At 30.5% G+C, this 119,538-nt stretch overlaps 15 protein-coding genes and 3 non-coding genes across 24 annotated transcripts; 7 read left to right on the top strand and 11 right to left on the bottom strand.

Annotated features, from left to right (window-relative positions):
• Positions 1–5,452: 5,452 nt before the first annotated feature.
• LOC126664494 (histone acetyltransferase of the MYST family 1-like) lies at positions 5,453–10,104 on the top strand. The gene is made up of 9 exons (XM_050356898.2): positions 5,453–5,816; positions 5,966–6,054; positions 6,277–6,336; positions 6,718–6,927; positions 7,341–7,409; positions 7,890–8,051; positions 8,364–8,457; positions 9,220–9,362; positions 9,744–10,104. The coding sequence occupies exons 1-9, from the start codon at positions 5,507–5,509 to the stop codon at positions 9,945–9,947; spliced, it is 1,341 nt and encodes a 446-aa protein (XP_050212855.1). The 5' UTR covers positions 5,453–5,506; the 3' UTR covers positions 9,948–10,104.
• Positions 10,105–11,116: 1,012 nt separating this feature from the next.
• Positions 11,117–12,110, bottom strand: LOC126664922 (uncharacterized). Its single transcript, XM_050357549.2, has one exon. The coding sequence runs from the start codon at positions 11,962–11,964 to the stop codon at positions 11,365–11,367; it is 600 nt and encodes a 199-aa protein (XP_050213506.1). The 5' UTR covers positions 11,965–12,110; the 3' UTR covers positions 11,117–11,364.
• A 9,737-nt stretch (positions 12,111–21,847) lies between these two features.
• On the bottom strand, positions 21,848–26,157 carry LOC126665553 (vacuolar protein sorting-associated protein 9A-like). Of its 2 annotated transcripts, XM_050358378.2 has the most exons (5): positions 25,928–26,156; positions 25,689–25,836; positions 24,379–24,549; positions 23,483–23,662; positions 21,848–23,096 (listed from the first exon to the last, which is right to left on the bottom strand). In XM_050358378.2, exons 1-5 carry the CDS (start codon positions 26,017–26,019, stop codon positions 22,263–22,265), a joined length of 1,425 nt encoding a protein of 474 aa, XP_050214335.1. In that variant the 5' UTR covers positions 26,020–26,156; the 3' UTR covers positions 21,848–22,262. The 2 variants fall into 2 exon arrangements, with proteins under 2 accessions (XP_050214335.1, XP_055959981.1); XM_056104006.1 differs by lacking the exon at positions 23,483–23,662 and having other exon boundaries at positions 25,928–26,157.
• A 507-nt stretch (positions 26,158–26,664) lies between these two features.
• On the bottom strand, positions 26,665–30,856 carry LOC126686076 (beta-1,3-galactosyltransferase 7). Of its 4 annotated transcripts, none has more exons than XM_056104004.1 (11): positions 30,553–30,856; positions 30,362–30,464; positions 30,217–30,281; positions 29,894–30,111; positions 29,739–29,802; positions 28,499–28,571; positions 28,301–28,421; positions 28,115–28,202; positions 27,879–28,004; positions 27,401–27,510; positions 26,665–27,272 (listed from the first exon to the last, which is right to left on the bottom strand). In XM_056104004.1, exons 1-11 carry the CDS (start codon positions 30,642–30,644, stop codon positions 27,124–27,126), a joined length of 1,209 nt encoding a protein of 402 aa, XP_055959979.1. In that variant the 5' UTR covers positions 30,645–30,856; the 3' UTR covers positions 26,665–27,123. The 4 variants fall into 4 exon arrangements, with proteins under 4 accessions (XP_055959979.1, XP_055959980.1, XP_050236059.1 ...); XM_056104005.1 differs by having other exon boundaries at positions 30,217–30,275; positions 30,553–30,855; XM_050380102.2 differs by having other exon boundaries at positions 29,894–30,102; positions 30,553–30,853.
• Positions 30,857–43,421: 12,565 nt separating this feature from the next.
• LOC126686066 (eukaryotic translation initiation factor 5) lies at positions 43,422–46,438 on the top strand. The gene is made up of 2 exons (XM_050380091.1): positions 43,422–43,554; positions 44,575–46,438. Exon 2 carries the CDS (start codon positions 44,935–44,937, stop codon positions 46,285–46,287), a length of 1,353 nt encoding a protein of 450 aa, XP_050236048.1. The 5' UTR covers positions 43,422–43,554; positions 44,575–44,934; the 3' UTR covers positions 46,288–46,438.
• Positions 46,439–48,145: 1,707 nt separating this feature from the next.
• LOC126666403 (U6atac minor spliceosomal RNA) lies at positions 48,146–48,272 on the bottom strand. Its single transcript, XR_007637904.1, has one exon. It is a non-coding gene; the product is annotated as a U6atac minor spliceosomal RNA (small nuclear RNA).
• Positions 48,273–51,866: 3,594 nt separating this feature from the next.
• LOC126686047 (auxin response factor 17) lies at positions 51,867–57,320 on the top strand. Its single transcript, XM_050380069.2, has 3 exons — positions 51,867–53,184; positions 54,369–55,109; positions 57,099–57,320. Exons 1-2 carry the CDS (start codon positions 52,102–52,104, stop codon positions 55,065–55,067), a joined length of 1,782 nt encoding a protein of 593 aa, XP_050236026.1. The 5' UTR covers positions 51,867–52,101; the 3' UTR covers positions 55,068–55,109; positions 57,099–57,320.
• A 354-nt stretch (positions 57,321–57,674) lies between these two features.
• LOC126686099 (uncharacterized) lies at positions 57,675–59,567 on the top strand. The gene is made up of 3 exons (XM_050380131.2): positions 57,675–58,133; positions 58,363–58,854; positions 59,196–59,567. The coding sequence occupies exons 1-3, from the start codon at positions 57,909–57,911 to the stop codon at positions 59,391–59,393; spliced, it is 915 nt and encodes a 304-aa protein (XP_050236088.1). The 5' UTR covers positions 57,675–57,908; the 3' UTR covers positions 59,394–59,567.
• Positions 59,568–59,978: 411 nt separating this feature from the next.
• LOC126686108 (uncharacterized) lies at positions 59,979–60,467 on the bottom strand. Its single transcript, XM_050380142.2, has 2 exons — positions 60,363–60,467; positions 59,979–60,259 (listed from the first exon to the last, which is right to left on the bottom strand). Exons 1-2 carry the CDS (start codon positions 60,454–60,456, stop codon positions 60,105–60,107), a joined length of 249 nt encoding a protein of 82 aa, XP_050236099.1. The 5' UTR covers positions 60,457–60,467; the 3' UTR covers positions 59,979–60,104.
• Positions 60,468–60,737: 270 nt separating this feature from the next.
• Positions 60,738–64,714, top strand: LOC126686058 (serine hydroxymethyltransferase 7). The gene is made up of 4 exons (XM_050380080.2): positions 60,738–62,007; positions 62,487–62,892; positions 63,804–63,905; positions 64,137–64,714. Exons 1-4 carry the CDS (start codon positions 61,027–61,029, stop codon positions 64,358–64,360), a joined length of 1,713 nt encoding a protein of 570 aa, XP_050236037.1. The 5' UTR covers positions 60,738–61,026; the 3' UTR covers positions 64,361–64,714.
• A 2,107-nt stretch (positions 64,715–66,821) lies between these two features.
• Positions 66,822–68,248, bottom strand: LOC126686089 (uncharacterized). Its single transcript, XM_050380120.2, has 2 exons — positions 67,750–68,248; positions 66,822–67,647 (listed from the first exon to the last, which is right to left on the bottom strand). The coding sequence occupies exons 1-2, from the start codon at positions 68,104–68,106 to the stop codon at positions 67,042–67,044; spliced, it is 963 nt and encodes a 320-aa protein (XP_050236077.1). The 5' UTR covers positions 68,107–68,248; the 3' UTR covers positions 66,822–67,041.
• A 6,401-nt stretch (positions 68,249–74,649) lies between these two features.
• LOC126673217 (uncharacterized) lies at positions 74,650–75,531 on the bottom strand. Its single transcript, XM_050367261.1, has one exon. The coding sequence runs from the start codon at positions 75,529–75,531 to the stop codon at positions 74,650–74,652; it is 882 nt and encodes a 293-aa protein (XP_050223218.1).
• Positions 75,532–91,882: 16,351 nt separating this feature from the next.
• TRNAR-UCU (transfer RNA arginine (anticodon UCU)) lies at positions 91,883–91,955 on the bottom strand. Its single transcript has one exon. It is a non-coding gene; the product is annotated as a tRNA-Arg (tRNA).
• Positions 91,956–93,181: 1,226 nt separating this feature from the next.
• LOC126678222 (RHOMBOID-like protein 8) lies at positions 93,182–96,173 on the bottom strand. The gene is made up of 6 exons (XM_050373130.2): positions 95,722–96,173; positions 94,883–95,043; positions 94,608–94,771; positions 93,772–94,037; positions 93,558–93,684; positions 93,182–93,479 (listed from the first exon to the last, which is right to left on the bottom strand). The coding sequence occupies exons 1-6, from the start codon at positions 96,072–96,074 to the stop codon at positions 93,357–93,359; spliced, it is 1,194 nt and encodes a 397-aa protein (XP_050229087.1). The 5' UTR covers positions 96,075–96,173; the 3' UTR covers positions 93,182–93,356.
• Positions 96,174–96,239: 66 nt separating this feature from the next.
• Positions 96,240–96,311, top strand: TRNAW-CCA (transfer RNA tryptophan (anticodon CCA)). The gene has a single exon. It is a non-coding gene; the product is annotated as a tRNA-Trp (tRNA).
• A 1,223-nt stretch (positions 96,312–97,534) lies between these two features.
• LOC126666159 (phosphopantothenate--cysteine ligase 2-like) lies at positions 97,535–101,646 on the top strand. The gene is made up of 9 exons (XM_050359149.2): positions 97,535–97,850; positions 98,068–98,191; positions 98,289–98,333; positions 98,506–98,591; positions 99,036–99,088; positions 99,197–99,256; positions 99,457–99,558; positions 100,180–100,299; positions 101,076–101,646. The coding sequence occupies exons 1-9, from the start codon at positions 97,706–97,708 to the stop codon at positions 101,313–101,315; spliced, it is 975 nt and encodes a 324-aa protein (XP_050215106.1). The 5' UTR covers positions 97,535–97,705; the 3' UTR covers positions 101,316–101,646.
• Positions 101,647–102,051: 405 nt separating this feature from the next.
• LOC126687731 (uncharacterized) lies at positions 102,052–104,863 on the bottom strand. The gene is made up of 5 exons (XM_050382290.2): positions 104,387–104,863; positions 104,227–104,301; positions 103,216–103,355; positions 102,943–103,080; positions 102,052–102,396 (listed from the first exon to the last, which is right to left on the bottom strand). Exons 1-5 carry the CDS (start codon positions 104,655–104,657, stop codon positions 102,187–102,189), a joined length of 834 nt encoding a protein of 277 aa, XP_050238247.1. The 5' UTR covers positions 104,658–104,863; the 3' UTR covers positions 102,052–102,186.
• A 424-nt stretch (positions 104,864–105,287) lies between these two features.
• LOC126687716 (transcription factor TGA7) lies at positions 105,288–110,846 on the bottom strand. 3 transcript variants are annotated; one of them, XM_050382275.2, is made up of 9 exons: positions 110,613–110,846; positions 109,133–109,294; positions 108,978–109,049; positions 108,745–108,804; positions 108,589–108,666; positions 108,424–108,511; positions 107,363–107,634; positions 106,521–106,748; positions 105,288–105,685 (listed from the first exon to the last, which is right to left on the bottom strand). In XM_050382275.2, exons 2-9 carry the CDS (start codon positions 109,289–109,291, stop codon positions 105,533–105,535), a joined length of 1,110 nt encoding a protein of 369 aa, XP_050238232.1. In that variant the 5' UTR covers positions 109,292–109,294; positions 110,613–110,846; the 3' UTR covers positions 105,288–105,532. The 3 variants fall into 3 exon arrangements, with proteins under 3 accessions (XP_050238232.1, XP_050238238.1, XP_050238230.1); XM_050382281.2 differs by lacking the exon at positions 110,613–110,846 and adding an exon at positions 110,285–110,590 and having other exon boundaries at positions 108,424–108,487; XM_050382273.2 differs by lacking the exon at positions 110,613–110,846 and adding an exon at positions 110,285–110,589.
• Positions 110,847–119,538: the final 8,692 nt, after the last annotated feature.

Raw genomic sequence — 119,538 nt, 5'->3', positions numbered from 1 at the left:
AATATACGTCTAAACAATTTCTGATATGTACAAAAGATGTATCGAATATGTATAGTATTTGTATTTGAGTTATATATTTAACGCATTGAATATATAACTTACGGGTAGTTGAAATGTATTTATAACATATATTAAAATAAAAAATATATCGCATGCTTCATAAATTATATAAATTATTTATCAATGATACATATTAAGGATATATTTATCATATTTTAATTGTATATGGAAGATGGATCTAAAAAATATATCTAAAAGACACACACACACACACACACACACACACACACACACACACACACATATATATATATATATATAAAAATATATGTAAATATTCTTTGAGTTGTTTCTGATATGTATTGATGATGTATCCGAGATGTATTGAAAATGTATAGGAGATGTACCGAAAATGTATCTCGAAGGCATTGAGATACGACCATTGACGAGAAGACGCATATCAAGAATATATTTATCATGTATAAATTGTATATTAAAAATTTATCTATAAATACATCTAAGAAACATGTCAAACACGTCTAATGAATTAATATATATTTAAAAATAAATGCATTTGAACTGTTTTTGACATGTATCTTATATGTAGACAGTCACATACTATTAATGAAATTTAATGAAAAAAATATCTCAGATACAGCTATACAACATACTTGATACATAATTTTATATTTATTTAACGTAACAATATAAAAAACGATTTATTTACTTCCAGTAGATGGATTGAATGACGAGGTTTATTAGGTTTGGTTGCAACAAACTTTCACAGTTCTTCTGGCTGTTAACACCTGATTACTAGCCCTCTTAAAAGTTCTAATCTCTTCCTCTACATCTTTATCCCACGATGTATTAGAGATGTATAATAATATATCAGAGACAACTCAGATACATTTTTTATACATCTCAGAGATAATTTAGATACATTTTCTAAAAAACCGATATATTAAACTTTTCATTAAAGATATTGTTAAAACCATAAACTACAAATATACTGATGGTATATCTATGACGTAACTAAGAGACAATGACATAACTAAATTAAATATTAGTCAATCATTAGAGTTATTTGATTTCATAGCAAAATAGAAGTCTTAGTTAACCCATCCTCAAAGCCCAAACCTAACTGATGCACATACTGAGGATTTTCTCCCACAACAATGATCAAATATGCACCTTAATCAAAAGGCTTTCAAAAACCATAAAAATTGAATCTTGAAGAGATTCAGTAGCACAAGGCACTAACAGATCAGTTAATCTGAAACAAGTTAACGACCAATTAACAAGCGACGGGTATGTTCCCTCGGTAATCCGTCGATAGCTTTGATTACCGACGGATAAATCAGGCTATACTTTCTAGTAGTGGAGGATGGTGGTATTTCATGCGGATAAATAAGACAAAACAAATATTTTTTAAAAGCAAACAAAATTAATAAAAATTTAATAATAATTATTACATATAAAATAATTCAATTCGATAGATAAATTATTTATTTTTTGTTTGTTGCATAATATTAATTTATTGATAATTATAATGAAAGATCTAATTATTCAAATATATTTATTTTTTATTTTTATCCTATTTTTAATTATTTGTTAAAATATTTAAAAAAATATGAGATTTAATTTATAATATAAAAATCGTGAGCAATCGAGGAAAACATATATATTATTATGAAAGAAATAAAATGATAAAAGAACATGAGAGCAATACACATATTTATGAGAAGGAAAATATAGCTCAGCTATGGACATAGTGGAGTGCATATGTTAATGTTGGAGTGTGTAAATTCTTATCCATGTGTTTTTTTTATCAGTTCTACTTCCACGTGGTGGCTTAGGAAGAAAGCGTATGATATGTGATAAATAAATCAACTTAGCTGTTAATTGTAATTGTAAAATAAGCATTAGTGTAAAGATTAGGTAAGGTTAGCATTATTGAAAAGATCACCCGTGTTTAGAATTCTTCTGTAATTTTCTCATAAAATTTCGGGTTTTTTACACAAATCCCCTAAAAATGCTATGGTGTTTCACTTTTCCCTCACCATTTTGATTTTGGCAAAAATCTCTCAAAAAAAATAAAAAGTTTACAAAAATCCCTCATTACCCAAAATAAAAGAAAATGAGACAATATTGTCCTTGGTATTTGTCAACATTTCATTGGTCTATGTTTGAGTCAATCAAATGATGACACGTGGCAAATCTAGATTTGGTTAGACAATCTAACCAACCGCCACCGACCACCGGCCAAATTCCGGTCCGACCGGCCGGCCGGATCACCGCGGTCAACGCCGGTCAACGGCCGGACCACCGCGGTCAACAGCGGTCAACTCGCGGTCAACGGCAGTCAACTATAGTGGTGAGATTTTAAAAGAATTAAATAAAATATAAATTTGCTATTAGTAGGAATAGAACCCATGACCTCTCACACTTTGTCCATGTGTCTAACCATCAAGGCAAGACATGTTTGTTGTCTTTAATTACTCTTTAATATATATACATATACTCTTTAATAATGTATAAGGAAGCATTTAAACTAAATGTAAACATATTAAAATGGTTGATTATAAATTATATATTATTATAAAATACTAATAAAATATTATGCTTGTTAAAATTTAAATTAATTTATTCTAATTAAATTAATACTAGTGTAAATTAAATATTAACTTAAAATAAATTAAGTTAAAATAAATTTATAAATTAATGTATTAGAAACACAATTAACTTAATGTCAACTCGATATAAACTCAAAATAAATTATATAAGTTAATTTAGTTGATATAAAGTTAGTTTTTAAAATTATAATAAATTACTAAAAAAATAGCTTTAAATTGACATGTAACCTTCATCAAGTTTACATTGAGTTGACATTAGATTTATATCGAGTTGACATTAGGTTTACGTTGAGTTGATATTAAGTTACATTTCAAAATTAAAATAATTTACTATTTCGGATTGACATTAAATTTATACTGAGTTGACATTAGGTTTGCATGCATTGACATGAGATTTACACTGAGTTGACATTAGGATTACATTGAATTGGCATTAGGTTTACATTGAGTTGACATTGAGCTGTCATTAAATTGATATTAAGTCGACGTTGAGTTGATATTAAGTTAATGTTTAAAATTATAATAATTTACTAAAACATTTACTTTGAATTGACATGTAGTTTACATCAATTTTACATTGAGTTTATATTAGATTTACATTCACTTGACATTGAGTCGACGTTGAGTTGATATTAAATTTAATTTATATTAAGTTTAAATTGAGTTGATATTAGGTTTATATTGAGTTGACATTGAGTCATCATTGAGTCGACATTAGCTTTACATTGAGTTGACATTGAGTCGACATTAGTTTGACATTGAGTCGACGTTCAGTTCTTAAGTTTGCATTCAGTTGATATTAATTTACATTTCAAAATTAAAATAATTTACTAAAAAATTACTTTGGATTGAAATTAGGTTTACATTGAGTTGACATTGAGTCGGCATTAGGTTTACATTGAGTTGACATAGAGTCGCCATTAGGCTTACATTGATTTGACGTTGAGTTATTAAGTTTACATTGAGTTGATATTAATTTACATTTGAAAATTAAAATAATTTACTAAAACATTACTTCGGATTGACATTAGGTTTACACTGAGTTGATATTGAGTTGACATTGAGTCGATATTAGGTTTACATTGAGTTGACATTGAGTTATTAAGTTTACTTTGAGTTGATATTAATTTACATTTTAAAATTAAAATAATTTACTAAAAAATTACTTCGGATTTACATTAGGTTTACATTGAGTTGATATTAGGATTACATTGAGTTGACATTGAGTTGATATTAAATTTACATTGAGCTGATATTAAGTTAATTTTTAAAAGTATACTTACTAAAATACATTAAATTTACATTGAGTTGACATTAGGTTTATATTGAGTTGATATTGGGTCGTCATTAAGTTGACATTAAGTCCATATTGAGTTGACATTAAATTCACACAAATTACTGTAATAAAAACTTAAATAATTTACTTTCAATCTACTATAGTTTATTTTTGAAAGTATAAATTATAGAAAAATAATTTTATATAATAATATAAAATAATTTCATTTTAAATTTATAATTATTTATCAAAACATTTACTTTGAATTAACATTCAGTGAACATTAAATTTATATTGAATTTATATTGAGTTCACATTAAGTTTACTTTGAGTTTATATTGAGTTCACATTGAGTTAATATTAAGTTTATATTCAGTTCACTTATATTAAAATTACTTTCGGTTTATTTTATTTTAATAAAACCTTAAATAATTTACTTTCAAATTACTATTAGTTTATTTGTTATATTATAAATTACTTTTAATAATATACATAATGAAGTTGACATTAAGTTATCATTGAATTGACATTAAGTCGTCATTGAGTTTATATTGAGTTCTTATTGAGTTTACGCACACCACGGGGGTCCCACTACCACATATCCGACTACGACCACTAAACCATTATATTTTTCAATTTTAAAAAGTGAAATATTTTTACTAGTTTTACTTATATATTAATAAATTGTATAAAATATAAATATATGTATATTTTATTTTTTTATTGTATAAATATTTAATAAATAAATAAATTTAATTAGACTAATTTAATATTAAACTTATAATAAATTTAATTTAAGTTGATATTTAGTTGATATTTAATTTTCATTATAAATTAATTTCATTCTAATAAGTTAATTTAAATTTATAATCAGTCATACATATATATTATAGAGTAAATGTTGACAACAATTAGCCTTTGCTTTAATGGCAAAGCACAAACTCTCTCTTATAAAAGGTCAAGGGTTCAAATCCCCTCAATCCCAAAATGGTGTTTTATTTAATTTTTAATTATCTAACTAAAATTGGTCCAACCATTAAAAATGGTTAGACCACAAACCATTAATGGTGGTGGTCTGGGCATTGACCGCGGTGGTCCGGCCGTTGACCGCGGTGGTCCGGCCGTTGACCGGCGTTGACCGCGGTGGTCCGGCCGTTGACCGGCGTTGACCGCGGTGGTCCGGCCGTTGACCGCGGTGGTCCGGCCGTTGACCGGCCGATAATGGTCTGGCCGGTGGTGGTTCGGTTTGAATTGGCCCGGTTTATGTAAAATGAGGAGAAATTATTAGGTGTAATGGAAACACAATAGGTAAAATACACCATAGGGATAAAATAGTAATCACAACTATTAAAAGGTAGAGATGAAAAGAATCTTTTAAAATTGAGAGATTTTTGCAAAAAAAAAAAGTTGGGTGATTTATACAAACTTTTGAGTTTTTGGGTGATTTGGTGTAATTTTCTCTAAAATTTCGTATCCTTACCAGATAATCGACAAACAATGGGCCAGAAGGCCCAATAACATTGCACCTAAAACAATAATTTTCATCTGAGCAAGTCGAATATGCCCTCCCAAAGTCTAACCGTCCGAAACCGACACGATGGGTTCTATAGAGACACCACCAACAATTCCGGAGAACGGCTTATCAACTCCACATTACGCCTTCGCAAACGGCGATCAGAAATCTGAACCCATAACTAACGGATATCATCCACATACGATAGAGATGACGATGATGGAATCTGTCTCGCTGAAGAAGAGAAGAGCGTGTAATCTACCGCTTGAAGTCGGTACTCGCGTGATGTGCCGCTGGAGAGACGGAAAGTACCACCAGGTTAAGGTCATCGAACGGCGTAAGATGCACTGCGGTGGGCCTAACGATTATGAGTATTACGTTCATTACACCGAGTGTGAGTTTCAATTTTTTTAACTATTAGGGCTAGGGCTAGGGCTAGGGTTAATGTTCTGTGCTTGATATTTGTAATATTTTAAAATGCTTTCTTCCTCATTTTTTGAAATGGACAAAAGAATCATGATTTCTTTTTCAATAATGTGGAAGTTAACAGGAGGCTCGATGAATGGGTGAAGCTTGAACAATTGAATCTTGATTCAGTAGAGACTGTTGTTGATGAGAAAGTTGAAGACAAGGTAATTTTGTAGTGATTATGTAGGGTTAAGATGTCAGTTTTTATCTGTTAATCGTTATTTTGGTTGTTTGTTCTGGTGCAACACTCCTGTATTTGGAAACAATTCTTTTATTATTGTCTAAGCTTGTGATAAATCCTCTGTTTTCATACTTTGACGTATTTTCCTGATCTTGTTCTCTATCAGTTCTTCTGATCTGTAGAAATTTGAAAACGACTTTTTCAGGTAACAAGCTTAAAAATGACACGACATCAGAAACGTAAGATTGACGAGACGCATGTAGAGGTATAAACAACTTTCTAGTTCTTCTTACTCCTTGCAAACTGATCATATGCGGCAAAAAGTTTAGCTATGGAATTGTTATTTTCATACCTAATATGATCCTCTGAGCACACTGTCAACGTTTTGTCATTTTATGTGCTTATAAATGAACTTTTCCAAAGAGACAATAATAAATTTGGTCATACTAGATTATCCTGCATGAGATCTGGGAAGCCAAAGATTAACTAACATAAAATTATGGATTGCAACATCATTCACCTTTATGCAATTAGAATAAAAAATTCAAAGTAAAATGTTTTGCCCAATTTCAGTCATGTGGGACATGAAGAAAGTAACTTAAACTAAATAATTACTTAATTGAAGATATCCTTTCAAAATTTACAGGGCCATGAAGAGCTTGATGCTGCTAGCTTACGTGAACATGAGGAATTCACAAAAGTAAAAAACATAGCCACTATTGAACTTGGAAGATATGAGATTGAGACATGGTACTTCTCTCCCTTTCCACCAGAATACAATGATTCAGTCAAGCTGTACTTTTGTGAGTTCTGCCTCAGTTTTATGAAGCGTAAAGAACAGCTTCAAAGGCATATGGTGAGAAATGTCTCAAATTTACTTCCTGTGCTTTATAGTGCTCTCATTTGGTGTTAATTATGTCTGTACTAAGCTTGCTTTTGATCTGCATGCTGAGCGATGATAATATTTTGAATTCTGATTTATTTAGCTCAGTTGTGGAAATTCATGTAAATTATTGGATTTTTCATGTAAATTCTGCTGAGCTGATTTATGAGCTCTTTTTGTGTTTGGTTTCTGCTCTAAAGAAATCCATATTCCTCTTTCCGCATTTGTTTAATATGTCAAATCTGAAAAGTATTGGACTTCTTTGATTTTGTGGATAAACTTTTTTTCATGCAAGTTTATTTTGTATTTTTTAATGATTGTAAGATGTCGTGTGATTTATGACTGGTGAGTATTGTGCATTTGATGTATCAATATTTTTTATGTAGAGGAAGTGTGATCTCAAGCATCCCCCAGGTGATGAGATCTATCGAAGTGGTACATTGTCAATGTTCGAGGTATGGCATGATCAATGAGCTATATTGACCGATTGAAAGTCATACTTATATGCTATTTGGCCATCAAATATTTTATACCTTGTGCATATTTTTTGGCCTGAATCTGTAATTGTTCTTTTGCTTTACGAAGCCTATTCATTACTTTCAAGTTTCGAGTGTCTTAGTTTAGAGCTGGATTATAGGTTTTTCTTTTGACTGTTTTCTTCCATTCACCGCATGCTTTACGTTATGGACTGGTAGCTTTTCCTTCCACCCTCTTCCCTGTCTTACTGTATCAACTTCTGGAGGTACAAATAGGTTAATGCACTTGGTTGCGTAATTGCTGTTCTTGTTTCTCTCAAACTCTTATCCTTGTAGAAACGTCATATTAATCAGGATTCCCCTTTACTAAATATTTTGTTTTGTTTTATTATTATTGTTTTTCTTGAAGTGGTTGCCAGTGGTTGATTTTTCTTTGTTTCACCGATTGTTGTGATACAGGTTGATGGCAAGAAGAATAAAGTTTATGGGCAGAATCTTTGCTATTTGGCAAAGCTCTTCCTTGATCATAAAACACTATACTATGATGTTGACTTGTTTCTTTTTTATGTTCTGTGCGAATGTGATGATCGGGGATGCCACATGGTTGGATATTTTTCCAAGGTATAGCTAAAGCATTATCTCTGTCCTTGCATCCTTTTAGGCCTTAATTTACCTTATGACGAGAATTTTAATGATCAGCAATTGTTGCTTGAGCATATTTTATTTACTCTGTTTTCCACTTTAAGATGCCATACGCAAAGCTACAACTTCAGAAATAGTTGTTTCGAGCGTGGGAATTTCTTTTTGGATCATGATTCTTGTCTCACCAACTTCTAAGATGGCAACCTTTAACCTTTTAATGTCTCAAGAAATTTTGAGAAAGTGTAAGAAATGTCAAGCAACAGTTTAACCTTGTTTATGACGGTGATACAGGAAAAGCATTCAGAGGAATCTTATAATTTGGCATGTATTCTCACTCTTCCTCCTTACCAAAGGAAAGGCTATGGAAAATTTCTAATTGCATTCTGTAAGTTGTACCATACAATCTCTTATTTTTCTTGGCAGTTATGAATTCTAGTTTTTAGTGGGAACTGGGAAACAAGAGCAGATTATTAGGGGGATAAAAAATTTATTTGTGAAAAAACAGTCTCTTTATTGTTCAAAGTTTCTATTAGATGGAATACTTGAATTGTACAAGTACTTTGCCATCAAGTTTTGTTATCATGTTACAAGGTGCAATATCCTGAAAATGCTCAGTTAGATTGGTGGTTATGGAAAGCATGAGAGAGACCAAAGATAAGATTGCCCTTGTGCTTTCTTCTTCAGTTTTTGGATTATGTCAATAAAGAAAAAAGGATCTTGACCCATTTTTAAAAGTGATAATCTGGACCTTGCAAGCTATAAGACTATATTAAATCAGCCTTGTTATGTAATTAGGGTTAATTGCAAATTAAATCACAATTTGCAATTACAACATGAACTTTGAAACTTGGCAATGTCAGTAACCAACTTTCATTTTTTGGCAAATTGGTACACCGAGCTCTAGAAAACACTAACGTGGACATTGTAATAGCCAGCCACGTGTTGCATGATTGGTTGGTGTACTAATTTGCCAAAAAATGAAAGTTGGTTACTGACATTGCCAAGTTTCAAAGTTCGTGTTGTAATTGCAAATTACACTAAATTTCGTGATTTAATTTTAATTAACCCATGTAATTAAGATAAATTTTCTTTTAATTTATTCATCCTGTTGTTTATATCTGAATACTGTTCCTCTCATATCAATTAGCATATGAACTTTCCAAGAAAGAAGGTAAAGTTGGCACGCCTGAAAGGCCACTTTCTGACCTAGGCTTGTTGAGCTACAGAGGATATTGGACCCGAGTTCTTTTGGACATCTTGAAAAAGCATAAAGGAAATATTTCTATTAAGGTATGCAGAACAAATACTTATTAAGACAAATTTTGTTATGTCATTTCTACTGCTGCTTGTTCTTTCTAAATAAAATGTCCATGCGGTCGATACAAATATATGCAGTTTCCCATGTGTTTTTTTTATCTTTTAAGTAAATATTCATTGATCACAAAATTAATGAAGAAAATAAACAGTTATGAATTCCAAATCGAATATTCTACTTTTCTACGGATATTCGGGTTCAAATCAATACCCAACCCATGGATGTGCTCTTTGCTTATAATTCAGAAAATTCTAGTTTTTTCAATAAAACCAGCAGGTCTGGGGCGGGCCGGCCATAGGTTCGAATCCTGCAACCTTTCTTGTGGATCTTGTTCACATCTCATGTAACTTTTTCAGGAGCTTAGTGACATGACAGCCATCAAGGCAGAGGATATACTGAACACCCTTCAAAGCCTAGAATTGATTCAGTACAGAAAAGGACAGCACGTCATTTGTGCGGATCCAAAAGTGTTGGATCGCCATCTAAAAGCTGCCGGTCGTGGCGGTCTTGAGGTTGATGTTAGCAAATTGATCTGGACTCCCTATAAAGAACAGGGTTGATTAGAGTATCTATAATAGTTTGTGTATCTCACTTGTAGCATTGCCTGTATAAATGTAGCATATAGAACTGAATTCTGTATACGTTTCTCTTGTTTGTCTTGCGTTGCAATATTCCCGCTGCTTTGTAATGATACAATTAGGTGTGCACTTTTCTTTCTTCCTGGCTTCCTGAATTTCTAGTTTTTACCGTCTTTGCCCTCTTTTTTCAGTGCTAAAGGTTTGATATGTCTCAGTTCGCACATGCGTGATTTTGGACAAATACGCCTGAAACTTATCAATGTTGAGTAAGTTTACACTTCTAACATTGATAAGCTGTGGTTTTTTTGAACTCTATTAATTTTTATGTCAAGTTGAAGAAGCGAAATGAAACATTGTTTGATTAAATAATTATGTTTGTATACATAATAGTATATTTTAGCCCAATAGTGAATCATGTAAATGCCGCCTTTAAGTTTTAAAATATGTTCTAGAGAGTAAAGTGGTACTATTTCTATTCTGTCCCTCATTGCATTTTCCATAATTCTTGCTTATAATAAAAGAACTAGTCCACTAGTTTTGCCTTTTTGATTGTATAATTGTGTTGATACTCATCTCTCTTCTTTTCCTATTTCGCTTTTTATTCGTGACATTGTGCTCGATGTTAAAACTCATGACTTTCTTGATTCAATTGCATGTATCCAAATTTCCATACATATTTTTTGTTACTCGAAACTTCTGTCTACTTTAACTTTTTTATCCTTCTCAACATTATAAAAGTACAAACGTGCTTTTATATAAGCATCTTCTTTACCTTGATTTTGTTTTGTGATTTGACTGACTTGACAAACTAAACACCATTCTGGACTTCACCTATACAAAAAGAACAAAGGATTATCGCGGTTTTTGATTTTGTACATTATCAATTAACTCATATTTATAGCAATTATAATTAATTATGAATATTATTTCTAAATTTTATGTCAATTAACTTTTCAATTGACTTTCGCGACCTAGCAACGTATTCATTTTATATAATTTGAAGGTTAATTAGTCTAAAATTAAGAAATTACCCTAATTAATAAGAACTGCTAAATATAAATTAATTAATTTTAACGTATAAATTTACATACTAGGAAAATTACTAGCAATAATAATTAAGGTACATCTATATTTTATTAATTTACTATAACAAGATATCCATATATACATTCTTATCTCATAAGCTTCGCATACACTTTACTTTTATTTTCAAAAACGTTTTTAAAATTATGAAACTTTATATTCAAACTACTCTTTAAGAGATATATAACCTGTTGTTTTTCGTTTACATTGTACATTAATTGCTGTTGAAACGCAAAATTTGACCAATTAGCAACAAAATACAAATCAAGAAAATAAATCATATATACTACAGTATTTATAAATTGGGTGGTCATGATCAAACAGTAGTTGGTGCAAGATTATGTGTATTAAGTTGAATCCGTTGCAGCTGCAAATTCTTCAATTCAAGTCCACGAGACCTTCTCTTCCAAATAGTATTATCTACTTCCTCTTCTTCTCTACATTTCTTGATCACAACAGGCAAAGGAGGATCCATTTCTTCAATTCTGATCATACAATCTGATCCAATATTCTCTTCACTAACTCCAAATTTAGGTCTTCTTGTTTCACCATTGTTCAACACCATCACTCCTCTGCTTGTAGAACTCGTAGTGGTGCAATTTGGATTGATATTCTTGACGGAGAAGAATCTTTTCAGCTTCGAATACTTAACAACAGGAACATTAATATTACTAATACTGTTGAAGATGATCTTATTGTTATTTGAAGGAAATCCAACTACTTTGTTGTGTCTCTTGACTTGTCCCATACATCCGATTTTTGGAGACAACGGCTCGCTAGAAAAATCCACGGTTCGATCTTTGATTCGGGGACGAATCACATCTTTAATGGAAGGTCTTGAACATAACATAGGCAAAAATGTGGCTTTACTGTGTTGAAACTGTAAATTTTGGTGGTGATTGTAGCCATTGCCCATTTCTTGATCTTGAAGTTTCTTGATGTTCTTGTTTTGAGAGAGAGAGATAGAGTTTTTTTTTAGAGTTAGAAATGGGAAATGGAGAGGGTTTTGAGCATTGAGGGCATCGAGTTAATTTACTCATATCTTTTATAGTTCTATTTTTATGTATATTTTATGGTTATAACTTATAAGCGTGAAGAGAGTGTGACATGAGTTTTTCAAATTGGGAAGAAAAGAACTAGATTAAATTGTATATTATTATAGAGGCGTTGAATTAAAAATACATACTTTTGTTGAATAATACATATATTTTGCCGTACAAAGTTATAGAAGTGAATTTATGTTCAAATTTACATGATTTGTGTTTTGTTTATATATGGACTTGGTCAAAATACCATGTAAATGACTTTGTCAACAATTTAGAAAAATATGAACGAAGTTTTGTAGCCTTGTACAAGAAGAAGAACAAGGTTTATGTGCATACGCAAAGTTCTAATTTAGCTGCTAACCACAGACTTGATTATTTGTCAAAAAAAAAACAGGCTTTATGAAGATAAGATAAAGAATAATTGAAGAGCTAGGGAGTTCTAACTCTACGACACAAATGAGTTGGTTAGCTCCTTTTTTACTTAAATGAGATCGTGGGTTCGAACCGTACACATATATACAGCCGTTTAAAATTTAAGAATGGAGTCTACTTCTAGCAAGTGCTTTACACTACTCAAGCGGATATTAATCTGAATGTGAAAAATTTAAAGGTAATATCTTTTATAGTTATATCAAAAAAAGACTAGTGAGCTCTTACATGAAATTCAATAGTTGATAACAGTTTTTTTAGTACCGTTACCGTATGATATATGAAGCCATTGTTTCAATTAGTTTGCACCGACTCGAATACGACGATGAAATTCTCTCGAAATATTTTTAAAAACTGTTTCACATCAAGACAATAGTCCTCCAAGCACTGACGGAGCCAAGGTAAGGTATGCGCCTACTTCAAATAAAAAATAAAAAGATTACCTTTAAGAAGTTGAAAGAGAAATTGTAATGTCTTCTCTCAAATTTTTATAAATTACATTTTTGATATATATTTTTTGTAGTATAATATTTTAGGATTAATTATATAAAAAATCACGATCTTTACATGTAATTTTATTTTAATCACGACTTTTAAAAGGTGTCATTTAAAGATATGATCTTTTAATTTTTTTCAAATTCATCATTTTAATATATTTTTGTTGACTAAATCCTTCACTAAACCATTAATTATAAAAACTCAAATTATAAATCGACATCAAATTTTATTATATTTAGGTTAGAGTAGGTAAAATTATGAATTTTTAGTCATAAAAAAATACACCAAATTTTACTTTATTGATAGATTTGAAACAAAATAAAAGATCGTGTATATAAATGTCAACTTTTAAAAATCGTGATTAAAATAAAACTACATATAAATGTCATCATTTTTTATGTAATTAACCAAATATTTTAATTTGTTTTAATTAAATGTATCCTACTTTAAATTACTGTCTAGTTTTGCTTTGTGTTAAAATCAAGGACAAAAGAAAAAAAAGTTACTGTCTAGCTTCATTTCTGAGTCACATTCACTTTTCAATATCTTTATTTTAATTAATATCAATCAATTGATCAGTTTTCCTTTACCCTATATTACTAAACCAAACATATCCTAAATTTCACGTTGACTGGTGAGTATTATTGTTTAGAGTAAATTGTTCCGACCTCCTCCGTTCTCATAATCCACTCTGTGTTTGAAATCAAATAATATGGTATTTTATTTTTGTTTTCGTTAATCATTTAATTTCTCCATTAATTTTTGATATTATTCAATTGAGTCAAAATATTTAATTAGAAAAAATTAAATTTCAATTTAATTTTTAAATTTATTTTTGTCACAAATATAAATAAATATTATAAATTATGGAATTCAATAGATTAATAAATTGAATTTATTTAATTTTTGCTTCTCTTACTTTTAACTTTTTAATTTTTTTGCTTCATCTAGTTTTTAAAACTAAAAAGAATAAAAAAAATTTCAAGATTGGAACATTAATAAATATTAAAATTAAATCAAATTTGTTAACTTACTAAATCTCATAAAATTATGAAGAAATGTTAAAAATATAAGTTTATGCGAATTAAATTGGATTTTGTTTAATTCAATCTAAAGATTGACATAAGTGTTAAATTGTTAGACAAAAAAAACACCATATCGTTCAATTTTCAAAATGAAAAACAAAAGTGTAAATTATGATATACGTGATGAGTCTGACAGTAATTTACTCTATTATTTATTGAACGAAGGATCCTTTTACCCCCTCAACTTGGCACGAAGTATCAAAAACATCAAACTTAGCAAAAAAAAGATCACTTTTACCCTGAACTTGGCAAAATCGAATCAAAAATCCCCCTTGCCACTCTCACTTAAGAAAGTGAGATACACTATCCGGTTTTCAAGGTGTTTTTTTTTTCAATGTGGTTTTTAATAGAAAAAAAGTTAAAATGGTCCTATTTTTTTTTAACATTTCAAATTAATACCTAATAATTAAAAAAAAAACAATTTAATCCCTTTAGTTTTAAACTTTATATAATAAATTAACCCTCAAATTTTATATACATAATAAATTAACACTCACAATTTATATTTTTAACAAAAAGAAATTCTTAAAAAATTTCCGGCCGCTATTTTTTCCGGCAATCCAGATCTGAAAAACGGATCTCCACGTTTGTTCTTAATGAAGAACAGAGAAAGAACACTGTTCTTCGTCAAGAACAGCTCCTCGGGCGAGGTGCCTGAGGAGCAAAGTTGCTCATAGGAGCTGCTGCTCCTCGCCTCCGAGGAGCAGCAACTCCTATTTTTCGGCGAGGAGGATATAAAAAAAATGATTTTTTTTAAAAAAGGTTCAAAAAGATTCATGATTAATTAAAGGTTAATTATGATTAATTAGAGCTTAAATATAATTAATTAGAATAAATTATGAATAATTAGAAACTCACTCTCCAATTAAGGTGTCATGTCAGTATGGGGGTGTTTTTGAACTAGTTTTGCCAAATTTAAGATTAAAGTGATCCGATTTTTTTAATTTGAACGTTTTTGATACTCTGTGCTAAGTAGAGAGGGTAAAGTGATCCTTTGTTTATTATTTATTTGTATTTAAAAACATACTCAGAAGGAGACCATTGTCTTGGTTTGAAGCAGTTGTATGCGTAATTGATAGAAAGGCTAATGTTTGATGTTTTAATAATGATAATAATTTAAATGGTCCCTTCGCATTATAACATATAATATAATCAACCAAAAAATGCCAAGTACTCAAATGGTAAAAATCATATGCTGCCCCTCCCTTTGTCTCCTCAGGGTCTACATTTGCATATGGGTTGTTGGAGTTTATTTGATCTAGGTTATATAATTTCATCTTCAAAGAAATAAAAAAAAGACCATCAATATTTAAATAAAGATAAAATAAAATTGGATGCCATTTAATACATGTAAATTTATAAAAATACATGGTTCAAACAACACCTTTTGACTTATACCAAAATGGCCAATGTTATATCCGATTAATTGAATTTTATATTTTATAAATTCAATAATCTACACAAAATAAAAAGATCGATCAAATTTCCTCCGTATCAAGATTAATTGATTTACATCGAGGGCCGTTTGATGTATGCAATATTTTATATATACTAGTTTCGCATTACGTGCTATGCACGTGGCTCGTAACGTAACTCGTCAATGAACATATTAGTAAATTTATTATAATTATATCAATTTTTTATTTATAATTAATATTAAATTAGTTAAAAAAAATTTGTAAATTATATTCGATTATTAAATTTTATTTCATACTGAATTTATTCTTCTTTTGGTTTTATAATAACCATAATTAAATAATTAACTTAATTTTATTAATAATATCTTTAAAAATAATAAGATAGAAATTTAAATAATAATATATTTAAATAAAATTTAAAAATTTAATCATATAAAAATTAGAAATTCGTAGATTAATTTAATATTCTTAATTTAAAATGATAACATTTGTACCTTTCATGACGGATTTATTTTTTTCTAAAATAAACATATGAGATTTTACTTTGAAAAACCAAAACACAGGTTTTAAAATTAAAATTTACTAACAATTTAAAAAGTGAAAGATGTATTTTGCTAGAATGTTTCTAACTCAATTAACATGGCTGGCGGGTACATTAAAGAAAGAGAAAGATGGACATATAAATTGGAGAAAATTACACAATAATTACTATAACGGTAATTTTTTTCTCAAATGCCAACACTTTATTAAGTTTTCTCTCCTATCTGGTGTGTTTTACATTAAATAGCTGAGTTGGCATAATTATTACATTTGATACCCATTTCTCCTCTTCTGTGTGGTTTTCCCCTTTTCAACACAGATCTACCAAATACTCCTCTATTCTTCACCATTAACTAACATCAATGGCTTCTTCAAGAAACAAATTGTACGAAGCGCCATCGTCATCATCGTCATTGTCAATGGCGTCGTTACTGCCGTCATCTTCTAGTAATGCATCATCAACTGCCGGCGATTCAAGAAATCAGCGGTTTAATTCTTTGAATCTCAAAGGAATCCGCCATTGATGAGATCTGTTGTAACTGAAGTAATCTTTGTAATATATGTCTATTTCTTTTTGATATAATGGCTTAGAGTATTAATTGTCAAATATAAATCTTGGTTTGTCTTATCAATATCAGGTATTATTTGCATTTGTTTTTTTTTTTTGCTTTTTTTTAAAAGCTTCAAATTTGGTTAAAAGCTTCAAATTTCAGCTTTAGTTAAGTCATATAAAGTTTACAAATTTGAAGAAATTCATTGTTTATTGTCAACTATTAATTGAGATTAGAATTGAGATGGGTGTAATAAGCAATTTAGATTTGTTCTGTAAAATTGTAGGCTAAGATCAAACAATTTTTGGATAGATTTATGCCAGTAAAACACTCGATCGAGAAATATGGTAGACATAAAGTTATTAGTATTTGCAAATGGGGATCTTTATTTGTTATCCACAGTATTTACAAATAATGAACTTATAAGGGGTTAATAGTAATGTAAAACTATTTGCTGTGGCACGTGTAAAGAGTCTAAAAAATGAGCTTATAAATAAAAGCTTTGCTAGTAGTGCAAATATATGATTCATCTTCTACTGGTTGTATTGGTAATGATGTTTGGTTAAATGTGTATCGGAAATATATTATTGTTGTATTTTTGTATGTACTATGTGATATTTTGTTAGATGTATCTGAAATGTATCATCTTTGTATTTTTATATGTATTATATGATGTTTATTATTTTGTTTTTATTGATTTTTTTTTATGTTTTTGTTTTGTTTTGTAGTTTAATAGTTTCATCAATATATATTGTAAGAAGTTTAGATTATTTTCTTTATTTCGAAAAATGTAGCAAAGCTGTATTTGAGACGTATAGGTGTTGTTTTTATATGTATCTGAAAGTTTTTAAGATGTATATGACTTATTTTTTAGATGTATCTGAATTATTTTTAAAATTTTGATTTCTTATGCATATTAGAAAATTATAAATATTTATATTTTTGATTTAAACTCATATGTGTAAGATTAGCTTAAACTGATGCTAAATTTAGTGAAAACATTATATAGTTATTAGTTTAATTTATTGTGTATATGTTATGTATATACATATTGGATACATTCATGATGTATACATCGTATGTATACACCACCGACACATTGTAGATAAATCGTTGACGCATCATAAATACACCACTTATACATTGTAGATACATAATTTTTTTTATTATTATTTCAACGAAATGAATTTCGTAGATACACCATTATTTATAATTTCTAAAATCACTCTCCAACTCAGAATGATTATTTTTAATAAAATAAATTTCAAAATGATTGATACATGTGTGTATTAGTGATATGTAAATGATACATTTTTTATACATAACAGATACATTGATGATACATGTTTAAATTTTTTAGATTATTCTAACGAAATAAATTTTAAATGACCGATACATTATCGATACATCGTAATACATTACCGATACATCATAAATACACCATCAATACATCATAGATATAGAGGAGAAAAATTAATAATAAAATTTTAATACATTACTGATGTCATCTGTATCTTGCAATACACTGTAAATATATGGCCGATACATCATAAATACATTATAAATATAAAGAATAAATTGAGCTAAAAAGCAAAAGCTCGTGCATCATGGAAAAACAAAATGACGGAGCAAGCATCAAATATTTAATAGGAAGACACATTTTTTAAATACATATATCAAATACATATTAGAAGCAATTTATATATATAATTTATATATGATAGATACATATATTTTTAATACATATATATATATACTTTTTTGTAACGTAATTTATGCGTTTTTAAAGCATGTTATACATATATCTTTAAATTTAAAATATATTATACATATACAAGTAAATAGTATATAAAGTAATATGTGTGTGTGTGTGTATATATACACACACACACACATAGATATTTTTTTTTTTTTTTAAAATATGAAAAAATAAATCAGTGACACATTCCAGATACATAATAGATACATAGCTGATACATAGCTGATACATGTTTGAATTATTTTGAAATGCTGAGACTCGTTGACACGCGCTGACGCGTGACTGACGCGCGTGTCAGACGCGCTTCTGACGCATGTCAGACGCATTTTTGACCAGTTATGACACGTTTTTTGCTCTTTTTTTTTGCTTTGTGTGTGCCATGTGTCTCCTATTTAGTGGTTTGGTTAGAATATGTAAACTTTTATCTTTTTTTGGTATCAATGTAAATTATTAGATTGATGTGTATTTTTGTTATTTTTTATTTAAATAGTAATATTTTTGTGGTTTTCCCTATAAATTGCAAGGGTATTATTATCTAACACAAGAAACCATGAAGTGCAAACATCGATTGTATTATAGAGTGCGAAATCAGTATATTCTTATTCTTTATGTTACGTCTGTTATAAAAATCATTTATCAGTATTACCAAAAAACCTATAAAATAGTAAATTAGTTAGTCCAATCAAACTAAAAGATAGGTATTCCTATTAATGTGAAGGTAATTTAGTTATTTTTACATACTAAAAACTAAATTAGAGATAATTTAGCTACCTATTCTAATTAGAACTTTAATTACAATAGTGATTAATTAAATAACTAATTAGTTAATGACTATAAAACCTTTATTTAGTAGTAAACTGAAAAGGATTATTCAGTAAATTTGCATGCCCCCCCCCATCTGTGCTTTTATATATAGTATAGATATAGATATATGTTGTTTATCTCAAATAGCAGGCGCCATATGACTTGTAGTGTTGTGCATTTAGTTCAAACCGAATCAAATCAAAATAAAACATATTTATCTTCTAATCAAATAAAAGCGAGTTTACAAAGACGTAAATATTTCATACCAAATCAAATCAAAACAATCGATTTGGTCGATTTTTTATTTTGATTCGATGTTTTGATTTGAGTTGTACTAAAAATTAAATGGAATATTGTTATACTCAAAATCGAATAAAAAAAACTAATGTTGTTATATTATCAAATTTATCAGTTTGATATAATTTAACTTTCCGCATACCCCAGTGACAAGATGGTTCTATAAAAGAAGAAGAAGAAAAAAACAGAGTCGCATGAAATGAGTCATTTTCAAGCGTTTACCAAGAGCAAGAACAATTCAATTCACACCTACAATTTATACTTAATTAATTTAATAAATTAACGTAGAGTTAAAAATAAAGAAATGATAAAAAAAGTGTTTGTTACCAGAAAGACAAACATTTCATTTTCATAATTCATTCTATAAAAAGGAAAGAAAGAAGCACAACAGTAACAAGATCAAGTGAGTGGAAGCTTTCAAGTGGGGAGAAGATCACATGCAGAACACGTGAGCAGAAACTAATACATATACAGCTCAGCCGACACACCATATCTGTTGTCATGTGCGAGGCACGTGAAAAACTCTATTTTTTTCTTCTATTTTTATCATTAATGCTTAATAATACAACTGCTTTCCTTGGACTTCATCCTAATAAACTAGGACATTATTATGTACATTGTTACCTTCTTTTTTCAATCATTTTCTGCCTGAAAAATCCTCTCTGTTGATGATCTACAGAAAACGTCCGTTACATTCCACATTTCTACATGAAACTCAGATGACACCTTTGAAATTGTTTCCCTAATATGTGTTCATCTAAATGTATGCATGCTTTAAGGGCGTGCATTCCATTCAAACTAAATCAAACCAAATTTAATTTATCTATTTTAACTGAACCAAAATTTTCAAACAAAACTAGGGTAGTCCGTTCGGTTGATTTTTTCTGGTTCAGTTACGATATTCCAATTCAATTAATACTAAAATTTAACTGAATTTTTTTATGTCCAAACCCGAACCAAACTAGGGAACCAATTTTTTTATAATACCAAATCCAACCAAATGTCTGTTCGATTCTATATTTTACCAGAACCAAATGTTACTTCAGTTAGGAAATTTTCTTGTAGCAAGTCAGAATATCCTACATGCACATATAAAAGAAAAATGACACATTTCGACAAGGCCTTCCACGGGGAAAAGAAAAATAAACAGAAAATGGTTTCCACAAGCCAAAAGAATATTAAGGTAGAACATGCATTTCCAACCCCATGTGTCCTACTAATTAAAGGGTTGTTTCCTATGCCATAACCTATAACCAACCCACTTCCCTCTTACCAGCTTTTTTGTCATGTGCATACAACACAGATAAGAAACGAGATTTTGTTTGTCACCTAATCCATCTAACAGGTTATAGCCAAGAAAGATCGTAAACCCAATACCTATTTCATCTCTACATTAGTTTACTGTGTTTTGTTGATTTGTTTGCTTCTTTTAAATGAAACCATGCGGTCAAGAATTATAGGGTTACCTTCTAATAATACCCAATGAAAAATCAACTAATAATTAATCATACAATGTCTGAAGCAGAGAATGAAGAACCGGACAGGACCAACTGGTTCAACTGGTTAAACCAGGAACCGGCCAGCTGTCCACTCCAACTAACTCCAAAAAATCAGAAATTTGGTCCAACCGAATTGGACTGGCAAAAACGGACTAAACATGCAGTTGAACCCGTTGAATTGGCGGTTGGGCCATAAACCAAACAAGTTAGGTCCAAATTTTATTTTATTTTTACAATTTTACTCAACATGTTCAACCGGTGGTTGACCCGGAAACCTGTACAGTTTGGTTTTAAAACACTGGTCTGAATGACCTTCACTTTCTACAATACATATATTATCCAGTATTTACATGTTAATCTCTAGACTAAATCCTTTAATCCTCATAAATAAAAAGAGAAGGAAAAAGAATTCTAGACTAGACGTCTTAGCTCAAAGGTAAGAAAGTCCCACGTAAGACCAATAAGTTTTGGATTTGAATCACCATGAGTAGGATTTCACAAAAAAAAAGAGGGAAAATAAATAAAAATCTATACATTTTTCTGACTGATATTAGCCTATTTTTAGCATGTAGTGGAACCCCAATCTAAGGTGTATTGTAAGCACATAAAAGGTGAAGGTGAGGCCTCATTTTCTCAATTATGATAATTAAGAAAGATTTACAAACAAGTGAATGACCATGCGCTATACGTATGCCTGGTAGAAGTTTTAAAAGCACGGGAATTGTGAGTGGTAACTGACCAGAGGTTATTATTGATCTGCAACAAGCTAAAAGTTCAATTGAGAGAGAGGAAAATTATAAATCACAAATCACAAAACCTATCATCCCAACAGCCTAAGAACATTAAGGTACACGGAAAAAGTAACATTAACAATTACGGCTCAATCCATCTTTCATATAACGACACGGTGAGATTCCTAGAGAAAGGAAAGCAGTATCAAAAAGAACTGAAAGAATTAATATGTACCTCATGATAAATGAAAGCAAACAGGGCCTGTCGTCAGATATATTTGTGCAATCTGCTTCCATTTAATCAATAGTGTACAAACGTATTCTAGTATCAGGTTTTGCTGAATAATGAATTCTATCAGTCATCTCCAAGGAAATACACTACTTGAAATGCTGCACATTGAAAGAGTTTGCAATTGTTCCCTTATTTCTATCACTGCCCTGATAGTGGAAGACTAACCGATTCACCTTTCAGCAGAAACAGAAACAAGTAGCTCCGATGGCAGATACTATAGTTGAATTACTTCCCGCAGAAGACATGGCCTAGCCTCGGTGAGCGGTCATTGAGAAGTCTCCTTTCCCTCCTGCTGTGCTAGAGCCTCATCCTGTGAGGACTTCGACTCAAAGTTTTCTTCACTTACAAGAGAAAACGTACTGGAACTATTGGCAATGGTACTTTCTTTTTGTGATTCATCGTTTGAATCTGCCTGCCTAGAATCTAGATGTTCCATGATGGTTACAGCATCATGAAGGATATTGGTTTGAGAATTGGACAGCTCATGAGATGTAGTGCCACCCAGCCCTTTGGAAAGACAAACATACTTAAAAACCAGCTGTTTGTAATTACTTAATAGATCTTCCACATCATTAATTGTCAGATCACCAGCATGTGCAAACAAATATGGGTATTCTCGGAAGACTAAGCTTGCCAAATCCTCCTTCAAAAGCATCACAGCTCCTTTATTCTCTAAATCTGACAGGGAGAAAGCCTTTCCCATTGTTGACTCATCTTTCACATATTGTCCATCCTTACTGCCAGATCTCAAATCAGAAGTTTTGGGTCGAACTGATGACTCCCATTCCTTCCTAGATTCCATGATTTGAGGTTTGGATTCCAGAACTTCTGCTTTTGAACTATTTCCTGTAATCTGATCACTCTGATTAGATAAATTTTCCCAATCAGTTGAAAGCCCTGAGATGAGAGCTCTAGCAAATTCCATGTTCTTTTCAAATTCAGTTTCGTCCATTGAAATTGATTTAGCATCAATATTTGTGATGAAAGACTCCGCTGAGAGCATGTTTGTGAAAAAGTAAGCTGCTTCTGAAACTAACCGGGATTGACGCCTATACCGTTGTATATACAACAAATTCGAGTGCAACTGAGGAGGGTTTGCCTGCACATATGTCACAATGTTAATAAAACCAAACCTAGAGAAACCTTTGAAACATACAACCCTACATTTTAATTGAATTTCCATATAAGTTCTGAAATTATGCCGCTATCAGGCGTAATACCATAACAGATGATACAGACAACAGATGGGAGTACGCTATGAAAATTATCTACACCGCAGCTTTATGTTTCTGTATGATTTGATAAAGGAAAGTTAAACACTAGGGAAAAGAGATTAAGACGACTTCCAGAATCAAGAGGATACAAAGAAGAGGAAGTAAGAGAACAAAAGTCTAACAGTTAGCAGGCACCACTGTTAATTGTCTGTTTATTGACTTTCACAAGCAAGTAAAGGGACAATGTGAAATTGATCTCGATTGATCTTACCTTTAGAGTAACATATATTAGGACAGGAAGAAAGTCATCGGCTCCAGGGGGGTTTTCATTTGAAGCAATTGAAGCATTAAGAAGTAAGTTATTGATGACCCTGCAACAGTTGAGAATGCATACAAGTTTATCTCTTGGTGCTTTGTACATATTGATCTTTTGAAGTTCTTTCTGTGCAAGCTGCAAAGACAGATAGAATTGCAAAGAATAAGACCATGTCAAAGATTGAATATTTGATTGAACTAGCTGACAAGTCCCTTTATGACCATTTTCAGATGCCTACTGCACTTTGAAAATCAGTATATAACATTGATGACCCATAACTCTAGAAGTAACAAACTTACTTCTATCAAATTTAAAGTGAAATGAAGATAACCTTCTGAAGTTATTTTTATCATCATTAAGCCTACTACTTAAATATGATAATCTAAATCCCATACATCTATAGTAGAATGTAATCTGCTTATTTTTGAACACTCTGTATGTGTGAAGGTAACCCACAAAAAAGTTAACAAGAAGCCACGACAAGAACAGTTACAGCTAAATGATCAAAGACTAGAGAACTCTAAAACAAATGGATAGATAGATGACAATGCACTATGCAAGCAGAGGAACCAATAACTGCCGACACAAGTACACCAATTTAAGGTAAAAGAATGTTGAAAGCGTAGTAGCACTTTTCAGAATTGATGACAGCAAGGGCTCACCCAGATAAACAGATATCGGTTAACTTAACATGTTCTTTTATCCCTGCCATTCTAATTATAATGTTTCTAAATAGATCAAAGAACCACCTTGTCTGCACACTATTTACTGTGCAAAGCAGAGCAAAAAATATTCTTCATATGGACCACTAATATCACTAAAAACGTAATTTTTCTGAGACTATGACTTACCAGCCATGATGTTTCATTTTGAAAGGTTGGCTTAACGTCCAAATTTTCTGGCCGAATAAATTGTTGAATCAAAGACATCTTCTCAGAAAGTTGTTCGTCAGCTTTGACATCATCTGGAAGTGAAGCAAACACACGGGTAAATAACTTTGTCATTACATACTTCTCGAGTCCCTGTATTTGAAAGCCAGAGATGTAACAATTCTAGATTAATAACACGGTCATCCATTTACAGAAGGAACAATACTTTAATGACATAAAACCATCTACAAGAGAAAACGTGTCCAAAACTACAGCTTAATACTTATGTCTTTCCTAAAGATCCAAAGAAAAGACTTCAATAGTCCTTCGAAAGATGGTACCATTCACATCATGATAGAGAACCTGAAGAGCTATGCCTGATGAACAGCGTGCTTCTCAATTTACAAAAAAAAATACAAACAAAGGCATGGAAATTCATGGTGTACACTGCACATTCTTAAAATGCAACAGTCAGATACGTAGCTTTTGGCATTTGTGCCATATCTACACCCAACAATGCAGCCATACAGGTTAACATGCGCATTTCACATGTGTTTGACACGACATTCACATCATGATGGAGAACCTGAAGAGTCATGCTTGATGAATAGCACTTCAAACGACATTCACATCATGATAGAGAACCTGAAGAGCCATGTCTGATGAACAGGGCGCTTCTCAATTTTTTTTTTTAAAAACAAGGGATAATACAAAACAAAAGCATGGAAATTGATGGTGTAAACTGCACATTCTAAGATAACAACACTCAGATAGGTAGCTTTGGCATCTGTGTAAATGTCTATTTTCAAAATTCCCCATATCTACACCCAATGAAACTGTACATACGGGTTTAGATGATCCAGCATTTCTCATTTGTTTGACCTCTGATATTGGTCATGCCCCAAAGAAAATTACTAGTGAATTTGTTCAACAAAAAAAATCTCACTCCTCTCTTTCGTTCTGCTTCTCCCTACTCCTTCTTCATCCACTTCTCTCTCGGCTCCCCTTGTTGCGAGTCAGGTTTAACAAGACAGTTGGAGAATGCATGTGGCATGTGAAGCTACTTGTTATTCTTAATTCTATGTGCAAGGGATCATACTATAGTATCTTACTAAAACAGCCATGAACCCGATCAAAACACGAACTAACCTATAGTCAGTTAGTCAAGAATAACCATACTAACTAATTCAGCCAAGTTCATCACTCATCTAGCAACACTGATTAACAATTAGACAGGTGCTGAATCAGGGTATAAAAAAAACAAAGACATTGGTGTGTTTGAAGTAACTTACTTCGCCAGCACTCTCTAAATCGTCATCAGAGCAACCAGCCCAAAGTGGATGTGCCCTAAAAGCTGCTTCCATATTAGCCAAAAACTCTTGTACTAGAGCACTGTCTCTTTCAGGATCAGGAGTATTGTTTGAAAATGATACAATAAAACTGCCAAAACAACACAATTTAGAATTAATTAAACAACAATCGATCTCAATTTTGAATTAAAGACAAAAATTGAGGTGAGAAAGAGAGAGACCTTTTAATGGATTTAACGAAATCGGCGGCGGACGGTTGACGCATGCGTTCAAGGAAGTCCTGCAATCCGAGGAAGACGTCAGCGTTCTCCATTTCTCCGTCGCCGTAAGATTGGAGTGATTGGTCGATGATAATAAAGAGGGATAAATGATACAGTAGAGAAGAGAAGAGAAAAGAAGAAGAATAGTTGTTGAATTTTAAGTGCGTCTGTTTCTGTCTTCACTAGAAGAAGGCAATTAAAGGCTGAATCGTTATTAGTGAACACAGTTTATGCAATGTACAGGCCCGCCATTAATTGGGCTTGCTCCTTCGACCGAAGCATATTTCGGCCTTCTCAAACACACTGTAAAAATAGTAACCATAAAAACGGTTTTTTTATTTACTGAGCTTGGTTAAATATACAATTTTGCCCTCCATGTTAGGCACGGTTTTTAACTTGGGCCTCGATAAGTTTTTTGTTTGAAAGTAGTATCTAGTATCGACGTGGACGACATGTGACATAGTAACGGCGAAAAAAACCTGCTAAAGGAGGGTCCATGTTGTCATTTTTTAATAATGTTATGTACCATTTTCAAAAAAAAAGGTAATTAAGGTCCAAATTAAAAACCGAATCAAACATAAGGGTTCAAATTATACATTTAGCCTTGGAGCTTAATATATTTCCTAGATTTGCATCACAGCAATGTCTACACCATAACAAGATTGAATTCAGCAAACAATACACAAACGATAATGAACTTGCATCAAACCAATCAATTCTCTATTAAATAATGCAGATCTAGTTCAAACATTAAAAGACCTATCTACACCATCTTACAATTTTTTTTTCTTTTCATGGTGGGTGGGAAATGTAATTGAACTCTCAAACTATCTAAATGTATAATGTTGTACATAAATATTCTTCATTCTGTATCTTCCCACATTCATCTACTAAAAAGGATTACACTTTTCTAAAAACCATCTCAAAGCAGAACCTGCCATCTTGAATGAACAACTCTTGATGAACACCACAAGCTCCTCGCTCCAAATTTTAACTAAGACTATCAACAAAACAATATGTTTCGGAACTTCTATAGTATCTAAAGTGGAATACTTTCTGCATTTGATATCTCAACAGCCCTCTCGGATTTTTCCGGAGCCATAAAGCCAATGGTTTATGAACATATTTTGTCCAAGTAACATTTTCCCACTTAAATCTTACATGAGAGCACTCCATACAGCTCCGTCTCCTTCGCCACACCTTTCGTGAACAAATTTTATCTTCTCCACTGATTTGCAGATTCCACTGCAGCTCCAGTCAAACGATGCAGCACATACATTTCCTGCTTGTGCCTTCCACTCACAATCTGCAGTGGCAGCAACGGAGCAAAATTAGAGAAAAGTTGCATTAGGAGAAACAACTCCATGATAACAGGATATTCAACGGTTCAAGTAACACAGAATATCTAAGAAAAGACTGGTTCCAACACTGTACCTGGTGGAGTCCCGCAGCACATGTTGCGGTCGTCGATGTGCTCAACCTCGAGACCAATAAACCATGATCCAAGTGTCACATCTTCATTAGCATACTTATGCAATATGGGCCTGCAAAAATAATCTGACTAAGAAAGATATTTACTTGAGAGAAAAAACAAATTAGATGTGCAAGAATTAAAGTTGTGAAACTATTACATCCAATACTCCCAATTTTCCCTGCTAACAGTAATAGAATGATTAAGCATATACTAATTAGTTTCAGAAATATTGAGGGAATCTAATCTTTATAAGTAGCACTTTTCTCTGTCTACAGTAAAACTGATGTTTGGAAGAAGAATATCACAACCATTTATAATCAGAAAATCATAAATTCATATTTATCTGATAAAAATGACACCAAGATCGTAAACATGGCAGTTAAGGTGCGAGCGAAGAAAATTAAGCCCATGTACATCCAAAAAAATTGCTGTACTTACTGGTTTATAGAGATATAAGTGGCAAGATCCTTTGAGATTGCATATATCTGGCCAGTTGCGTGTCGGAAATATTTGTTACCTTCCTCTCCAAATTTCCAGGATTCTGGCTCGTGATACTTGACATTCCTACAGAACAGAAAGGAATTAAGGAAGAATCATGACTTTTCTGCTTTGAGAAGACAGAGAGCTGCTGAACATTTAAACAATCTTTAATATGACAGGTCGAGAAGGATTACTTTTGAGAAAGAACAGGTCCTGACTTCATACATCCGATGTACACCCTGGGCTTTGAACGATGCCGGGCAAGAGTAGCAGCTAGAATACCTATATAAGAAAGGCGTACAGAGAAAAAGATTTTTTAGAAACAGTGATGAAAATATTCATAACATGTCAGTAAAAAGAATCTCAGTGACCATGCCTACCCAGATTCACATGGACATCATCATCCACCTTGATATAGAATTCTGCATCCCACTTTGCGACCGCAGTGGAAAAGAATTTTTTTGTTTTTGCAGACAATTCGTGGTATCCTTCTACATGCTCCTACAAGTTGTTAAGTTAATGTGACCCAAATTGCGGCTTAGGCTCTTCCTTTTTTACAAAGGTATATGCATACTTACCAGCCTAAGGAAATCCTTATGCTGTGCATCTTCTGAATCAATAGCTCTATCTAAAATGCTGTTGGATGTTGCACTGGAAGAAAATCAAGAAATACATATATGTTGAGGTCAGTTTCTAACCAAAACAATTATAGAAATCTTAGGTTAGCCTAACTTGTTGTATCAAATGGATAAAATGATGATATATTGATGATATTCATTTCATTACTGAATCAACAACTTGCGATTTGCATGCTATTTCAAAGCACCCACAAAGATGTATCTGGTCAAAATAAAACAGCTTACAACTTTGAACTTTAGAATATTAACTACAAGAAAGAGCTTTTATTTGAGAAAGCTATGCAATTTAAAGGTTAGTCCAAGTTTCTTTCTATTTCCTCACTTTTCATTTTTCATTGATGAAGGATGTGAATGCAAAGTGATGTGTGATGGCCTCAGTCATTTTATATCAAGATATGGAGATTCTGAAAAAGAATGATGATGCATTCATCAAGGTAAATACAGCATCTTTTGCAAACATAAGTGAAATGGAGGTTGTATTAACCTACATCTAAGAAACAAATAATTTGATTCACTGAGTGAACATAACAATACTTATAGTAAAACGTTTTCCACTACAGGTTCTGGATTCAAAACATTCAAAATTTATATAGAAGTAGTGGATCTGTTGACAGGTTGAGTTTTGTAGTTATCGTATACTATTTGATGGCTTGAGTTTATTAAATTTTATTCGAAGGCCAAACAACAAGCACTAGTTCAATCTCAATATTGTTGGCAAAAGAAAACAAAATGTGATCTCTCCGATAAAATGTTAGAGCCTAGAAAGAAATAGTACAGAATATGTTCGTGGGACACACATATTGTAGTATAGTTGTAACTTAGCATAATGGAGAGGTCACCTTTATATGAGAAGGAGCTCTACTCCCCAAAGTATCAGGCATGATATTGAAAGTGTCCTTAATGAATTAATCAGGTTTTGACTTTTCATTTAATGTGGTCTGTTTGACATTTATATCAAGAAAATGTCACAAATAAAGAAAGCAGATGAAAAGATTCTCCAAATGTTTCGACAAGGAACCATAGACAGGGACAGGGAGGACATATAAAAGTAATAAAGCCGAAAGCTATGCTTCAGATAGAAATAAAACTTGTGTGTTTTTCTACAGAAACTAACCAAATTCCACCTATTAACCAAAAACAAAAATGTTATAGCATGAAAAAAATGCAAAAGCAAACTCACCTATGGCCAATCATGAAGCGAATAACAATCCCCTTCTCACGCTCTAATTGAATAAGCTTGTCACCTAACCGATCAACAAATCATGAATTTAATAACATTGATCTTATAAAACACCTAAACAGATAAAAAAAGAATCCGAAACCATGAATTAAAACCTTGAGGCATCCAGGTCTCTCGAACGGAATCGCGCCTCTTTCTACTACTAAAAGCAGTATTAATACCAATAACCATGAATGCTTTCTGCCTAGGTGTGCCGTCATGCTGCAAGGTAGAGGCAGCAGAAGAGCCATTGAAGTTCATTTCTTGAGAACTCCGAGATGCCGATATCTCCATTTGAAGCGTTGCTATCGACTTGTCTAACGATCTGACAGACCTCCAAATAAATTTTACATAACCCAAAATAATGTTAACCAACCACATAACAAAAAACTACAAACTTAATCAAATCATAGTAAAAATAAACTGAATTTGAGCTCACTGGATTGCTTCATGAGTCTTTAAAACTTCTACCATTACATCTTTATCATTTGGAAGCTTCTGAATCTTACAAGAATCACAACAAACAAATAATAAAGAGTATGAATTTGAAAAGAAAACAAAAATAAATACGAAGACGAACAAACCGTATGAGAAGAGGGATGATTTTCAGAGACGAGCTGAAGTTCTTGTTCATATCGACGCTGAGCTACAAGCTGCTGACCGTTAGATTCAGTTGGGTCCCACGCCCTGCAACAATCCAGCGATCCAAACTTAAATCAAATCGAAATGCAGAGCTTAGATCACATAAATATTCAAACTGAAGAAAAAAAAGAACCTGAAGGAGAAGAGAATTCCAAGAGCAAAAGAAAACACGCAGATAACAGGAATCCATTTCACAGAGACTTTAGCACTGCCTCGTGGCTTCATTGATAACGAAGAGAGGAGTCAGTAGTCAAGAAATAGGGAGAAGAAAAATAGAAATGAGAATTTGGTGAGGGAGTAGATGCGAATGGTTTTTATATTATTCATAAGAATTTGGTCAGCTTCATTTTTCGTTTTGTTTGTAAGAAAAGAATTGTTAATCAAAATTACGCGGGGGTTAGGACAGTCAAAAGGGTAGGCGGCGTAAAAAAGGTATGTCGTTTTAATCACGTCGAAGCCTCCCTTTTTGTGTTCCGTCGTCCACTTTTAGAGTCAGTCCCGCCACAAGTCATGGTGGATACCGGCTGGACCCGGATGGTTATGATTTACTGTAGTTTTGTTTTGGCTTAATACATTATTTACCATTTGATTCCATTCCACCTCTGAGTTAATTTTTTATTCTATTGAACCTCTTAACTATTTTTTTTTTTCTATTTAACCCCTAAATTTTACCATTTTATTTTTTTACCTTTGAGCTAATTTCGTATTCCATTAGACCTTTTAACTTTTTTTTATTCTATTTAACCCCTAAACTATTTTTTTTGCCTATTGCACATTTAAATTATTAATTTTTACCCATTTAACCTCCTCAAAAATACAACTTTTTCAACCATATTATATCTAGAATAAATGCTTAAAAGCATATAAATTAACTTATATACAATGACGTGATTTTTTTTAAAATATATTATTTTAATAATATTTTTATAAATTGTTGACGATAGTATAAACTAGAAAAAAAAATGGTAGAAATAAATTAAAAAATTTAAAGTTGATCAAATAAGTAAATAACATTACTTCTTGAACATGTAAATGCTTTTTTACATTTTAATAATGATAAAAGGAGTTTGTCTCTTTTGGTTAACGATATTTATAAAATACATAAAATAATTATAATTTGATAATATTAAATGAATGTTTAATTGTTTACAAAAATTATAAATTTTAGTGTGATTCGTAAATTTAACTTGAATGTTTAATTTTATAAATTTTAAGATACCAATTTTTAACTTTTTTGCAATTTCAAACTTTTCAAATCAATTACGAATTTTTAAGTTTGTGTTTAAATTGTAAAAATGCTAAAATTTATGATTTTTAAAGCAATTAATCCTTAAATGGATTTTTAAAAAATATATAAAATACATCGCTCTTTATTTTAAATGTAAGAAACATATTTATATTTTTTAAAATTGATATATTGTGTGAGAGGTTACATGAGTAAAAACAAGTAGTTTAGACATTCATTGGGAAAAATATTTAGTTGAGGGGGTAAATAGAACAAATAGTATAGTTTGAGGGGTTAAATAGAACAAAAAAATAGTTATGAGGTCCAATAGAACAAAAAATTAGTTTAGAGGTCGCATGGAAGAAAGTGGTAAAGTTTAGGGGTCAAATAGAATAAAAAAATAGTTAGAGGTCCAATAAAACAAAAAATTAGTTTATAGGTCACATGAAATAAAGTGATAAAGTTTAGGGGTTAAATAATGTATTAAGCCTTTTGTTTTTATTGTTGTTACAGCCTTTGTCTTTCTTATTAACAGATTATCATCATTTCATAATATTGAATTTTTTTTAAGGATGATAAAATTATTTGAGTGATAGTTTCTCTTAATACATTGTTATTTTTGGTGTGGCCCATTGGTAGTTAAAAAAACCTTATCGATGACTGCTTTTACAGATCTCATCATTTCGGTTTGGAATGGCTCACTACTACCTTCTTGAGGAGTAATTCATATTCATCATTGTATTGATCATATTAATATAATGAAAATTGGTTTGACAAAAAAAAAAACGTGCTCCCGCATTTTTTTTACTACAGAGTACATCATTTTTTTTGAACGGGTTCAACTATAAGACGGCACTTACAAAAGACGAACAACATATCAAAGGGCGACGATAGATGGTCGAATGAGGGCGGCAGTGAATTTTTATTTAATATAATAATATCTATTTATATTGAATAAAAAAATGTTATTAATTTTAAAATTTATGAAAAGATAGTTTTTTTGTTCAAATTGTAACATCAATGGTCGTTTAAAATATATGTTAAATTATGAAATATTTATTTGAATTTTTTCCGAATAAAAAAATGCCAATTTAGTTTTTGAAGGTGCAGTTGAAATTCAAAAATATAGAATTGGACACAATTGATAATTTTGCACATGATGAAATTGAAAAGGGACTAAAAGGTGAGTCTTTGTTGCGATATTAAACCAATTTATTATTATCATAAGTAAACAATCACTGCTTTAATCTATTTATTAAATATATAAAATATTTTAAAAATAAAATAATTGTAAAAACAGTTAATTTTTAAAGTCAATTGTGGTTTTAATTTTTACCATATTATTTTATAAATATTTGTCATTTTAGTTATAAAATAACACTAATATTACCAATCAATCTATTTAAAACCTCCAACCGAATTAGGCGAACAACATCTAGCAAATGAAATAATATATGAGTGTATATGTCTATGTATATAAAATTTAATTATACTTTTACTTCTTTAATTCGGTATGATTCAATATAATTTTCTATTTTTTTGAATTCCATATTCGTACCAAATTTTTTTTGATACGGCCTAATTTTTGAAAAACATACGATTGTAGATATTATCCAATTTTGAATATTTTTTTGTTAAATTTTCAGTTCTAGTTCAAAAATCTTTAGAATCAGTACAGTCTATTACTAACTCTTTCAACTTTTAAAATCTTTATAGCAGCTACTTTAAAATGTTTTTTACATGCTTTATTATGATTATATCGACACTTGTTTTCATAAAATATAATTCAAAAATTTAAATTGTTATTTTTTGTAATTAAATATACAAGCGTGTATATAAAAGAAATTCCATCATAAATAAATTTGAAGACCTTGTCAAGTTTTCTTTACTTTTATCTATGATAGATTTCTGTTTGATACATGTAACGAGCATGAATATTTTAATTATGAAATACACTTTCGTTAGTAATTAGCAAATAGTGGAAGAAATAGCTTCAAATAATTACGATAAAATTTCTAATTGCTAAATTTCATAGTCTTGTATGGAATAAGTTGCTTAAAAATGCTTATCAATTAGCTAAGAAAATTCAAAAACACTTCTATTAGCAATTATCAAATACTAAAATGAAAAATGCATGAAAAAAAATGAATTTAGTTGCTTCTCATACTCTTCAACTGCAACATGATAGATTCATTTTAAATTATATTTATAATATAGACTTTGTGCTAGATAGTACTAGTTTTATTGAATTCAGCCTTCTTTCTGTCTAATATTTGTACATAAAAATTGGTATCTTACTTATTTTGTGTTGATTAAGATGACTCTTACAAATTCCTTACCTGCATGAATCATACCTTATTTACACGTATTAAATTATATTTGTACATTTTATTCAATTAACATTTATAAATAAGAAGAAAAGCTTTACAATTGGGAAATTTTAAAATGATAAATGCCTTTAAAATTTGATTTTGGTATAAATATTGGAAAACTAGAAAGAGATATATTCCATTATTTTCCGTAACAAAATCGAAAAACAAAATCATGAAACAAGTTGATTAAAAAAATTAAAAGAAATAAAACATAATCAACGATTTGCGGTGACAGAGCCATATAATTTATTAATAGGGAAATATTGCTTGACCGTAATACATACTATTTGACAATTTTCGTTTTCATTTTTTCATATCGTTTGAGCCAAATATTTTTTTTAAAGTCATTCGATTTCTTTAAAAAAATTAAAAATATAATAAATGATTAATAATATCAATTTCCTTCTATAATTCATAAGTTTATTTAACATTAATTTATAATATTGATTGATTAATTTACTTATATAGAATTAACTAATTAATTTTAATTAAAAACTGTCAAATAACAATGATCATCAATAATGCATTTAAACTGTTAATAAATATTAAAAATAAACTACCAATAACGTGCTTATTTATCAAATGTTGTCACTTGCCATTACTGAATTAATTTAAATAACTTGCCACTCACAATTTAATATAATTATTACAATTAAATTAGAGTAGATCTAAGGTTTTGCAGAAAGATCTAAAATAATTCATTACTTTAAGGTTTTGCAGGCTTAGCCTAAATCAGGCCCAGCCTTCTACTTTAGAAAAAAAATGAGAAGCTTGTATGTATACTGTACACAATACTGTTATAAGAGTCAGAATACAAACCCTACAATGATAAATTAGGCCACAGCATGTGAAGGCTTGACCTAATGGCCAAATCCTTCCGTCGCATGAGGCCGGGGTTTCGAATCCTTATTTATTTAATTTAAATTTAAAAAATGTATATTAACTTTCGCTAATCTTTACTAACAATTAACTTAGAGTAGATCTATTTTTAATAACAAAAAAATTAGGTCACACATTAATTTTTAAGTTTAATTCATCCTTTAACTCCTGATTTCATACCTTTCCACCCAAATAGTATTTTATATTTCACAATAATTTCGTAACACTTTAAATTTTAAATTTTACATTTTTAACTTGAAAAATAAAACATTTATAATTATTTAACCCTTTTTATCCGATTGGAATAAGTGATAGTTACAAAACAAAAGAAATGTATGTACAATTTTTTTTAAACTGTCATCTAATAAAATTAAAGGCTTTTCATAAACAACCAAAATTCTGAAGTTTATTACTTTTATACGGATACAACTTTTCAATATTAAAACTACAGTACACGCTATAAATATTTTCTTTTATACGGTCCAAATATATACCCTCATCTCAAACCAACCTTCATAATTACAATAATTTTCTCTCTCATCGTCATCATTTTCTCTCATCTCTCTCAATTCATATTTCTCTAATCTCTCTCAGATCACACAGCTTCCTCCGACTCTTTCAGATCCACTGCCCTCATCCATTTATCTTAACGCCGCCGTTCAACATCACTTCAAGTTTCGTCAGTATTGTTTCTCTTTTCGCCGTTGTTGGAGCGGAAGATCCGCATAGGATTTTGGCGAGGAAAAGCGGTGGTAATAGAATCGGTTGTTTATGATATTGTAAAATGGCTTCTTGTTGTTCTTGCGTTACTTCTTGTTATCGTGTTTCTATTTTGATTTTAGATCTGAAATTCATCGTTCTTCTTCTTCCTTCTTTTTTAGATCTACAAGTTTCTTTCTTTTTTTGTTTACAGTTTTATATAACAGTAATTTTTATCATTAAACATGTATAAAGATTATCTTTTCATGTTATAAAAAATAATTTTGTATATTTATGGAATAAAAATCTGTTATTTCTGCATTTTTACTGTATTTGGTTGTATTTTTGTGTTTTCTTATTCTGCAGCACGATTTGTTGATGATGATTAATTGCTAAATTATTGTAATGTTGTAGTGTTGTTGATATTATGTTGACTTTATGTTGATATTGTGTTGATAATCAGTTTTGCTTGATTTTAACACTGGGAAATAAGATAATATTGTCAGTGAAATAAATTAAAAAAATAAAAATTTAGCTGAGATTGGATAATGATATGTTAACATTTGGGGAAAAGACAAATAATAATTTTGAATGATTATAATGTTGAAGTGTTGATTTTCGGTTGATATTTTGTTGATTTTGTGTTGATATCTGGTTGATTTTAACATTGGCGAAGAAAATAATATTGTATATGAAATAAACTAAAAAAATAAAAATTAAATAAAAATAGAAAAAATAATACCTTAATTTTTGATTAATTGCTAAATTATTGTAATGTTGATATTTTTTTGTTAAAGTTAAAATTAACTAAATATCAACATAATATCAACACAATATCAACATTGTAACATTATCCATTATTATTGTATTTTTCATCAACGCTAAAATCAACAAAATATCAACCGAAAATCAACACAATATCAATACTGTAACATTACAATAATTCAATATCTTTATTTGTCTCATTTTCCAATGCTAACATATCATTATCTAGTTTCACTTAAATTTTTATTTTTTTTAGTTTATTTCACGGATATCATTATTTTATTCGTCAATGTTAAAATCAATAAAATATCAAGATAAAATCAACACAAAACCAACAACACTAAAACATTACAATGATTCATCAACTAACCATCATTAATAAATCGCGTTGCAGAATAAAAAAACGCAGAAATGCAACCAAACACAGTAAAACTACAGAAATAATAGATTTTCATTCCATAAAATCATAAAATTATTTTATGTACATGAAAATTAGTATTACATTCTTTAAAGATAATCTTTACACATGTTTAATGGTAAAAAATCACTGTTACTTAAAAATAGTTAACAAAAAATTCTAGATCTGAAAATGAAAAAAAGAAGAAGAAGAAGAAGAACGATGAATCATTTCACCTCGAAATCTGATCATACGCCTTTAAAAAACTTTTAAGTCGTTAAAAACTTCTGATATCTATTCTTCCTTCCGACAAAAATTCCGATTCAGATTTGGAAAAGAAAACACGGAAATAAGAGAGCGGCGGCGGCGCAGCGAGGATGAAGGCGGCAGCGAAGCGCCGTTGAAACTTGATGAAGAACGGCGACCATGAAAAAAAGTAAAGACCAAGGGCTGGAAATATGTAGGAAGTAACTGTTAATTTGAGAGCCAAAATGAAAAATCGTATAAAAGAAATAATTATAAGATGTTAGGTTATATTTATAAAATAAGATGGTGGGAAAAATAAAAAAATAAGATGGGGCTGTATAAAAGTAAAGAGTCTCTCAAATGCTCTATTGGGCATAAAAAGCCCTAAGATTAATGCATATTTTAACTTCTAGATTTATACGTTTGACCCACCCAACTAACCATTTTTCAGTATAACTTTTCCGACATCTCAGCCTCTAAAATATTATATAATATTATTTTGTATTGTGCAAATTAAAAACAAAAACTCCCTACTAAACTTTAAAATTTTAAAATAAATTATTTTGTGAGCTTTAAGAAAATAAAAATAATCCTTTTTAAAGAAGAAAAAAAAAATTAAACTTAAAAATAAAAATATATTCAATTTTACTTTATTTTTTTGTTTTTGAAAAAAGAAATCAACTCTGTAAATAAAACTAAACTAGAAATAAAAACTATTTTTAGACTAAAAATAAAATATGCTTTCAAATAAATTAAGTTTGATTTTGAATTTTATATAATTATTAATTTTTATTAAAAGATTATAAATTTGATTTTTTTTATCCTTCCACTCATTCAAACTTTCATTTTTCAGTTGAAATTACCCTCTATATCTCGTTTTTACAAAAATTTACAAAAATATCCCTTTTATCTCCAATCTACCAATGAATTAACAATAATCTACTAATAAACTACTAAAAAGGGATACTTTTGTAAAAATTTCAAAAAATGAAATGTTTTAAAAAAAACCTTTTTCAATTTAACTAACATGACCTTTCATTTTCAATTTCTGTGACGTGTCAAATTGGATGGCAATTCAGTCAATATTTGTTAGTTGCCAGCGCCTTTGTCCCTCATTCTCCATTTTAGAATTTGAAAAAGTATATTAAACATTGCAATGGCTTATTAAAGTGAAAGATGGCTAGTTAGATGGATTGAAGAATATAAGTTCATAAATTAAATTAGCAATGCAGTAGATGTATTGTGTTTTAATTATAGGGTTTTAAATGCGTAATTAAATTTTTTATAACAATGATTAAGTGACGAAGTCCGACCATAATTTTAGGTACGGTGCAATTTAATTAAACATAGTTAATACCATAAAAAATATATACTAAAAAAATTTAATTATTAAAAATTTGAAATAGATCATATTTATATAATTTATTTGTTTATTAATTTTTTTAAAGATGATTTAAAAAAAATAAGGTAGAGGTAGTGGCTCCGTCGTTCAATTATACATTGAAATATGTATGAAAATATATCAACTAATCAAATTATATCAAATTGTCCTTTTCGTATTTGTTTTTAATTAATTAATGTATTTAGTTTTATATTATTATCTTTAGGTGAGAAACTTAAGGAAATATAATATCCAGAAGTCTTTAAAAACGTTTTCTTATAATAGAAGATCTAAGGTATCAAATTGTAGGACATATGTGGAGAGTCTCATACTAATTTACTCTTAAATTTATAAAGGCATAATGTCGATTAATAGTAGGGATGCAATGGGGAAGAGATTTCCCGATCCCACGGGGACCCGTCCCTCATGAAGCAAGAAATCCTCACTAATTGCCCCTATGGGTGGAAGATTATTCCCCATTCACGGAGATGGGAAGGAGACGGGAGTTGTAGTTTCCATTCCATGGGGATCCCATCCCCGTCCTCACGGAGATCCGGTATATTTTTATATAATTTATATTATAATTTTTAATATATTGTTTATAATTTTTAATAATTTAATTTAATTATTTAAGAAAAAATAATTACTATATTTTTTATTTGAAAGAGACTTTTACTTACTCCTGAGACGAGATAAAAAAAATTAAGAGAATTTTTTATTTTGTTTTGATTATTTTATTTTAATGTTTAAAATTACTGAATATGTTAGATGATTAATTAATTTTTAAAATTATTTAATTTTATAATATTTTATATTATTGATATTGAATAGTTCATACTTGTTTTCTCAAATGTTTCATAAAAATAATTAAATATTTAAATATTTATATTAAAATTATACGAGGATGTAGGGATTTCCAAGGATGACGAATCTACGGGGATGGAAATAATGATGAATTAATCCCCATCAAACAAATAAAAACAAATATGGAGATTCCCCATAGAAGCGGGGACGGGGATGGGGATAGTTTCCCCACCCCCACCCCATCCCATTGCCATCCCTAATTAATAGTATGCGGGCAAATAAAGGGCACAAAATCAAAAGAAAATTATATTATATTAGCGACAATACAATAAATGAACCACACATATATAACCGCCTTAGTACTAATTTTGAAAAGACTAATAATTTTAAAATCTCAGTTTACTATTTAAGTAAAATTTTGCTTTAATTGAACAAATTGTATTATATTTAAAATGTGTTATCACATAAACTTAAAAATATATATTAAAATTAGTATATTGTGATAAATTAAATTATTAAATACCTCTATACTAAATTAAAATGACTCTTATTTTTATAGTCAAATTATAACTATTGTTTTTTTATTGAGTATTTTATTAATTTTTCTTCAATTTACAAACCACAACAAATCAAGGTAATACTATGTTACTTTAGCCGGTACCAGCGGTAAGTAATTTTTATTTTTATTTTTATTTTTTGATTACTATTGTTTCATATACATTGCTACCGTTCGTTTAACAAATCACCCATGTATTGGTATTTTAATTTGTTAAACGAACGTGTAATTGGATGGCTCAATTAGTAGCCGCTAAGTCCACTTTTATTTCCTTTGTTTAAGGTGGGTCATTTGATGGCCTATATTCTTATATATTTATATATTAGTATTATCTTTGGAAAAAAAAAACTTACAGCATGTGAGCTATTATGTTGTTATTAGCTTCTTTTTTTTGTCAAATACAAAATACGTATTACATAAATCGATTTATAGACAAAAACTAAGTGAGCTATTAAGAAATAAAAATGACAGAACCTACAAAAGCATTCATGTAGGAGGTTTTTATAGCCGCTAATGGACCATCCATATATAATTACAGATTATAAACTAAAATCAATTTTTAAAAATTGAAAACACAAACTAAGAATATTTTTAAGAATATTATGACAATGAATGAATTTATTACAATAGAAAACCAATTAGTATCCTTCAAATGTTAGATGGTGATAACATACAAACAACAACTCCTTCATCGTTGTTATTCTTTAGACTTGCTCTTGCATGATTCAGCAACTTTGGGCAAATGAAAAGTGCAGGCGAATCAAATATATCATCCATTTGAACTTTACAAACAAACTTGAAAACAAGTATCACTTTGCCTTGTAAGAATATCATTTTATCTAGCATTATTTTCACAAACCATAATTTTCCGATCTTATTCAACTTTATAAAAAAAAAGATCTTAATCACATTGTTTCAATTAACAAATTATTTCATATATTCCATATTCATCTGCAAGGTTGGACCATCAACACCTGTACTTATATAATCTTTATTATTTTCCATTCGTTTATCGAATCTTATAATATCCCCACACAATTATACTTACAAACCCGCCTCATCATAAAAGTCAGTAAAATAATTAGCTATTGTAGCCACCACACCTAAAAGAATTACAACCCGTCTCATTATAAAAATCAGTAAAAGAATTAGCTATTGTAGCCACCACATCTAAAATAATTACAACCCGCCTCATCATAAAAATCAGTAAAAGAATTAGCTATTGTCGTCACCACACCTAAAATAATTACAACCCGCCTCATCATAAAAATCAGTAAAAAAATTAGCTGAATCGTCTCCATTTTTGTCTCTTGGGAAGACTTTTTGGCGACGAATTTGGCAAATTTAGCGACAGAATTTTCCATAGCTAAAATTGCCACGGATCACGGTCGCAATGAGTTTTGCGACCAATATATTTGCGACGGACAACGTCGCCATATGTGTTTAGCGACGGAATTTTGGGCTTTAGCGACGGAAAAATCCGTCGATAAGACCATGTTTTCTAGTAGTGTTACTAATTAATGATTTATTAATAGTTTCTTAATATTTAAGGTAAATTAATTACCAATAATATTTTTAAATTTAAGACGATTCTGAATTCTCCGCCACCTTTTCTAGACCCACCACCTTCCTCGGACCTACCGCTCGTCTTCTATGGAAGATGAACAAAGTTCTGCTCGCCCTCCTCATGGAAGACAAGCAGATTTGCTTTCGTCTTTCATGGAATATGAGTTCCGGCTTGTCTTCTTTGAAGGGAGATGAACCAGATCTGGTTCGACCAAGGTCTAAGAATAGCGGCGGGTTTGAAGGCGGCAGTAGGTCGGAGGAGGACGGCGGTGGAGTCAGTTTTTATTTTTTAATAAAATTTAAAAAATTAAACAATTTGGTACTTAACAGAATATTTGATCTTTAATAATCAAAAGCTACGCAACAGAATTTATCAAATATAAAAGTGCCTTTTTTGTGGAATTCTTTTTTGAAGCTTAATTATGGAGCAAATTACTCTAAGACTCTTCATTTTTGTTATAATTTACAGTTTCGTACTTTTTGTTTGAAAATCAAACAATTTAGTACCTCAGTTTTGATTTTGTAAACTATAAGGACCTTTTGTTAAATATAGGTACTAAATCGTTGACATAATAAAATGTGAGGTACCAAATTATTTGAAAATAAGATGCCAAAATGGTTATATAATTGAAAGTAAGGTACCAAATCATTTATATAATTGAAACTGAGATATCAAATCGTTTGAAAGTAAAATTCAAATTATTAACGGAAATAACAAAAGATCCTTATAATTTACAAAATCAAAACTGAAGTACCAAATCGTTTGATTTTAAATAAGGGGTAGCAAACTGTGAATTATGACAAACTTAAAGGGCCTAAGAGTAATTTGCTCTTAATTATTTAAAAGTACTCCATTTTTTTATATTTTTTTATTATGACCCAGCTTTTATTTTTTTTAATTTTAGCTAATTTTTTTAATTTTCAGTTTTAGTTATAGTCACTTATTTAAATTATAGTGAAAAATATTCAAATGTACTCTTCATATTGCTTCATGTTCAAATTTTTTTATAATAAAAATATAAATTGATACAATATGAAGTAATATAAAATACATATCTGAATTTTTTTCCACTTTAATTTGAACAAACAATTACAATTGAAAATTGGAAAATTAGTTAAGATTAAATTTCTAAAGTGTAGGACTATAAAAGAAAAAAGTCAAAAACGTGAGGTATTTTTGGACAATTTATCCTTTTATAAAAGATCGTACACTTCACCGAATTCACATCCATATTAAAACAAAAATAAAATATCCATATTAATAAAATTAAGAATTAATCCATTTTAAGCTTTCTTAATTTCATAGGTTTTATTTATCTAGTATCGAAACTTCCATTTGGTGCTTTAATTTTATATTTTTTATTTAACTAATCTTTAAATTTCCATTTGATCTTATTTGTCCCCGAATTTTAATTTTTTGCTTCCTCTGATCTGAAAAACATAAAGTTAAAGGATCACATAAATAAAAAAAATTTAAATTTGAGAGATTAGATAAAATAAAATGTAAAATTAATAGACCAGATTAGATCAAATGAAAGTTCAAGGATCAAATAAATTAAAAATGTAAAGTTAAAGAACCAAATAAAAGTTTAGAGACCAAATAAATAAAACCCGTAAAGTTGAGGGACCTTAAAATAGATTAATTATAAAATCAAGAGCAAATTACTATAATACCCGTTTGAAAATTGAACTATATAACCCCTCACTTTTATTTTTATCAACGATTTAGTCCTTCCGTCCCTTTTGGATGTTAGTCAACGAAGTCAACAAAACTATATGGTCTCCCACTTTTATTTTTCTTAATGATTTCACCCCTCACGTTTGTTTTTGTCAACGATTTAGTCCCTCAGTTTTGATAATTAATTTATCCATAAGTCCTTTGACTTCGTTGACTAACACTTAAAATGGATGGAGGGACTAAAATGTTGTCGGAAGCAAAATTGAGGGGCCACATAGTTTAGTTTTCAAACGGAAGGGATTAAAGTGTGAATTATGTCAAATGTGAGGGGCTTCATAATAATGTGCTCTAAAATCAATAGGTCGGTTCAAGAAAAATCAGAAAAAGAAATTAAAAAAGCAAAAATAACAAGGAAGCTGAGTTTGCCCTAAAAACCAATTGTGTGGGGTTCGATAGTATAAAAACGGAGCTTTGGTATCCATAACTTCCCCAATCTCTCACGCGCACCGTACGCTGAATTCTCTCCTCCTACCACCTCCCTTGTTTCTCATCCTCTCCATTCTTAGGGTAAGTTCCTTCTTCCCATTCTTATTTTATCGATTTTAATATTCTAGGGTTTTTATCACAGCACGATTGTTGATTATTCTGATTGGCTGTTTGCTTTACTGTATGTACGCTATCAGTTTTCTCTTTAATGTATTTGTTCGTTTGGAAGGGGTTCTGGCTCGATCGGAGCTCCGATTTCGCGATTTTGTGAATAAATTGACGTAGATCTACGAATTCATTATCCTGTTTATGAGTTTTGTTGATTTGATTTTACGATGTAGCTATCGGCCGTCTTTTAGTGATTTATTAATGTAGCATTGGGTTTGTTTTCATTGTTTTTTTTGTTTTTATTTTGTTGTACTGTTAAAGCTGGTAATCTAATTCGTTAGATTTTTCGATTTGATTAGTTTGCTAGGTATTCTTCTTAACATGTTGTTCGAGTTAAACTATCATGCTCTTATTTGTAACTGGATCTATGATTTAAAAATATGTTTTTTTGTCTAATTCTTTTTGTTTGTTTGTTGTTTGCTTAGTGTTTGCTAATTGTTTTATTATTTTCGGAACGAGTGCTGGTTTTTTGGCTCTTCTACTACTGAATAAGAGTCTGTGAACATATTATTTGCACAGTGAAAGAGCCATTAACTCTGAAGTTTCTGGAATAATTGTTTTACAATAATTAGCATATCCTTTCATTATCAACCTCCATGTTTTTGTGTTCTTTTATGATTGTTTTGGTATTGCCTTACTGCTCCATTATAATTTGATTATATGAGATTGTAAATTGTACATTGATTTTGCTTGTTTATTTTTGTTATCCTTTGAGTAAGACTTGGATTACGTTTCCAAATTATGTGAAACTGATAGGTTTTTCTTTATTATCTCTTGTATGTTGTTGTATTGTCCCTGCAATTTGTTTGGCTATGCATCTTCTGTATTCTATGATTACCTCAACTGTTAAGCTATGTTTCTGTTCTAAATACGTGCCTCATTGTTGTTATGTGTTTTTTTTAAAATTTCTTTAGTGCATCTGTATTTTTTCAGGTATTTGGAAGTTCTTTCTGCGTTGTCAGCAGTTCATCAAAGTGGAGCTTGTCAAGTTTGAGCCTTTTTTTATGTCTGAACGGGCCTCTCTATTTTTGTCATCAATTGGATTACTTGGAGAGTACTGTCCTACGTCTAAAAAAAAGAACAGAGATTCCTCATTTAAGGTTGCCTGTATGCATATTGGACTATTTGACTGTCATACTGAAGATTATATAGGTTGCCAGTTTATGCGGCCTATTTCATCCGCAAGGAATTTATCTTCTGAAGGAGAACTTCATAATACTAGAAAGAATACTGCTGCTGATATTCGTGCCTTTTGATTAACTTTATACAGCTTTTCTCACTGGTAACATCAAAATGGCGTTGCAAAATATTGGTGCTTCAAACAGCGATGATGCTTTCTATAGGTATAAGATGCCGAAAATGATAACCAAGATTGAAGGTAGGGGAAATGGCATCAAAACTAACGTTGTTAATATGGTTGACATTGCAAAGGCCTTGGCTAGGCCTGCTTCGTACACCACAAAGTACTTTGGCAATGAGCTTGGAGCGCAATCCAAATTTGATGAGAAGACAGGAATATCACTTGTGAATGGAGCTCATGACACTGTAAAACTTGCTGGGCTACTTGAGAACTTCATCAAGAAATATGTTCAGTGCTACAGTTGTGGGAACCCTGAAACTGAGATAATTATTACAAAGACACAGATGATCATCCTGAAGTGTGCTGCTTGCGGTTATCTGTCTGATGTGGATATGAGGGACAAGCTTACAACATTTATTCTCAAGTGCCCACCTGAACCGAAAAAGGGTTCCAAAGACAAGAAGGCTATGAGGAGGGCTGAGAAGGAGCGGCTCAAAGAGGGTGAAGCTGCTGATGAAGAGCAGAAGAAGCATATTAAGAAGGAAACAACAAAGAAGAAAGCCCCCTCTAGCTCCAAGGATAATGCAAAAAGTACTTCATCTAAGAAGAAAGGCAATGGTTCAGATGAGGATCACTCCCCGACTCGCAGCGTGCCTGATGATATTGAACATGCAATTGCTGAAGATGAAGACGACGATGATGATGATGTCCAGTGGCAAACAGATACTTCACTGGAGGCAGCTAAACTACGTATCCAGGAGCAGCTGAGTAACGTTACTGCAGATATGGTAATGTTGTCTACCGATGAAGAAAAGGCAAAGTCGGCAAAGAAGTCTCCAGAACGCGAAGTTAAGGTTCATGAGAATGGCGGCTCTAAGGGTAATGGAGTTGAAGAAAGGCTTATTCATGAAATAAAGGCGTATCTGAAAAAGGGTTCTGCACCAAGCCAGCTGAAATCATTCTTGAGTTCGTTATCTGGGACATCTCAGGAGGTGACAGATGCTTTATTTGCTGCCCTGTTCGAGGGTGTTGAGAAAGGGTTTCTGAAAGAGGCTACCAAGAAGAAGAACTACCTTGCAGCAGCCACCACTGAAGAGGAAGGTTCGCAGATCAATATGCTTCATGCCATTGAGTCTTTCTTTGGTAAGCTTGGCCCTGAGGGAACTAAAGAAGTAGCATTGGTCCTGAAGGTGTTGTATGACAATGATGTTCTGGAAGAGGAACGGATCCTGGGGTGGTACCAGAAAGGTGCTAATGGCAGTAATAAAAACTGCGGGGTTTGGAAGCATGTTAAGCCTTTTGTTGAGTGGTTGGAGAATGCAGAGTCTGAATCTGAAGAAGAGTGAACGTTGCTTTGAGAGCCTTCACAGTATAACTAGTATTTCCTTTGCTTGAATAAAGTTTCTTATCATTATTATGTTTTGTTTGTGTTGGTGCAACTTTATGCACTCACTGTGTTGCTTGATGGATTATTTTGTTTTGGTGTGTGTTTTTAAACTGCCTTGTTTATTTTGATATTTTTATTTAACTTTTTAATTTTTTTGTTGAGGAATGAGTTTGGTGTTTTATTTTCTTTTTAGTTTTTTTAAACAATCAGAGAGAGAGGGGGGAGTGTTTGTGAGAAGATTTGAATCCACGATTTTAAGCTATAATGCTGAGCTGCTTGTTGGTTGGTGTTCTAATTAGTTCTAATTAATTAGTTACAAGTTCAAGTATGAAGGATAAGCATTCGTTACATATATCTATATAGGATAGGGTAAATCCGTCCCTCAAAAAAAAAAGGATAGGGTTAATCCGATACTAATGACTCCATTACTTTACAAGTGCGGCTGGTTCTTAGCCTTATAATTTTTTCTCTTATTTTTTTTATTATACCGTTCGTTTAATATAAAGTCCACTTTTAATTTATTTTATTAGTGAAATTTAAATAGGGATAGAATAAAAAAATTGAGTTTTAAAATTGTTATTTTTTGGAAATGGATAAAGAGTTTTGGGATAATAAATTTTTTCAAAGTGGACTCTACTGGGACGGAGATAGTATTATTTTGGGATTCATTTGATTTACTTATATTAAGAGATTTAATTTTTAAGTAAAAGTTATACTATCTATATTAATTTTTATATTAAATATCTTTACCCTTCCAATAATTAGTGATTGAAAATAATTCATAATATGCATAAAATATTTTTAACATAATTTTTTTTTGTTATTAGTAGAAACCCGTAATTAATTTAATTTGTTTAATTAGAACTAATTCAATTGAATTTTAATTTAGATATTCATTTACTTAACCACTTTTAAAAATAAAAATGAGCTTTTTTAGGACACGGAAAGAAAAATGGCGGGAGAAAATAGCTTTTAATAACACATTTTCTAAATAAAAATATCAAATTATTAGACATTAAATGATTCATTAATTCTTCATCATGAAATTTAAAATTTATATATATATATATATATTAAATTATTATTAAAATGAAATTGAAAAGAAATTTTTAAAAAAATAAACCGGTCAAAATGATTGAATTTGGCAAAAAAATGACAGATATCATGCGTAAAATTCATAAATTTCAATTGTTAACTCATTTTTCATAAAGATGTTCAGGATATGTACAATTTGCATATTTAGGAATTAGACAAAATTACAAAGGTACTACTAATTCAGATTTTTTATCCATCATAAATTTAAAATCCTTATAAATAAATTAGTTTTATGTAACAACTTCTAGCGGTGTGTATCAGTTGGTTTGATCATCGAACCATATTAATCATAGCTGAAATTTTCAAATTTTCCACGACTATAACCGAAACCGAATTTTATTATAACTAAAATAATTTTTCGATTCAATAAGTTATTTTGGTCAATCGAATGATCAGATTTCATTAACATTAATTATTTAAAAATAATATTAATTTTTTTAAAAAAATCAATTATGGTGCTAGTTTTTAAATTTACACAAATTTAGGGACATATTGATATTAAAATCCTATAAATATTTATAAAAATACCTTTAAATTTGTAAAAAAAATTAAATAACATTAATTTAAAAATGTCATATATCCCAAAAATCAAATAAAATAGAATCAACTTAAAATTTAAAATCAATAACCACAACCGAATTATAAACTAAAATTTCGGTTTGATTGGTTAATTTAGTTTTAACCAAACATTGCACCCCTCTAACAACTCCAACCCATGAGACAAAAAGAATGGGTTATAGATCCACCAAGAGGTGGGTAGCCTTAACCGGATGTGTTAATAGGAAAGCCCGAAAGCTGTTCCCGTCCCTGTCAGGGGAGATGCCAACCGTCTCTCCTTTTTACGAACACAGCAATCAAAGTCCCAAAACAAGAAGATAATGTGCTTCTGTGCCTTGCAACCAAACGATGTGGGATACTGAATAACATTGTTTGACTTCATCATTTTTTTTTTCAATTACGAAATAATACTATGAGACCATTGAATGTTCTGAATAATACATCCGGTTAAGGCTATGATACACTTTCAGTTACACAAAAGTTTATAGATTTCTTTTCTATCAAATATGAGTGTCTCGAGATCATCCATCGACGAGCTCACTATAGCCTACGAGGATTAAGTTTGACACTTATTTCAGCTGAATTGGAGCACGTTACATTATCGGCTATAATTTGCAGATTGGATTTGACATTCACGGTTGCACACGGCTCAAGCAGAAGAGCTCTTGTTTATTGTCTAGCGTCGATGATCTGTTTGGAGTCGGAACTAGCTTTTGTAAAACGGGGGATATAATCATACAACTTTTTTGAGAGGGTGAAATGTATAAAAATAAGTCCTAATGTCTTAGAAAACTCCCGACTTTTTATCCCCTTTCTAATCTTACCCCGACGTTGAAAGTCAGTCAATTTTACCCTATTTTGCATTTTTTTCATTTCAATTGTACCCTAAAGCATAAAATTGACCTTTTTTTATTTGGCAAAAGTTCAAAAGAAATTCTCTAAATTGATCCTTTTTGAATTAAATTAATTTTTACTATTAAATTAACCATTTTTTGAAGAATTATTTTGAACTTTTGTCAAATAAATAAAAATCAATTTTATGCTTCAGGGTACAACTGAAATGAAAAAAAATGCAAAATGGGGTAAAATTAACAAATTTTCAACGCCAGAGTAAGATTGAAAAGGGGATCAGAAATTTTTAAGACATTAAATCTAAAAATAACTATATTTTTTTAAAAAAATGAGAAGGTTGAAGGCTGTTTTTATTCAAGAAATTTTTTTACAAAGGCAGATGCCCTATCAGGCTATATGCCTGGTTCAGCCCCTATATATGTTGTACATATATGAAGAATAGACTATAAGTTTGAGAATACCAACGCATTTAATCAAAAAAATAAAATAAACCAACACATAATAGGGACTGTACACATCCCATATACTGTTAGATCGTAAAATGATTGTCCCCCAGATTTCACGGTAACAATAACGTTAATGCATGCTGCAAATATAATTCTATTGATTGCATATTATCATTTACTATTTGCTAATTGATTTCTTAATTATATCAGACAATCTGCGAATAACGATGTGCATGTTTTACCAAATGCATCTAATTTTTCATCAAGTCAACATGATTGGTTTTTATCCTTTTATACAATTTGTATGTACTCGAGATTTAACTTAATGAAATTACTTTGTTACAAAAAAGTATATTGAAAGCAAATGTAATGTAATAACTTTTAGTGATATAGGTGTTTGGTTCAGGTATTGCTTGTACTGATAGCCGTTGGCCGGTAACTTATAGACAATGTCTGTTTGGTGAAATCTAATTACCTGTTTATGTTGATTTGTTAAATGATCTTAAAGTGTATACTTTTTTTATTATATTATACAAAAAACATTATTATATTTAATAATATAATTAAAATTATATTTTTATAAAAAATAATAATAAATTTAAATTATTTTATATAAAAAATTTAATAATTGATAATTAATGCTTAAAATTATTTAGTCGTAGCTGCTAGGTAATTTTACATAATTTATAAATAATTAGATCATTTAAAAAATAATTTAAATGATTTTATTTATCGTAAAAATTACTCCTATCAGTTGTCTGAATAAATTTGTAGGGATAAATTTTAAAATATATTTTAATTTGTCTGAATAATTAATAACATTAAAACAATTATCAGTCGTTGGAAAAATTATTGATAGTTTTTAGAATTTTTTCACCAAACATTTAAATAGAGTTTTTTGAAAAATAAAATCTAAAATTTCATAGAAAAGCGGAACTAAATATCATTTAACATTGAAAAAAATATATTTGGATAAGAACATATGCATCGTTGTTGTCATATTGTCTAATAAATTTTATAATTAAATTATACAACTCTTTAGTTAGAATAGTACAATAAAATTCTTATTAACTTGACTAAAAGTACTTTCTGTTATGTGTTTTTTCTATAAATATCTATAAGCAAATTTTGATGGAGATATTGATTTGGACTCCTGAATTTCCTATTAATTAGGTGGTCCGTAATTTACAGATAAATTTTATTTTGACTGCATTTTAATGTCTTTGGAGTAATAGAATCACTTGTAAAAAAAGACATTAACGCTTTAGGTTTGGTATAAAAGGTATTACATATACTCTTTAATAATTAATATTTAATAAATTAATAAAAAAATTAGAAATTAATTTTAATATTATATTTTATATAACAAATTTTAATAATTAATCAATTTTTAATCCATCATATATATATTAATTATTAGAGAACTGGTTGTACTTAAAAAAAATATAATCATCTAATTTTTTATAGGACTATGGGGGTGTCTTATAAATATAATAAATTTCTCATCCAATAATTATAATGATGCTAAAGTAGCCTTAAAAATATTATTAATTGTTTTTTTGATTTTTTGAAATGAAATTTTGACATATTAATTGTATTCGAAATTTGACGGTTAGACTAAAAAATTATTACTAACTATTGCTTTTGCACTAATTATTTACTTAGAAGATGTTCACTCATAGAAAGTAATTAATTTATATATTACTCACTTATTCAATGAAGTACAGTCGACCCTCTAATAATTAATATTCTATAAATTAATAATTCTAATAATTAATAAAAAATTGAGAGAACCAACTTCGTTCCACGTCGGATAATTAATAATTCTATTAATAATTAATAAAATTTAAAATATATTCTATATGAATATTAATTATTGGAGAGATTTTTTTTAAATAAATATATAACAATTGATGATTTATTTGAGGCAATATTAATCTTAATTCATAAAGTGGAAGTTAAAATATCATCAAGTTATAACTTTCTTATTCTTTTGAGAAATTTTAAAAGAAGTTATTAGATAAACAAATTAAAGTAAGTAAAGTATCTCTAGTATAAAAAATATTAAAAAATTATTTTATTTTATGAGTATAACTTTTTAATAATTATTGTTTTATTTTATATCAATTGATATTTTTTAAATTGAATATAAAATTATTTCTTTTAAATTGAGTGATTGTAAAGTGTATTTAGTTAGTTTTTTTTATAATATAATATTAATATTAGGTCTATTAATGTAGATGTTTTAAAATATTTTACAAACGATTACCAAAAGTGTGAATTTGGATGATTGGACAAAATTATAACGTCGGGGTGCAACTGACAAGAGGCTGAAAGGTGGAGGGTATTTTGGTGATTAAGCCTTTTTAATTTATATAAATTACGAGTATTTATTTATTGTTATACGATGGGAGATTATTAAGGAAAGGAAATGTGTAACTAAGCTGAACCACCAAAAAAAGTTAGAGGAGATATGATTTTTTTTGAATATCATAGAAAGAAGGAAGATAAGATAATTTTATCTCTAACAGAAAAGTACTGTCATAGTAACACTGTAAATTTTATTACAAGTAGTTGTGGTGGCTAAAACCGTAAATATTGAAAGCTGATAACCAATCAGAAAACAATTCTCCGGTTTTGCTTTCTGTGCCCCTTCTCCGACCCCAGGACGGCACTCTCCACTCCCTCTCTCTTCTAACACATTTACAGTCACACACAAACAGCAACTCATCATTATCATTTTCATATGTTCACAAACCGTTTTCATTCACTACTGCCACTCACTCTAATTCTCTGAAACCCTAACTCACTCACTCCACCAAATGCCACCGCAACCGCCACCGCAACCGTCCGGCGACGTGCTCCGCCCCGTCGACCGTCGGATTTGGCGTGCTTGCGCTGGTTCATCTGTTCAAATTCCTACTGTTAATTCAAGGGTTTACTATTTCCCTCAAGGTCATCTTGAACAATCCAATTCTGTTTCTAATTCTCTCATTTCTATTTCTAAACCGGTAATCGTTTGTAAAATCTCAGCCGTTCAGTTTCTTGCCGATCCTGTTACCGATGAGGTCTACACCAAACTCCTCCTCTTCCCTGTTGAGCCTTCTGTTGCTGTTTTACAGTATAATAATAACAATGCTGATGTTGAGGATTATGAAAATAATGACGATGATAAGATTGTTGCCTTCGCCAAGATTTTAACGCCGTCAGATGCCAATAACGGTGGTGGGTTTTCTGTTCCGAGATTCTGTGCTGATTCAATTTTTCCGCGGTTAAATTACCAGGCTGAACCGCCTGTTCAAACCCTAACTGTCACCGATATTCACGGAGTTACTTGGGATTTCAGGCATATTTATCGAGGTACGCCACGTAGGCATTTGTTAACTACTGGATGGAGTAAGTTTGTTAATAACAAAAAGCTAGTTGCTGGGGATTCTGTTGTTTTTATGAGAAATTTGGCGGGAAAGATGTTCATTGGAGTGAGAAGAGCTGTGAGGTCGAACAGTGTCAGTGGTGATTATGCCAGGTGGCATGAGGATATTGGATGCTTTGGTGGAACTGGTGTAGAAGGAGATGTGAAAATGAAGACGAAGGATGAGGCGTTTTCGAGGTGCGGGAGAGGGGGAGTGTCTCCTGTGGGTGTATTGGAGGCGGTGGAGAGGGCAGCGCAGGGGTTGCCATTTGAAGTTGTATATTATCCCAAGTCAGGGTGGTATACCGATTTCGTTGTGAGGGCTGATGTGGTGGAGAGTTCACTCAGAGTGTTTTGGACAGGTGGGATGAGAGTCAAGATGGCATTGGAAACTGAGGATTCTTCTAGGATGACTTGGTTTCAGGGGACAATTGCTTCAGCTTATGCGCCCGACTCTGGGCCCTGGCGTGGCTCTCCTTGGCGCATACTTCAGGTTTTTGCTTGATTTTTTTTGTTCTGTGGTATATAATGTATCACTTTGGCCTTTGGTGTTATGACTGGAATACTGTTAAAACATTTTGTCTTAATTCAATTATAGTTTATGTCAGTGAATATTCGTTGAAGAGATATTTGTATTTGGTAGAAAATTTCAATGACTTGATCTTTTGGGTTGTTAATAGCTTGCATATGCTGAAACAAAGTTTTGATTTTAAACGAGTGCATACTGCATTACAGATAGTTTTGCTTCTTGTAAAGGTAATGGCATCGCAATATCTGAAATGAGCATTTGATGCCTTTAATAGATGACAACGACAATAAACAAAATCAAAAACTAATTTCAATATGGATTTCGTTTGTATTCAAATTGTATATTTTCTATCTATGAAAATTTCGTAAAGCTGCTTGCTCTTTTAAGGTATTAAAAGATCAGTTTCCTGTGGCTTAGTATTTTTATATAATGGGAGCTGATATTTTTATGATTTTTAGATTGTTAACTTTTTGGGCAATGCAAGATATGGTAAGGCTAGAGTGGAGTGTGATATTTGACCTGCTCTCCTGTGCTTAGATTCAATAATCTGTTTTGAAGTTGAAAGAACACATTATTGTAAAATGTAACTAGCTTGTCTGTATTGCTGTGATAAAAGAGCAAGAACATATGATCTAAAAGTCTTCTTTACCATCCAAAATTAAGTTTTATTAGAATTTTTGGTTTTCGTAGGTGGCAAGAGATTTATAGTGTTCTCTTATTAGTAATTTCCCTTTCCTATGGATCAGTTCAGCTTAAGCTCCTTTGTTTTAAAGACAATTAGTACCTTATATGCTTCTATTTGCAAATGTTATGAATTTGAACTGATTTTAATCAGGTCTGTACTGTTTTTGATGTATCTTACTGTTCTAAGACAGGGTTTTACTTATCTGTCATTAGCCTAACAAGCTACTTCTTTTCTAAAAGTGACTGAAATCAGACCTATATAGTTATTATTGTTGTTTGCGTCATCTTCTTCGTCATTGTCCTCATGTTTATTTCTCTGCTCTAGTATTTTTTGTTTTTAGAGCATCATAGTTCGCTATAAGCATGTGAGGTGTATGTAATTGGTTGAGATAAGGTGTTAATTGAATTCGAATTCTTATGTTTCTCCTTATAATGCTCCTTATGATGCTCCTTCTATAATGCAGGTCGCGTGGGATGAACCCGAAGTTTTGCAGAATGCAAAGAGAGTTAGCCCCTGGCAAGTTGAAGTTGTTGCACCCACGCCGTCACTCCATGCTGCTTTCCCTCCGGCAAAGAAATTCAGATTTCCTGAGAATTCAGGATTTCTGATGGATGGAGAGGGAGACCTGTTCTTTCCCATGGCAGGGTTAACTAATTCAACAATGGGAAACATGAAACAATCGTTGAATTATCATTCTTTTCCTGCTGGCATGCAGGGAGCCAGGCAAATTCCTTTTTATGGAATATCCAACTTCGTTAGTGAGAATGCTTCTCCAATGTGCAGCGATAAAGGTCTTAGCAGCAAGATGGCACCGAAGTTGAGAACCATGTCTACTGAGCTAAACATTGGTAGCTCACAGTCTGACAACTTGTCACCAGATAGTCAGAGTAGTTTGCCTTCTTGTGGTACAGAACTTGTTCAAAACCCAGGCTGCAGCTCATCTAAAGTCGGTATTAGTTCATTTCAGTTATTTGGTAAGATCATTCATATGAACCAGCCTGTTGGCTTTGAGGATGTTGGCTACATGGAAGATTATGTAAGTAAAGGGTACAATGCAAGCAATTCACCAGACCTTGCAATAACATCCTCTTACACAGAACTGCTCAAGAGAATTGATGTTCAGTGCCAAAGGGCCTCAGCTGTTGAAGCTTGCTTTTTATGAACTACTATTGGTGCAACGTCATGCAGATATGTAGCTATACAGGTATGCTTACTTCTGATTATCTTTCATTATCTACCACTCTCATTTGTGTTAAAAGGAAATTTATTGCGAAATTTGATGATAAGGTCTATATAGCATGCTTCCTTCATGATTTAGTAGTCTATTATGTCCTGCAGTCTGCGCCTCATTCTTAGCCAATCCTTGTCCAAAATGATTTTGATTTTCTTCTGATAGATTTACAATTCTTACATTTTTTTATACGATACTGCATTGTTCTCTAGGTTAGTGTGTGTGTATGCAACTGTCAGGAGCAGCTTGTGCTAGCTGATCCTTTTTCCTAAATAAGCCCGCCTCTTACATTGAAGTATTAAGGATATATACATCTGTATTTATTTTGACTTGCTATTGCTAAACAAATCTGTCTCTCGTGTTTGATTTTATTAGGCCTTGCTATTTGAATTCCTGAAGTTAGTTTAATCATATAGAGAGGTCATAGATATTTTCTATGTAATTTGTTTCGTACCAATTGGCCTTTCAAAAAAATGCAAGACGAAGGTGAAATATTATTTTTACAGAAGCATAATATGCTTTCTGCATTGTACAATAAGGTGTATTGGAACACATAAATCAATCACGTTGGTTAGTCATAACTCAGTTCTTCCTGAATTATGTTTTCTTAAAATGAACTGTGAAAAGATAATTCCTTTAGCTACATTGAAGGGCCTCAGCAAATAATGGATTTCTCATGCGAGTGTCATGTTGTATGGTTTTACCAGCCGCCAGCAGATTGTTGAAATTTGTTAGACTATTAAGATGAGGGAAAATGTCAGGTCTTTTTAAATTGATCTTCTATTGACGGCTAATTAGCCATGGCCCCTGACTTTTGCGGGTCGTGCACAAAACCCCATGATATTTAAAAACGGGCATAAAACCCCTTGATTTTTGTGGCGGCTATCATAAAACCCCATAAATCCCAAATATGACCAAAATACCTTCGGCGCTGTCTTTTTCAGTCAACTGTCATTCTTAAAAAAAAAACTGACGGCGCCACGTCATCTGTCACGTCAGCAAAATACCTTAAAAATTTCAAACACTCAAAATACCCCTAATTTAATTTAGAAAAAAACAAAAAAATCAAACCAACCCAATCTAATCTAAACCATTCGATTAACCCAACAACCGACCCAACCACCACCCCACCAACCACCGCCGGAAAATTTTCCGGTCATCTTCTCAGTTTTCCGGTCATCTTCTACATGGATCTGTTCTTGAGGAACATATCTGTAGATCTGTTCCTCATGCAGATCTGTTCCAATGAGGAACAGATCCGTCGGATCTGTTCCTTTTTCGATGACCGGAAAATTTTCCGTGGTCGGGTGGCGGCGGTGGATGAGTTGACTGAATGGTTTGGATTAGATTGAGTTGGGTTGGATTTTAAGAGTATTTTGGGTGTTGTAATTTTTTAGGATTTTTGGATGACATGTCAGCTGATGTGGCGCCGCCAGATTTTTTTTTTAAGAATGTCAGTTGACCAAAAAAGACGACGCCAGGGGTATTTTCGTCTTCAGGGGGTTTTGTGATAGCCGCTATAAAGATCATGGGGTTTTGTGCCGTTTTTAGACATCAGCGGGTTTTGTGCACGGACCATCAAAAGTCAGGGGCCATGGATTATTAATAGCATCTATTGACACTCATTTGACTGATAGCTAACGGTAGAGAAAATGAATCTTGTCGTTTTTGGCATTTGATGCTACAGAAAGTTGGCCTATTTTCTTTTTCTTTTTTACCGAATCCAAAGAAACTTAACGTGCTAGATTTAAATTTCAAAAAACAAATTAAGCATGGTTTGTTTCCATTGCTGCTTACGACCTTTTTATGCTGAGCGATGGCTAGTGCTTTGTTATAGCCTGAATGAGTGAACTGTGTTAGAGTTCAAGAACAAATGGACATCCGGTGGCTCCGGTGGCCATGCATCATCATCGCTTGTAATGTAAGGTTCTGACAAATTATTTATTAATTTGATTGTGGCAGGTACTATTAAGCAGGCAGGAAGCTGACTTCTTGTTAGACCTCAGCAGTAGTAGCTTAGCTAGTTTGTGTTTGGTTCAGTCAGCAGTGTTTGTACTCGGATTTGTAAAACATAGTGTGTTTTTAAGTTGAGTATTGGATTTTTGTGTTGCCATATACATAAATGTTTGAGACTGCTTTGTATTTGTTTGTTGCTTCATGAAATCTACTTTATTTAATTTCAAAGGATGGAGGGAGGAACAACTGGTTTTTCTTAATGAATTGACCTGAAAAGGATGACATTCGTGGATCAACAGCCTGAAAACTTTGATTATTTTTCAAAATTACACTGAATTAAATTTATAAGAATTGAAAAAGCTTTGAACCAAATAAAACTGAATAATCAGTTAGTTCTTGTTTGTATTAAAAGTAAACCGAAATTTTTTTACTTCCAAAATTTTAAATTCTCGGATCAACTTCAGTTAGTTGGTTTTTATTCACTACAAATTTGAATTACGCAAGAAATGAGAAGTTTTAACCTGAAGTTAGATTATAGATTGATAACAAGCAAAAATAAGCATGAAGATGGGCATAATTATGTTCTAGTCTGCGTATGGTCAACAATGACATACTAAAACATGATCGTTGAAGTTTCCGATGAGAATGGCAAAGAAAATTACCATTAAACTACAGTTTAATGATTGAAAGTAGTAGATAAAATTAGCGGCATTTGGAAGAACCAAAACATTCTCTTAACTCGGTGGTAATTAAACTATTTTCTTGTTTGTGTTGAGCAGGCAGCCAAATACTTTAGCTATCCTCACCATTATTTCAATGGCTGTATCCTTCTCTAATCACACTTTTGTAGCTCCTCTTCCTCCTCCTCGCTTCTCTGCAAAACCCTCAAAAACCCTAGATTCCAATTCTATGTTACTACCCATCCAATCACTCCAATTCCACCGCAACGAACTCGGCCTTTCCAATTCCTTTTCCTCTCCAATCATCAAAACGCGGCGTTCCTTCAAGGCTCATCTCGCAGCTGATGCTTCTTCACCAACTGTATGTCTAATTCTTTTCTTCTATGTCTACTTTTTCTTTTTAATTTTTTTAATTAGGTGTCGGATGATGGTTAATAACAATCTTGTCGATTTCATGTTGATTTTAACCTAATTAAGTATCACTTATTTCATTTTGCTTGCCTGTTCAATCTATTATTACTGCGCCTTCAAATTATTGTCACAGTTCAAATTGATTAAATCATTTGCTATAATTAATTGTTCCTATCTAGAATAATTATGAAGAAGAGCCCAAGCAGAAAGAAGTCAATGACAAGCATGTACCCAGTTTAAAGAAGCTTATGAGTATTTATAAAGATGCTATAATTCTTGGAGATCAACGGATTGTGTCGGAAATTGAGGCTAGGATAAAAGTCATAGAAAATAACAACATTGAATTGGTCCAGAAAGTTTCGGATTTATCATCCGAGATAATCTCCGGCAAGGAGAAAATTATTCGGCTCCAAGCGGATTTTGATAATTATAGAAAAAGGGCTGAGAAGGAAAGAGTTTCCATCAGGAGTGATGCTCAGGGAGAAGTGATGGAGAGCCTTTTGCCCATGGTTGACAGTTTTGAAAGAGCTAAACAACAAGTAAAACCAGAAACAGAAATGGAGAAGAAGATTGACACGAGTTACCAAGGTATATACAAGCAATTTGTGGAGATCATGAGGAGCTTGAAAGTCGCTGTAGTACCAACAGTCGGAAAGCCTTTTGATCCATCGGTATGTGTAACTTGAACAAATTGCTTACTGTTTTATTATAGCTGAACCATGCATTGATGCTGATGTTTGTTCATAGACGGTTATTGCTGAACCATGCATTGATGCTGATATTTGTTTGTAGCCGGGATGGGATTGAGCTTAAATGATTGATTCATGTGTGCTTTGCTTATAGCATCTTCAAGAATGCTTGCTTAGGATATGATTGAAGTAGAGTAAGAAATGACGACTAGATGATGTCCTGTGTCATCGTTAGCTCAGCATGTAAAAATTCATTGCATTCTCATTGCTAGATTTGTTATTGCTAAAGCTGACCTCGGTTTTTATGGTTTCATTGGTTGCAGTTACATGAGGCCATTGCACGGGAAGATTCGCAAGAGTACAAGGAAGGCATCATAATTCAAGAATTCCGCCGTGGATTTCTTCTTGGAGGTCGGCTTCTAAGACCAGCAATGGTCAAAGTTTCTGCTGGCCCTGGTAAAAAGACGGTTGCTGTTAGTGCAGAACAACCTACAACAGCAGCTGGAATAGACAGCAGATAGGAAATCATGTTTTCGAGATTGGCATTATATTGATTCATTTCATTTAGCTTTGGGAGAGAAAGAAAAACGTGATTCCGTTCTTGATGCTGTAGAATCCAGTTTCATGTCTTTTTAACTTAATACCCCGGACAACTTTGATACAATAACATTAAATGTTTACTGATTGGTTCATCATGTGGGTGTGTGACAATCTGTATATTCTTGGGTCTATCAACGGTATTCTGCACATCCGCAAATTGTGCATTCAGTTTGAACCGAACTGAAAAGTTAAATTTTTATATAATTTCAAAATGGACCAAATTGAATTTATCGATTCAATTTGATTCGGTTTTTACACTCCCCCTAATGGAAGGTTTTCTAGCTGCTGTATTATTCTCGAACATCTAAATTTCCCCTTTAGAATATGCTGCACAGGCATTTGCAGCATAGGTTGAAACCTTTCTAAAGCACCCTAAATCGAAGACGAGGCAAAAAATTTCAACCCGAAAACATATTCGGTGCGATTAGGCAAAACATTATAGGGTTTATAGCAGTAAATCGAAATATTGAGTTTCAATGATATGTCAGTGAATGATAACAGATTCATTAACATAATCACATATATTAAAATTTATTAACAGTAACAATACTATGAAAAGCAATAACTGAACATAAAAATCCCAAAACAGGACAGTAAAGAATATACAATACCAATAACAGAAACAACAGTGATTACCCAGAATCAGAATTTCTAGAATTTATAGAGTTATAATATTTGGACAATCTACGAGTCGTCGGTTTAATTTTAGCCGGTTTTTTACGCAACCCAAATATCTCTTGCACTAAAGGCACATGAACCAACACCAGCTTCCATGCCAATAACCACCCTGCAAATTCCAATCAATCATCATTAACTCTTCAGTTCATCACATAAACCAAATTTCCCATTAATTAAACCCAACAAAATAGTAATTAAATTAGAGAATTCACCTATCAATATGAGCAGAAACACGAAAGACACGGCAAGAATCGGTCGCAAAATTAACAAAACCAAATAATCCCAATGCGAAAACAAAGTCTCCATTGACAAGAATGCTTTTTATTTTAATATTTTTTATCTTCTTTCTTATTTATATGTTTTAAAGGGCTGGGCTTTTATGGGCTCAGTCTGTTATACCGGCCCGATTATTAATTACTAAAGTCGGTCTCAAAAAAGCGGCGCAAGCACGAAACTGAATGTAAGCTTAAAGACGTCTAAATTCAAGAGAGACCAAGCTCGTTGCTCTTATATTGAAACACGTGTATTTTGGTTTGTTGCATCCGTAACTTAAGTTGACGGTTACCGGCTATTCCCGGTAGCATTCGGCAAAAACACCGTATTCCATCCAGGTTCATTATTCCCTCAAGAGTTTGATTGTGAAATGTTCCCCGTCTCCATGAGTTAGGGTTGGCGTTTGCTTAAAGGGGGAGCGTGTGTGTCAAATTACATGGAAACTGGTTCTACTCCTGCTACAATTCGATATTTTCGTTGTAGTTTCTTCAAACGCTGTTGTCGCTGTTTCTGCTGTTGCTATACATTTCCTTGATTGTACTTCCAATTTAGAGAATTTTGATTTTATTTACATCTATTTGTGTGTGTTTTGGGGTTTGATAAATGGATTTATCACAAGCTCAATCGGGTTTATCGCTGGGGTTTCACTCTCACACGTCCTCCAATACGAATCCAATTCCATTGCAATTGCTAGACCAAAAGGATGAGGTAATTGAGAAATTTCATGGTAAAGATGATGATCATTTGACAGAAGAAGAGGAGAATTTTAGCATTTTGGGACACCCGATGTGTTTAAAGAGGCAACGAGGAGGAGATGCTGCCGGTCAATCATCGTCGTCGTCATCTTCGTCGCCGAACCACCCTCCAAAGCGGGCTGCCATCGAACAACCAGGGCTTGAATCTCGACGAGCTGTGGTTCGAGCTTGGGGGAACCAGCCACTTCCTTCTGTAGACCCTGAGATTCATCAGATTATGGAGAAAGAGAAGCATAGACAAGTTAAAGGTATTGAACTTATAGCTTCCGAAAATTTTGTTTCTCGTGCTGTTATGGAAGCTCTAGGTAGCCACTTGACTAATAAATACTCTGAGGGATTGCCTGGTGCGAGGTACTATACTGGCAACCAGTATATTGATCAGATTGAATCCATATGTTGTAGTCGGGCGATAGTGGCATTTGGACTTGATTCTGATAAATGGGGTGTTAATGTGCAGCCTTATTCGTGTACCTCTGCCAACTTTGCTGTTTATTCTGGCCTTCTGTTACCTGGGGATAGGATTATGGGGTTGGATTCTCCTTCTGGTGGGCATTTGAGTCACGGATATTATATTCCTGGGGGTAAAAAAGTGTCTGCTTCTGCTATTTTCTTTGAGAGTTTGCCTTATAAAGTGAATCCTCAAACTGGATATATTGATTATGATAAGATGGAGGAAAAGGCTATGGATTTTAGACCTAAGATACTTATTTGTGGTGGAAGCTCGTATCCGAGGGAATGGGATTATGCCAGGTTTAGGCAAGTTGCCGATAGGATTGGAGCAGTACTCATGTGTGACATGGCTCATATTAGTGGCCTTGTGGCAGCTAAGGTTTGAAACTCATATATTCATTATGCTTTAATTTGGAGTTTCATATTTTTGTTTCTGTTTGTGCTTTATTACCTGGTTTCGATGATCATGCTCTTTCTATGTTCATAGTTGCTTCGTTTTCATGAGTTTATTACATACGAAAATGTTTCTGTTTGTGGTTTGAAATGCATACATGTGACCAAAATTTTATAGTTAGACTGAGCCATAAATTAGTTTACTTATTGCTTATGGCATTCAAATTTTTCTGTACATATTGGTTTCGAATCTATAGAATGTGGTGTTAGCATTACTTTTTAGTATATATGCCATGTGTATTTGTGGAGTTGCATGGTTTGATATCCTATAGACCTTAGCTTAATAATGTGACTTTAATTTAATGTTGAAAAAGTATATGGCAATATCATTTGGAATGTTCTATCTGAAATTTATTGGAACTAGTTGTAGTTTTCTTACTATTGTGTTTATTTTCATCTTTGTAGGAATGTGCAAGTCCTTTTAATTATTGTGATATCGTTACCTCCACTACTCACAAAAGTCTTCGAGGTCCTAGAGGAGGAATTATATTTTACAGGAAAGGGCCTAAACCAAGGAAGCAAGGAGTTCATCCTAATCACGGTGATGGTACTAGCCATTATGATTTGGAGGAAAGGATAAATTTTTCTGTACATCCATCATTACAAGGAGGGCCACACAATAATCACATTGCTGCTCTTGCTATAGCCTTAAAACAAGTAGCTACCCTCGAGTACAAAGCATATATGCAACAGGTGAAGAAAAATGCCCGGGCATTAGCATCTGCCTTGTTGAGGAGAAAATGCAGATTGGTTACTGGGGGTACCGACAACCATTTGTTGCTCTGGGATCTAACTACTCTTGGCTTGGCAGGTATTGTTTGCTTTATTGAATATTATTATTTCCGTGTGGATGCATGTTCACTTTTACAGTAGCATAGGCAGTATATTATCATCACAATAAGAATTTATTTTTTGCACAAACATCAGTATGGTTGACCAAGTTTTGGGTGAGCTTCAACAATGTTTTTAGAATTCAAAACATTTTTGGGAAATTCTATCCCTTGTGATTGAAGTACAATTTTATCCAAGACATTAAAGAATTTCATGTGCATTTTGAAATTAGGATCGATTAAAATTATATAAATAGAAACTTTACTTGGAAAGTGTAGAATTAATCTACCTCCTGTAAGAACTACAAAAATTCACTTGCCGGATTCTATCCTAAGTTTGTGGAGCTCTGTCTATCTCAGACACATGAAGAATTAAATGTGTTTTACGTATAGGAAAAAGCCTTATTGGAATTTTTTATCTCCTAGACAGCCTAATGTAATTTAATTTGGATTAACAATGTAGAATTGGTGCCTATCTGTTAATCCTTCCATTATGAATTCCTTGCATCATATATCTGTGATATTATTGTGGCTGTTTGGATCAATTTCTGTTCATTGATGATATAATTATTTTATATCCCGACTTTTACTTTATCAGTACGAATCTTATAAGCGAAGTGGTAGCCTTAAAGCAGCAAAAGATTGTAATAGAACTTCACCTGAATATTTATGAGCATGTTCGGCTGTTGATACTTCATAGCTGATAACATTGTGAATAAACACTATGCACCTATAACTATGTTTAGTTGTGCTATAGTTTTCTTTGAAACTGTGCGGATGTGCATTTTCTTTGTCCCCTTCTTTATATTCTTTTGCAGCATATATTTTGCATAATTGTGCGCAAACGTATGCGTTGGTTTACTTTCCTAATGTTCCTTTCCTTTCTTTTCAGGCAAGAACTATGAGAAAGTATGTGAAACATGCCACATTACTATTAATAAAAGTGCTGTATATGGTGAGAATGGCGTTGTTTGTGCTGGTGGAGTGAGAATTGGTGAGTTGTAATCTAGTCACATTTTAAAATTTCTTAACTTTTAGTGAATCTAAAAAGGCTTTATAATCTTATAGACCGACGAAGTTGATAAATTAGCTTTATTGATGCCACAATGGTCAAAATAAATTTTGAATCGATATGAGCTCAATGTCGAATTGTTTTAAGTTCTGCCTCAGCATGACCGACTTGTGCTGTATTTTAATTCTAATTTCTATCTATGTTTTCATTCAGGCACTCCTGCTATGACATCAAGAGGCTGTTTAGAGGGGGATTTTGAAATTATCGCCGACTTTCTTCTTAGGGCAGCTCAGATCACAAGCGCATTACAAAGAGAACATGGAAAATTCCAAAAAGAATTTCTCAGGAGTCTTCAAAATAACCGAGACATAATTGAGCTCCGAAACCGGGTTGAAACATTTGCTTCTCAGTTTGCAATGCCGGGATTTGACTTTTAAATGTGCAAAAGAGGCAACTCGATTGAATCCATGGATGAATTTTTCTGCTTCTGTGGCTTCCTCATCATGGTAATCTGTCCATTTTTCTACATACTATATTTTTCACATTCGGTGTCTTGTAAATTAGCGATCTTTTAGGTAACTCCTCAACTCAGTTACTTAATCTCAAGTTAATTGGGATCAGCTGTATGGATTATTTTAGATACCTTAGTAAAAATATATCAATATCAACTTCAAATTGTATTTCCCTGATTTTGTAAAAATTTATATAAAATATTAGGAAGACAAGAATAAGTATAAAACTTAACGGAGGCCTTGCTGGATTTTCTTGAAGCGCCTCATTGTTTGCCCCTATTCTATAGTGTGCTTGCAACTTTGCATACACATTATAATATTATGTTCCCTTTATTATGGTCATGATGGCAGAAATTAAGGTGACTTGCTGTAATTTGTATTAGTCTCAAACAAACAAAAAGATGGTAATGGAATTTTAGTGTGAGAGGTATTTGGATTTTAGTTGTTGTCAATTTACTTTTTTGGAGAAGCATTGTTAAATCACATATGAAAACTTGGTGGAAGAAGATGATTGCTGGTAATAATTAAAGGTGTGGGTTTAAATAGCAATCATAATTTACAGTGGCCACAGCTTTAGTTGTAAATACTACTGCAACTTTGCTGCCATAGAAACAATCTTTATTTAATTTTCTGGCAGCAGCCTGAGCCTGAGCCTGAGCCTGAGCTAGTTTGAGCTATCAAAAAATGTTGAAGCTTTATTTATTGATCTAAGATTTTGTCTGTGAATGAATGCTTCCCATTATTACTTTTGTTTAATCACTATACTCTACTCATTTGGATCCCTTCAATGGAGGCATGAATTTCCGGCAAGGGACAAAAAGCACCATACATTTTTATTTTATTTTATTGTTCCTTATTTTCTGCTTTCCTTTTCTTTTAAAACCCTAAAAAGGGGAGGAGCATAAATTGGCTAACTCACTCACACTTCCTAATGTTAATCAATTAGCATAATAATTTCTAATTTTAGAAAATTAGGTTTAAAACGGGTTAATTGACTTAAATTTAAGGTTTAATCATTCAAATATTTGAGTTTTTAGTTTCAATTGTAGTCATTTGTTCAAATTAGAGTGGAAAAGAAATTCAAATAATGCTCTTTATATTGTTTGATATTGTTTCAATTTGAAATTTTTACCATCAAAAATTTCAAATATGGAGGGTATATTTGAAACCTAAGTAGCACGGAAACGGAAACGGGAAACGGAAACGATACGAAACGGACACGGGGAAACGAAAGTTTTTCAAAATGAAGGACACAAAACGTGGGGGAAACGTGTAAATAACAAAAATTTAGGGATATATTTATAAAAATATTATTTAAATATTTATGATAATTAACAAAATAATTCAATTTAATGTACTAAATATTTAAAATTTTATAAATATATAAAAAATATAATACAATTCAACACAAATAAGTATATTTGTTGTATTGTGGGCAATGGGAATGTAAAATTTATGGGTAACTAGTTAGATTTTTTTATTTGTGGATAATAATTTTAAATTTTTTACAAATTTTAATTTTTATTATTTACAGAAACGGCCCGAAACGTTTCGTACGGGTGTCCAAGAGTTTCGGGTTTCCGAAACGTTTCCGAAACGGGAAACGCAACTTTATCGAAGTTTCCGCGCTTCTTAGTTTGAAACTATTTTCACATTGATTTAAACAAATGGTTTAATTGAAAATAAAAAAATGAGTTAAAATTGACGATTTTAAAAGGTTTAACTAAAAAACAGTGTATTGTTTAGGATTAAATAAATTGAAAGAGTATGATTTGTAATTGACAAAATGAGCAAGTTTGAGTAATCTAATTTGGCGCACAAATTCAGGAACAAAGATGATTTATTTTTTTTCTGTATTATAATTATGAGAGAGAAGGAAAAAAAGAGAAGTGAGACATGTCAGTAAGAAAGAGGAAGACTTTGATGATCTATTCCATCCATTGCTTTCAAACTAAAACTGATCTTCTTCTTCTTCATCCAACTTATACCAAAGTTGGCTGCTTTTCAGGAATCTTGCACTACTTCTCACCCATCATTCTTTCTCTACTATAATCATTACACCAGTCATTTCTTCTCTAATTTAATATCAACTTCATAGAGTAGAGGGAAAATATTTTGAATTTACTTATAGTATTAAATTATACTAAAGTAGCATTTAAAAATTAATATTGACACTGAAAGAAGCTTCCATTCCTTTTGTCCTTTATAATTTAATAAATGAAACCAAGGATTTGGTGTTTTGATGTTCATATCCAAATAGGAACACCTTGGACCCTGCATATTCTAACATTTTACCAAATCTTTCTTTTTTTTTTCTATTAAATTAAAAAGTCTTCTCAATCCCAGAAATCTCTGTTCTTGTTTTTTTCCTGAATTAGGGTTTCCATACAGAAAAGCTTTTAACTTTAATAGTAACCAACCTCTAATCAACAGTTACCATAGAAGGGCATAAATTACCAAAAATAAAGAAACTTTATGCTTAACCAAAAAATAAAAACTATAGGGGATGAGAAAAAAAAGTTAAAAGGTACAACCAACAACCCCAACAACTGCTTCCTCTCTACCTTGTATTTTTTTTCCTTCATTAATTAAAATAAAATTTGTGTTTATCTATGACTGCAAAAATCCAAAAGCTTTTTTCTTCCTTCAACAATCTCATCAAAGAAATCATCAAGCTGGCCAACAATATTTTCAGCTCCAGATCTCAAAACCCCAAAACACCCTCTCAAATTTTCTACTCTCTCTCTTATCTCCACTTCTGTTTCCCAATCCACCACCTGCCCACTTTTCCTTTCAAGCTCTCCTCTTAATTCTTCCATTGCCATTTTTGATCTTCTAAATTCATACAATAACACCCCTGGCCTTCCATTTATCTGGTTTATTTCTTCTGCCACTCTCTGCTGCAGTCTTGCTGTTGAAATCATGAAAGCTGATCCGAAAAATAGACACCCTTCGTATCCATTTCTTGAAAAGCTTGATTCTTGGAAGCAGTAGACTAGTCCGTAGAGTAAGATCATTAGTAATAAAGAACTGACATTTCTCATTGCATAGAGGACTCCTCTAAACCCGTTGAACCCGTTTAGTTTTGATTCAATGGACACCTTTTCATCGAATCTCAATGATAATGGTTGGATTCTTGTTTCCATTAATCCTCTGTTTTCTTCTTCCAATCCTACTGCTTCTCTTCTACACCCTGAAATTGCTCTTATTACCTGTTTTCACAAAAGTTTCTCATTGTTAGCTTTGCATAATCTTGAATGCCTTATATTCAAGAATCAAGAAAATAGAATCAAGAAAAATGATGAAGAACCAACCTGTCTGGAGATTTGAGAGGTGAGACGGCGATGATTGTCAAGAGAAGAAGTGATATTGAAACCAGTAGAGTAATAATTTTCCATGGCAGAAATTCCTGATTTAAGAACATGGCAAGCTTCCCAAAGTTTAGAGCTTTCATCCATGTATTCATCAAGCCACTTATCACCAACGGGCAGATGAAGTTTTTGAACAAGTAAAGTCAGCTGGGAGTGAGAAGATCTTAATAAAGAAAGAACCCTTTGAAGGAATTGGATTGACATGAAATTGTTGGAGAGATAAACACGTTCAAGATCATCGATTCCTCTGGTTAAAAATGAGTAAAATCCATTCACAGAATTTGTAGAAGAAGGATCCATATTCAAAGCTAAATTATAACAAGAAAAAGAGAGGAATAGAGAAGAGGAGAGGGGAGGAAAGGGTTGTGGTATTTAAATTGAAATTTGAAAGAAGAGAGGCATCATTATGATTATGATAATAATAATAATAATAATAATAATAATAATAATAATAATAATAATAATAATAATAATAATAAGAGGAAGGGAAAATTAAAAATAAAAAAGGTTAAAAGATATGGAAAAAGGAAGAGAGGGAATATGTTAGAAGGTCAGGTTGAAAAGGATTGTTGGGAGCAATGATGGGTGTTTCCTATAGAGGGGAAAGGATGATTGGTAATATGCTATTTTCATTGTTTTATTTTATGGGCAGAAATACTAGTATTAGAGAGAAAAACAACAACATCAAATGTAAAAACTACTACAAACAAAATATTAATAACAAAAAAAATCAAGAATTCAAAAAAAGGAAGTAAGAAAATCAAGAATTCAAAAAAGGGAAGTAAGAAAATCAAGAATTCAGAAGATTAGCTAGCTCACTTTGTTATTGTTATTATTTTAAATAAAAGACATCAACTTTTCATGAGCTCCCTTCCAATTTCTTGCTTTTCTTGTGTGTTTTCTTTACACAACTTTCTCATTTTTACAATGCAAGATGGATGTAATACTCTAGAAATGTATATATGTGAAAGAGAAAGAGAGAGAATATTATTAGTTGGCATTATGTTCTATGATGATACACTAAGCTTATATTGGGCTCCAACAAGTTTGACTATGTTGTTGACTCACATTCTATTTCTATGCATATAATTTTTATGACTCCTAAATTTTACTTCTCTGCTCCCTTATATTTAAATTGCCCAAATAAATAAAAAAGATCAAATCTGTTATGAAAGTTTTATAAAAGTACAAACTTTTTAATTTTATTTTATTTATCATGTATGATTTTATTTCAATAATGTCCAATTATGTAATTTTGCTCATGTTGCGCCTACGTGGCGCTGATGTCAATGTCACACATCAACGTCGCATAAGCAAAATTGCGTAGTTGGAGAAATTATAAAATTATTCATTCTTAATTAATTTTTATTAGATATGCATTATTTATAGACAAATATTTATTGGATGCATTTAAAAAAAATATCCAAAAAATTGAAATTACCGCTATTATTAAATAAAGATAAGTTGTTATAAAAAAAGATACTAAATGATAGTATTTTTTATATATATAATTAACTTATTTAGTATAGATAAAGTAATTTTTTTCAGTAATTGTATGTCCTAACTTACATATCAATTTGATATAGATAAAAATAATAATTAAGGGGTAAAAAAATTGTATAAATTTTATTTTATTAAGTATATAGATTTTTTTCCCTAAAAATAGAATTCATTGATGATGATTGAAATACAAATAATTGAAAGTCATATAACAAAATTTAAACATATGATCTTTCAAATATCAACCACAAAAATTAAAAAGTATTTGAAAATACAAGCGGAAAATAATAGAAAAGAGACAAATGATAGAGATAAATCTCGCCATAAAAATTATCAACAACGATGAATAAAATTCCCGTTGGGTCGAGATTTACGATTTGAACACTCTTTTTCATTTAACCGACGATCAGCTCGATCCGTTGAATCCTAACTTTCCAATCTTCATCTTTAATAAATTCCACAAAGATAGATGTAAACATATCATAAATTTTTGGATCTTCAAAAACTTGAATATGAAGGCCAGACGATCGCTAAAATTGTTTGAATAATCCAAAAAAATCGACATATCAACCGAATATATCATCACAAGATTAAGTATATAGATTCACTTTCTTTATTTAATTATAAGAAAAGTATAAATGTCTAAGTAATTCTAGTTCTAAATTCCTCCCATTTAGATTTTGAGAGTTTCCCTTTAGATTTGAGTGCTTTATTTGGCTTATTCTTCCCTTATTTTCTTCCTCGAGCAACTGACTTTGCTCCTTTACTTCCCTTCTATCCTATTGAAATTTGTGGGTTTTTATTTCTCCTAGATATTTTCTTCCTTTTCTTTTGTTGATTTTTTTTTCAAAAGAAGAGAAGAATTGGAATGATGAGGTTCTTTGTATGTACCTTACTAAACAAAAATTAAAAATTAAGTCTTTTTAGGTCTCATCAGATTTTTAAATTACTATCTATATTTTCTCTATTGGGACAAATTGGATGAAATCTTTTCTTTATATTCCCTCTATACCATCAAAACAATCATTCTTCTTCATATTCAACTCAATATCTTAATCCAAACCATTCATTTGGTAGAGCTTTAGGACCCATCAAACGGCGGATCATAAAGCAAAATATTTAATTTTATGACCTACTATATACTTACTATTTAATGTAATTTTTTTTTGTATTTTGACCAAAGATATAAGGTTTCTAATGATTAATTGGACCTAAAGTTGGGAATCAAAGGGCAAAGAATGTATTAAAGTTGTAGGAAATAATAAATATTTCTGCCCCTTTTATTCTCTCATAAAGCATTAATTTTATACTACTATACATTAATTAATTAAATACAAAGCTCATTTTATTTTAATTGTCCCTTTGAGTTGGGGGTGGTAGGGGACCATGAAATCTTTATTAGTTTATATTGAATTATAGTTTAACAATGTTTAAATTCAACATATTTATTTTGTTAATGAGAAGAGTGCTCGTGGGTTTTTGGAGAATGGGACACCATAAAAGGGTTTGAGTATGTTGGTCTTGTAAGATTTCATTGGAAAATGAATAAGAAAATAATTACTTAAGGGTAATATGGATATGGGCACCCATTATTATTTTTGGTTTAAGTGAGCACTCCATACTATTATATGCTAAGTTTGCCCCTCGATATATATTTAGATGTCAATTTTTTTTTTGCCAAATTTAGATGTCAATTAATATAGGAATAATTGCAGCATTTTATTTAAATGTCCTTGACTGAAAAAAATGAAAGTTAAAGGGTCCCTTCATTTAAGTTTTTCAAGACTATCGAAGTCTCCCTCTCAATTCCCCTTGAAAACCTAGTCTTGTCTAACAGAAATGAAGTATGTATCAATCATGTTAGTGTAAAAATCCTATTTTGACTTGTCGGCATCAATTTGATCTCCATATTTCAGTTAATATTATATAAGAGAGTTACATAATTATAATAATAACGTTATTTGTAAAATAAACCATGAATTTAAGCGCATTTTGTAATTTTAGTACTAATTTAAAATTTTAACAATGTAAAAAGCGAATTATCATGTATTTTTTTACAATTCAAAACGCCGGATTTTTTTTTTTAACAATAATGTATTTGGTCTTTCAAGTTATAAAAAAATTAATAGTTTGTAAATAAACTGTCAAAATTTAAAAAAAAAATCACTTTAAAATTAAAATTTGTGCATTTTTTTTTTGTAATTATCCAAATTAATAACGATGATAAATTAACATCAGCTTCAAAGTTGGAATCTCTAATTTATTCCGTTGTAATAAAAAAATATTAAATTTAAATTTCATTTAATTATTTTTAGACTAATCTTTACATTCCCTCTATTCTTTTATTTTCTTTACCATGCAGGCTCACAATTCGCGGCTTGGTAGTTTACTTAAAATAAAAGATTACTTAAAATGACTTTATTTCTATATAAAACAAAAATTATTGTATACACATGATGAGATAAAGTAATTGCACAATAACCCCAAGGCGTAGATGAGTTGGTAAGGCGCTCTTCTAGATTAAGTGAGGTCGCGGGTTCGAACCGTACTCATGTATGCAGCCGTTTAAAACTTGGGGCCAGAGTTTGCCTCCCGCAAGAGACCTACACGGCTCGAGTGGGGATTAGTCTGAATGTGGAAGGCTTAAAGGTGTCGTCTCATAGTTGAGACCCGTTCAGGAAACCTCATGGACCCTGTACCAAAAAAAAAAAAAAAAATTGCACAATGAACCAATAGGAGTTGGTCCAAGTGGTAAGCGGCTTGGTATCGCTTAAACAAAGTCTCGGGTTCGAGTCCTTGTGAATGCAGAAAATTCCCACTGGCAGACTCACCTACCATGCCAGGTGCGCGACGCGGGTCGGATCCGGATTAATCAGGGCGAAGTCTTAAAAACCGGATGAGCTTACCAAAAAAAAAAAAAAGTAATTGCACAATGTCATTTTATGAGCTATCTTCTACGATCACAATTCATTATTAATATTATTTGTCTATAATTAAAATAATAGTAACTAATGCCTTCAACAAAAGATTACTTTAGATTAATGTTGTATATCTGAGATAGTGTAATTACACAATTTTATCCTATGAGTCATCTTCTATGATAACAACGCATTATTAATATTATTAGAATATAATTATATTGTTAGTAACTAATACCTTCAACAAAAAATTACTTTAAATATATTTTATTAATCAAATAATTCAATCAATAAAAACATTGTTAAATAAATCCATTTGAATTCAATCGCGTTTTTAAATATTAAATTTTTGAGTTGACTTTACTTATTAGTTGATATTTTTTCTAATAATAATTATAAATTAAAAAAATAATAAAATTATTATTAGAACTAGAGTAATAACTAAAATAAATTACTCATAATACTATGTTTAAAATAATTGTCTAAAGTACTAATTAAAATAGACTATTCTAATATTTAATTATTAATATTCTAATAAATATTTAATCATCTATAACTGTAATTAAGGTAAAAATCACTTCTAATAAATTACTATTTTAATTATTATTTGATATTTGATATTTATAGTATATATAAATATCAAATTTAAGTATTAGTTAAAAAAAATATTATTTATAATACAAATAAGATAAACTATTCATAATTAACAATTATTTCAATTATGATTTTATATTTTATACTTAAATACAATTTATAATTATATAAATAATTATTAATTAAAAATAAAAAATACCTATTTTTTAAAAATAATAGAAAATAATATACTATTTATTGTTAAATTATTTTTGTAATAAATAATTAATGAAAAATAAAATCTAAATTGACGAGTCACATTACGAGTCACGTATAAATCACGTAAATTGAAACTAATATTTATAAAATGAACATCATATTTTCTCTATAAATCCGTCCATAATTAGAGAAAACTTTAAAATTTATATATAATGAAAATTTGAGAGAGACTGCATAATAGATGTTAGAAAATTTCCTATAAGAGACGAACATAAATTACAAACCTAGTTTAAAATATATAATTGCTACCCATTTTTGCCAAGCAAAAAAAAAGTCCCAAGTATATATTGTCAAGTGAGAAGGGGTAATTATAGATTTTAGGATCTGATGAGTGAGGATTTGTTTGGTTATCTATGGCACAAAGATAGACTTCTTACGTTAATAGTACAAAATAATTAATTACATGCAAAATTATCGCAACAAACTCAAAATCCTCTGGTGGGGGGGATCTTTTAATGCCAAGAAAACTAAATATTGCAAGGGTACTTACCCTATAAATTAAGGTCAGCCCCTTTTTTTATGTTGGGTCCATGGCAGAGTCAGATGTTTTTGAAGGTAACCAAAAATGTAAAATAAATTATATTTTATTATAATTTTATTAAAAATAGAAGAAATAAGATTTTTAAGGTGGATAAAACTATAATTAAATTCATGTTAGTGGTATTATTTAAAATTTAAAATTAATAAGATAAGCAATTGTTCGTGAATGGGAAAAGAGAAAGTAAAGAAACCCTAATTCATTGGCATGATGGCATCACTTTCATCCCTTCATAAATATTTTAGCCCAAGAAAACCCTAATTGGGGAATATTTCATTTTCTTGCTTGATTGTCTTTCAAGGATACAACTGGATGTCTCTGGCATTTGAAAATGATACCAAGGACGAAACGAATATATAATTGCTTTCATTTACTATAGTTTTAATTTTCCAATTCATAGACTAAACAATTAAGTAGTATTTACCTCGCTTATACATAGTTTCTCTACTTCAAAGACTTAAACGATCAAACTCGATTTCATATAGATTTAATATAAGCCGGATTTAATTAATAAATATTAGACTCAAACTAGACTTAAGCTGAACTTGAATTTGCATTTAAAATAATCAAATACAATTGAAGTTGGTATGAATTCATTCAAACTCGTCCATAATAGATATACAGTATGAAAAGAGAGTGATTGTATGCAAATTTGTATTGAATAATATGAACTTTTTTAATATCATATTATTTTATTGATAATCAATCAAATTGGAAGTTTGAATTTATAAAGATTATTTGAGAAGTGATCATCAAAGGTTGATATGCATAGTCTTGGCAAGTTGCTTGTCAAATTAATTCAGAATTTAATTGGGGGTTACTATAGAGGGACCACTAATACATCTTTTCATTCTTCATCCAATGTTCATGCTTAATGAAAGATTAAAGAGATACCTAAAAGACTACATTTTGTGTTTAATTAAAGACTCTTTGATTGATTTTCTTTGGGGGCCATAATGCCCTGTTAATGATAATAAATGGGTCACCACTCACTACCACTTTTTTTTTTTTTTTTGACAGTCAAAAAAGGGTCTTTCATTGATTTAAATCAGACAACAGTACATTCAAAAGAAATTCTGGTGGATCATCAGACCACACCCGTCGTCCTGACATAGAACTTGTTGATCTCGCTAGAGAGTGAGCAACAGAATTCGCAGAACGGTAAACAAAATAAACCTTTACATTCATCAAGGTTTTTAAAACATCAACACAATCAACTAACAAACAGAGAAGATAAGAAGTAGGTTGAATATCGCTGCTTAGGAGTTGAACAATCTGCAGGCAATCCACTTCCACAACAACATTACTCATATTTCTGTTCTTGATCCATGAAAGTGCCTCCTTAAGAGCCCAAGCTTCTGCGATTACCGGAGCCAAATGTTCCATCTTCGTGTCTGAAATTGCAGAAACCCAAAAGCCCCTCGCATCACGTTCTACTGCTGCAAATCCTGTCCAGGGAGCAGTCCTAAAACAAGCAGCGTCAACGTTAACCTTTGACCAGCCTTCCTTCGGTTTTTCCCAACTCAATAAGCCTCCCCCAAACTCATTTTCTAGGACCACTTGCATCGATGCCTTTTGAACCATCTGCCATTGATGGAGAACACTGCTAGCTCGATTAACCACCTGTTTGGGTGATTCTTTAACATCATTCCAAAGCAAATTATTTCTCGCATGCCACACACTCCATAACACCATAATAAACATCTCCTTTCTATTTGCATTTCTACTAGAATCCAACCAGTTCAGAAACTCAAGCAAAGAATTCCAAATTTGAGTATTTGAGTTAACACCTAAAAGCATCCAACATTGAGAAACAAAGGCACAGTTAGCAAACAAATGAGGCACCGATTCCAAACCTGTTTCACAAAGCAGACAACAGTTTGAAACATCACATCTTTTGGCCCTTAACGCATCCATTTTGGTTTTATGGTATGGAATATGGAATTAAGTGAATGTGACTCCAATTTAATGCAAATATGCATTCTTTTTTATTGTTGTTAATAATATAAAAGAAAAAATAACATAAAATTTATAAATTTACATTTATATTTATATGCAACCACAGTATTCTAAAAATCAAATTAAATTAGAAGACCCTTTTTTTCTTGTTCTTTTTTGCTAGCCGTCAATAGTTTAATTTTACCATTGACGGTAGCCATCCCTTTATTTATATTATCTTAATTTTATAAAATATAATAAATAACCTACTTTTGTTTATTTTTTTCTTGATGGATTAAATTTTATCAACGAAGCGCATATCTAATTCAATTATCAAGAAGTAAAAATAGATTGAAGTTTTTTCAACAATAAAATAGAATCTTTTACGAGCTATATTAGTTTTTTTTTCGAAAGTTTTATTTTATCCGTTCTTAATAAAAGGTTTGTTGTCCTTTTTTTATGATTGTCTTTTTTTTGAAGGGTTTATCAGATGGTGGTTGAATTAGGTGCCATGAGTTTATAGGTGATTGGAGAAGTTTGATAGAAAATTGCACTTAATTAATAAAACAGTTAATAATTTATGTTTTATTTTCGGAAGTAAGATCTGCGAATCAGATAACATGTTATCTGTTCAATGTCAAGTTGTAGGGTTTAGTTTTTGAATTATCCGCATTTCTTACTAACGTAACTGTTTCATATTTGATTTAATGAGATTGATAAATTAAAAAAATAGATCGACTATTTCAACTAGTTTGACTGTAAGCTAAAAATCAGTCAAGTTTAGTTCTTTCATAAAAATTTAAAAGGGTTAGTTCCTAAAAAAATCATGAACTTTACACGGAGTTTCATTTTAATCATGACCTTTAAAAGTTGTCATTTAAAAGCACGAACTTTTATTTTATTTCAAATCTATCACCAAAGTAAAATTCGATGTATTTTATCTGACTAAAAATTCCTAATCCTAGATACTCTAACTAAAAGATAATAAGATTTGATGTTGATTAATAACTTGGGTCTTTCATTAATGGTTTAGTTAAAAAATTAGTCAATGAAAATACACTGAAATGATGAATTTGAAACAATATGAAAGTTCGTGTCTTTAAATGGCAACTTTTAAAGATCATGATTAAAATGAAAATTCGTGTAAAGTTCATATTTTTTTTAGGAATTAACCCAATTTAAAATATGGTTCAATTTTTTCTTTCATAAAATTAGAAAAATATTGGATTGGATCAACTATGAAAAATATATGTTTTTTTATTTACTAATTCGAGTGTGGTTTATTCATATATATTTAAATTTTAAATAAAAATGTCTATTTTAAAAATATATACTCATAATATACATGTTGAATATATTTGCTTTACATTTGACCGGTGAAATAAGTTGAATCAGTTGAATCATGAATTTGGTGGTAGCCAAACCTATCCGACCATTGATTTAATTTTTAAAATATTGAACTCCTTGATTTTTTGTTTTTCTTTTAAATATGAAATATGAGATTTTTTATTGTTTCATCAGAATCTGTTTAAATCCTAAATTATCGATGGGTACCGTATTGTATATCCGTCAGAATACGGCTTGTTCACTCCCATAAGGACAATTGAATCCCAGTCTCATTAGAATTTAGTCATTTATTTGATCCACGAGAACCAAATAATTAAATTTCTCAGAATCCGAACTTTACAACACTCCGATAGAAATAGCATATATGAACAAAATAAAATTACATGTTTTTTTTTTTTTGAGATAAAAAGTTCTATTAATTAAAAGCTGATTGATCAGCCAATACATAGAATTTGATAATCGGAGGGACATGCCCCAACCAATTAGATAAACTAAAATAGTCATATGCTACCACATGAGATTTTCTATTAAAACAACATTTATACATCTCAATTAAGCTAAAGTAGTCATGTGCTATCAAACTGATAATATTACAAAGCAAAGAGTTATTGTTGAAGACATCCATTACAACCTTTAAAATAAAGGGAATTAGATTAGCTTCGCTCGCCATGATATTACTACCTTTAATCGCACGACTGCTACAGCTAGCAGCTATAACTTCATCGTTAAAGTCTTTATTCACATCTTCTGTGACATATCTCTTCTCTTGAACATTAAAGACATTATCGATATTGACGCAAAACATACTGATATTTGATGAAATCCGTCGTAAGATGGTGGCTCTAATTGTTTTAGAGATCCAAGTCGCTTGCATCGCAAAAAACAATTTCATCTCTAACGATGAAAATAAACTATTCTTAATTTCGATTAGATCAGATCTAATGAAATTAAGATACTAGAATAAAAAATAATTTCTAGATCTAGACCATAAATGGCCAAAAAAGAAATTTTATTCAAAATTAAAGATAAAAACTATGAAGAACGCTAAATAGACTGAATATGAGAGATTAGGGAGGTGATTTTAGGCCAAGAATGACCAAAAACCACCTCCCAAATGACAAAAAGAAGAAAACTTACTAGGGTTTGAGAGGTTTCTCAAAGAGAGAGACGGCTAGGGTTCCTCCGTCCATTTTTAGTTGTCGCTTTAGGCAAAAATAATAAAATTACATGTTAAATGCCATATTATAACTATAATGTGATTTATCTCTGCAATACAATGAAGTTTATCATACTATGATTCTTTCCACCTCTATATAAAGACGAGATGTACCTACCAAACTCAAATATTATTACTATTTTACACTAAATTTAAAAGCTCTCAACTCTCAAAGTCTAACTTCAATATTATGCTAGTGTTTTTCGGACTATCACTGTCTACTACTGAATAATTTGACATATTTTATCATGCAGACCTTTGCTGGAACCTTGATTCCATCGATTACGATTTAGAAAATATACATCAATTATGATTTATATAAATTTACAAGGTCTATTGGTGAAAAAAATTCAAACCTTTACAACTTGTTTCAATTTAAACCAAACATTTTAATTTTTATAATAATAACCGAATTATATTTTTTTGTTGCAATAATAGCCAAATTGGTGGTCAAACTTGCAACTAAAAAAATGCAGGTTTGGCTATTATTGCAACAAAAAATGCAATTTGACTATTATTAAAAAAATTAAAAAGTTTGGTTTAAATTGTAACAAATCGTAAAAATTTAAATTTTTTTTAGCATTAAGCCAATTTACAAAGAAACATTAATTTATCTAATTGGACAGTCCATTAATTAGCCATTGCAAATGTTAAATACCATAGCAATAATGATGGTGAAGAAAGAAGAGAAAAGGAAAAAAAAATCTCCAACAAAGTTTGTAATTATAAATTGGATAATTAGATTATATATATAGCCTTTTAGACTTTATGCACTCAATAATTGAATACTTGAAACTCAATAACTCATAAAGACTCCAATGGAAGAAAATGGCTACGTAGCTTACTCTATGAATTACCACATCAATACTGCCTATGAAAAGATTTTGTGTGCTATAAATTGTACTTTGTTGATTCTACAATGACATTAAATATATTTAGGAGGGCTAAACTAAAAAATAAGCAAGTACCCGATAGGCACTTCTTTTACGAATGGTATATAAAAATGCAATTTGCAACAGTTTATTAAAATTACTTTTTAAACAATTTTAAAATGGTTTCAAACAGTTTCTAGAAATACATTTTGAAACCGTTTTTAAAACAGTTTTTTAAAAAAATGAATATATTTATAAATTTTCAAAATAAAAGAATGACTTTTTAGGAAAAGAGTAAAATATAGTTTTCCAAACTCAGAGTGTTTTTTGCAAGTAGTTTCAAAAACATAATAGTTTTTGGCAAATACTCCTAATTTTATAACACATAACATTATTGGATATAATAATTAATTAATTTAAGACATTCAATTTTAATTAAAATATAACTAATTAATATAATATTATTAATTAATTAATCATATTCGATAATATACTATTAATAAATCATTTATATCCAAACAAACAGAAATAAAATCACTCTTTAAAATAAGGGATACCGGCAGTATTCAATTGCAGCATATAATATTTGTAGATTCAATCCAAAAGTTTAAAAAGTTACATTCAAATTTTAATTTGATATTTTATAAAAGTCCTAATATCTTAAAAAAATTCCGACCTTTCATCCCTTTTTCAATCTTACACTGATGTTGAAAATCACACATGTTGAAATGTAATAGGCCAATACCTCTTAAAATAGAATGATTATGTAACGGAACGGTTATACCACGTCATTCGTGCAACAAACTGATAAGGCGTTTACTATGTTGAAATATTTAATAACAAAAAAAATTAAGCTATGGGACTTGCATGAGGTCGGGAGTTCGATCCCCCGATTCTCCCTCAGGCCATGGTTTGCTTGTTTAAAAAATGATAATGGTACTAATTAATCCTGTTAATCCCTGTTAACAATTAATATAGAATAGTTTTATCTAAAAAAAATACTCGTTATAAAAATGACGTAACAAACAATCCTTAAAATAAAGGTTAATGTTAAAAAAATCACGAACTTTATACGTTTTCTTATTTTAATCACGCAGTTTTAATTTTTTCATTTCTATGCACGAACTACCACTTTCTCAAATTCATGCACGGTTCTGAGGTGGCACTCATTCGTCGGTGTAAAAAAACCTCCACCTTAACAAATTACACCAATGGAGTCGTGACATCTCAGCACTGTATATGAATTTGAGAAAAAAGCGGTAGTTCGTGCATGAAAATGAGAAAATTTAAACTGTGATTAAAATGAAAAAACGTGTAAAATTGTTGAATTTTTATGACATTAACTCTTAAAATAACGAGCAAAGGTTAAAAAAAATGGGTTACCAGCTGTACATTCTATAGGACAGATGGCAATCAGAAAACTACAACTGGAAGGTAATAATCATATGCCCAACCTTCCGATGCTAGAGTTGTGGACTGTTCTGGGCCACCTAAATCATCTATGCCTTTTCTTTTAGTACCAAAAATCTTAAATAGTGCAATAATGATTTGGTTTGCTATCAATTAATAACAAATTATTTATATCACTAATATATAGGAGACACTCGGTCGGTTCGTTCAGAACCGAACCGACAACCCTTAACTGAATTAATCGTTCAACCAAATAACGAAAACTGAACTGCCCGAAAAAAGAATTTTAACAGAAAACCGAACCGACCAAATAAAGAAGGAAAGAAATTCAAAATCTAACCAATAGAATTGGTCGGTTAATTTGATCGGTTTGATTAAAACCGACAAAAATATAAGAATTTTTTAAAAAAAAATCAAATTTGTGGTTCATTTAGATAATTTAAAATTCAAATCGGCTTAATGACCGAAAAAAACAAAATTTTCTAATATATGTCTTAAATAGTTTATATATTAAACAAAAAATGATATTTTTTTGCTACATATTATATTTAATAAAAATAAAGCGATATAAAGACGACTACCATCAACGATAAAATAATCTATTGACAATAGTCAACAAAATATAAAAAAAATTACAGATGGCCAGAGTTTTGATTGAGACAGAAAAAAACGAGGAAGAGAGACTGGTAATTAGCTCTATCAAATCCAATTTGATGCGAATCAAGAACCGAATATAGATCTAAACCTTTCAATAATAAAAATAAATTTATTTATGGATTATAATATTTTTTTAAATGTTTTATTTTATTTTCTGTCTTATTTGTTTTTTGTTTGTGAATTTTTTTTGTCTTTTTTTAATAAAAGGTTTGTTCTTTTTTTATAAGACTTTAAAAAGATTTCAGGCGGTTGAATTGGATGTCATGATTTTCTGATATTAATAATCGGTTTGATGGTGGTGAAGAAGTTTTGATTGATGACACTACTTTTTTAGCAAAACAGTTTGGTAATTTATTTTTCATTTTCGCAAGAAAATTTGCAAATCAAGCATAACATATATTAGTGTAAATTATCCGTTCATGTCAGGTCATCGAATTTGATTCTCGAATTTTTTCATTTTTTTATAAATGTAGTTCTTTCATATTTAATTTAATGAAATTTGATGAATCGAAAAAACTATATTTGATGAACGAAAATTAATTATTTACCTATTATTTTAAAGCTAGATAAAACTCAAATAAAAACAAAATATTAATTATTTACCTATTAATAGATTTTTCATGGGTTTTTCCTATACAGCATGGATCAATTATATTTTTAATTCCATTTAAATGTAATATTAATTATAAAAATTTATCCTACTGAATCAATTTACAATGTTTCGGTCAAAAAAAAACTATGTAAAATTTTCACTATAAATAAAAGTTCAAATCCGTCGGTAAAAGATGAATTTAATACGAGTTTGAAGTCGAACCGAATTTGGTAAAATAATTCAGTGTTAAAAAATAAAACGACATAAATAGTGGCATCTTACAAATTCTCTAGTCAATCATTTGAGCACAAAATCTGAGTTAAATCAATTGGAATTGCTAAAATAGGTTGATTTGAGAATATATGCTTATTAATGTCAGATTTACGTGTGGACTACTTTGTTCAGAATAAGAAGTTGATGGGCCACTCCTACATTATTATATTGACATGACCCAAGAGTAGACCTGGCAATTCGTGTCTACGGGTCATAAACGGGTCATACACGTTTAGACACGAACACGATTAACCTAAACCCAAACACGACACGATTAATAATCGTGTTGCATATATAAAACCCAAACACGACACGTTAGTAATGCGGGTTACACGACACGACACGAGTAAACACGCTTAATTAAACGTGTTACGTAGATAACCTGTTTAACATAACACGACACGACACATATATACACGTTTATTTAAACGTGTTATAAGATTAACCTGTTTAACATACACGATTAGACCCATTTAACATGCACATTTAGACCCATTTGATAACCTAAATAACATCACTGCAACACAATAAGTATCATAACAATTAAAGTCTTAACAAAGTTTCAACATCTAACTTAAATAGCAACTAATCACAACATAATATCAAGTTTCAAAAACAACCATCAACAAAAAAATCTTGTTCAATTCAAGAATCACAATTAATAGAAGAAGCTTGAGTTGATGGTAAAGAGTCCTCGTCTTTGTTGAGATTCAATTGCAATATATCTTCCGTAAGCTCTACTAACTCATCTTCAACCGCATCTACATATAGCAAATAAGTATATAAATTAGTAATATATTGATACTAAAAACTTTAAAATAAAACTATTAAAATGATAAAATTACCTATATCGCCATAAATCCAATCACGTGTACAAATGAGTGCCTCCACGGTTTGAGGTTTGAGTGAACTTCGGTATTGATCAAGAACTTGGCCACCAATGCTAAAAGAAGACTCGGAAGCAACTGTAGTGATCGGGATGCTTAATACATCACGAGCCATAAAAGCAAGTTCAGGATAACGGAATTGATTAGCCTTCCAAAATGCTAAAACATCTATGTTTGCGGTTCTTTCAACTTTTTGCTCGTCAAGATATTGCTCCAACTGTGACTTTTGTCTAGCACCACCAAATTCTTCACTTTCAAAACTATCAAATTCCTTTAATAAAAACAGAAAATCAGTTTAGTAGAAATATTAAAAAACAAATCAGCTCTAAAAACATAAAATAACAAATCAGCTCTAAATAAAAAACTTTAAGAACTAACCTTGAAAACATCTCTAGAATCATCAATTAATTCTTGATCGTTTAAGCCATTTCCATTTGAGCGAGATGGAGCTCTTGAAGAGTACTCTTCGAAAAGTGAAAATAAGTTATCTCTTACATTTTGAAATTGACTCGAGTGCAATCCATACAACTTCTTATACCCCCAATCAACAAATTGAATCTTATATCTAGGATCCAATATCACCGCAATAGCCAAAGTAGTATTAAAATCAGCCCAATACTTTTCAAATTTAGTCATCATATTAGTTGCCATTTCCTTTAAATATTCATCATTTGATTCCATATTTTCTTTCAAGCTTAAGTATGCCTTAAATATTCGAGGAAAGTACAAGTTTGCGGTTGGATATTTCGACCCCGAAAAGGCACAAGTAATATCATAAAAGTCCCCCAAAAATTTACTAATCTTTTCAATCTTTTCCCATTCACTTGAAGAAGGACAACTCTTGTAATTAGAATCACTTAATTCTAAGTGACAAAAGGCACGTCGATAAAATAAAGCACTTTGAAGCATTAAAAATGTGGAGTTCCACCTAGTTGGAACATCTTGCCTTAGACCTTTTTTTGCATTCATAGACAAAAAATTCACACAGTCTAAGAATTTTTGTTTTCGACTTTGAGACCCTTTCACATACTTAACACTTTCTCTAACTTTTTGAACCGAGCGATCAATATTACTTAAACCATCTTGAACAATTAAATTCAGCACATGGGCACAACACCTAAGATGGAAAAAATTACCATTGCACAAAAGTGACTTCTTAACATTTAACTGATCTCTAAATTGACCCACAAAAGCATCATTAGCAGAGGCATTATCCAATGTAACTGAAAATAGCTTATTGTCTATTCCCCAATCTGTTAAAATACTAAATATTTTCTCAGTCAAAGCTACACCACTATGAGGAGGAGGCATATATGTGAAACATAACACTCTTTTTTGCAAAATCCAATCTTTATTCACAAAATGTACCGTGATGCATAAATACCCATCAGTAACAATAGAAGTCCATAAATCAGCTGTTAAACAAACCCTACCAGATAATTCAGCAAACACATTTTTTAAATTATCTTTTTCATACTTATACATCTTCATCAAATCAGCTTTAACAGTGTTCCTTGATATCAAAGAAACTTCTGGACAAAGATAGGAAAACAAAGCTCTAACACCTTTATACTCAACAAAAGATAACGGCAAATTATGCATCACTATAGCAGCCACAAGCATTTGACGAAAGTTTTCAACATCAAATTTTAAAGACTTAAGTTTCATATCAGCTCCTACAATCATTTGACCAATATCACGATTAACTCTACCCGGACAACTATTAATATGCCTTTTCAGATTACCGGTTCCATACCTACTATCACACTTAAAAATAGATGCACAATGTTTACACTTACACCTTGCTGATCCATCAATTGTTTTTGTAGACAAACGATCAAAGTAACCCCAAACTGATGACGTGAGCCTTCTCTTCCTCTTCCCTTTTTCTTTTGAAGTAATAGGTTGTTCATATTCTGTAATTTCGACCACATCATCATCCCTCGCTTCTATCGACACCGTATTTGACTCTAAATCAACATGAATTCCTTCTGAATCCATCTAAAAACAGAAAGTTATCAATAAGTCAGCATAATAAAAAAAACACATACAGACTTAAAAATGAAAGTTAAATTTTCAATGTAATTTTTATAAACAATACTGCAGTAGGTTTAAATTTAAGCTAAGAGGTGAATGATTAAATTTAAAAAATTGAAAAACAATTTCTTAAATTCGTTAAAAAATCAAAAAACAGATTTCAGTAATTTAAACTGATTTATAGTGTTACAATTCGTTAAAACATTAAAAAAAATTGCTTGCACTTACCCGTCTCTTTATTACAAATCTTGAAGTGTAGATGATAAAATTAGTAAAAATATGAAAATAAATGGATGAGGTGAGACTTTCAGATGTGAGGATGAGAAATGGAACACTCAGATGTAAAGAAAAGAAGAAGATTATGTTCTGTCACTGGAAAAAAAATGGAGGCGGCTAGGGTTAGAAAAGAAAATAAGATTAGGTCCAAGATAGAGAAAATGGGAGTTAACGTGTAATTGTAAGTGAGCTAGGGTTAGTTTTTTCATTATTTTCAATATTATATTTTTTTGTTAAATAAATAAGCAATATTAACATGTCACATTAAATGGGTGTTAACAGGTATATATGGGTCATATTAAATGGGTTAACACGATTAGACATGTTTAATTAAACGTGTCTAATCGTGTCTAAACGGGTTATGCGTGTTTTACCTGTTTAGACACGAAATTAAACGTGTTATAAACGGGTTGACCTGTTTATGACCCATATCTGTTTATATTAAACCCAAACCCGTTTAACTTCGTGTCGTGTCGTATCATTTAATCGTGTCGTGTCTAAAATTGCCAGGTCTACCCAAGAGCTTTGGTATCTTCTTTATCTTAATTTCTTTTTATATTTATTTTTCATTATAATAAATGAGATTTTAAAGAAGGATCAATAAAATTAAAGTAATTTAACTAAATTAATGAAATTACTTTATCTATTTAACTAAATTAATTTTATTAGCTGAAATCAAACTACAACCGAATCAGTTTAAAATTTAAAATATGTAATTAAACTGACAATACTTTTTGGTTAATTTGGTTGGTTAGACCAAACCAATAAAAATCTAAAAATAATAATTAAAATGAATAAATACATATTTACTTAATTGTTTTAGCTATAATAAAACCAAAATGGCTTATTATCCTAAACAACCATGGTGATTGAATTAACCAAAACCTTTAACTAAATTTAAAGGGCAATGTGTCGATTAATTATTTTAACTGATTTTTTCCCATTCTTAATTATAAGGAATAAAATAAAATAATTGAAAAGACTATATAAATCAACTTGCAATATTGTTGCTAATGCAAGTCTTTCAATGGAGGGGGAAATCCTCCATTATAGTTAAAGCTCAACTAAAAGTACCAACGCATAGTTACATCCATGAATAGATAAATCACTTTAGGCGACACTTTAAAATTTTCAAGACTACTTTTACTCTCTATACTCAAAATTTAGAAGAAGAAAATATATTTTAAATACTATGGTCAAAATTTACTATTTTATACGTATTATTTAGAACCCATTGGGACACGTTTTAACATAATATACTCATCTACCGAATTATATTGGATGGAAAAATATATACAATTTATAGTTAAATGCATACCCATATGAGAAGTACTATAATCACTCTCTCCGTTTTTTTATTTGCTCATCTAATTAAAATTATATATATTAAAAAAATATTCTTTTTATCTTAAGTTATAAATAGACATACTAACATAACGCTATTAAAAGATATTTTTTTTATCTTATCTTAAATTATAAATAGACATACTAATTAATTTTTTTATATAATTTTATATTTTTAATTTACTGCAATTCGATCTTAAAACTATAAGATTGGTACAAACCAATCCATCACACTAACTTTATTAATCTTTTGTAAGGAAAAAATTACTTGTATACATTTTATAAATTTAAAAAATGAGTTGCACCAAATTTGAATTTAAAGAATATAATTTTCCTAAATAATTGATCAAAAGTTTAATGAAGGACCCAATAGTCATATGTATACTCTTAGGGGGTACACCCTATAGCCCAATAGACTAACAATACTTTTGATATTGAGAGAGGGTTCAAAAGGGCTTCTTATTGGTTCAACTCAAACCCACTTAATCCCACTATAGCTCATCCCTTTCCTCTTCCCCTAAAAGTGGGAGCTATTCATCATCTAACAATTTCATTACATCAACTAAGCATTTATAGTAATTTTAGTACTAGTGCTTCTTGCCTTTATGCTAATTTTTAGAATATTGGGGGCAGAGGGATGGAGATAAATTTCACCTTTTTGTGATTATTTATTATTTTTTTAGAGTTTTTTTTTTGTTAATAAAAGTTATTTTTCATCTCGTTGGCCATTTAAACATGATTTTGTAAAATTAAACAACTCACATTATTTTTTAAAAAAATTTTGTTATTTTAAAGCTCAACATCATTATTTAACGTTGTTTTATTCATTAAAAACTCCAAAAAAATGACATCATTTTGGTGATGAAAAATTGCTTTGGAACAAAAATGGAAGATTATGCCTATATCTAATAACTTTTGTAGATTATTCATTTAAAATAATTTCATAAAGGATTGCATAAATTTTCTAAAATCGAACTTTTCCTATTTTTAATATTATAAAATAAAAAATCAATAAATGGTGGAGTCGATAAAATCTTTTTTTTTTGCCTTTCAATTATGTCTCTTTTATCTAGTGATTCAGATGCCAATGTTGTTAAAAGGCTTTTTCTTTGTTCACACCATGTGCTACATGTTACCAACCTAGTGGTTGTAATTAATTTCTCCCACAATCATAGTGAATTAGTGATAGCTAGCAAAATAAATTTGTGATAGGTGACACATTTGGACCATGGAGCCTCTTTGTCTATCTATCGGGGTGGTCAATTTGCATGTAAAATTGGTGGATGCTCTTGGAATACCTTAATTTCATTTACTCTGTTGTTTTTGACAATAAATCTAATTAGGCGTGCATGTTTTAAGCTTGAAAGAGACCCACCGAATATGTGTACTAATTTGGTTCATACTCTCTTTTCAAGCCACTCTACTCACTTCATTGTTTAAGTTTTTATTTAATAGAAACTCTTTTTTAATTTGAATATTATATATTTATGTTGCGAATTTCTTATTTTATTAGTTACTTAATACACCGTATTCAAAAATTCTACTTTTAAATAATAACCAGCCAATCGGAAATGTGCATTTTATTTAAACCAAAAGAAACCATATTCATTTTATAAAAGTCAATCATTTTAAATTAAATCGAATCAAATCAGTCAATTCATTTGATTTCAGATTCGATTTTATGCTAGACTTGAACTGAAACTTTTAATATTAACACCGAGTTAAATTAGAGATTTCATTTTTTATAATTTTAAACTAAAATAAATTACAATTGAATTTATCGATTTGGTTCATCTACTCAATTTGAAACCCTCATAAAATTAACAATAAAGGAAAAAAGGAAATTAGTTGTTAGGCAACATAAATTTAATGACATTCATTTAAGACATACAACCTTACTTACAAATGTTTAATATTAATGGGTTATAGTTGTTAGTTTACTTTAATTAAGTAATATGGTCCAAGACATAACATACTAGAAAATAGTGGTCCAAAACTCCATATAAGACTTGGATAAGTGTAGGCTGTAACTTGATCAAAAAGTGGGTTTAGTGAATAAATTTTTCATATATGATATTAATTATATCTATTTATTTCATTTATAATCAATATAAAATTAATTAGAGTTTTTGTTAAAATAAATATAATATTCAATTTAATTAATTATAAAAATTAATGGATGTTAATAAAATTATAGTTTATTATAATTATATCAATGTTTAAATTGATTATTTTTTTAATTTATATACTTATGTAATTAAGAAGACCAACGGAAATCTCTCTACCAAATAGAATTGTTTCATTAATTCTAAACAAATATAATATTTTCATGAATTTTCACTTTTTCTAAAATTATTTAATTTAATTTTAATTAGTTTTCTATTTATCCAGATGCGTGTTTTACCATTTTTTTAAAACTTCTAGAGTGGATTAACTTCTAAGTTCCGTAATAAGTTTTCTAAACTTTATAAATCGAGTCTATGTCAAATCTAAATAAACTAAAGTATACTATCAAGAGGAAAACACAATAGCACAATCAAATTTGTTCCATGTATATCAAAAACCACCTTTTCTTCTTTTTGTAGATTTCATCGTCAAAAAATTAAATAGTGTGTTATTATTAATATAAGTAATAGTCATCGGTTTATTGAATTTGTAGAGATATTATTTTTTTAATTTGTAGAGATATAAGAGCATCACTAATAGTGCTATTTATTATTATTACAAATAGCATATTTTTAAAAATAAAGAGCATTTTTTATATAAAGAATATAGTTTTAAATTTTAGTTCGTTAAACTCTTTAAAATATAGCTTTTATTTTTTTAATAAAAATTATTTTTTAAAATATTTTTTCATTAAAATTTTATTTTTTATATATTTTATGCTAAAATAAAAATCAAAAAATATTTTTTAAAAATAAAAAGATAATGTAAGTGTTTTAAATTTGAGGTTATGTTAAACAAATAAGAAATAGAGAGTGAGGGCTCTCCACATGTAGAGAGTCAAATTCACTCTATATTTAAAATTTATATTATACAAAGTCTATTGGACCTCCAATTTTTTTTTGTACAGGGTCCATGAAGTTTTCTCTCAACTATGAGACGGCATCTTTAAGCCTCACATTCAGACTAATCCCCATTCGAACCGTGTAGGTCTCTTGAAAGAGGCAAATTCTAGCCCAAAGTTTTAAACGGCTACATAAATGAGTACGGTTCGAACTGTGACCTCACTTAAACTATAAGAGCGTTTTATCAACTCATCTACGCCTCAGGGTTGACCTCTAATTTTTTTAAAATAAAGAGTTAAACTCTTTTAAAAAGTTTGTTGGAGATTCTATAATGATGGAATAATCTGAAGAATTTTAAAAATTGAGCAAATTTTTTGTTTGATTTACTACGTATGGCATGAGACTCAAACCTGATGACAGACACTTCTAAACTATTTAGCTTGCCTTGAATTAATGATAAAAATGGGCATCAACAAATATTATATTGCAATGCTATACCACTTCAAGGCTACATTGGTGGCCTCGAATTTTATCACTTTTACTGAACTAACCTATTTATTTGGTCGATTCGTTCTCTAATTTTTAAACTTTCTATAATTTGGTAAATTAAATTTAATTTACTTAATTCAGTCGGTTCGGTAAATTTTTTAAAAATTTATATGATACTAATTTATAAAAGAGCAAAAAATGAATATGCTATTTTTAGTTGCAAAAAAAAAAACACACCACATAAAAAATTGATTAATATCGTAAAGTATTTAAAAATATAGTACTCGGTCCATATTTTATAATACTCAAAATTATAAAAATTCATTATAATTTTATTAGAATGTTTATTTTGCTTTATTAGTTTAAAATTATGGGGGTTTTAGTATTATTTATATTAATTTTTCTATTTAAGTTATTATTTAAAGTAAATATAAATTTGATTCCGCGCAAATGCACGCGATTACATCTAGTTCAAAAAATTATTATGACAAAAGCAATGTATTTATGATTTTTCGTATTTCAATAGAATATGACCACAATAAATATTAATTATAAAATGCGGCTCAAATAACCAAAATTTACTACTAATTCAGTTTATTCCGGTTCAATTTATTTAATATAGAGTTAGATGAAAATTATACATGATAATTAAGTTTTTTTTGGGTACAGGTAGGGCTGTGCAAAAACCGAACCAAACCGAACCGTTTAACCGAATCGAACGGAAATTACAATTACGGTTCGGTTTTTTAGTGATTATGGTTTGGTTCGGTTTGTAATTAGGTAAAAGTTTGGTGTTCGGTTTTCGGTTCGGTTTGAGCATTTTAAAAACCGAAAAACCGAACAATTAAATACAAAATAAAAAAAAAATACAAATATATGTAAATTTATATTTTTTTGTTTTAATATTTTAATTATAGTTGATATATAAGTTAATAAATTTCATACAACATATAATTATGCTAATAACTATATAAATATATTTATTAGACACTTATTATTTAATATTATAATTTATTTTATGATAGAAAAACTAAAAAATGGAAAAGTAAAAAATTTCGGTTTTTCACCGAACCAAACCGAACTTTTCGGTTCGGTTTGGTGTAAGCAAAAATTAAAATTCGGTCCGGTTCAGTTTGAGATTTTACCGAATTTTGGTGTTCGGTTCGGTGACCGAACCGGCCAAACTAACCGAACGCACAGCCCTAGATACAGGTCCATGAAGTTTCTTGAAAGGGCCACAACTATATGATAATTAAATTAATTTATATATGTACACATAATATATTATATATAAATAAATATTTACATAATTATAAAATATATATAATTTTTATATAATTAAATTAATAAAAATAAAATTATTATAAAGTTTGTTTTTTCAGTTAACTAATGATAAGGACCAAAGCAAAGTCAAAAGCACACTTTTTAACTACTCCTATATAAACCATTTTTTAAAACCATTTGAACAAGTTTAAACTAGATTTTAATTTAATCGGATTCAGATTAATGATGCAGTATGATTTCTGTTCAATGGTAAGCTAGGGCTAGCATTAGAAGGTGTGGATAGGAGAGGTACTTGTTTAGAGTAGGGGGCTGGGTTTTAGGAAGAAACGAGTTTAGAAAACAAAGAAAAGGTTAATAATGCCCAAATTGAAAGTTTCTTTTTTTGCATTCAAAAAGTAAATGTAATTTTTGAGTAGGGCAAACATTACTGGACTGGTGTATATGCAGGTAAGTTGGTTAAAGTTGTTCTCCATAGATCCTACTATTTAATAAAGCATTGCGGCTGGTTGGCCCTATGAAAGGAGGTGCCCATTATAGACATCAGCAAGCATGTAATTATTAGTCTGGATATACAGATAATTATTAACTAATCAAAGGTTTTACTAAGCTGAATTTGATTAGAAAAAAAAAAAAAAAAGCACGCCCAGTGGGACTCGAACCCACAATCGCTTGATTAGAAGTCAAGCGCCTTATCCATTAGGCCATGGGCGCTATATGACTGATGCTCAAGTTTAAAGAAAATACCAGCCCTACATTATATTGTCCTTGTTTTTCTCTACCAATTAGATCAAACAGAATTTTAGTTTCTTTTGAAAGTATTTATTATAACCTAGCTAAAATCGTTTAAAAGGATTAATTTGGATATGTATTGGTAGAAAGTTTAGTTTCTTTCAATATAATTTAGTTTCTACATTAATTATTCAAATTTACCTACAAGATTAATTTTAAATTAATTTAATATTAATTTTTTTATAAATGTTGGTTAACTAAAACAATATTTTATATAAATATTTGAGGTGATTTAATTTCCATTATATTCTTTATATAATAATTTTATTTTATATTTTATGCCAATTATTTTTAAAATCCAATCTTTTACTTCTTTTATCAATTCCAACCATTTTTTTAATTTATAGCTATATCCAATTTAAAAGGTTTCTTTCACAAATTTTGAATAATATTTTTTAAATTCAAACTTCTGCATTTTTTATCAATTGTGAAATTTTATAGTAATTTTTTTTTAAAATAGACATCATCTTCAAAATTTATTTTAATTGATAAAAAAAATATAAATATTTGGATTTAAACAATAACATTCCCAATTTTAGACACAATTGCAATTTTCTGTATGAAATTGAACATAATCGTAAAATCAAAAATTTGGTCGTAATAATAATAAAAAACACATAGGTTTGAATTTTAAAAGTAATTGTGCCTAAATATTAATGAATCGAATTGAATCATTTCCGAAAAACAAAAAAATTGAATCATGCACATAGAGGTGGGTATGGTTCTCGAATCGGGGATTCAATTTGAAACTGTCGATTTATGGTTTCACCAAAACTAAAACTGGCCGACTCTAGTTTTGACCAGTTCCAAAAAAATTAATGAAAAGCTAATTTTTAAAATTAAAAATAGAATTCTTAAAATTAATTTGTAATTAAAATTAAACTTAAAGTAAGCGATTAATTAGATTTAAAGTAATTAATAGATTATAAATTATCATAAAATTAGTAATTAGTTTTATAAATATGGTATCACACAATCATATATTATAAATAAGAAAGAAAAGATTTATGTGAATATAATAATCAATTAATTACTTTAAATTGAGCGAATTCAGGTGTTGATTTCAAAATACGACTTCAAGACGCACATTTCTGAATAAATAGCATGAGAACTCAACGGAAGTGCATTATTGAAGGTGCTAATTTCTTCAAAAAAAAAAAGTGCTAATATATATATTTAATGGCAATAGATTTTTAGCTAAGTCCACAAGCTTGTAAGTTGTAACAACATATGCTGTACAATTGCTATATTTCTTTCTACAAAATCTATATGGGAGTCAAAAAATGTCTACAGGTCTCGAAAGTTATTACCAGATTACAAGTTTCAGGAGCAAATAAGAGTGCACAAGTCCCTTATCCTAGCTTGCGAAATGTTTCTGAAGGTTAAAACCTTGAAGTTGCCATTTTCCATGCAAGTCAGAGTCAGCTCTGTATCACTTGACATTGTCTGCATTTTAACATTTCATATTCTATCACATTATCATACATTAAATTCTATCAACCACATCAAATTTAAATACCATACCTCACAAGAAGTTGTCACGTCATTGCAACTCCAACTTTTGGATGGGATGCAGTCAAAATACCCACACCGCTTGCAATACTTGCTTATATTGATGCCCTGGAGTGCTGCTGCAAGAAATCCAAAGAATCTGCACATATACAAGCTCGTATTAGTATTATAATAGACGAAACTGATGAGCAACGGAAGACACATTCTAATACAATGAAGAACTCACAGCAAAGTGAAAAGGAGAAGAGAAACACTCCTCAGTATAGGCCTGTCCAGCTTCTGTTTCCACGTAAGGACACTTTTTAAGCCGTATTCATAAAGTCCAGATTTCTTTTGTGCCGCTTGCCTGAGCTGAGGAGTGAACAGCAGAACAAATCCAAGTAGAAATCCTGATATAAGACCTCCAATGTTTGAAAAGTTGTCCACAAATGGTAGCAACCCAAGTAGGAAATTGCACACAAAGACAACAAGAAGTATCAGCACAGCTGCAGTCTGCAATGAAGCAACAGGAGAGAAACTATAAGCTACTCAACTAAGTAGCACGGAAACGGAAACGGGAAACGGAAACGATACGAAACGGACACGGGGAAACGAAAGTTTTTCAAAATGAAGGACACGAAACGTGGGGGAAACGTGTAAATAACAAAAATTTAGGGATATATTTATAAAAATATTATTTAAATATTTATGATAATTAACAAAATAATTCAATTTAATGTACTAAATATTTAAAATTTTATAAATATATAAAAAATATAATACAATTCAACACAAATAAGTATATTTGTTGTATTGTGGGCAATGCGAATGTAAAATTTATGGGTAACTAGTTAGATTTTTTTATTTGTGGGTAATAATTTTAAATTTTTTACAAATTTTAATTTTTATTATTTACAGAAACGGCCCGAAACGTTTCGTACGGGTGTCCAAGAGTTTCCGGTTTCCGAAACGTTTCCGAAACGGAAAACGCAACTTTATCGAAGTTTCCGTGCTTCTTAGCTACTCAATAAATGTAATACTGACAGAACAACTCAGGAGTAAGAAAAGATTCATGTTCAGGACCTTATTAGTGTAAAGTTTCCAGTTCCTTATAAGTGCAGAAAGTGTAGCACCGAGTAAGCCAAACTGAGCACCAGAGGAACTAACTACTGGGCTATCTCGAACAAAAAGTGCAGTCACCAAGGTGCCAAAAAAGGCAGAAACTGTGTAGATTATCCCAACCCTTACTGAACAGCAGAAACAAAGAAAAGGTCGGAAAAGAAAGTGACTCAGAGATAATATGAACTTTATGTCAATAACCTTGCATATCCATAGAAATTACAAATCGACATTCTTACGTGGTCCAAACTCTTGTTCTAGGTAAATTCCTAAGAAGATAACACATATGAGGTTGATGATAAGGTGAATGAGCCCAGCATGCAACCATGGACATGAGAATAAATGCCAAGTTCGATGTTCGATCAGCAAAGTTTTTCGAATTGCCCCCATCTTATCAAACCTGCAGAAAACATAAGAAACCGAACAATGTATAATACCACACAAGCTCTTGTATTTTTGGATTTTTATTTCCTAAACAATGGTTCATTGGACCGCAAGACACAAGAAAAACCTAGGCCTCAAATCCAATTACAATCGTTAAGACCTTTACTGCAAGTGCAAGGGAACATCTCCATAATCATTGAAATGTTGCTGTACAAACCAATACATAGCATGATTACAACCAAAAGCAATACTCTCTTAGGCAATGTTTGGAATAAATCATGTGTAAGAATTGAATTGAGTTCTTTCAAAATCATGCCACATGCATGTAGCATGTTTGATTTAAGTTTTATCCAAAATTCCTTGGTTTTCATGCTGAAAGAAGTTAATTCTAGCAACCATATAAGCTTTCAGAAGAACACTGTAAATCGCTAAACAGAATCAAGTCCAATCCATTTTTGTCTCTTTTCAGATTTTCAAACAGCCAGTTTAAGCAAAAACATCGCAAGGAACAAATGATAAAACTATTCGCATCATTTTTTTTTTTCATTCATCACAATCAAATCAAAAACATTACGGTAAGAATTAATTAACAGATGAAAAAAGAGCATAGCAAGAAATCGAAGATCATAAATTCATAATTACTATAATAAAAAAGTAGAGCAGTTAGAGGAGCAGTAGGATTAGGGAAGCTGACGTGGAAGCAGAGGGACCGAGGAAGGGATTTTCAGAGAGGGGCTGAAAGGACATTCTGCCAAGCGATTTGATAGCGCAGTCGCCGTGAGAGTTAGTACTGCAATCGTTGACGATCATCGTGGCGATGAATGCAATCAAGTGGAAGATAACGAAGATGGAAATGATCCAAGTATCTGTCCTCCTCCGACGAGATCGTGATTTGAAGAACGGAGTCTTGTGATCTAAAATTTGAAGTGATGATTCAGTGAAATCAGCCAACGAAGAAAATGTGGTCACAGTCTTGTTCTTGTCGTTTTGATCCACTAATTCGATCTTGGCGTCCAGTTTGGGGGTTTCTTCAACTACATCCTCCATTGTTAGGGTTTTGAAAGAGAGGGAGTGAAGTGAAAGAGTGATCGTCTCAGCGTGTGCGTATTTTGTTTGGGAGAGACGGTACAGCTGTATTCCTTAAAATTGTATTTGGCGGGAAACATGTTCATACCCCTATATTTATCTTTAATTGATGTACATTAGACATGTGGATCTGTGGCGCAATGGTAGCGCGTCTGACTCCAGATCAGAAGGTTGCGTGTTCGATTCACGTCAGGTTCAATCTACATTGTTTTAATTTTTTTCCATTTTTTTGCTTATTTCATTTCTGAAAAATATCACAAAAGTTGTATAAAAATAGTAGTAAAATAAAGGCCTAATGTCTTAAAAAACCCCGACCTTTTAGCCCCTTTTCAATTATACCCTGACGTTGAAAATTTGTCAATTTTACCCTATTTTGCATTTTTGTGTTTCAATTGTATCCTGAAATATTAAATTAACGTTTTTTTTACTTGAAAAAAATTTAAAAACATCCTCCATGTCTAGCATATATTAATTGTATGTTTTTAAAATTTATTTAAATTTAGTTAAATTAATTAAGAATTTAAAATAGTGTTAATTTGATTATGGTTTTTAGTTAGTTTTTAATAATAAAGGACTTATTTGTATTTTTTTGAAGAAAAAAAATTTAATTTCATTTTTAGACTTAGTTAATTGAATGATTTCATCATTTAAGTAAAAAAATTAACAAAAATTAAAAAATCGGGGTACAATTGAAAACGGAAAATTCAAAAGTGGGTAAAATTGACAATTTTTCAACGTCGGGGTGGAATTGAAAAAAAGTCTAAAGGTGAGGGGTTTTTGAGTGATTAGGCCTAAAATAAATAGTGTCGAATTGCCAATTAATAGTCCTTTCCAACAAAAATGTTGATAAATGAATGCCATACATATTTATTATTTAATAAATCAAACAACTTTACACTGCAACAACTAAATCAATATATAGTACGACAGTATAATTGAAGGGTAACTGATAAGATTAGGCATCAAATTCAACCAACAGACCGGCACATTATTAACTCGATTACATTTAATATCTCCTTGCTTCAAGCAACTATATTTTTCTATATTTTCCTGGATATCTAATTTTTTTAATATAGTTAATAAATTATCAAATTCATTTGTTGACATGGAATTTCAGTTTTGGTAAGTAAATCATTAAATCTCGTTTATGTGATTGTGGCAATTTATAGTTGACAAATCAAACGGCTCTAACTCAAATGGTATACCGCAAAATTCAGCATCCTCAGTTCAATTACTTTCAGAAGCACTCCTTTTCAATTATCAAAAAAATAAAAAATATATATAGATGACAAATCGCAATCTTTAAAATCCATCATCCTAACAAAAACCATGAAAAGTTCTTACCTAAACCCGGTTTATGAAAAATTTATGAACCCATCCAATTAGGTGTTAGAGAAATGAGAATAAAGAGAAAATAATGAAAAGAAAGAGAAAATTGTGTTTGATTTTCTAACACCTCATTGGATAGGTGTATGAAAAATTCATGGATCGGGTCTAGATAAAAATTTCCCCAAAAATCATAAAGTAAATTATAGTAAATTTTTGAACCTCTTGAGTTGGTTTCAAATTTGGAAATGTTTTAGGGTTTTGAAATGGATTCATCAAATGGGTCAGTAATTGAAAGCAATCTGGAAGCTGAAATCAAATCTTTTTTTGACTCAGCTCCTCCTTTGAAAGACAGTGCTGCTATTTCCAACAAATTGAAGAATTTCATTCAGCTCAATTCTTCACCACCAGGTAATCATCACCTAGCATTTTGCTTCTATATCATATGGCCATGTCTAAAGATGCTAGAATTCTACTCAGTTTGAAGTTCACAGTTGATCAGTTCCAATGCTTTCGAATTAGTATTAAAAAAAAGGCATTTTGGAATAAATGAATTCATGTAAAAAGTGATATGATTTTATAAGTAGTCAATTCAAATGGGTTTGATGTTCTGATGGTGTAAATGTAGATGATGGACGAGCTAGAAGAATTGTGTGTGTGACATCTGGTGGCACCACAGTTCCCTTGGAACAGCGATGCGTTCGTTATATTGATAATTTCAGTTCAGGCCATAGAGGAGCCACATCTACTGAGTAAGTGCTTCATTACTTATGAGATAGAGAGTTGTTCTTTTGATTTGCTTTTCAGCTGCAGATGGATTGGATTTTTTTTAAAAATAAATTATTGCAGGTACTTTGTCAAGGCTGGATATGCAGTGATATTCTTACATAGGAGGTTGCTTTCTATCTTTTCGAGATTTTACAATATTGTCATTAGGTCCTATGATATGTTGATTGCAGAGCGTAGACATGTGCTAATGTATCCTACACAAAGTTTAAGATGTATTGTCAGAAATGAAATCGAGATCTAATATGCGTTGAGGATAAATTATTTTTTTATAATTTAGGGGAAGTTGCCAGCCATATTGCCGATTTCTTCCTGAAGATCCACTTCTTGAGTGTTTCGACTCCACTGATGGCTTAGATGTTCAAGGTCAGTCAATAATTTCTATTTGCTTCGAGTAAAATCTCTTCATGCATCAATGATATTGCTTTCTAAAAGATTAGTTTTGATGTGAGAGTCATTTTTTATCACAAATGCTTGTTCTATGATATTGCTATTATCAGTAGCTTGAAATATGTGGCTCAATTTCTTATGATGACATCATGCTCTTTCACTGCTAAACCATGTCTTGTTTTATATAATTTTTTTCTTAAAGATGGTTTGTGGAGATTATCGTTAAATTAGTAGAATGTTTCTGTGTTTTTTATTACTGATGGGAAGAAAAGTGCCGAGTTAGTAGGGTAATATTGGAATATTTCTTTCGGAGATAATTGCAGCATTAAATTGTCATGAAAATTAATTCATATGAATTAAATAGCACATTAAGAATCTCATTGTTCCAGTTGCGTGACCGATTTTTATGTTATATTTCAGTGCGTCAATCATATTCCGAGGCAGTGAAGAGAGCCATTAATGATCATCATGCTGTATGAACTATTAAAACTTATTATATTAGTGTCTTGGATTATATGATGTACCCGGAAAATTAAGGTTAATATAACCGCAGTCATATTCCTTTTATACATCTATTGCAGGCTGTGGCAGGAGGTCACTTGTTAAAGCTTCCTTTTACAACCACATTTGAATATCTTCAGGTTAATTTTAATCAACTCCTAATTTTTTTTAATAGATGATGTGCTCTAAGCCGCTGATTCTCAGTTCAGCTATTCAGTTTTCAGATAATGACACAAGTTCTTTACTCCTCCTTTTTACCTGTTTTCTCTTGTGTGGCAGACTATTCTAACAGAATGTTTTCCTGTCTTCTACATTGATAAATTTCTGATATTGTTTGCAGATTTTACAAATGATTGCAATATCAATGAATAATCGTGGTCGGCATTGTATGTTTTATCTTGCTGCTGCAGTGTCCGATTTTTATGTACCTTGGAAGGACATGGTAAGGGCTAAACATGTTGATGACTTTTTTCATTTACTTTTGCTATGCATTTGGTCCCATAAAACCGTAGTCTCCTGTGTGTTTTAGATGCTTCTCGTTGGTTGTGTTTACATATCAATTGGTTTATGTTCACCTTTCTGATAGAAAAGGAGTAACCTTACTTAGAAGTTAAAAGCAAAAGAAAAATATAAAAGGTTATGCAGGAAGTAATTTCCAAATAGTTTGACTCGGTTCTTCTGTCTAACATTGTGCACCACATATAACTATTAAGAAGGATACTGATGATATTCAACCAGCATTCTTAACACCTTCCTGATATTTTTGTCTTCAAAAACAAGTGAAAATGAGAAAGTTCAATTAAACTTGGCTTGTAAATACCCTGGAACATCTATTTAATTAACATTTAGAAAATTAAGATTGTCCTTTTTCTTTGGTTGGGTAATAATTTGTTATGCATGAGCTTGATTAGCGTTGCAGTCTGTGTCTATGCCTTGGAACGGCTTTCTTCTGCTAATTGGGTTAAAAATCGGCAATAGATTGTTTACTGGATTTTTATTTGAAAAATGAAATAGCTTATTGTTCACTCTTTCGTTGATTCTAATAGCCTTGCAATTTTTGTAGGCAGAGCATAAAATTCAATCAGCCTCTGGTCCATTGGACATGCGACTTGTGCAAGTGCCAAAAATGCTCTTAGTGTTGAGGAAAGAATGGGCTCCTTTAGCCTTCTGCATATCATTCAAGGTTAGATGTTGAATCACCCTATCCTTGTATGTGGTGTTGGAAATTTTAAGAGCCTTTAGCTGACAATTGGCTGAAAGAAGTTTTGTTAGATAACTTAGATTACAAGTGTTTCCTCCTGTTTAGAACATAAATGGCATATTAATTAGTATTTATTTGTGGGGAATCTGGTACTGAACAAAATTTAAATTTCCAATCTTTTCATTCATTCTTTTTTGTAGTTCAATTAAGGATCATATAATTCACGACGGTCTTAGAGAATATGACCTTTTGTTTTTCCCAGCATGTGTTAATAGAAGGATAAGGGCTTATTACAGTTTCTCCATGTGGGCTGTATTGTACGGAAATTTTTCAGAGTCTTACGTTTATGCATTTTGTTTTCATTTTCAGAAACTCTTATGAAGCTCCAAAACATAATATTTATAGTCTACTTTTGTTTACGAAAATTATTTCAGCGTTTTTTCTTTTAGCATTTCCATTTCTGTGAAACATAGTACGTGGACAACAAATGTTACCTTAATTATAGAGAAAACTGCATACACCTAGGGCTGTGCATTGGCCAGTTTGTTCTGGAATTGACCGAAACCGACCAAACTGAAATTTGTTAAATATCCATTAAAGATTGAATTTCATTAAGATATATCTCTGTTGTGTTTCGCTCTCCTCCCGCATGGGAAGGTTCTTCACTAGACAATTTGATTTTTTTATCCCCTTTCTTTTGTTTTTTTTTAACTTCGATTTCAATTTCTCTTAATTCTGTAACCTACATGGTGCAACAGCTCGAGACAGATTCAAAGATTCTTTTAGAGAAGGCAGAAACGGCTCTTAGAAAGTACAAGATGCATATGGTTGTTGCAAATGAACTAATGACTCGGAAAGAGGAGGTGACAGTCGTCACAGCTGAACAAAATATTCCAGTCCGTCGTGACAAGACTCAGCCTGGTTCCGACGTGGAAAAGCCTCTGATTGAACTACTTATAGCAAAGCATTCAGCTTACGTCAAGGACTCTCACATGTGATTACAGACTATCAGCATCATATACGTGACATATATTGCAATTATCTTCAAACTTGCAAAATTGTAACAGATGTTGTTATAAATCATTTTTGCCTCTTGTTTTTATGGTGAATTAAGAAACCTTTCTTAAATTATAGAGCATATAAACCATTTTGTATCATGTAAGCAAACTTTCAGAATGGAACAAAGGGAAATATAGTCGTAATCCATCTAGCTTACTAGCTACGTTATCAGTATGGAGAGACTGTTGAATGTTTCCCATAACTTTAATGGATGTCTGTCTTTTATTGATTGAAAACCTTGAATCGGATTTTTTTTGGTTCTTTGTTTCACATGCATTGATCATATTCAGTTCATTATGTATGATTATAAGCTTTCTCTTTATAATTTGACACGTATGTAGTTAATTTAATTAGAACTCGGGTAGTTTCCGTTGATCCGTGATTTTAATCTACGATCCTATATGGTTGGACTAAGTTCATTTTTATATGTAGGGCTGTTTATTTATTTCCTCTTAATTCTTTCTCTAAATTTTTAAATAGACAATGCCCTCCATTGTCATTTGCACGCATCATTCAATATGTGGAATTTATTTGTTAACTTAACTATGTTATTACCGTTGTATTAATAATATGGTGAAATATCACTAAATCTATGTGACGACAAAGTTTATGTAAGGATTTTTCATTTGCCTCTGTGCATCAAATTTTTGAAGTCTGGCTAAAGAAGTCGTCTGCTGGTTCTTAATGGCAATCCTCATTAATTCCTTAACAATTAGTCATATGTACACTTTACCATTCTACAAATAGAATATGCATTTCATTCTGAAATGTTGTATGATGTACAAGAGAGTAATGAGCTAAACTGTTTCTCTACATAGTTTCTTCGTCATCATTATCCAGCTCGAGCCCCTCCGCAGCCAAAAGCTGAGTAATAATCTTTTTCTTGTCTTCCTCTGCTTTCTTTCTCATCAAGTCTCTTTTCTTTAAGACTAGTGTATGTCGCTTAAGTGTACTATTAAAGTACTCCATTGATGCTTTTCTCTCTTTTGCCAGGAGTTTTCTCTCTTCTTCAGGGTCAACCTATATTCCCAAAACAATATTTTGATACCTAAAAACTGAAAAGCTATATCACAAAAGTTCAATATTCCACTTTTCATCAACCAACTATGCATTCACCAAACAGAAAACGCCAAAAAGGAAACGAAGATATGATATTTTTAACAAAAATGGGTTTTCAATATTGAGTTTAAGAGTTTCATAAGCGTCCCCATTCCAGAAATGAAATACCAATATATAGGGCTTGAGAAGTTTTAATTCAACATAGTCGGCCAATTAGGAATTGGAAAAGAAGCTTTACTGAAGTTGTTAATAGCATATTTAATAGCTAAAGGTTGTGGTCAAAGACTCAAACAATATCAGAAGATACAATTCATATTGAAAAATGCTATTTCGATTTTCGAAGAAGTATACTTTTATGGCCGTACTAGATTTTCTCCACAGAAAAAAGTACTTGTACTCTAACCCACTTATCATGAAAACAATTCCATGATATGCACAAGATTTCTCTCTTTGCTACAAAATTGACAAACTATGTTAAAGCAATATTGAGATGATGATAAATGATACCTTTGAACGAGTAAGACGGCGAACACGAAGATTCATCTCAAGCTGCTGCTGCTCAGCCCAAGCAGCAATAGCCATATCACCTCGTTGATCAAAAGCTTTTCGCTTCTTAATAAGCCACTCCATCCATGCTTGTGAGGCCTGGAATATGAATACAAACACGCATTCTTATAAATTGGGACTTACCATAAGACAAAAAGTGAAAAAATAAGCATTTTACGTAAAGCAGCTAAAGAGGATTTCTATTTTTTTTTTTTATCATTTTAACTTCTTTACCTTCATAGGATTGACCCTGTGATCCATATCATACTGTCTGCGTTTATCATCATCCATAAGCAATTCATATGCGGCTTGTATCTTGATGAATCTAGCTTCAGAAGTTTCCCCTTCCTCAAGGGTACCTCTACCATCGTATACTTTATAAAGGAAAAAAAAATAAAAGGATGAGTTCTGTTATCTTCCAAGTTGTTAAATAGACATGTCCAAGCAAACACCAAGTGCAACAAACTAAAAAAGTTATGTTGCGAAATAACCCTTAATCTCACTACTGGATAGATTATAGAATCATATGAACATGAAATAACAAGAATCAATATGATGCACTATAATAACATCCACAGGAAACAAAAAATACACTTTTACTCTAACACATTCAACAATGTCATGACTCCAAAAGATGCTTGATATGAATCTGCGAAACATGACTGCCCTCTTAAAAAAATTATCAAAAGATTTCATACATACACTATAAGAAGATAGAGTTAAAAATACACAGCAGTGTACCATCAAAAAGGTAACACAATCAAAGTAAATGGAACAAGAGTTACCTTGATATTTTATGGCATTCAATAGCATTTGAACTAGTAGAAATTCAAGAAGGTGAAAGAAGACCATAAGAGATCATAGGATCCTTACCTAGTTTGATATCAAAATGATATAATGAGCAATCAGCATCAAGCTAATTGATGAACAGGGAAGTACTCCCTCAATTTCACATTAATAGAACCACTTTTTATTTTCTGTACGTGCCAAATATAGGCCGCATTTATACTTAAAACTATCATTACTTGTTAGTTTCTTAATGTACCCTTATCCAAAAAGATAACTTAACATTAATTAGAAGTATCATAATAAAAATAAATCATTCTAACTAAAAACTACAGTTTCTTAAATTATACTTATCAAATTAACAAGCTGTTTTGAGACTATGGTGCCCAAATGTCAAACTGAAAATACTACTAACGTATGTGAAAAAAAAGGTGAATTATTAATTAGTAAGTAACTAACCATCAGGATGATAAAATTTGGCCAAGCGTCTGTAAGCAACCTTAATCTGCTCTTCATCTGCACCCCTTTCCAACTCTGCATTTCAATGTCTAATTTCCTTAATCAAATCGAAAAACAACTAACATAACAAATTAAAAAAAAAAACAATCAAACGACTTACCGAGAGTGTCATAAGGAGATTTCTGATCAGTCCAATTTTTAGCGGCCCTAACGGCAGTTCTCCTTTGACTAGCGCGAAACCATGGCGTGTCACTGTTATTATTACTATTTCCATTGAGCCAAGGAGAGAATGATAACGGCGTCGTCTTATAATCACGGTGGTTCCTAAGCGAAACCCTAACTCTGCATCGAGATTGGTGGCAGCGGCTGCTGCAACACATGAACGAGGTGAACACAGTGTGGGGCCTAATAATTGTTCTCAAATTACTCATTTTCCCTCTTTAATTGACTGGAAAAACAGAGAGAAATGAATGATTAGGGTTCCTATTACTTTAAAGGGTTGGTTGATTAATCGATTTGAATGTGAATGTTGAAGGCGTGACGGAAGTGAATAGTTCTTGATTTATAATGAACCACTGGAATCGAATCTGTTTTAAATTTTTTGATTGGGAATTTTGTGGACGGATTTTAAGCTTCCTGGCAGTTGGCCGTTTTTAAGACCTTATAATTATAAATTTCTGTTTCATTTAATTTCAGTTTTTACCCGCCAAATTAAAAAAGTTACTGTACTGTATATTAAAGTAACTCATAATATTAAAAAGGCCATCCAAAAATTCAAATTTTTAAAATTGTTAATTTCAATAAACTTTTAAATATTCTTTTAATTCATATTTAATTCTAAAAATTGAGAAGGAATATATTTATACACATTGTAGGACTATTATACAAGAATAAATTATAAATTTGTAGTTTAACAATATAAAATATTTGAATTAAAAAATAACATATTATTATCAGTATTAGTAACTTTTTAAATAACAAATTATAATATAAGTCTAAATAATTACCATATATAGTCTGCATTTAAACTAATTCTTCTAACATAAGATGGCTGTACACCCTGCATTAAACATCAACTTCATAACCTAATTCTTGCTTCTTACACACATCATTATGGTTCATATTTACACCTTTTCTAATTTGAGAAGCTCCTAAAATATATGGAAAATCTTAAGACAAATTAAAAGAGAGAAATAGAATATAAATACACCAAAAATTCCATCATTTTGCAGGAGCGGCAAGAATGCTACTGGTATATCGACCTAGACATGGCGGTTTTACCATTTTCTAAGGAAAATTCTGTTGTCTAAGCAGATTCACGAGGTCGAGCAGCCCATAGTGAACTTAGAGCACGAAGTCGGTGAAAGTATTCTCCCAACGCAAGTAAGCCTCGAGCTGCTTGACGTGTTGTTAGGATCCGAGACAAATGCTGTAACGTTTGTTGCCGAAGATGATCCGCCTGTTTCAGAAAAGGGTGTGAAAAGTGCGTTGTTAATCAATCTCATTTCTAAACTGGAAATCTTTCAGAAGAATGTGATGCAACTGCTACTATTTCTGTGATGTTCAAATGGTCCTAACTTCTAAGAGCAGCCCTTAAGCTACGCTTCTGAAGCTCCAAAACTTTATAATCATAACATATTCTTGTAAGAAATATGGTTTTGCAATTTCTGTTTCAGCATTTCTCCATTCCGTGCACATAGGTAGAAAGAGCAGAGGCCGCAAAACCTAAAATTTGCACATCTCCCTAATTAAAACAAGTAACTCATCTCAAGCACAGATGAGAGATTCTTACATACTTAAGCTCGTTTCCTAACCTAAAAATGGATGCTAATTTTTAAAATGATATTACACTATTTATCATTTTCTGCATCAGCATTTTGAACATGCAGTCAATACATGAGAAGGTTTGATGAAATGTAAAACCACTCGGAGGAAAGAAATTGTAACTAAAATACTCAGCACATATCTAGTGCTGAAAACAACTCATTAAGGGGTTGCTTTCTTTGGGATTCCCTTCAATTTTACTCATAACTCACCCAAGATCCATACAATGATGGATCTTTAAGAATTCCTAAGAAATTCTTCAATTCCTAAGAAATTCCCTTCAATTTTCCAACAATAGCATTATCTCGAACACAACGATCATAATCCAATTTGGATGAAGAATTCAATTCCAATAAGATCCATCTCATTACTTTAAAGAGGATCAGAAGCCAAACCATCTAAGGAAGGAACTCATGATGAAATGAAAAATATGAAGTCAAGTTCACAACAATTTAACACATGATATTCACCTGGTTCACAAAGCCCTCGAGTGCTTCCAATTTTTCTACAGCAGCAGCCATCTCAATCCGGTAACTTCCTGGAATACTTAGATCTGCTGCCATGCTCTGGGTCAGAGTTTGCTGAAGTTTATCAATTCCCTGAGAGAGGGCATCTTCAGCTTGCTGAGAACATTGCCGAAGGTTGCAGACATCCACAAGTTGCTGATCCGTCAAGGGCTCAAGATGTGACATCAGAACCTGCATAGGTGATAAAGTCTTCAGAATGGTAGTCTAAGACTCATGCATGATTTCCGTAAGTCATGGGATTAAAATTCAGGAGGAAAAAGGTCAGCAATGGCATCGCAGGACACACACAGAAAGTACTTGATGCAACATCTGAAAAGTGAAACCAATCTAAGGTATTCTCGGACACCTTTCAACAGTTTCAAATCAGAAAACATTTTTTTATAGCCCGATATTTACTGACTATCACACACAGTATGCAGTTATAAACTTGGTCACTTTATGGGATGTTGAGGAGCAAGCAATATGGCTGCATCAAGAATGGATCCTCACATAAATCCAAAGGAGGTCGCCAAGAAGCACAAAATTATTTCTTTTTCTCCCGCGACATGTCCACATCAATATGAATCCATGTGCAATGCATAGAGTCTTGTAGAGCAGTTGAATATGAGCCTCCCACAGAAATTGACTCACTGTTTACATTGTAAGTTTTTTTTATATATAATTGTTTTCTTTGTTAGTTACCTTTAATAAGCGAAAAGAACAAGCAAATACCTAGTAATATTATGACATGAATGCACATAAATATAATATTGTCCGACAAAAACGCAAAAAGAACTAGGCCTTACATTTAGAAGCTCTGATGGGCGGAACCCACCAATCCATTGGAAAAACCGTTCCACTGATGTTCTCCATTTTCCAGAAACCAAATAGAAGACATCAGCCTTTGCAGCATCTGCTTTCATGCGAAAAAGGTTGTTATAGTGGTTCAAGCCATTTTCTACTAGTATCCTTAGCTCTATGTCAGTGATATGAGCTTGCAAGGCACTCCTAAGTTCAGAAACATGTCTATGTTGCTCTTCCAGCCAGTGTGCATATTCCATTTCAAATGTAGTGATTCCTGCAACAATCAGAAAGATAACCATTTTATGGAACAAAACAAGAATAAGAAAATGTGATGCATGAAAATATGAAAATAAATAGGAAAAAATCAATAAAGTATTCAGGGATGAATTCTCCATGAAAGAGTAGATCTTTTCTGTCAACCTGAATATGTACTAGAAATATTATTAAATACCAGACATGTTATAGCAGTTCCTGACTAAAATGATTATTTTCATTTAATACAAGAAATTAAACAAAAAGGATGGACCTCATTGGCAAGTGGTGGTGTTCTAAACACTATAACATTGATGTACTGTACTAGTTAAAAAGATAAGATGGAAAGTAACCGACAAACATCATGTTGATTCTACGGTTCTGAGTTATGGCTTATGGACACCCCTTTCCTAACCTTCCTCCCCCCACTGATTTTTTTTTTCAAGTGCCAGCATAGCAAAATATTCACCTCAAAGATAAAAGTACAAGATGAAACACAGTCCCAATCTCATGGAAGCTGTATCGTGTTTATATGCAAAATGCTATTCTTATCTACTTCTAACACTCTAAAAGTTCTATTTTATCAGTCAAAGATGAAAATGAATAGAAGTTTTTTGAGTTGTTATTGTAAGAGATTTTATCAGCTGTTATTGTAAGAAATTTAATCAGGCGTTATCCTAAGGGAAACAAATTTATAATGAAACATATTAAACTCCACTTAAATGACTGTAAGGTCTCATTCTACATGGTGGATGCAAGAAATTAGAAAGTAAATACAAAACCATGTCTCGAGCACATGAGATTGCATAACCTGAATTAAGAGTTCCAGGCAGTCCTAAATGACCAGGATCTGCAGCACTGCTTATGTATATACCCTGCAGTAAGACATTTACTGATAGCTACAACAGAAAAATCACTTCGATAAGAGGTAAAACCCAGTTAATAAGAAAAGAGACCTAAAGGATATTCATCTTACTTGTTGCCTGGTTCTATCAAGTTCCTGCTCCAATTGGACCAACTTCAAACGGCTAGATTCAAGTTGTTGAACATAGGCCTAAATCACAGTAAAATTATTAGCCTTTATATTGGTACTCCAGCAGCTCATCTTGCACGAGAATGCATAAAAAGTTACCTTCTTCCGCAAGCGGCTTTTGCGAGCAGCTTCACGGTTTTGTGCCAGGCGTCTCTGTATCTGAAGAGAGATGATGTGCATTCAGATAACTAGCAGTAATCATTACAATGCTAACTTTTGCCCATTATTAGTATTTTTTTCTCATGAAGGGGAAGGAATATATGTTTTGAGGAAAACAAAAACAGTTTGCAATAAGAGAAAGAGAGAGAGAGAGAGAGGTGCATTATCATAACCTTATCAACTGGTCTGTTTGATTCTTGATCACTTCTGGAAGGTTCAACTGATTCTTGAGAACCATACTCGGCCTGCAGGTTGTAAATCAGAAAAGGTCAGTTATGATCTTCAAACTCTTTTGTCACTAAAAAGTTTGAACACAATGCATTAGTACCTTGTCGTCTAGGCCAGTATCTACAGGCAGATTTGTGGATGCATCGACATGTAAGGTACCATCTGCTCTAAAGGTGTCTCCCCAAGAGTTGATCTGGTGGAATGGCTCGTAAATTCCCATTCCTCGCACAGCAGAAAGTTGAGTAGATGAAAAGCTCATACTCTAATAGTCAATAATAGAAAAGAGTGAAAAATGATAATATTGATAAAGCTTCATCATCATATGAGCTATTATAGTACTCGCATCTGTAAATTAAAACAAGGAACATCACACATACGATGTGTTATGCAGCAGAGGAAAACGAGAAGCTAAAAAAAATTTCACTCAAAATAGAGTGAGAGCAGAGAAGTATTAAACAAGTATAAGGAAGCAAAACTATCTTCTCAGGAAATTAGATCCCGGCATGGAATTTAAATGTATTATCGGCTCAAGGAAGTAGGAAGGAGTTAGAAGACAAATAAAGTTAAGGGAAAGATTTATTCCTTCTTCAAATTAACCCCCATCTTAAACTCCCTCCTGTCATTGCAGATGATTGAGCGGTAGTTGCTGCTTGGCTCACCAATTTGATAACAATAAAGTCTATAACTCTAACTATCTTTTCACTCCATTTGTCTCTAGAATCACACTATTCGACTACCATGTCAAAATATGTTTTAAGTTCTTGCTTTTCGCGACCTCGACTCGCAATAAATTATCTAAAAGCAAACTAAGATATTTAAAATAATTAAATATTTGTAATGAACTAATAATTAAGCCACCTTATCTTCTGTTAGAAATTCCATATGAAATTCAAATTCAATATGAAAATGTCATTACTTTTGCTCAAAATTAAATATCTAGATTGACAGCCTCAGTATTGAGACCAACAAGTAAAACCGTGGAACAACAAACTTCAATACACGCAGAGACCTCTGCTAATGGAAGGAAAACTGTAAAGCTGCAACTATCTCCAACTTCTACTTGCAACATGTGCTCGTGGGTCAAATCTTTCTCTCGAGTATAAAAACGCCAGCAAAACCAGCATTTGGAATCCCTTTTTAATCATCTCAGAATTATCTATGACTCGGGCTATGTAATAGGTGCGGAATGAAATAGCTATTCGAACCATAACAAAGAAAAGTAAGGAAGCAGAAGCAAAGTCTTTGTACTAACCTCTTAAAACATGCTTCAATGAAATTCTTGGCCAAATGGAGCCAAAAGAACTATATCACATACTTCTTCACAAACAATTCTAAACAAAGATTGCTTATTGGATACGAAATAAAATCCACTAACTCCCACACACATACAAACTTCAGTTCAGTGTTTAATTTAAATACTGCTTAAGTAGCGGAGAGATTTGAAGAACCATAAAAGTGACACTGACACGCACACAACAGACACTGAATAAAAGGAAAACAGAATCTAAAATTAATCAAAAAATGACTACGAGAAAATGAAATAAAGAAAAAGATAGATAGAAAAGAATGCTACAGTCAACCTGTTAACGTCCTTATCATTATTTTTTAGTGAACATAAAATGCGCACCGTTGGGCTTTAACCTGCGCACTCCGACCTAATACTATACCATTCAATTGTGTCATCTTTAAAGAACTTTGAATTTTGGGTGACGTCATCAATTACCGGAGAAACTGGAGTCGCCGGCGTCGACAATTCACGTGACACGTGGGGTCTGGTGATACATGGTTGTTAATTACTATTTTGTTTTTCTTTGTGAAAAAAGCGGTGGCGATTAGGATTATAGATACCGATTGTGTAATAAGTTTAGCCACGTAGTAGTATGTGTCCAAATGGACCCACATCTTCCAACATCCGTGCCCTATGTCTCCCTCAAGAAAAATTACTACTCCCTCCGTCCCAATAGAGTTGTCCACTTTGAAAAAATTTTTTGTCCCAAAACTCTTGTCCACTTTCAAAAAGTAACTAATTTTTACACTCAAAATTCTATATTACCCCTATTTAAAATCCACTAATGAGTCTTTTGAAAGTAAATTGCAAGTGAACCCTATATTAAATAGGGGTATGACAAGAAAAGTAAGTAAAATTTTACAAAACCCATAAATAATAATTATTTTTCTTAAACTGTATGATAAAGGCAAAGTGGACAACTCTATTGGGACGGAGGGAGTATGTTATTCCCTTCCTCGATAAACATAAAAAACTAATTAGTATTTTTTATTTATACTATAAAATATAATAACACATTTAATAATAATTAAAGATAAAATTAAAATACTTTTAAATATTTTTTTGATAGAATTATTTTTAAAAAAATTGATAAATTATTTTAAACATATAATGATTTTAAACATTCACTTCTAAAATATTACAAAGGTATTGAAAAAATATTTTAATAAATTAACCATAATTACTAAATTACTCAATTTTTATAAAAATATTACAAAGGAGTAGTATTTTTTTATTTTTACGAGTTGGAGGTAGTAATTGCTTTAGCAAATTAATAGCTCACTCATCTCATATGTTAAAATTTAATTTTGACTTTTGTTAAAAATTTAAATGATGGGTCTTTTATTTTTATTTTTATTAACATACTAATTTTTTTATGTCAATCAATTAAATTAAGAAAACTTAATTTTTATTTATTTAGTAAATTTACTTTTATAGAAACATAAATAAAAATTATATTTTTATACGATCTAATGGCTCAACAAATTCAATTTTATTTTTTTAATTTTTTATCCTCTCTTGCATTTTAAAATTAAAAAATTAAAAACATTAATAAATATATAAAAAAAATTCAATCTATTAAGTCATAAAATCTTACAAAAAAAAATATAATTTATATTTATACTTATATTAAAGATACATTTGAAAATTAAATTATAATTAAATTATAAAAATTAAGTTAGTTGACTAAATCGACTAACATCCAAATAAATAGAAGAATAAATATATTGATAGAAATAAAAATAAAAGACTGTATCATTTAATTTTCAATAAAAAATTAAAATATAATTATAATAAACATCTCGAGTGTTAGAATAATTTGTTTTTTTTTATCAATTTTTTTACAGTTATGTATTCGTTCATCTTTGTGTGACAAATGAATATATTTTTAATAATTTTAACATCAATAGATAATATTATTAATTTTTATTGATGTAGTGCTAATGTAATAATATATTTTATTTTTAAAAATAACATGAAATCAAATTCTTTTTTTTATTGCCAAGAGTTAAATTATATTAAAATAAAATTAAAAGAATATCAATAACAACTTAAACCTAGCATTTGATATACGGAAACTACAAATGAAATAAAATATTAAAATATTATAGAAGGAAATTCTGACGGCGCTAAATAAACCAAATAGTTCGAGCACCGTTTACACCATGTAGTGAAGGCTAACTTGTTGTATTTTGGTATATATTTTAATAAAATGCAAAAAAAAACTTGAGTATTCAAAAAATATAAATTTAAAGTTTGAACAATCGCTGCTGAACAATCTTTAACATGTAAGGATCTAATTAACAAATTTAGAGTGCGAGCATAAACCATATTCAATACACACAAACTTCAGGAATGGAGCAGTTTTATTCAGATAAACACCGTAAAAGCATAACATTCAATGAAAAATTGTGATTTTTGATTTAAAACCGAAAATCTTAGCTTTTTCACCAAAGAAAACTAAAAACTTGGTTATATTTTAGAGAGATAAAATAATCTTCTAGCGAGAGGAAGGAGCAAGGCGGTTTTCTTCATATAAAAATATAAAATTTTCATTATTTCATTACCATACAACGGTTATTACATGTATGACGATGGTATAAGAGTTATTCACACATAAAATATTACTTTAAAAGATTCATTTATATAATACTACATCATTAATATCTAATCAATATAAAATTAAATAAGGCTTAATTCCTTAAAAAAAAACCATCTTGCATTTTTTTTCGTTTATACTCTAACCTTATAATAACACCATTTGCACCCAATTTTGAGTTTTTATGTTTCATCTCTACCCAAAAGTATTAAATTGTACTCTTTTCATTTGAAAAAGAGTTTAAAACAATCCTTCATTTTTAACTTATATACTAATTAGATATTAATGTTATTAATAGTACAAAAATACCATTTCTTCAAAAAAATTAAAAATAATAATGATTTTTTTTAATTTTTTAATAAAATATTTCCGAATTTTTTTTAATTTTTTAATTTTTTTTAAATTATTTTAAAAAATATTTCCGACAAAAAAATTAAAAATAATAATAATTTTTTTTATTTTTTCATTATTTTATAAAATTAAAAAAATTAATTGATTATTTGGATGTATTTGATTATTTTTTAAGTTTAAGGGTTTATTTGTATATTTAAAAATAGAAAAAAATATGTTTTAAACTCTTTTCCAAATGAAAAAAGTACAATTTAATACTTTTGGGTAGGGATGAAACATAAAAATCCAAAGTTGGGTACAAATGGTGTTTTTACAAGGTCAGGGTATAAACGAAGAAAAAGTGCAAGGTGGGGGTTTTTTAAGCAATTAAGCCATTAAATAATAACCAAAAAATTATAACATTATATTTTTTTAAAATATAATTAATATATATTGAAAATAGCATAATGCCTTCAGAAAAACTTAATTATTTATGAGATGAAAAAGTTCATAATAACATGATAAACAAAATCTCAATTTTCAAATAGTTATAATTAAATAATATATGTGAAAGTAATTACTTTTTTTTTGTTGCATAAATTAGTTCAACATCAAATAAAACAATTATACTAACCTACTATAACAATTTTATAACAAGTTAAAAATAATTTAAATTAATAAATTTACTAGATTAATTTTTAAGTTTAACTAATTAAAAAATATTTATTAAAATTAATGAATTAAGCTATTACATCTATTAATATATCTGGTATGTATATTATAATAATTTTTTAATAAATTTGTGGAATTATTTTTAAATATATAATATCTTAAACTTTAATATTTTTAACTAAATGATGAAACTATAATTTTTTTGGGCTATTAATAATCATGGCACTCCAACTTAAGGTCCTCTATCACAAAAACCCCTAAACTTTAAAATCGCCCACTAAACCCCTTAAACTTTACCTAATGGCACTAAATCCCTTTTGCCGTAAATTGACCAAAATACCCCTAAAATCAATAAAAAAAATCAAACCAACCGAACCTAAAGTCACACATCTAATCAAATCAAATATAATTCATCCATCCAATCAAATTGAACCTAAATCACTAATCCATCCAACTAAATCAAACTACTCGCCACCCACGCCGCCACCTTTTTCCGTCCACCGCCACCTATCCATTGCTCGAAAAAAATCCGTCCAAAAATTAAATAAATTATTAAAATAATTCTTTTACATCTTAAATAATTAAATAAATAATTATTAATTTTTCAAAAAATATATTTTTTTATTTTTTTTAACCTTAGAAGACGAACGGGATACCCGTTTGTTTTTTCCGATGAACAGACTTACTGTGGGATTTGGTGGGTCAGTTCGCCGGAGAAGACGAACAGGTTATTCCATTCGTATTCTCCGATAAAATAATTATTTATTTTTTGGTCGGATTTATATAAATAGTTATATAAAAAACAGTAATTTAGATATTACACCGGTAAAAACTAATGGCGTTCTCTAAATACCAAATAAAAAAATATATTTTTTAATTAAAAATTAATTTAACTTTAATGGTTGAAAACTATGCTTATACAAAAATAAATTTTATGAATTTACTCTTCAACTTTAACCCTATTATTGCTTCCTTCTTGCCTTATTCCTTTGTTACACTCCAAAGTGAGAGCAGATATTGTAGGCTATATAATAACCATTCGATTGCCATTTTGGATACCAACAAAAATTAAAGCAAACTGCTTTATATCCCTTGCTAATCAAATGTCTAATTCCAATTCCCTTCTTTTTCTCCAATTATATATGCCTCTTCCTGGTTTTAGAGGGACACGACTGACGACTGAATGATCACAAATATAGAAGGACGACTGATGGATAATTTTTTTTATTTTATAAATTTAAATATTAAATAATACTTATTAATATAAAATTTAATAATAAAATTTTATCTATTTTCAAAAATTTATTATATTTATTATATTTATTTTTATAAAATTAATAAATTATATTTCTTCTGTTTTAATAATTTTTTTTCACTTTTTCTATATATAGTTTTTCAATTTTTTTTCCTATTTTTAGTAATAATAAATCTTTAATTTTTTCTAATATTTTTATTTAAAATTTATTAATAAATTAGTATTTATTCATTATTATCTATAACAACAAGGGTATAATAAGGAAGTAGTATTTTATAATATTAATTATATTTTTTAAACTGTCTGATAATAATAAAATGAACAATTATGTTAGAATAAAAGAAGTAGTACTCCCTCCGTCCCATTTTATTTGTCCACTATTCTATATTTGTATGTCCCAAAATGATTGTCACATTTGTATTATATACACATATGTTCCTCTTTTACCCTTAATATAAATGGATATAATTTATAGAATATTGTGTACTATAAATACATATGTTTGACTATCTTACATTTTTAATGCAAAAATTAATGACTACTTCTTTTTTAATATAGTAATTCTAAATTAACTCAAAAATCAAAAAGGGTACAAAGAGAAGAATTGCTAGAAATTAAAGTTTTCTTAATATGTATGAAATTAGAAAGTGGACAAATAAAATGGGACGGAGGGAGTATATTTTTAATGACTGTAGTGTCAACAAATTCTATTTTTAGAAAGCAAAAGAGAAAATAATTGAAAGTATTCACTTTCCTTCCATAACTTAAAAAGCAAGTGATCATAAATAGGATTTTCTTGCTCTGCATGGCTTTGCATATATAACTGACAGCTGGTATTATTTTTTGCATGCAACAATTATTCAGATTAGTATTGCTTTGCTGCATGTGGGTTAGTATATTTTTGTAGTGCTTATAATTATAATCTAGCAAATTTTATCGATATTAATCAAGCTATTAATAGAAATTAATATATATATATAGTGCTTTGTCAGCTTAGCAATAAGGTTTCTAAAGAAAAGGAAGAAAACAAAATCAACAGAAATGATATATTGTCAAGTGGGTATATGCTTAATGGATTAGCATTTTCTTGTCTTCCTTTTGAGTACATGATTGACACTAAGATGGCCACCAATTATAATTAAATAAACCTTCAAAATAATTAATTTGTTGGCCAGTTAAAAACTATTTGTAGTAATCTTTTAAATGTCAATATTTATTATACCTAGCAATTACAAAAAAAATTAAACTTAGTAAGATCCAATATTGAAGTGTGGCATGTAGAATCAATATATAGCAAAAACCAAAATTATAATTAATATGATCCATAAAGGTAATCTCTTTTTATCAAATATGAATATCTATTAGTGTACTTGAGTTATTTAATAGTACAAAATGGGTCGATAATGTACTTATTGAAGTAAGGTTTCTTGAAAAGTTTTTCCACTAAATTAAGCCTCCATATCCCTCTCACTCTCTATGAGTGAGTAGAATCTATGTCAATGGATGTAAAGAAATTATTTAAAGGCAGCACTAACCAAATTAGAGGCGAACCCGCTTTTGCTTTAATTATTATTAATCCTTAAAGGTGGGACATTTGGGTTTTATTAAAAAACATTTATTTATACATTTATATATATATATATATATATATCATCAGTGTATGAACCTTTTTAAATTAATTATTTAAATGTCTGAATTTTTTTAATTTTATATTAGCGTTTTAATTTTTTAAAATTTTACCAAATAACTGCTTCTTGTTAGACTTTTTACAGTCACTAGGTACTAAGAATTAGAAATCAAAATTTATATCTTAAGTTTCTCTATTATACTAATAAATATTAATAATACGGGCTAATATTTTTTTTAATACCAAACTTTTACAAATTTTGTCAGTTATAGTAAAATCTTTTAAAATCATCAGGATTAGCCTATATATTTTGAGATGTTCAGAACCTTTTCTAGTCATTTAGGCTAATCTTGCATGTAATAACTTAGGGTTAAATTCAAAAAAGGCTACAAAAGGTTCTGAATATTTCAAAATGGGCAAATTCTGACGATTTTAAAAGATTTGGCTATAACTGATAAAAACAATAAAGATTTGGTATTAAAAAAAGATTATCTTTATATGATGTATGCAAATGATAGACTTGTATATATAAAATCAAAAATAATAAACTACATTAATAAATTTAAATTTATTTTTGACTTTATTTGTAGTCTGGTGATCGGGAAATAATTAAAAGCACTTATTTGATATATTTAAAAAAAATAGAGCACCAATTTCAAAAATAAAATTCAAATAATAAAAAAAACAAATTCAGACACTAGTAATATAATTTTTAAAATTTTTCTATTATGAGCTATATTTAATGGCATCTCTTTCCTAAGTCCCATCACTTAAGGAACTTAAACTAGTATTTAGTATGATAACATATAATAAATGGTAGCATGAATCTTCTTTCAACACCAATTTGCAAAAGATCTTTTGTTTGGACAATTATTTGCTCATCTTCTTCACTTTTTCATGTTCTTTTTATTCAACTTTTTTTTTTCCAAGTGTTTTCTTTTCTAGTAAGTTTATTTCTTTATGTATTAGCTAAAGCTATAGCTTTACACAGAAGCAAGTAAAGTGCACAAGATAATGACATATATGCTTGGATATATATGATCTTAATTATTTATCAATTTTAAAAATCATACAATTTTTCTTGACATTGATGTTTACTGTAAGGTCCAAATTACTAAAATTGAGTTATATCCTTATTACTTCTTCAGTAAGCTGAAACCACTTTTAAAACAGAATCATTTGTAGTGTAATTAATATTATCAAATAGAATAGGACAGTTTGACAGACAGAAGGCTTAATGGACTAAAAATTCAAAAAAAAAATCAGTTTTTTTACAATTCTAAATTTTCAAAATTCTATTCCAATACTAAGTGAGTTTGTCTAATTCGTCCCAATTGATTTAATAATGTGGGTCAAATTTTATACGATAGACGTAACAAAACACAATACAGTCAAATTTTATATGACAGACGTGACAACGCATAATAGATCAGAAAATTTAAATATTTTTGACCTTTTATTCCAACTGAATCTTTAAATGTTTATAGTTTTAGCCCAATTTATGGTTCATGAATTTAATGTCAGTATGGTTTTTTGACAGTATAGAGGCCACGTGAGATTGGACATGCGTTATTAATCGGTTGAGGCGAATTGACTAAAATTGACACAGACATTTAATTAGATTAAACTTACAAAATTTTAAAAGTTTTGGTTTAAATTATAAAAAATTGAAAAAGGTTTAGATTTTTAGTCCATTAGGCCTATATATAAAAAATAATTTTTTCACAAACTTAGTCGTCCATAAAATTGTACTAATTTACTCATCGAAGTCATAAAACATTGAGTTACTCATATACTCCCTCCGTCCCACTCTAATTGACAAAATATGGAGTTTTTGGTGTCCCATTCTAATTGACAAAACTAACATAACTATAATTTTTTCCTTTAACTTTCCATCTTTAGCCTCATTTAAATTTAAACTTTTTATGGGAAAATGGTGAATATTTAATGAGAATTTGACTAATATACTAATAGCATTAATTAGCTCCATTATCAATAGAGGGGTATAAAAGTAACTATCTATGTCATTTATTAGTTTGTATTGGTTATTGTAATTTAGTTATTTTGTCAATTAGAGTGGGACGGAGGGAGTAGTATTAATTTAAAGAACTAGGCATCTAAATAGATGCATAAAATGGGTGTAGAAATATGAATGATTGTGCAAGTGTGTTGGGTACAAAGTGTACAATTTGTAATGTATGCTAAATTTGGTGGGTTAGAAGAATGAAAGATTATGAACCATTGGAAATGCTTTTGTTCCATTTATGGGCATTTAAGTCTTCAAAATGCCATTCCAAAATCTGAAAAATCACAACCGATTGTTTCAATGCCACAGAATATTCTCACGTGATAGATGCGTGAGGTATATTGCGATCCTTCAAAAATAGAGAGGAATTGGGTTAATTGCAAATTAAATCACGAATCTTAGCATAATTTACAATCACAACATAAGCTTTAAATACCATATACATGGTCCTTTTGTTCTCTCCAAAATACTATAACCACCTAGAGTTATTTCTTATTATTGCTTTATAAGCTACAATCAACAGTGAATTTTTTTATTTAATGGTGTCACTCTTATTATATACTAGTACGAAACCCTCGCGTTGCTTCGGATTATATTTTTTTTAAAAATATTACTTTTATATTAAAAATATTTTACACACTCTAACATCTTAATTTTCTTATAATAACAATAATTTGATAATCAAAATATTTTAGTGAACATTTTTAAT

This window comes from Mercurialis annua, linkage group LG1-X (assembly GCF_937616625.2).
Source record: "Mercurialis annua linkage group LG1-X, ddMerAnnu1.2, whole genome shotgun sequence".
NCBI lineage: Eukaryota > Viridiplantae > Streptophyta > Magnoliopsida > Malpighiales > Euphorbiaceae > Mercurialis > Mercurialis annua.
The sequence above is the reverse complement of the archived record's forward strand: the minus strand, read 5'-3'. Positions and strand labels throughout refer to the sequence as shown.

Excerpts from the sequence above, each read along its gene's own strand:
- LOC126666159 (XM_050359149.2), top strand. The coding sequence starts at position 97,706 with ATGGATTCATCAAATGGGTCAGTAATTGAAAGCAATCTGGAAGCTGAA. Across the intron at positions 97,851-98,067 it reads GCTCAATTCTTCACCACCAG|ATGATGGACGAGCTAGAAGA; the intron begins GTAATCATCACC and ends GTGTAAATGTAG. Across the intron at positions 99,089-99,196 it reads CCATTAATGATCATCATGCT|GCTGTGGCAGGAGGTCACTT; the intron begins GTATGAACTATT and ends CATCTATTGCAG.
- LOC126664494 (XM_050356898.2), top strand. The coding sequence starts at position 5,507 with ATGGGTTCTATAGAGACACCACCAACAATTCCGGAGAACGGCTTATCA. Across the intron at positions 6,337-6,717 it reads TTGACGAGACGCATGTAGAG|GGCCATGAAGAGCTTGATGC; the intron begins GTATAAACAACT and ends CAAAATTTACAG. Across the intron at positions 8,052-8,363 it reads TGGTTGGATATTTTTCCAAG|GAAAAGCATTCAGAGGAATC; the intron begins GTATAGCTAAAG and ends ACGGTGATACAG.
- LOC126686058 (XM_050380080.2), top strand. The coding sequence starts at position 61,027 with ATGGATTTATCACAAGCTCAATCGGGTTTATCGCTGGGGTTTCACTCT. Across the intron at positions 62,008-62,486 it reads GTGGCCTTGTGGCAGCTAAG|GAATGTGCAAGTCCTTTTAA; the intron begins GTTTGAAACTCA and ends TCATCTTTGTAG. Across the intron at positions 63,906-64,136 it reads TGCTGGTGGAGTGAGAATTG|GCACTCCTGCTATGACATCA; the intron begins GTGAGTTGTAAT and ends GTTTTCATTCAG.
- LOC126678222 (XM_050373130.2), bottom strand. The coding sequence starts at position 96,074 with ATGGAGGATGTAGTTGAAGAAACCCCCAAACTGGACGCCAAGATCGAA. Across the intron at positions 94,772-94,882 it reads AGAACAAGAGTTTGGACCAC|TAAGGGTTGGGATAATCTAC; the intron begins GTAAGAATGTCG and ends TCTGCTGTTCAG. Across the intron at positions 93,685-93,771 it reads CTTCTCCTTTTCACTTTGCT|ATTCTTTGGATTTCTTGCAG; the intron begins GTGAGTTCTTCA and ends GTATATGTGCAG.
- LOC126664922 (XM_050357549.2), bottom strand. The coding sequence starts at position 11,964 with ATGGGCAATGGCTACAATCACCACCAAAATTTACAGTTTCAACACAGT.
- LOC126687716 (XM_050382275.2), bottom strand. The coding sequence starts at position 109,291 with ATGAGCTTTTCATCTACTCAACTTTCTGCTGTGCGAGGAATGGGAATT. Across the intron at positions 108,805-108,977 it reads CAAACAGACCAGTTGATAAG|ATACAGAGACGCCTGGCACA; the intron begins GTTATGATAATG and ends ATCTCTCTTCAG. Across the intron at positions 106,749-107,362 it reads GCCCATCAGAGCTTCTAAAT|GTTCTGATGTCACATCTTGA; the intron begins GTAAGGCCTAGT and ends TCACCTATGCAG.
- LOC126687731 (XM_050382290.2), bottom strand. The coding sequence starts at position 104,657 with ATGAGTAATTTGAGAACAATTATTAGGCCCCACACTGTGTTCACCTCG. Across the intron at positions 104,302-104,386 it reads ATCTCCTTATGACACTCTCG|AGTTGGAAAGGGGTGCAGAT; the intron begins GTAAGTCGTTTG and ends ATTGAAATGCAG. Across the intron at positions 102,397-102,942 it reads GCCGTCTTACTCGTTCAAAG|GTTGACCCTGAAGAAGAGAG; the intron begins GTATCATTTATC and ends TTGGGAATATAG.
- LOC126686108 (XM_050380142.2), bottom strand. The coding sequence starts at position 60,456 with ATGGAGACTTTGTTTTCGCATTGGGATTATTTGGTTTTGTTAATTTTG. Across the intron at positions 60,260-60,362 it reads GTTTCTGCTCATATTGATAG|GGTGGTTATTGGCATGGAAG; the intron begins GTGAATTCTCTA and ends TGGAATTTGCAG.
- LOC126686047 (XM_050380069.2), top strand. The coding sequence starts at position 52,102 with ATGCCACCGCAACCGCCACCGCAACCGTCCGGCGACGTGCTCCGCCCC. Across the intron at positions 53,185-54,368 it reads CTCCTTGGCGCATACTTCAG|GTCGCGTGGGATGAACCCGA; the intron begins GTTTTTGCTTGA and ends TCTATAATGCAG.
- LOC126686066 (XM_050380091.1), top strand. The coding sequence starts at position 44,935 with ATGGCGTTGCAAAATATTGGTGCTTCAAACAGCGATGATGCTTTCTAT.
- LOC126673217 (XM_050367261.1), bottom strand. The coding sequence starts at position 75,531 with ATGGATGCGTTAAGGGCCAAAAGATGTGATGTTTCAAACTGTTGTCTG.
- LOC126686099 (XM_050380131.2), top strand. The coding sequence starts at position 57,909 with ATGGCTGTATCCTTCTCTAATCACACTTTTGTAGCTCCTCTTCCTCCT. Across the intron at positions 58,134-58,362 it reads CTGATGCTTCTTCACCAACT|AATAATTATGAAGAAGAGCC; the intron begins GTATGTCTAATT and ends GTTCCTATCTAG. Across the intron at positions 58,855-59,195 it reads GAAAGCCTTTTGATCCATCG|TTACATGAGGCCATTGCACG; the intron begins GTATGTGTAACT and ends CATTGGTTGCAG.
- LOC126686076 (XM_056104004.1), bottom strand. The coding sequence starts at position 30,644 with ATGAAGCCACGAGGCAGTGCTAAAGTCTCTGTGAAATGGATTCCTGTT. Across the intron at positions 29,803-29,893 it reads AGAGACCTGGATGCCTCAAG|GTGACAAGCTTATTCAATTA; the intron begins GTTTTAATTCAT and ends TTGATCGGTTAG. Across the intron at positions 28,572-29,738 it reads CGCTTCATGATTGGCCATAG|TGCAACATCCAACAGCATTT; the intron begins GTGAGTTTGCTT and ends ATTTTCTTCCAG.
- LOC126665553 (XM_050358378.2), bottom strand. The coding sequence starts at position 26,019 with ATGGAGAACGCTGACGTCTTCCTCGGATTGCAGGACTTCCTTGAACGC. Across the intron at positions 25,837-25,927 it reads TTCGTTAAATCCATTAAAAG|TTTTATTGTATCATTTTCAA; the intron begins GTCTCTCTCTTT and ends TTGTTTTGGCAG. Across the intron at positions 23,097-23,482 it reads TAATATATGTTACTCTAAAG|GCAAACCCTCCTCAGTTGCA; the intron begins GTAAGATCAATC and ends ACATATGTGCAG.
- LOC126686089 (XM_050380120.2), bottom strand. The coding sequence starts at position 68,106 with ATGGATCCTTCTTCTACAAATTCTGTGAATGGATTTTACTCATTTTTA. Across the intron at positions 67,648-67,749 it reads CCTCTCAAATCTCCAGACAG|GTAATAAGAGCAATTTCAGG; the intron begins GTTGGTTCTTCA and ends TTGTGAAAACAG.